Consider the following 144,179-nt stretch of genomic DNA (forward strand, 5'->3'; position numbering starts at 1 on the left):
ACAGAGAGTTCTTCATGTAACCAAAGAGGGTTCTACTTGGAGCCCAAAAAGGTTAAACCTGGAACCAAAAAGGGTTCTCCTATAGGGACAGCCAAAGAACCCTTTTAGAACCCTTTTTTTCTAAGAGTGTAGGTGCTGATTAGGATTTTGTCTGAAGTGCATTACTGTGGCTTGGAAACAACATTTCAAAAGGAGGGAAATGATTAGTAGCATAAGCTTTTGTCATCATTGTGATGTCACCAGATTGACTTGAGATGCAGTATAACTTTAGCTAGCTAGGTAAAATTGGGGGGACAGCACTGACATTTTTGCTAGCTAACATTAGCATTTCTAGCTATTTCTGAGGGACCATGTCCATGTTACATCAGCCCTGTGTTCCCTCGGCCCTGTGTTCCATCAACCTATGCTCCCTGTGCCCTATGTTCCCTGGGCCCTATGCTCCATCAACCTATGTTCCCTCAGCCCTATGTTCCCTGGGCCCTGTGTTCCCTCAGGCCTATGCTCCATCAACCTATGTTCCCACAGCCCTATGTTCCCTCAGCCCTATGTTCCCTGGGCCCTGTGTTCCCTGGGCCCTATGTTCCCTCAGCCCTATGCTCCCTGGGCCCTGTGTTCCCTGGGCCCTATGTTCCCTGGGCCCTATGTTCCCTGGGCCCTATGTTCCCTCAGCCCTATGCTCCCTGGGCCCTATGTTCCCTGGGCCCTATGCTCCATCAACCTATGTTCCCTGGGCCCTATGTTCCCTGGGCCCTGTGTTCCCTCAGCCCTATGCTCCATCAACCTATGTTCCCACAGCCCTATGTTCCCACAGCCCTATGTTCCCTCAGAAGAAGGGAGTGATTACAAATATTTGACATAGCTTATATTTTTCACAGCCTTGATGTACACATACAGTGGCTTGCGAAAGTATTCACCCCCTTGGCATTTTTTCTATTTCGTTGCCCTACAACCTGGAATTGTTTTTTTAAATGGGGGGGGTTGTATCATTTGATTTACACAACATGCCTACCACTTTGAAGATGCTAAATATTTTTTCTTGTGAAACAAACAAGAAATAACACAAAAAATCTTGGCACATCTAGCCACTGGTGCACAACTGAGCAAAAGGAGAAGTACATTAGAGTGTCTAGTTTGAGAAACAGACTAATCACAAGTCCTCAACTGGCAGCTTCATTAAATAGCACCTGCAAAACACCAGTCTCAACGTCAACAGTGAAGAGGCGACTCCAGGATGCTGGCCTTCTAGGCAGAGTTCCTCTGTCCAGTGTCTGTGTTCTTTTGCCCATCTTAATATTTGATTTTTATTGGCCAGTCTGCAATATGGATTTTTCTTTGCAACTCAACTAGTCGAAAGAAGGCCAGTTTTATTGCTTCTTTAATCAGAACAACAGTTTTCAGCTGTGCTAACATAATTGCAAAAGGGTTTTCTAATGATCAATTAGCCTTTAAATTGATAAACTTGGATTAGCTAACACAACGTGCCATTGGAACACAGGAGTGATGGTTGCCGATAATGGGTCTCTGTACGCCTATGTAGATATTCCACAACAAATCTGCCGTTTCTAGCTACAATTGTTATTTACAACATTAGTAAGGTCTACACTGTATTTCTGATCAATTTGATGTTATTTTAATGGACAAAAACTGTGCTTTTCTTTTTAAAAAACAAGGACATTTTTAAGTGACCCTAAACTTTTGAACAGTAGTGCATTTCAGTTACTTTTGAGTATTTAGTGTAATTTGTATTCTACTGCCCTTAACTACAAAAAAATGTATTTTGCAACAAGTTACACAATTTCAAAATACAAAATACTTTTCTACACCATTTTTTATAGCGACTCACACTTCTGTGGGCTCCTATCACCCCAAATGTACTGCATTTGTATCAGAAGTGTGATGGCACTATGGTGTGATAAAAATGTCTGCTAAATGACCAAAATGTTATGTGAAAATGAACACTTACAAAGCACACTGGGTATTTGGTTAAAATACAAATGATTTGGACAATAAGCATTTATGCCCATTTTGATTGAAATTGGTTTAGTGGGTACTGAGGGAACATAGGGCTGAGGGAACACAGGGCCCAGGGAACATAGGGCTGAGGGAACACAGGGCCCAGGGAACATAGGGCTGAGGGAACATAGGGCTGAGGGAACATAGGGCTGAGGGAACACAGGGCCCAGGGAACACAGGGCTGAGGGAACACAGGGCCCAGGGAACATAGGGCTGAGGAAACATAGGGCTGAGGGAACATAGGGCTGAGGGAACACAGGGCCCAGGGAACACAGGGCTGAGGGAACACAGGGCCCAGGGAACATAGGGCTGAGGAAACATAGGGCTGAGGGAACATAGGGCTGAGGGAACACAGGGCTGAGGGAACATAGGGCTGAGGGAACACAGGGCCCAGGGAACACAGGGCTGAGGGAACACAGGGCCCAGGGAACATAGGGCTGAGGAAACATAGGGCTGAGGAAACATAGGGCTGAGGGAACATAGGGCTGAGGGAACACAGGGCTGAGGGAACATAGGGCTGAGGGAACACAGGGCCCAGGGAACACAGGGCTGAGGGAACACAGGGCCCAGGGAACACAGGGCTGAGGAAACATAGGGCTGAGGGAACATAGGGCTGAGGGAACATAGGGCTGAGGGAACACAGGGCCCAGGGAACACAGGGCTGAGGGAACACAGGGTCCAGGGAACATAGGGCTGAGGAAACATAGGGCTGAGGGAACATAGGGCTGAGGGAACACAGGGCCCAGGGAACACAGGGCCCAGGGAACACAGGGCTGAGGGAACATAGGGCTGAGGAAACATAGGGCTGAGGGAACATAGGGCTGAGGGAACATAGGGCTGAGGGAACACAGGGCCCAGGGAACACAGGGCTGAGGGAACACAGGGCCCAGGTAACATAGGGCTGAGGAAACATAGGGCTGAGGGAACATAGGGCTGAGGGAACACAGGGCCCAGGGAACATAGGGCTGAGGGAACACAGGGCCCAGGGAACATAGAGCTGAGGGAACACAGGGCCCAGGGAACATAGGGCTGAGGGAACACAGGGCCCAGGGAACATAGGGCTGAGGAAACACAGGGCCCAGGGAACATAGGGCTGAGGAAACATAGGGCTGAGGGGACATAGGGCTGAGGGAACACAGGGCCCAGGGAACACAGGGCTGAGGGAACACAGGGCCCAGGGAACATAGGGCTGAGGAAACATAGGGCTGAGGGAACATAGGGCTGAGGGAACATAGGGCTGAGGGAACACAGGGCCCAGGGAACACAGGGCTGAGGGAACACAGGGCCCAGGTAACATAGGGCTGAGGAAACATAGGGCTGAGGGAACATAGGGCTGAGGGAACACAGGGCCCAGGGAACATAGGGCTGAGGGAACACAGGGCCCAGGGAACATAGGGCTGAGGGAACACAGGGCCCAGGGAACATAGGGCTGAGGAAACACAGGGCCCAGGGAACATAGGGCTGAGGGAACACAGGGCCCAGGGAACATAGGGCTGAGGGAACACAGGGCCCAGGGAACATAGGGCTGAGGAAACACAGGGCCCAGGGAACATAGGGCTGAGGGAACTTAGGGCCCAGGGAACACAGGGCTGAGGGAACATAGGGCTGAGGGAACACAGGGCCCAGGGAACACAGGGCTGAGGGAACACAGAGCCCAGGGAACACAGGGCCCAGGGAACACAGGGCCCAGGGAACACAGGGCCCAGGGAACACAGGGCCCAGGGAACATAGGGCTGAGGGAACACAGGGCCCAGGGAACATAGGGCTGAGGGAACACAGGGCCCAGGGAACATAGGGCTGAGGGAACACAGGGCCCAGGGAACATAGGGCTGAGGGAACATAGGGCCCAGGGAACATAGGGCTGAGGGAACACAGGGCCCAGGGAACATAGGGCTGAGGGAACACAGGGCCCAGGGAACATAGGGCTGAGGAAACATAGGGCCCAGGGAACATAGGGCTGAGGGAACACAGGGCCCAGGGAACATAGGGCTGAGGGAACACAGGGCCCAGGGAACACAGGGCTGAGGGAACACAGGGCCCAGGGAACATAGGGCTGAGGAAACATAGGGCTGAGGGAACATAGGGCTGAGGGAACACAGGGCTGAGGGAACATAGGGCTGAGGGAACACAGGGCCCAGGGAACACAGGGCTGAGGGAACACAGGGCCCAGGGAACATAGGGCTGAGGAAACATAGGGCTGAGGAAACATAGGGCTGAGGGAACATAGGGCTGAGGGAACACAGGGCTGAGGGAACATAGGGCTGAGGGAACACAGGGCCCAGGGAACACAGGGCTGAGGGAACACAGGGCCCAGGGAACACAGGGCTGAGGAAACATAGGGCTGAGGGAACATAGGGCTGAGGGAACATAGGGCTGAGGGAACACAGGGCCCAGGGAACACAGGGCTGAGGGAACACAGGGTCCAGGGAACATAGGGCTGAGGAAACATAGGGCTGAGGGAACATAGGGCTGAGGGAACACAGGGCCCAGGGAACACAGGGCCCAGGGAACACAGGGCTGAGGGAACATAGGGCTGAGGAAACATAGGGCTGAGGGAACATAGGGCTGAGGGAACATAGGGCTGAGGGAACACAGGGCCCAGGGAACACAGGGCTGAGGGAACACAGGGCCCAGGTAACATAGGGCTGAGGAAACATAGGGCTGAGGGAACATAGGGCTGAGGGAACACAGGGCCCAGGGAACATAGGGCTGAGGGAACACAGGGCCCAGGGAACATAGAGCTGAGGGAACACAGGGCCCAGGGAACATAGGGCTGAGGGAACACAGGGCCCAGGGAACATAGGGCTGAGGAAACACAGGGCCCAGGGAACATAGGGCTGAGGAAACATAGGGCTGAGGGGACATAGGGCTGAGGGAACACAGGGCCCAGGGAACACAGGGCTGAGGGAACACAGGGCCCAGGGAACATAGGGCTGAGGAAACATAGGGCTGAGGGAACATAGGGCTGAGGGAACATAGGGCTGAGGGAACACAGGGCCCAGGGAACACAGGGCTGAGGGAACACAGGGCCCAGGTAACATAGGGCTGAGGAAACATAGGGCTGAGGGAACATAGGGCTGAGGGAACACAGGGCCCAGGGAACATAGGGCTGAGGGAACACAGGGCCCAGGGAACATAGGGCTGAGGGAACACAGGGCCCAGGGAACATAGGGCTGAGGAAACACAGGGCCCAGGGAACATAGGGCTGAGGGAACACAGGGCCCAGGGAACATAGGGCTGAGGGAACACAGGGCCCAGGGAACATAGGGCTGAGGAAACACAGGGCCCAGGGAACATAGGGCTGAGGGAACTTAGGGCCCAGGGAACACAGGGCTGAGGGAACATAGGGCTGAGGGAACACAGGGCCCAGGGAACACAGGGCTGAGGGAACACAGAGCCCAGGGAACACAGGGCCCAGGGAACACAGGGCCCAGGGAACACAGGGCCCAGGGAACACAGGGCCCAGGGAACATAGGGCTGAGGGAACACAGGGCCCAGGGAACATAGGGCTGAGGGAACACAGGGCCCAGGGAACATAGGGCTGAGGGAACACAGGGCCCAGGGAACATAGGGCTGAGGAAACATAGGGCCCAGGGAACATAGGGCTAAGGGAACACAGGGCCCAGGGAACATAGGGCTGAGGGAACACAGGGCCCAGGGAACATAGGGCTGAGGGAACACAGGGCCCAGGGAACATAGGGCTGAGGAAACATAGGGCTGGGGGAACACAGGGCCCAGGGAACACAGGGCTGAGGGAACACAGGGCCCAGGGAACATAGGGCTGAGGGAACATAGGGCTGAGGGAACATAGGGCTGAGGAAACATAGGGCCCAGGGAACATAGGGCTGAGGGAACACAGGGCCCAGGGAACATAGGGCTGAGGGAACACAGGGCCCAGGGAACATAGGGCTGAGGGAACATAGGGCTGAGGAAACATAGGGCTGAGGAAACAGGGCTGAGGAAACATAGGGCTGAGGGAACACAGGGCAGAGGGAACATAGGGCTGAGGAAACATAGGGCTGAGGGAACACAGGGCTGAGGGAACATAGGGCTGAGGAAACATAGGGCTGAGGAAACATAGGGCTGAGGGAACAGGGCTGAGGAAACATAGGGCTGAGGGAACACAGGGCTGAGGGAACATAGGGCTGAGGGAACACAGGGCTGAGGGAACATAGGGCTGAGGGAACATAGGGCTGAGGGAACATAGGGCTGATGGAACATAGGGCTGAGGAAACATAGGGCTGAGGGAACACAGGGCCCAGGGAACATAGGGCTGAGGGAACATAGGGCTGAGGAAACATAGGGCCCAGGGAACATAGGGCTGAGGGAACACAGGGCCCAGGGAACATAGGGCTGAGGGAACACAGGGCCCAGGGAACATAGGGCTGAGGGAACATAGGGCTGAGGAAACATAGGGCTGAGGGAACAGGGCTGAGGAAACATAGGGCTGAGGAAACATAGGGCTGAGGGAACACAGGGCTGAGGGAACATAGGGCTGAGGGAACATAGGGCTGAGGAAACATAGGGCTGAGGGAACAGGGCTGAGGAAACATAGGGCTGAGGGAACACAGGGCTGAGGGAACATAGGGCTGAGGGAACACAGGGCTGAGGGAACATAGGGCTGAGGGAACATAGGGCTGAGGAAACATAGGGCTGAGGGAACACAGGGCCCAGGGAACATAGGGCTGAGGAAACATAGGGCTGAGGGAACATAGGGCTGAGGGAACATAGGGCTGAGGGAACATAGGGCTGAGGAAACATAGGGCTGAGGGAACAGGGCTGAGGAAACATAGGGCTGAGGGAACACAGGGCTGAGGGAACATAGGGCTGAGGGAACATAGGGCTGAGGAAACATAGGGCTGAGGGAACATAGGGCTGAGGGAACATAGGTTGAGGGAACAAACTTTTCTAGCTCAAGGCAACATTGCCATCTCTCTAAAGTAAACTTGACGACATCATAATGATGGCAAAGTTGTTTTCTATGAATTATTTGTATACTTTAGCAATGTCATCGTATTTCCAGGCTTCTATAGCATCATTTTCATGAAACAGTCATTAGCCCTCGTTCAGAAAGACTGACCATTAACCATCAGTCGGACATTAATATGCTGCGAGATCTAACAACGTTGGTTAGATCGGCAACAACCGAATGAGGTGCAATGAATAGTCATCCTTTAAGCAGAACCTGTGCTTTAAAATGTCAGGCATTAAGGTACGTGAAGCTGGCTAAGTCGAGTGCAGGAAAGTGTTCTGATAAAATAAAGAAATTGAGAATTCATTCAGTAAGTAGTGCCATATTGGTTTAGAAAGGCTGTCTTGCATTGTGAACATGACAGCACATATTGGGTCTAATGGGGGGGGGTGAATGAACCCACCATCTCAAAACTTGGTGGATGACGTAATAATACATGGAGATCCAGTCTTATGCTTCTGACATCACATTAAAACAACGGTCACGTTGGCATGTGGTCAACGTGTATTAATACCAGATTCAGCATTTTCATAACCTCTGGATGTGGGTTACACCCTAGTAGTACATGCCGTTTAATCACTTTTACTGTTATTGTTCACTGAAAACAAAACTAGTTGTTTCAACTAATTATTATTAAGTAACACAGCCTTTTTTTTCTGTTTACTCAACTTTTCGTGTTATCTGAACAACAACAAAAATTGTTGGCCCAAACTTAGCTCCAACTTGTGAAAACTTAGGCAAAAATTCAGTCAATTTAAATGTAAATGATTATTTGGGCATCTTAACTAAAAAAGCAACTGGTTACACACACAGTGCTTTTAACATGCAATGTTTTCAACCTACAAATTTGACACGTTGACATGATTACCTACCATGCATGTTCATTTATACAGAAATTATTCGTATAGCAGATGCTCTTATCCAGAGAAATGATGGTTAAGTGCCTTGCTTTAGGGCACATTGACAGATTTTTCAACTAGTAGGCTCGGTGATTTAAACCAGTGACCTTTCGGTTACTGGCCCAATGCCCTCAACTGCTAGGCTACCTGCCATCCCCACGTCCCCATTATTCAACATGTGCTCACCTGGGATTTGAACGCACAACCTTTTGGCTCATGGCATTCCAATCTTCCTGTGTCTGTTCTCAGTTAATCTGACTATTCTCTCATCATTGATTTGATTTACTTGTTTCATTTGATGGTTTTCTGTCTGGTTGTTTAATGTTGGTGGGGTATATTACTCTGTTTTAATGTTACTCCTTAATCCAGCGTTTCCCAAACTCGATCCTCTGGACCCCAAGGGGTGCACGTTTTGTTTTTTTCCTAACACTACACAGCTGATTCAAATGATCAAAGCTTGATGATTAGTTGATTACTTCAATCAGCTGTGTAGTGCCAGGGTGAAAGCCAAAACGTGCACCCCTTGGGGTCCCGAGGAGTGAGTTTAGGAAACCCCGACTTAATCACTATGATAAATCAAATATTTTTTCTTGAGTGTACTTTTAATAGAGCTGAGATTTACTTTGAGGTGCAAAGTGTAGCAATGCAGGTGAAATCAGTCATTGACACAGACATGGTGGCTCAGCGTGCACTAAGAGGTTGTGTCTTCAAATCACAGGTGAGGACATTTTCAATACTGCAAGGGCTCTCCAGAGGGTGGTGCGGTCTGCACAACGCATCACCGGGGGAAACTACCTGCGCTCCATGACACCTACAGCACCCGATGTCACAGGAAGGCCAACAAGATCATCAAGGACATCAACCACCGAGCCACTGCCTGTTCACACCGCTATCATCCAGAAGGCGAGGTCAGTACAGGTGCATCAAAGCTGGGACCGAGAGACTGAAAAACAGCTTCTATCTCAAGCCCATCATACTGCTAAACAGCAATCAGGAACTCAGAGAGGCTGCTGCCTACATTGAGACCCAATCCCTGGTCACTTTAATAAATGGATCACTAGTCACTTTAAACAATGCCACTTTAATAATGTTTACATATCTTACATGACTCATATCACATGTATATACTGTATTTTATACCATCTACTGCACCTTGCCTATGCCGCTCAGCCATCGCTCATCCATATACTTATATGTACATATTCTCATTCACCCCTTTAGATTTGTGTGTATTAGGTAGTTGTTGGGAATTGTTAGATTACTTGTTAGATATTACTGCACTGTTGGAACTAGAAGCACAAGCATTTCGCTACACTCGCATTAACATCTGCTAACCATGTGTATGTGACCAATTAAGTGTTATTTTATTTGATATGAATTCCTGTATATATGAACATGCAAAATGTAATCAAGTTTGTTCCCCCCCAAAAAATTGGGTTCAGGTAACACTCTGCCCGAAAAGTCTGTGGAAACTGTTATTTAATAATAACTAGTTGAAACAACTACATTGTTTTTACAGTGTTCTTAATTCAAATAAAATAAGATATCCCCAAAAAATGTGAATGTAATTTTCATTCCATTTGTATAAGTAATCCAGAGTGGTTAATGCCATGAAAAACTGGAGGGAGAGTCATAGGTAGCCTTGGTGGAATTTTCCAGAAGGGTACGTATCTGGGACAGCTTCTCTCTTGGCTCTAGGCATCACACCTGCTGTAGCAGCGGGATGGGGACGTTGGAAGATGACAAAGTAGGTGAGCGTGTCCCCTCCTTTAAGAACACCATGTCTTGTTCTCTCCTCTCCCAGTCCACACAGTAAGACACAACCGTCACAGCTGACTAAAGGCAAAATGAGCATCTTCCTCCCCTTCCCTTTTTGTTTTACATTCAGGCATTCTGAGGGATGGCTATGTGTCGTAGGTGAGTGGCAGCGAGGACTCCAGGGTAAGTCTGAAAGGTGAGTTATAGGGCGCGTTCCTCTGTCCAGGCGTTGCTGACGCCTGCCAGATCTTATAACGCCTGGATAGGTATTTTACGTATCAGCCAACCACATCATATGTTATAGTAATCTGTCAGTCGATGACACAGTCAATGACGTGGCACGCAATCATTGGTTGATACATGCAACGTCTGAGCAGTGGAACGCAACCACAGTCTCGACAAACCACCCAAGATGGCCACTGCTATAAAACTGTGGCTTCCTCCATGGCATTCACCCATCTGGATAGAGAAGAAAGTGCTGATTGTAATAACATTGTAATAACAATATGATTGTTGTGTTTATGCTGTTGTCAATGTGAGTCACACCTATGAGGTTACTGAATAAGGCCTGTAACTGGGGCCAGGAGTTCTACCTCACTAAGTAAAAGGATAAAGGCTATAACTTGGGCCCATAGTTTCTCCTGGTCAGATCATGTGGTCATAAAAGGTGCAGTGCAGAGCTCACCTCTCAGCAGTGTGGTTGTTCTCGGCCTTAAAGGTGTAGTACAGGGTCTTCTTGTGGTACAGCTCAAAGACGTTGGTTGTCTCCTCTCCACCTGGCCTGTCAGGCAGCTTCACTGTGAAGCCCAACAGAGGCAAACTCTCAGACGCCACCTTCTCCTGGAGAGCGAGAGAGAGAGAGAGAGAGCGAGAGAGAGAGAGAGAGAGAGAGAGAGAGGGGGAGAGAGAGAGAGACAGAGAGTAATACAGACAGAAAGAGACCAGCATAGTCTTCAGGGTGTAGTTTGTGGGGGTTTTGTGTAGGGGTGTAAGTAACGGCTTGCCAAATGCATGGTTCGGTACGTATTGCGGTTTTGGGGTCATGGTTTCGGTACAAAATTAAATGCCAACAGTTACTGTAGTTAATTGTTGTTTACTTAATCAAATACAAAGTGTTGTTATTCCTGATTCCATATATGATCATGAGTCATATAATGTCTGATGAGAGTACAATCAGGAACATCAACACTTTGTATTTTCTTAAATGAAAACACAAGATTACTCAACAACACACAAAAAAATAAATAATATGCATGTGAAATCAATATGTAAACATGGCTCAGACATTGTATAGGCCTATGCTATAATGTTTTCTTACAAAGAGAAAAAGATTGGCACTTGTGTGACTCTCATAAAGGGGGCGTGTCTCTAGCGCAGTAATTCTCATTTACCACTCCGGGGTAATGTGATGGGCTGTCACTGTTAAAACTTCTTCAGGATTGGTGGGTCTCCTGCAGGACGGTTGAGCTAACGTAGGCGAATGAGATTAGTATGAGGTTGTAAGTAACAAGAACATTTCCCAGGACATAGACATTTCTGATATTGGCAGAAAGCTTAAATTCTTGTTAATCTAACTGCACTGTCAAATTTACAGTAACTATTACAGTGAAATAATACCATGCTATTGTTTGAGGAGAGTGCACAGTATTGAACATGAAAAGTTATTAATACACAAATTAGGCACATTTGGGCAGTCTTGATACAACATTTTTAACAGAAATGCAATGTTTCATTGGATCAGTCTGAAACTTTGCACATACACTGCTGCCATCTAGTGGCCAAAATATAAATGTAACCTGGGCTGGAATAATACATAAAGGTCTTTCTCTTGCATTTCAAAGATGATGGTACAAAATAAAATACAAAAAAAAAGTTTTTTCTCTTAGATCTTTTACCAGATCTAATGTGTTATATTATCCTACATTCCTTTCACATTTCCACAAAATTCAAAGTGTTTCCTTTCAAATTTTACCAATAATATGCATTAGGAACAGCCTGTTAGATTTGGGTATGTCATTTAAGCGAAAATTGTAAAAAAGGGGCCGATCCTAACTTCATAAGAAGATGTTTTAATTAAGTAGCTCTCTATAGCCCTGGAGGTTCATCTATCTGTAGCAAGCGCAACACATGGTGCATTGACCAATTCACTGGCAACTTCGGCTTTAGCTTGCTTATATAGAGCGGGTACTACCTGTTTGCTGAAATTGGTGCGAGAGAGCTAATTTCGTAACGTGGCTCGAATACTTTCATGAGGCGCTGGACACTGGCGTAACGCAATTTCTCTGGACCCTACCCTTTTCCTAAAATACAAAAATTGAATGTGTCAGCTACTCACAAAGTATAGACTACCGATCGCTGTCCATGGTGCTGAAATTGCGACATGTCTATGTAGCTGCCTATCGAATCGACGATAGGCTTTCTTTTGTGCCAGGGCATATAGCCTATAGCTTTGCTTCAGCTAATGGATAAATGTTTATTGCCACATTTTCTCATGTTAAGCCTAACATTTCACGAAGATATACACGGTGTCGCAATGCTGACATTTAGACTGCTGGCTGGCGATAACAATGTCATTACTTGTTCAGTAATTTAAGTTGGAAATTCAAATAATGCAGATTGCAAAATGTATTTTTGATGCATCAGCATACTAATAATCTACCAATCGATTTAAAAAAAAATACATATACACCTGTCCTGTATAGGCTACCTAAACCTGCATGACATGAGTCCTCCTCATGCTTTCTCCCAGCTTGTGTAACATTATAGCTTCTGTCCCTCTCCTCGCCCCTACCTGGGCTCGAACCAGGGACCCTCTGCACACACTTGGGGCGGCAGGGTAGCCTAGTGGTTTGACCGTTGGACTAGCAGCCGAAAGGTTGCAAGTTCAAATCCCCGAATTGATAAGGTACAAAACTGTCGTTCTGCCCCTGAACACTGTTCCTAGGCCGTCATTGAAAATAAGAATTTGTTCTTAACGGACTTGCCTAGTTAAATAAAGGTAAAATAAAAACATCAACAACGGACACCCACGAAGCATCAATTAACCATCACGCCACAAAAGCCGCGGCCCTTTCAGAGCAAGGGGAACAACTACTTCAAGGTCTCAGAGCGAGTGACGTCACCGATTGAAACGCTATTAGCACGCACCACCACTAACTAGCTAGCCATTTCACATCGGTAACACTTGGAAAGAAAGTTGTTGTGAATAAAACCAGTCTATTAATGCCAAATAGTACAGTCAGTCCACCCTCAAAACACTAGCTTACTAGGGATTGTTTCATTATGCAGTGTATCCTATAGCTATACAGTATTTAACTGGTATTTATACACCTTTTATATAAAATACAAATAGCCTAACAATTCTCCTGAAGTATTCCTAGCTGCCTCTCTTTGTGTCTGTCTCTTTTCCTCTTTCTTTCTTGAAAAGAGAAAGTAGCTACAGTATGCTACTGCATTGCCTTGAATGTTCCTGTGCAAACCACGGTTGCAGCCCGACTATTTTCTATACTAAGTATTGACAACCCAGACAGTCTTTCCTGAGAAATTGTATATTAAATGTCCATTGTGCTGCACACAATTTAAACTATACCCTGAGATAAGGGACTGCTGATATTGCAACCACACAACTCAAACGCTGGTTCACAAGTATGAACGAAATTGTGATTTTTTTTGTTTGTGATTTTTTTTGTTTGAGCCCTCAAGAACTGTTGCCCGCTAAAGATGATCATCTGTTTGCATCTGCCTACGTATGTCCCCAGAGCTTCTATTACAGTTAATCTCTAATCTCTTTCCGTAACATGCTGAGGCCGGCAATTAAGGAGAATGAGAGGCTCAGTTAAAGTGAAGCATTATGACCAATGATAGGCGCATGGGCCCCTCAGGGGTGGGGGGCAGCCCCCGCCCCCCACCCCTCCCTTACGTCCAGTGTGCTAGTAGTGCTGAAACCCCCTATTCTCAACCAAAGAGAATGGGCGCATATCTGCGGCTAAAAACATACCTATCTCTCTTGTAATTTCTTTGGCCTGGTCAGAATCAGTTGAGAGGGGCTGCTTTAATGCAGAGTGGAGATAAAATCTTATGTTGATGGGTTTTTTGCGTTTCCGTCTGGATCCGGTGGTAGGAATTACTGGGGTGATGTCGGCATAAATGTGTCAACATCTTTCAGGTGTTGGTAGCTGCATAGGCTAATCTCGTTGAGCAGTGGCAACATCATCTCTCTGTTCATCGCTGTTGTAATTTACTGGGAGGCCAAAATGTTCCCAAACTGGAGATTTAAACGATGATGGATCCTCCTGGTTTTTTAACCCCACCACTCTCCATCGTACAGAACTAGTTCCCGGCTCCACCTCACAAAAGGATCGTTTGAAATGCGGCAATAAATATTAGAATTTTGATTACAAAGTGCGCATAGGCTCTAATTATTTTTTTCAGATCAGATTTACAGCAGTTTAGCCTAGGGTTTTATTTTTAAAATATATTGTTTTATGTATTCATTCGGGTTCACAGTGCGGACCGAACAGTTCGTTACAATTACAATTACAGTTACACCCCTAGTTTTGTGAATAGATGTACCATAGTCCCCTAGTTTTGTGAATACATGTACCATAGTCCCCTAGTTTTGTGAATATATTTACCATAGTCCCTTAGTTTTGTGAATACATGTACCATAGTCCCCTAGTTTTGTGAATACATTTACCATAGTCCCCTAGTTTTGTGAATACATGTACCATAGTCCCCTAGTTTTGTGAATACATTTACCATAGTCCCCTAGTTTTGTGAATACATGTACCATAGTCCCCTAGTTTTGTGGGCATTCAGAAACTAAGAAAGTGGAGCTATACTAGAGAAACTCAATGCTCTTTCTCCATCTGAGTTGGGTATGTGTAAGTTACAGATTTACAGGGAGAGGTGTTGTAGGGGTGAGGTGTGTGTGAGGGTTCAGGTTTAAGGGGAGCGTGTGTTCCCCCTCACCTCGCGGGCCTGGTAGGTGTAAAGCACCTTGTCTTTGAGTTGGAACCACAGCCTCTTCCAGTTCCTCTTGCTCCTCTTACTGCGCTGTAGAGTACCACTCATAGAGCCCTCCTCTGACACACTCGCCTGGAGACAACACAGGAACAGCCATTAGTTACATACATAACAGTGCACAGCGAAAAGTATACTGCCACTTACTCAGTACAAACAAGGTGCATGAATTGAAGGCAAAAATTATTGATATTTTTGCTGAATTTTCTATAATAATTTTCTACAATGATCGATTCTTACAATTATCTTATAATTCTAACATCGTAATTTGGGTCCAATAATAAAGGAGTACTTTTCAAATGGATAACAGTACAGGACTGAGTAATGTAGCTACAGCAGGATGTGGACAATTGCTTTCGCAATGTCAATGTCAACCTCAACCAATTCCCTGCTCATTTGGTAGAATAGGAGTGGTGTGTGTGTGTGTGGATACCTGGCTCAGAGATGCGGTGCCCTTGCGGTGTCTCCACAGGCTGGGAGGGTGAATGTTTTGGAAGACGGCAGAGAGTGGGCGGCTGGAGCGACGGTTAGAACGAGGACTGTCAGTACCACTCGCCCCAGACACATCTCCTCCTATGGCGGCAGAGATCACCTTAATACTGGACTCACACACATTCAATGTGCTCCAGTAGTCAAGGGGGGCATGTACAGTATAGTACAGTACAGGGCAGTACAGTATAGTACAGTGCAGTGCAGTGCAGTACAGTACGCTATAGTACAGTACAGTGCAGTGCAGTGCAGTACAGTACAGTACAATACGGTATAGTACAGTACAGTGCAGTACAGTGCAGTACAGTACAGTATAGTATAGTACAGTACAGTGCAGTGCAGTGCAGTACAGTACAGTACGGTATAGTACAGTATTGTACAGTATGGTACAGTACAGTATAGTACAATACAATATGGTATAGTACAACACATTATAGTATAGTATAGTACAGTATAGTACAGTACAATATGGTATAGTACAACACATTATAGTATAGTATAGTACAGTATAGTACAGTACAGTTTAGTACAGTACAGTTTAGTTTAGTACAATACAAAACAGTAAAAGGCAGGAGGCGTAGTGTACCTCTCTTCTTGAGCTCGCTGTAACAGTGGTCACACACTTTGGCCATGTGGTCCTTCAGGTACTTCAGAGGGTATCTGTTCCTGGAGCAGCTCCGACACACAATCTGAGTAGAGCAAGACCAAGACCAGGACACGTCAGAACACTAAACACACACATGTCAGACCATAGACTACCATACACTCCAGCCACATCATACTGCACAAAACTATGCTTCTAGGTAACATAGCCATTCCTTTAAAACATTTTCATTCCATGTGTTTGTGTGAGAGAGACTCACCCTCCCGCATGCGTGGCAGTGGTGTCTGCGCAGTGTGAGGCTGAAGTCTGAGGTGCAGTTCATACACATCATCACATGGGATACAGGCACCAGAGTAGGAGCCTTCTCCCCCAGGGACAGCCACAGACGCTCTCTGGCCTGGGAAAGAGAAAGGACAATATAGTTTCAACATGTGGCTACCACACTAGACTTCACAGTCACACTGAGGAGACAGGCTGCAATGTAGCCTACAGACACCTGCAATGCTATGTAACTTTAGAAAATGTGTGACTATTGGTTTGCTATTGTCATTGAGTGGGGAGCATAACCATGTTATTGCTAAAATTGCTAACATGACTTTTATGTAGGCACCGTCTCCCAGTCAAAGTCCTCCTCACCTCTCCAGAGCAGCTGCTGAAAGTTCCAGGTCCTCTGGCGTGGTCAGACACTGTCCGACTCAGAGTGTGGAACCAGTCCTCTCTCTCACTACAGGAGCTGCACAGGGACACACAGAGCACAGGTCATTAAGCCCTCTTACTGTACGCATTCTCATTTACCAGTAATGTCCCACTGGGCACAGACGTCAATTCAACATCTATTCATCTACGTTGATTCAACGTAATGTTACTGAAATGACGTGGAAACTTTGATTCAACCAGTGTGTGTCCAGTGGGGTGTTTGACTATGTTACTTTTAGAGGTATAAATGGCCCGGAGTGGTCTAGATACGTGGTCAGGAAAATAACACTGACACTTCTTGTAAAAGAGCATAGAAGCCTGGAACAAGAGGCATCACTATAGTTAATTCACTGTTGAGACTGTAAAATTGGTGACCACGAGAACTGTGAACCCCAATCATTATACCGACCAAGGTGTATGTATTAGTGTGACGCACCTGGCTGCCAAGGTGATGGAGATGTCTGCTCCCTCGATCCTCAGAGCGTTCTGCACATCCTCTATGATGGGTTTACTGACCTGGAACATCAATCATCAACAGCACATGACATAGACTGATGAGGAATCAGTGAGAGAGAGGACAGATAAGTTTAAAAAGGGAAGTGAGAATGAGAGGATGGTGAGAGAGAGAGAGAGAGAGAGAGAGAGAGAGAGAGAGGATGGTGAGTGGCAAAGTGAGATGTTAGGGAGGGACAAAGAATAAGTGAGAGGGAGTGAAAAAGATGGAGACAAAGTTCGAGAGATGGGGGCGAGAGGGGAAAAAATGTGAGAGAGGGGAATGAGTGATGGGGATGGGGACTCTGACCTTCATCCCAGTCAGTAGGAGGGTGTTCTTCAATCTGTATTTCCCATCCTGCTGAGGGTAGGTGTACAGCAGCACATCATTCATCTATTAACACACAAACACACTCATTATTCACTGACAAGCCTCAGAATCAAGCTTACTTTCATGTTTTATTCTCAAAGCCAATGAACAAGATAATACTGTTACAAACATTCCACTGATTCAGTGCACGGAGAAAATTAAACAATGTGAAATGCATACATGGACTTATTCTCAGTACTAAAATCCTTTTGACATTATGCCTGCATGCTAACTGACCACACGATGGCGGTCTAAACTAAGAGGAAACTATCAGTTCTTTAAGGAGGAATCGGGCTGTTTTAGTGATCATCATTTCATCAGATTTGATCACTTTCGTCAAGACGTTGACCAATGTTGGTTACTGCCTTTCAAAATGTGTTGCATTAAGGGTATATACATTTTTCCACTTGCGACTACATGTCGACTGCATGACCTTTACAACAACCATGTGATCAAAGTTCATAATCTTTCAACTGCAGTCAACTGGACATTTCTGCAGTTTCTCCTCACCAACTGCAACTTGAAGTAGGAACTGAAGCATTGTGGGACACAACCTTCTTCTGTTTTTTTGGACTCAAAAGGCACTACATGCTCATAAATGGTTGATGTCGCCACCTATCGTTGGTTATTAGCAATGCATGTTTACTGTTTTGGGTGGATGACTATTTGGAGCTTAAATACATCTTCATCCTTACAATCTATGTACATAGGCCTACATGTGATCCACATTTCTAACATAAATAAATGAAATATTAATGAGCAAGTAGCCCAGACACCAGTCGTGGGGTTAATACCAAGTGCATTAGACTGCTTGGCTTATCACTTTTCATAGTGTTTACCCAGTAATTTATGTGAACTGATGTACATGTCGTCTAATCCTTTTCATATTGTTCACCCAGTAATTTATGTGAACTGATGTACATGTAGTCTGATCAGTTTTATATTGTTTACCCAGTAATTTATGTGAACTGATGTACATGTAGTCTAATCCTTTTCATATTGTTCACCCAGTAATTTATGTGAACTGATGTACATGTAGTCTAATCAGTTTTATATTGTTTACCCAGTAATTTATGTGAACTGATGTACATGTAGTCTAATCCTTTTCATATTGTTCACCCAGTAACTTATGTGAACTGGTATATATGTATTGTGTTATATCTTTCTGTACAGTGAGTGTTTTGTCCTTCATGTGATTTAATCAAATTCTGTTATTTACATGCTTAATGACAAAAGCAACATACAGGTTGAGAATTAGGGGTAAGGGTGATACCTAGTCAGTTGTACAGCTGAATGCCTTCAACTGAAATGTGTCTTCCACATTTAACCCAACCCCTCTGAATCAGAGAGGTGCGGGGGGCTGCCTTAATCAACATCCACGTCTTCTGTGCCTGGGGAACATAGGGTTAACTGCCTTGCTCAGGGACAGAACGAAGTTTGTACATTGTCAGCTCAGGGATTCGATCCAGCAAACTTTTGGTTACAGCAGAAGTTGTCTGACTAGTTGTCTGTGCATATGTACCTCCCCCAACATTACTTGTCGACTTCCGTCTACAGTCGGCTACTTTGGGCTTACCACTCAAACGCGCCCAATGTCTCAACTCAGTCACTTGGTATAACATACTCTGGGGAGTAAGCGACCAATCACATTCACCTTAAGAAAAATGAAATCACGCCCAACAGGCCAATGGATGCCGAGCCTGCCGTCGGAAGCGCCGCCTTCCTGGCTATAATACCGGGGGCTCGCATTCATTTCCTCAATTCTTCAGCTCGCCTGGAGGAAGAATGTGTCACGCAGTTTACAAACTTTTCAAGCACACAAAGACGACATGATTTGGCTCTGACTTAGGTGTCTGTTAGTGGGGAGAGAGTACTCGTCCCTCTAGATCAGGGGTATTCAACTATTGCGAGGTCCGGAGCCTTCTGGTTTTCTGTTCTACTTGATAATGAATTGCACCCGCCTGGTGTCCCAAGTTTAAATCATTCCCTGATTAGAGAGGAACAATGGGAAAATGCAGTGGAAATGGCTTTCAGGTCCAGAGTTGAGTTTGAGAGCCCTAGATGTTGCGAGTTTTGGGTCTTGGTCTCAGTTTTTGAGTTTGCTAAAAGCGAACTACTTTCTGCTCTGCTTGTGTAGCTAATACTTCCTTGCTTGGGTAGGATGGTCAGTGGTAAGAGTAAGTTCAAAAAGGTTAACCAGCTGAGTTTGAACCTCCAACCGCGCCGGGCATGTGGTTTCACAATGAAAATGAAACATACTCACGAGTGATGTCCTGTTTGCCTGGGGTGGAAGGCTCAGAGCAGTTTGAGTGACTATTGTCTCTGGCTGGGTTCAACTTCCATTGGGGGTCAAGTTGACTTTGTGAGAAAGATTGGGCCTGCTGGCAAAGGCTCTTCTAGTGAAGCGACCTCGGGAATGGGGTTGTCTGAGGCTGTGAGAGAGCAACAGCAGTGGTCAGTGTTGATAGGGGTGTCATCCCAGCCGAGTGAGGCTCATTCCAGTTTCTCAGGCAGTGTTCAGAATCCGGATTCCGGATATACTATCCCTTGTATCTGGAGGGTTTCCAGTGTGTGAATTGAATGACATCAGTCCTGGGCAGCCTAAAGCCGCGGCTTTGGATTTGTCGGGGAGAGTGAACCATTGTTGGTTAATGCGCCTGTATTGTAGGGCGGCAGATCACCTGGGAGTCGTCTTCTCCCTCACAGTGGAGTTCCTCCAGGTTTGGCGTAAGGTATTTACCTCCTGTCCCTGCAACGGTGAAGTGTTGCTTACCCCTGTTTAAGGATTTAGCTGATGAGCTAAAGGTAACCTGGGATTCCCCTCATTCAGCCAGGCTGATGCTACCAGGTTATGGCAAGTTCTAACGTAGAAGGTATGAAGGAGGCAGGGCTTGTTTGCACACCACCGATGGATGGAAAGCTGGCGAGTTACTTAGCTCCAGAGGCCGATCAGCTGGACAAGTGTACCCGGCTGAGGGTGTGGCAGCCCGGTTGTTGAATGTGGTCACAATGATGCAGATGTATCATATCGATTTGCTGCTGCAGCTGAATAGGACTGTAGAGATGGCGAAGCCGGTTTCATTGCTTTTCGAGAAAATCCATGCTACGGTTGATTTTGTGCTGCGTCTGTCCCGCTGTACTGTCCTGGGTTTCGGGAAAAGTTACTGGTTGCGGAAGTCCCCAAACCTGGTGTGGGTTGGGTATCAGAACGGCGGTACCACAAAAGCGCATTGTTTTGTTTTTGTTTTTGTTTTAAACAAGCACCTCAAAGTTTGCAAGTTCAAAATGTTCACACTTCACCGGCTATTGCAGTCGGTGCATCCCAGTGATTGGTTCATGTCCATAGATCTGAAGGATGCATATTGTCATGTGGCTATACATCCTCCCCACAGAAAGTTTTGGAGGTTTCATTTCGAGGGTGTGGCATCTGCGTTTCTGGTCCTGCTTTTCAGGCTCTCCCTATTGCCTCACACCTTTTGTATGGTGGTGGAGGCGACTTTGGCACCGATGCGGTGCCAGGTGATCAGAGTATTGACCTTTCTGGATGATTGGCTGGTCGTAGCGGAGTCGAGGGAACCGGTGGAGCTCCACACTGCCACGCTGCTTTCTCATATTCTGGGGTTCATCGTGAGCCAAAAGAAAATGAGTTTGACTCCAGCTCAGTGCGTTCAGTTTCTGGGTCATGTTGTGGACTCGGTTCTGAATCATGCATCTGGCTCCGTCTGCCACGGTTTCAACTGGGGCACTCAGTGCCGTTTTGCTTGTGCCTGTGTTTATTGGGTCTGATGGCCCCTATGATAGCTGTGGTGCCTCTTGGACTTCTGTTGATACGTCTGTTTCAGCTCTAGGTGATTGCTACACATCTGGATGCATCGCGCCACTGCCATTGGTTGCTCAAGGTATCCTCCTCGTGCCTAAGGGCATTGACTCCTGGGACGGACCATCGACTGCTATTACAGGGAGTTCTTATAGGCCGGATAGCGTCCCGAAGGATGATCATGACAGACGCATCCTTACTGGGATGTGGAGCACCATGTGTGGTTTACTCGGGAAAGGGGTTTTGGTCAACAGCACAAAGGGCTCTGCATATCAATTGCCTAAAGCTACTGACAGGTTTGCTAGCGCTGAGGCGTGTCCTTCCGATGTTGGAGGGCCAGCATGTGTTGATAAGGTCCGGCAACAGGACAGCAGTGGCGTACATCAACCTGGCCTATTATCTGCTCGTATGGAGCAGCGCACATTTCCTCTCGGGCAGGACAAGTATCTTTCTGGATTTCTCAACGTGGGTGTGGTTCTACTTTCCAGGATGTCCTATCTCTACGGAGAGGAGACTGCACCCCTGGGTGGTTGGCCAGATACGGGGTCAGTTCGGCAGGCCCGACGTAGATCTTTACGCATCACGAGAAAATGCGCATTGTTGTCTATTCTTCTCAATGAGGGATCTGGACCCTGCTCTATGTGTTTCCTCCAGGGGACCTGATTCAGGCCACCGTGCAGAGGGTCCGTTAGGAGGGTCTGTTGTTGATTCTGGTGGCACCCCGTTGGCACAGACAACCCTGGTTCATACGTCTGTTGGGCGGGAACCAATGGAGGGTTCCGTGTCATCGGAATCTATTGTCCCAGGCACACAGGAAAGTTTGGCACCCAGGAACGCAGATATGGGATCTGTGGTTTTGGCCCCTGAAGGTTGAATTTTGATGGCTAGGGGTTTACCTTCGAACGTGAATACAACTATACAGTCGTCACGTGCACCCTCTACAAGAGGCTATACAAAACATAAGAACACCTTCTCTTTCCATAATATTGACTGACAAGGTGAATCCAGGTGAAAGCTATGATCCCTTATTGATGTCACTTATTAAATCCACTTCAATCAGTGTAGATGAAGGGGAGGAGACAGGTTAAATAAGTATTTTCAAGCCTTGAGGAGATTGAGACATGGATTGTGTATGTGTGACATCCAGAGGGTGAATGGGCGAGACCAGAAATGTAAGTGCCTCCGAATGGGGTATGGTAGTAACTGCAACATTGCTAGGTTTTTCACACTCAACAGTTTCCTGTGTGTATCAAGAATGGTCCTCCACCCAAAGGACATCCAGCCAACTTGACACAACTATGTGAAGCATTGGAGTCAACATGGGCCAGCATCCCTGTAGAATGCTTTCGACACCTTGTAGAGTCCATGCCTCGATGAATTGCGGCTGCTCTGAGGGCAAGGTGGGGTGGGGTGGGGTGGTAGGTGTCATGTAGGGATTGACGGCTCTACCCCGAGGTGTCATCCTCTGCTGTACGTTATACCTAGTTCCCTCATTCAGAGAAGTGTAGTTATATTCAGAACTGTACGTTTTTCTGATCGCATGACATGTGCCCTACTCATCATTCCACTAAGACCCTGAGCACACCATAACTCCACTTCCTTGACAAAGCGAGAGTCCTCTGTTGTAGAAAAACATTAAATGGACGATTATAGTTGTGTGTGTCATCATGAGTGGATTGACAGCCTATAGCTTCAGTGTTTATTCTTACATGTTTAAGGGACACAAGCAGTTCCTACAGCTTTTACTATAAGATTTGAAATCAAGTTTTATCCTGTTGGATAATATTTCCAAATATGATTGTGTAAATCGCCTTAAATCCCTCTAGTTTGACAACAGCGACTTATAAAACATCAAAGTTGACTAATACTGGGGTATAAATAGATGTGAATAAAGGTCATTGGTCATTCGAGGATAGGCATCATTTTTGGATTAGCTTTTCATTTTCAGATGATGTTTTGTCTTTCTTTACAGCTAGAATCCGCCGTTTAAACAATAACAAAGCCAACACCACGTCTCTGTTGTTAAAAGGTCATCGGGCCTGGGGAAATGTGCCCACTCTCAAATTCATAGACAGAGCTGTGGGTGCAAGGACTGACCATCCATGATATCAAAATGATTTGAGGATATAATGTCTGTTTACATTTACGTTGTTTACAAACATTGGAGTAAAACAAGTGTATATTTGGGGTTCTGGTGGCGTTGACAGTTGAACTAAGCTCATGAGGCATTTATATATAAGTGATATATTCTTCATGAATCAATAGGTATATAACATTAATTTATATGTCCAAAATGGATGTAGCAACTGCAGATTGACCCTTTAACTCTGTAACTATTCTTTCTATCTTTGTTTACCGCCACTGAGAGGGCTGGACATTTGAAAAAAATATCGAAATCCCCTTTTATCCTGTAATTATATGTCATAGCAAACCATTCCTTGTTTTATGCTCTTTCTCTTCTGCTCACATCCCTCTCTCTCACTCTGAGAAGGCACAGTCAGAGTGTTCTGTTGGCATGGTTACAAAGGGGACTCGCGCTGCCAGGCTGCTAAAGAATGGCCTGTCTGAAGTCGTTACTCTATTTAGAGTTATGTCTTTATAAATGACACCCTCCCTATCCTCCTCCTCCTCTCCCTCCTCCTCCTCCTCTCATACCCCAGATAGGTGACCCATACTACCCTATCATGAGTGTAGATGTAGGGTTGCTTAGGATGCGCATGTTCTTTTTTAGAAAGATGACAGTATCTAGGTGGGGGCGGTAATGAGTAATGATACAAATTTTGATTAAAACAATTTTGGTAAAACAATAGTAGGACATCCATGTGAACATCTACTGATCTACATACTAAGTATTACACATTTCTATCTTGCTCTATTTCTTAAAGACAGTTATGATTGGACGAACTAACAAAAAGAGGTTTAAATAGTTTTCTCCAGGTCTAGTGTGTGTGGCTGTATCAGCAGTGTTGAACAGTAAAACTACCAGGTTTAGTGTGTATGGCTGTATCAGCATTGTTCAAATGAACGAGTATCTGGTCTAGGGGGTATGTGTGTGTGGGTGTATGAGGAGTGTTCCTGAGGTTCCCTGTCCCCTCAGTAAAGAGCAGTTCAGGAAGCGCCCATTCAGAAACATCCTGCCAGGAAACTGCTCTCTCAATAGCAGGGTCTGGGAGGACCAGGCCATAGATATAGTGCAAACAGAACAGAACTGCTGCTTCTCCCTTTCACATTTGCATGGCAGAAGATGGTGCATAGTTGTGTAGTCATAATGACAAGTGTGATGACCATGTTAAAATTAGAGCAAATTGTGATTGACAATTCTGTTAAACCATTTTTAGCCTAAAAACCCCATTGCTTGTTCTGTCAGTTGTATATCTATAGGTTTGTGCTGGTGAGTGTCCTACCCTCCCACCAAAAGGAAGTGACATTTACCAGAAACAGGTGGCGTGGCTGTCTGAACTTCCTGCTGACCTTCATCAGAGTGCCCTCCTTCACAAACACCTGAGAACAACACACACACACACACACACACACACACACACACACACACACACACACACACACACACACACACACACACACACACACACACACACACACACACACACACACACACAGGGTCAGGCATAGGGTTACAAAATTCCTGGTCAAAGGAATCCCGGAACTCATAGAAAATAAGCAGGAAATCCAAAATCCTCCAACCAGAATTTCTGGAAAACCAGGGAATTTAATAAACATGTATTTATTTATTTTTAGAGAATTGTATAACCCTAGTTAGACAAAGTAGATTACATAGCAATTGGGGGCAGTCAGTGGGAAATATTCGGCAGTTTTAACATTGAATCAAGAAAGTTGGAGAGAGGGCGTTTAAAGAGTCCTTTAAAAGTGTGTGCCTGCTCTACTCCACCCCACCTAGACACAAAGAGAGGGCCAGGGGATTCCCAGCTGACTGGTTATATAAAGGGCGACACGGGTGGGATGGAGAGGTGGAGGGTGCCCGGAGCCCTGGGTAGAAACAATGGTGTTATCAGGCAGGACGGAGCTCACCCTGCCAGGCTGGAGCAGATCCCTCTGGCCTCGAACACTGTACTCTATGTTGACCAGACGCAACAGGTTCTCCTGAGAGAGAGGGAGAGGGGGGAGGAAGGGAGAGAGAGCTTGTATGAGAGATTATGCCAACATTCCATGTTAAACAATAACAATAACTAAAAGATAAAATGTTGTGCATCCCACAACACTGACTGTACACGCTAACACACACACAGGCAGACAGGTAGGCATATAGGCAGATAGACAGACAGACAGGCAGGTATATAGGCAGATAGACAGACAGACAGGCAGGCATATAGGCAGATAGACAGGCAGACAGGCAGGCATATAGGCAGATAGACAGACAGACAGGCAGGCATATAGGCAGATAGACAGACAGACAGGCAGGTATATAGGCAGATAGACAGGCAGACAGGCAGGCATATAGGCAGATAGACAGGCAGACAGGCAGGCATATAGGCAGATAGACAGGCAGGAATGTACGCAAGCACTCACGCACACATACTGTACACACACCATGTTGGAGGAACTGTCACAAACACTCGTCTTCGCACTTGAAACTCACCCCATGTTTCAAACTGTCATTGGCTTGATCGGCAACGTCTGATACTATCACCAGTGCGGCTGAGAGAGAGGAGAAGTAAAGGGGGTGTTAAAACAAAAATCAAAACGTACAGAGAACCAGAGAGGGACAGAGACCATTCTCATCTTTCATGACGTGTACATATTCCACCCTTTTATCGAAGAAAATGTAGCCTATTTCGGAACAAAGTAGCCATTTTCATTCGCTATAGCAATACATTAAAACGTACATTTATTTTTCAAGCTCCAACATCCCTTTTGAAAACGTTGACAAAATGCACTCATTCATTAACACAAATGTAGCCTATAGAACGGAGGTGCAGTCTGGTAAAAAAAAAACTGACAGAATCTCCAAAATAACGGAGAATCCACTGACACACAAGACTATATTTTGTAGGAGAGCTGGATGAAGACAAATTGTTCTGGCTGATACAGTGTATTATATGGAGGGGTATTTTGACAAAAAATATTTTGTATTATTATTATTATTAGGGGGGAAAAAATTGGTGGGGGGTAACTTCCTTGATTTCACAACATTTGCTTTATAAAAAAATGAGTCAGAATTTATTTTCTGCAATTCTACACATTTTGTATCGAAAAATGTGCAATTCATGTCATGCTATTCTTCATATTTTGCCATGAGGATGAGAGAACATTTTGCAGTTTCAAAGCTAATTTCCTGTTACTCTACAAATTGTTCCATGAGGCTGAGAGAACATTTTGTTTTATAGTAACTGTCCAGTGAAAATCTCACTTTTAAAAGTTCATATTCTGTTAACTCATCCAAATAATGTTGTTGACTCATCCTATACTGGTATTTGTGGCCAAAGCATAAATTGAAGAAAAAAAGAACAAAACAATCACCTCAAACTTGTATCTCGAACAGACCATTTAAAAAATGGTTGATATTTCCTCATAGAGGATGATGTCATCCTCCTGAGGAGGATGAGCTGACCAATCAGTGTTCTACTCGCATTAATATTTTTTATGACCGGTATATACCCACACCATTCTGATGTTGGGGTACGCCCACAACATTCCAACACAGAAAAGCTGCTTTTTAACATAATTAAGGAAAACTATTTCACTCATATTGTAATTAATTATCGGTCATATTTAATAGAAATCTGGAAACACTGGACACTTAATACATTTTTTGATATTTTTTACCCCTTTTTCATAATATCCCATTTGTAGTTACAGTCTAGTCCCCTCGCTGCAACTCCTGTATGGACTCTGGAGAGGTGAAGGTTGAGAGCCATGTGTCCTCCGAAACACAATCCTGCCAAGCCCCACTGCTTCTTGACACCCTGCTCGCTTAACCTGGAAGCCAGCCGCACCAATGTCTCGGACGAAACACCTGGCGACCATGTCAGCGTGCATGCGTTGCTAGAGCACGATGGGACAAGGACATCCCGGCTGTCCAAACCCTCCCCTAACCCGGACGATGCTGGGCCAATTGTGCGCCGCCTCATGGGTCTCCTGGTCGCGGACAGCAGCGACAGAGCCAGGGATCGAACCCGGTTGTCTAGTGACGCCTTAGACCGCTGCGCCACTCGGGATTTTACCCCTTTTTCTCCCCAATTTCGTGGTATCCAATTGTTGTAGTAGCTACTATCTTGTCTCATCGCTACAACTCCCGTACGGGCTTGGGAGAGACGAAGGTTGAAAGTCATGCGTCCTCCGATACACAACCCAACCAAGCCGCACTGCTTCTTAACACAGTGCGCATCCAACCCGGAAGCCAGCCGCACCAATGCGCCGGAGGAAACACCGTGCACCTGGCCACCTTGGCTAGCGCACACTGCGCCCAGCCCGCCACAGGAGTCGCTGGTGCGCGATGAGACAAGGACACCCCTACCGACCAATCCCTCCCTAACCCGGGCGACGCTAGGCCAATTGTGCGTCGCCCCACGGACCTCCCGGTCGCGGCCGGTTACGACAGAGCCTGGGCGCGAACCCAGGGACTCTGACGGCACAGCTGGCGCTGCAGTACAGCGCCCTTAACCACTGCGCCACCCGGGATTAAAGTAAAACTTTGGCCAAAAACGCGACAATAACTTTCAACTGTATAACTGATCAATGCACCATCATACCAGGTCATTTAATGTTTAAAAAAATGTATGAATAAGATACTTGACTACAGAAGTACCATTTCCTACCAATCTCTACAGCTTCTGTCCAAAAACAAATCATGTGAAATGACGTCAACACATACTGGAGGAGTTACTGGCTAGCTACAAGTGGCTAGTTTAGTTAACAAACTAGCTACGTAGTCATGGCGCGCATGACCAGAATGAGACATCGATGAACCACCAAAGGCACACCCCATTTTTGTATGAAAATTGAGAAAGAGGATAAGTTGGACCCTTTTTTGTGCCCAATGTCGACCGTTAAAGCTAATTTCCTGCAATTCGACACATTTTGTCATTGCTTATGATGTGTTCATATGCTATCTGGGGGGGGGGGGGGGGGCATATTTTTAAAGAAAGTATTGAGGGGGATGAATCGACCTGTTCTGAATATATCCTCCGTGGCAATTTCGCCTATGCGAGTACCTGTGCTTTTACAAATGCTTTGTAAAGGTGGAGAAGCATTTCTGTCCAAATACTGTGGTCTTAACATAATTGTTAACAGAACAGCCCACTCCTGTACTCCATGTTCACCCATGACTGCATGGCCACACACGCCTTCAACTCAATCATCAAGTTTGCAGACCATACAACAGTAGTTGGCCTCATTAACAACAAAGACGAGACAGCCTACAGGGGGAGGTGAGAGCCAGGGAAATAACCTCTCACCCAACGTCAACAAAACAAAGGAGCTTATCAGGGACTTCAGGAAATGGCAGGGGGAGCACCCCCCTATCCACATCTAGGGGACGGCAGTGGAGAAGGTGGAAAGCTTCAAGTTTCTCGGCGTACACATCACTGACGCACTGAAATGGTCCACTCACACAGACACTGTGGTGAAGAAGGCGCTGATTGAGTTGAAGGCGTGTGTGGCCATGCAGCAACAGCGCCTCTTCAACCTCAGGAGGCTGAAGAAATTTAGATTGGCAGCTAAAACCCTCAAACTCTTTTACAGATGCACAATTGAGAGCATTCTGTCAGGCTGTATCACCGCCTGGTACGGCAACTGCACCGCCTGCAACCGCAGGGCTCTCCAGAGGGTGGTGCGGTCTGCCTAAAGCATCACTGTGGGAAAACTACCTGCCCTCCATGACAACTATAGCACCCGATGTCACAGGAAGGCCAAAAAGATCATCAAGGACAACAACCATCTGAGCCACTGCCTGTTCACCCCGGTATCATCCATAAGGCGAGGTCAGTACAGGTGAATCAAAGCTGGGACCGAGAGACTGAAAAACAGGTTCTATCTCAAGGCCATCAGTTAAATAGCCATCACTAGTACATTAGAGGCTGCTGCCCTATATACATATACTTGAAATCACTGGCCACTTTAATAATGGAAGACTTGTCAATTTAATAATGTTTACATATTTGTCATTACAGTATATACTGTATTCTTTTCCATTCTACTGTATCTTAGTATATGCCGCTCTGGCATTGCTCATCCAAATATTTATATATTTTTACTTCCATTCCTTTACTTTAGATTTGTGTGTATTATTGTGAGAAAAAAATTCACAACATATTCGTTAGAAAATAAAAAATGTCTTGGGCCTTCTTCTGAGACACCGTAATGTAATTTGTTATTATTTCAGATGGCTGTCTATCCTGTCTTTCCGTTTATAATATAATGCTAAATTGCAGGTTTTGCAGAATATATTGTTGTAATCTGCAAAGATCTTCCCAGCGGGGTATTGGCACTCAAATCTTTCAAGTGATATTCTGATTTCGAATTTGTGATATTTTCTGGTTGGATTCATAGTCTCTCTCATGGTCTCCCCCCTTTAACTGTCCTAATTGCCCCATTTTTATAACCGCCGATGATCAAAGATTGAGTCTGTTGGAGAGGATCAGCTTGAGAATAGTGAGGTGTAGAATCACTGATCTACAAATAGTATTCCCTGCCAAATAATAGGCTTTGTGCAATTAAGATTAGGCGACACCCCCACCAAATACTCAGGTACCAGAAATTGAATGACTGATTGATTGGAGACAGTTTGAGTCAATTAAAGAGCATTTCCTAGGATGTTTTGCCTACAGCAAATCAAATGGATACCGCTGGAAATACCAGTAAAAGAAAAAAAACACACAAAAAAACTACCAAAACACCTGATATCTGTATTGTCATAAACTAATTTCAATTCAACTCAAATGTAATTTGTCACATGCAGGTGTAAACCTTCAAATGTGAAATGCTTACTTACAAGCTCTTAACAATGCAGTTCAAGCAATAGAGTTAATACAATATTTACTAAATAAACTATAGTAAAATATAAAAATCACAAGGTAACAAAATAAATGTACATAACAATAACAAGGCTTTCATAAAAACAAATTTGCAAACGGCAAACTAAATATTGTTGTGTTGTCCTTATTCCAACACTGAAATACAGACCTTGGGGTGTAATAATAAAAACTACTATATGAGATGTTATTGCACAACACTGAAAGTGTTAATTCCCTAACACTGATAAAGTGTAACAGCATCAGCACTAAGCACAGTGTTATTAAACACTTAAATGTGTGGACCTGATTTAACACTGGAGAATTTGCTGTGCACAGACACACACAGACCAGAGGGGCCAAAGATAGCACAGTAGCTACCCACTCGTGAATTACATATACAGTACACAGAGACAAGACAGCCAAAATGTCTCCCTAGTGACTTATCCACACACAAAGAAAAACATAGGGTAAAATGGCTCCCCTGTGAGTTACTCAAAATGTCAAATGAGCCCAAATAAATCCCTTATAAACACATACAAACAGAGCCGACATGGCCCTCTTGTGAATAATGCAATACAGACTAAGGAGGTATTATAAACTGGTGGTTCAAGCCCTGGATGGTGATTGGCTGACAGCCGTGGTATATCAGACCGTATACCACGGGTATGACAAAACATGTATTTTTACTGCTCTAATTACTTTTGTAACCAGTTTATAATAGCAATAAGGCACCTCAGGGTTTGTGGTTTATGGCCAATATACCACGGTGCTGTATCCATGTATTCTGCATTGCGTCATGCATAAGAACATGCCATGGTATATTGGCCATATACCACACCTCCTCGGGACCATGGCTAGTGCTTATAGCAGAGCTCCACTGTACCTTGTGTATCTTCGTATTCTTTGGAGTCTGGGGAGAGGTTGTTCAGGTAATCTGGAGGATGAGGAAAACAAACAGCAGCAATTGAGAAAAGATACATTGATGGCCATTGATTGAACCACAGTAAGATGAGACAGAATGAGATCATTTTCATCATATACAATTTTTATGTATAAATGTTTTGATATACAGTACCGGTCAAAAGTTTGGACACACCTACTCATTCAAGGGTTTTTCTTATTTTTTAAATATTTTCTTCATTGCAGAATATTAGTGAAGACATCAACACTATGAAATAACACATATGGAATCATGTAGTAACCAATAAAAGTGTTAAACTAATCAAAATACATTTTATATTTGAGATTCTTCAAAGCAGCCACCCTTTGCCTTGATGACAGCTTTGCACACTCTTGGCATTATTTTATCCAGCTTCACCTGGAATGCTTTTCCAACAATCTTGAAGGAGTTCCCACATATGCTGAGCACTTGTTGGCTGCTTTTTCTTCACTCTGCGATCCAACTCATCCCAAACTATCTCAATTGGGTTGAGGTCGGGTGATTATGAAGGCCAGGTCATCTGATGCAGTACTCCATCACTATCCTTCTTGGTCACAAAGCCTTTACACGGTCTGGAGGTGTGTTTTGGGTCATTGTCCTGTTGAAAAACAAATGATAGTCTCACTAAGCTCAAACCAGATGGGATGGCGTATCGCTGCAGAATGCTGTGGTGCCATGCTGGTTAAGTGTGCCTTGAATTCTAAATAAATCACAGACAGTGTCACCAGCAAAGTACCCCCACACCATCACACCTCCTCCACCATGCTTCACAGTGGGAGCCACACATGCAGAGATCATCCGTTAACCTACTCTGTGTCTCACAAAGACACGGCGGTTGGAACCAAAAATCTCAAATTTAGACTCATCATACCAAAGGACAGATTTTCAACAGTCTAATGTCCATTGCTCGTGTTTCTTGGCACAAGCAAGTATCTTCTTCTTATTGGTGTCCTTTAGACCATGAAGGCCTGATTCATGCAGTCTCCTCTGAACAGTTGATGTTGAGATGTGTCTGTTACTTTAACTCTGGGAAGCATTTATTTGGGCTGCAATCTGAGGTGCAGTTAACTCTAATGACCTTATCCTCTGCAGCAGAGGTAACTCTGGGTCTTCCTTTCCTTTGGCGGTCCTCCTGAGAGCCAGTTTCATCATAGCGCTTGATGGTTTTTGCGAATGCACTTGAAGAAACTTGAAAAGTTCTTGAAATTTTCCGGATTGACTGACCTGGACTGTAATTTCTCTTTGCATATTTAATCTCAATTATAACATTTACTTTTGATTTGTTTAAGACTTTTTTGGTTACTACATAATTCCATATATGTTATTTTATAGTTTTGATGTCTTCAATATTATTCTACAATGTAGAAAATAGTAAAAATAAAGAAAAACCCTGGAATGAGTAGGTGTGTCCAAACTTTTGACTGGTACAGTACATAATCAAAAATGATTCACACGCACACGCACACACTTACCATTGAGGAGCATGCAGTATTGAGCCACCCGTACGATGACCTGCAGAAGCTGGTGTTTGAGAGAGACATTGTCTCCTGCCGGACTCTGCTGCTGGGAAAAACAGACAGACATGTTACTGATAGCCTACACATAACACAAAGCTATTTCCTATATCCATATCTTTCCAAAAATTCTTCACTGTTACAGTAAGAGAAAGGTTGACCAAATGATGAGCTTTTGCACCGACAGATAAGTAGACAGACAGAGAAAATAAAAAGATAGTGAGCGGGTGGGAGGGGGATAGACCTGTGTAAATTGCACTCCACACTCTTAAAAGTAAAGGTGCCTGGAAGAACCTTTTAGGTTGCCATACCGGCGGAACCTTTCCATTTTAAAAAGGTTCCTTGTACAACCCCTCTGAAAAGAATGCTCGAGGAAACACTGTGTAAAGGTTCAAACCTTTCTGTGATGGGAGGTGTTCAATGTTGAACCTTTTTAATGTCAGAATAATAGTAGAGAGAATGATTTATTTCAGCTTTTATTTCTGTCATCACATTCCCAGTGGGTCAGGAGATAACATACACTCAATTAGTATTTGGTAGCATTGCCTTTAAATTGTTTAACTTGGGTCAAACGTTTAGGGTAGCCTTCCACAAGCTTCCGACAATATGTTGGGTGAAGTTTGGCCCATTCCTCCTGACAGAGCTGGTGTAACTGAGTCAGGTTTGTAGGCCTCCTTGCTCGCACATGCTTTTTCAGTTCTGTGCAAATGTTTTATAGGATGAGGTCAGGGCTTTGTGATGGCCACTCTAATACCTTGACTTTGTTGTCCTTAAGCCATTTTCCACAACTTTGGAAGTATGCTTGGGGTTATTGTCCATTTGGAAGGCCCATTTGTGACCAACCTTTAACTTCCTGACTGATGTCTTAAGATGTTGCTTCAACATATCCATATAATTTTCCTCCCTCATGATGCCATCTATTTTGTGAAGTGCACCAGTCCCTCCTGCAGCAAAGCACCCCCACAACATGATGCTGCCACCCCTGTGCTTCACGGTTGGGATGGTGTTCTTTGGCTTGCAAGCCTCCCCCTTTTCCTCCAAACATAACAATGGTCATTATGGCCAACAGTTCTATTTTTGTTTCATCAAACCAGAGGATATTTCTCAAAAAAGTACAATCTTTGTCCCCATGTGCAGTTGCAAACCGTAATCTGGCTTTTTTATGGCGGTTTTGGAGCAGTGGCTTCTTCCTTGCTGAGTGGCCTTTATGTTGATATAGGATTTGTTTTACTGTGGATATAGATACTTTGTACCTGTTTCCTCCAGCATCTTCACATGGTCCTTTGCTGTTGTTCTGGTATTCACCTCTAGGAGACAGAATGCGTCTCCTTGCTGAGCGGTATGACGGCTGCGTGGTCCCATGGTGTTTATACGTGCGTACTATTGCTTGTACAGATGAACGCGGTACCTTCAGGCATTTGGAAATTGCCCCAAGGATGAACCAGACTTGTGGAGGTCTACAATATTTTTTTCCTGAGGTCTTTGCTGATTTCTTTTGATTTTCCCATGATGTCAAGCAAAGAGGCACTGAGTTTGAAAGTAGGCCTTGAAATACATCCACAGGTACACCTCCAATTGACTCAAATTATGTCAATTAGCCTATAAGAAGCTTCTACAGCCATGACATCATTTTCTGGAATTTTCCAAGCTGTTTAAAGGCACAGTAAATTTAGTGTATGTAAACGTCCGACCCACTGGAATTGTGATACAGTGAATTATGAGTGAAATAATCTGTCTGTAAACAATTGTTGGAAAAATGACTTGTGTCATGCACAAAGTAGATGTCCTAACCGACTTGCCAAAACTATAGTTTGTTTACAAGAAATGTGTGGTTGAAAAATGAGTTTTAATCATTTACATTTACATTTAAGTCATTTAGCAGACGCTCTTATCCAGAGCGACTTACAAATTGGTGCTTTCACCTTATGACATCCAGTGGAACAGCCACTTTACAATAGTGCATCTAGGTCTTTTAAGGGGGGAGGGGAGAAGGATTACTTTATCCTATCCTAGGTATTCCTTAAAGAGGTGGGGTTTCAGGTGTCTCCGGAAGGTGGTGATTGACTCCGCTGTCCTGGCGTCGTGAGGGAGTTTGTTCCACCATTGGGGGGCCAGAGCAGCGAACAGTTTTGACTGGGCTGAGCGGGAACTGTACTTCCTCAGTGGTAGGGAGGCGAGCAGGCCAGAGGTGGATGAACGCAGTGCCCTTGTTTGGGTGTAGGGCCTGATCAGAGCCTGGAGGTACTGAGGTGCCGTTCCCCTCACAGCTCCGTAGGCAAGCACCATGGTCTTGTAGCGGATGCGAGCTTCAACTGGAAGCCAGTGGAGAGAGCGGAGGAGCGGGGTGACGTGAGAGAACTTGGGAAGGTTGAACACCAGACGGGCTGCGGCGTTCTGGATGAGTTGTAGGGGTTTAATGGCACAGGCAGGGAGCCCAGCCAACAGCGAGTTGCAGTAATCCAGACGGGAGATGACAAGTGCCTGGATTAGGACCTGCGCCGCTTCCTGTGTGAGGCAGGGTCGTACTCTGCGGATGTTGTAGAGCATGAACCTACAGGAACGGGCCACCGCCTTGATGTTATTTGAGAACGACAGGGTGTTGTCCAGGATCACGCCAAGGTTCTTAGCGCTCTGGGACGAGGACACAATGGAGTTGTCAACCGTGATGGCGAGATCATGGAACGGGCAGTCCTTCCCCGGGAAGAAGAGTAGCTCCGTCTTGCCGAGGTTCAGCTTGAGGTGATGATCCGTCATCCACACTGATATGTCTGCCAGACATGCAGAGATGCGATTCGCCACCTGGTCGTCAGAAGGGGAAAGGAGAAGATTAATTGTGTGTCGTCTGCATAGCAATGATAGGAGAGACCATGTGAGGTTATGACAGAGCCAAGTGACTTGGTGTATAGCGAGAATAGGAGAGGGCCTAGAACAGAGCCCTGGGGACACCAGTGGTGAGAGCACGTGGTGAGGAGACGGATTCTCGCCACGCCACCTGGTAGGAGCGACCTGTCAGGTAGGACGCAATCAAGCGTGGGCCGCGCCGGAGATGCCCAACTCGGAGAGGGTGGAGAGGAGGATCTGATGGTTCACAGTATCGAAGGCAGCCGATAGGTCTAGAAGGATGAGAGCAGAGGAGAGAGAGTTAGCTTTAGCAGTGCAGAGCGCCTCCGTGATACAGAGAAGAGCAGTCTCAGTTGAATGACTAGTCTTGAAACCTGACTGATTTGGATCAAGAAGGTCATTCTGAGAGAGATAGCGGGAGAGCTGGCCAAGGACGGCACGTTCAAGAGTTTTGGAGAGAAAAGAAAGAAGGGATACTGGTCTGTAGTTGTTGACATCGGAGGGATCGAGTGTAGGTTTTTTCAGAAGGGGTGCAACTCTCGCTCTCTTGAAGACGGGAGGGACGTAGCCAGCGGTCAGGGATGAGTTGATGAGCGAGGTGAGGTAAGGGAGAAGGTCACCGGAGATGGTCTGGAGAAGAGAGGAGGGGATAGGGTCAAGCGGGCAGGTTGTTGGGCGGCCGGCCGTCACAAGACGCGAGATGTCATCTGGAGAGAGAGGGGAGAAAGAGGTCAGAGCACAGGGTAGGGCAGTGTGAGCAGAACCAGCGGTGTCGTTTGACTTAGCAAACGAGGATCGGATGTCGTCGACCTTCTTTTCAAAATGGTTGACGAAGTCATCTGCAGAGAGGGAGGAGGGGGGGGGAGGAGGATTCAAGAGGGAGGAGAAGGTGGCAAAGAGCTTCCTAGGGTTAGAGGCAGATGCTTGGAATTTAGAGTGGTAGAAAGTGGCTTTAGCAGCAGAGACAGAGGAGGAAAATGTAGAGAGGAGGGAGTGAAAGGATGCCAGGTCCGCAGGGGAGGCGAGTTTTCCTCCATTTCCGCTCGGCTGCCCGGAGCCCTGTTCTGTGAGCTCGCAATGAGTCGTCGAGCCACGGAGCGGGAGGGGAGGACCGAGCCGGCCTGGAGGATAGGGGACATAGAGAGTCAAAGGATGCAGAAAGGGAGGAGAGGAGGGTTGAGGAGGCAGAATCAGGAGATAGGTTGGAGAAGGTTTGAGCAGAGGGAAGAGATGATAGGATGGAAGAGGAGAGAGTAGCGGGGGAGAGAGAGCGAAGGTTGGGACGGCGCGATACCATCCGAGTAGGGGCAGTGTGGGAAGTGTTGGATGAGAGCGAGAGGGAAAAGGATACAAGGTAGTGGTCGGAGACTTGGAGGGGAGTTGCAATGAGGTTAGTGGAGGAACAGCATCTAGTAAAGATGAGGTCGAGCGTATTGCCTGCCTTGTGAGTAGGGGGGAAGGTGAGAGGGTGAGGTCAAAAGAGGAGAGGAGTGGAAAGAAGGAGGCAGAGAGGAATGAGTCAAAGGTAGACGTGGGGAGGTTAAAGTCGCCCAGAACTGTGAGAGGTGAGCCGTCCTCAGGAAAGGAGCTTATCAAGGCATCAAGCTCATTGATGAACTCTCCGAGGGAACCTGGAGGGCGATAAATGATAAGGATGTTAAGCTTGAAAGGGCTGGTAACTGTGACAGCATGGAATTCAAAGGAGGCGATAGACAGATGGGTAAGGGGAGAAAGAGAGAATGACCACTTGGGAGAGATGAGGATCCCGGTGCCACCACCCCGCTGACCAGAAGCTCTCGGGTGTGCGAGAGCACGTGGGCGGACGAAGAGAGAGCAGTAGGAGTAGCGGTGTTGTCTGTGGTGATCCATGTTTCCGTCAGAGCCAAGAAGTCGAGGGACTGGAGGGAGGCATAGGCTGAGATGAACTCTGCCTTGTTGGCCGCAGATCGGCAGTTCCAGAGGCTACCGGAGACCTGGAACTCCACGTGGGTCGTGCGCGCTGGGACCACCAGATTAGGGTGGCTGCGGCCATGCGGTGTGGAGCGTTTGTATGGTCTGTGCAGAGAGGAGAGAACAGGGATAGACAGACACATAGTTGACAGGCTAGAGAAGAGGCTACGCTAATGCAGAGGAGATTGGAATGACAAGTGGACTACACGTCTCGAATGTTCAGAAAGTTAAGCTTACGTAGCAAGAATCTAATTGACTAAAATGATTAAAATGATAGAGTACTGCTGGGGTAGGCTAGCTGCGTTGTTGACACTACCCTAATCAAGTCGTACCGTTGAGTGTGAAGTTTCTACAGTGCTGCTTATCGGGAGCTAGCTGGCTAGCTAGCAGTGTAGGTTACGTTACGTTGCGTTAGGAGAACGACAATAGCTGGCTAGCTAACCTAGAAAATCGCTCTAGACTACACAATTATCTTTGAAACAAAGACGGCTATGTAGCTAGCTATGTAGCTAGCTACGATCAAACAAATGACTCCAACATAAGTGTATGTAAACTTCCAACTTCAACTGTTCGGGACCTTTAATAATATATTGTAGAGGTGGCAGCCTATCAGACGGGAGGTGTGGCAGAGTTATTTTTGGTCATTCCGGTTTATCATGTTCAGTTGGTACACTGCAAATTAAAATGTTCCTTGAATATTTATGCATTTTAAACATTCTAATATAATATTGACATTGCTGCGTACATACAGTAATAAAGTGTTAACTAATCCAACTTTGGGATTTGATTACGCTCTTTAAGAACGCATACACCTCTGATACCTTCATTGAAGATACTAGCAATAGTTCCTTGAGGAACTCTAGGGATTCCTTGATGATCTCCAGGTTTCCTCAAGTCACCACTAATTCTAAGAGTTTCAGAAGAATTACAAGTCACTTATGTGACGAGCCAGGGCCAATATCTCAACATAGTGCTGGTCAGCACTTATAGTCCCTACAGTGCCCTCCAGAAACATCCCTATACACTTGCACTTTTACACACACAAACAAGCATGTACACACACATACACACACACATCCATGATCACACTTCCCCCCACATACAGCATGGGTCACAAATCAATGCCAAAGTCCTGGCAGAGCAATATGTTGATTTGATAGGGGAGTTTTAAAGACTGACCATCTGCTAATTAGCTTTTCTCATCTTCTTCAACAGCAACTAGACAACAGCAATGCAACCAAAGATAAACACCCTACTGTACAGTAACATAGACCATATCAGCTCTCTCTCTCTCTCTCTCTCTGTCTCTCTCTCTCTGTCTCTCTGTATGCTGGGAGTTTTGGAGTTTGAGTGTTTGGTGTGGAGGGCTCTGTCCTAACTATCTTTCTTGATTCTGTCCTTGGTCTTTTCTTTCAATTGTATTTTCTATAGTGGAGGGCTAATGCAGGATTTGTTTTAGCGGTATCCAGTCTTTTTCAAAGTTAGGGTGGACGAGGACAGAGTTAGTTTCCTGAGGTTTGAAAGGTGTGGTGTGCGCGATGGCTTCTCACCCGGGCGTGTCGATACGGCATGGATTCAGGTGTGTTCCTGAGAATGGAGTTAAAGTGCAGGAGGTTCTGCTTGCAGTTGGTGAACAGGTAGGAGCTGATTTTATACATTCCGCTTCTAGAATGAACAAAGCTGTGGTTGTGTTCATGAAAAGAGCACATTTGGTTGGTAAACTAATTACTAGTGGAATATTTGTAAGGGGTGTGTTGGTGCCAATTTGACCTCTTTCTACACCTTCGACAAGGGTGGTAGTTGCAAATTTGCCTCAGTTTATTAAGGATGATCAAATCAGGAAAGAGCTGAGTCATTTTAGTAAGTTTGCTAGCGGTTTTCGTGTACTGTCGGAAGGTTTTCAGGCAGATGCCGTTAAGCACATGGTTTCGTTTAGTGAGGCAAGTGTTTATGTTTCTGAATAACAATGAGCAACAGCTAAATGTGCATTTTAAAGTGAGGCATGGGGTGTGGCTCTACGCAGGGTTTGCCAGCACAGATAGTCTACGGTGTTTTGAGTGTGGGTATTTGGGGCATAAGAGCTTTGCGTGCCCACATAAAGGCCATAGAAAAGGTGAGGGCACAAGCGCCAGTGGGGGAAATCGAGGTCAACGTGCAGGGGGCAATGAGATGCGGACAGCAGAGGCTGGGCCTAGTCATGCCAGGGATGGTGGTGTAGATTAAGCTGGGCCTAGTCAGGCTAGAGATGGTGGGGTAGCTGAGGCTGGGTCTAGCCATGCTATGGATGGTGGTGTAGATGAGGCTGGGTCTAGTCATGCTATGGATAGTGGTGTAGTGGAGGCTGGGTCTAGTCATGCTATGGATGGTGGTGTAGATGAGGATGGGTCTAGTCATGCTATGGAGGGTTGTGTAGATGAGGCTGGGTCTAGTCAGGTTATGCTAGTGGATGAGGAGAGTATAGTGGGGAAGTGTAAGAGACTAGGGGGGAGGGGGAGGGTGTCAAGCGGAAAAGGAAAAAGGAAGTGGTCTAAGGAACCATGGAACCTTGGGGGGGAGGCCCTGACCAGAGAAGAAGGGCAGGTGGTCAGGATGGGAGATGGAGATGAGGAGGAAAGTGAGTCTGAGGAAGAGGATGATGAGGAGTTATTTTTTTCAGACTCCTCTTCAATGGGTCCGGAGCTGACAACCAGTCAAGCAGAAGGGTCAAAGTTCACATTGAAGGAACTGACAAGGTTCCTGAATGAGACTAAGGGGAAAAAAGTTAATATTGAGGCTTTTTTTCGGATCCGAGAAAGTTTGTAAGATCAGCACAACATGCTATGAAGAATGAGGGGCATGGTGTCCTCTCACCCAGGAAACGGTTTAGGTTGAGGAAGTGGGTCACAACAGTGCGTATAGTTCTACCTTCAGACACTGTTTAGATGTATAGTTTCTTTCTGGCACGGGGGCTTTTTGAGCTTTGCTATTGGTCTCTTTCTTTGCTGGCTTTTCTCCCACTTATTATGGAGACTCTTCGGGTAGGCTCGCTTAATATAAATGGCGCCAGAGATGCGGGAAAGAGGAGTGTGTTGGGTATATATTTAAAACAAAAATAAGTACAGGTTGTTTCTGCAGGAGACGCATGTGTTGAATAAAGTCAATTAGGGGCTCTGGTGGAAAGGGGCAAGTGTGTTGAGCCATGGGACAAGTTTTAGTGCAGGTGTGGCAGTCCTTTTTGTACCGTGTCTGTCTGTAAAAATTTGCTCCTCAAAGGTGGTGTGTAGGCTGCTTGTTGAAAAAGCAGAAATTAACAACATGGGTTTTGTCTTTATAAATGTGTATGAGCCTAACACAGGGAGAGAGAGGGGGGTTCTATTTGAGTGTCTTAGACAGGAACTCTCACAGTTAGCACCTGAGGAGACGCTGGTGGTCGGCGGGGACTGGAACTGTACAATGGATTTTTACAAAAGACAGAAATGGGGAAGAGCCTCATTCAGTGTCAGTGGGGGTGTTAACTTCTTATTGCTGCAGGGGCAGTATGGAGTATCTTGGATGAAAGGTGCCCAGAGGTGCCCAGAGTCAACGGCCTGCTCCTCAGTCTCAGTTGCTAATATATGCATAGTATTATTAGTATTGGATAGAACGCACTGTGAAGTTTCTAAAACTGTATAACAGAACTCATATGGCAGGCAAAAACCTGAGAAGAAATCCAAACAGGAAGTGGAAAATCTGAGGTTGGTCGATTTTCAACCCAGCCCCTATTGAATACACAGTGGGATATGGATAAAGTTGCACTTTCTAGGGCTTCCACTAGATGTCAACCGTCTTTAGAAACTTGAATGAGGCTTCTACTGTGTTGTGGAGCCGGATGGGAGCTCTTTGAGAGCCTGGTCCTGGTCATACGCATTTCACATGATAGCGACCTGCGTAGGAATTCTCCGGTTGGAACTTCATTGAAGATTTATGATAACAACACCCTAAAGATTGATTATATACTTAGTTTGACAAGTGTCTTCAACCTGTAATATAACTTTTTGAAGTTTTCGTCCGATGTTAAGATGGACCTGCACGAGCGTTTGGATTTGTGTACTAAATGCGCTAACAAAAGTAGCTACTTGGACATAAATAATGGACATTATCGAACAAATCAAGCATTTATTGTGGAACTAGGATTCCTGGGAGTGCATTCTGATGAAGATCGTCAAAGGTAAGGGAACATTTATAATGTGATTTCTGATTTCTGTTGACTCCAACATGGCGGATAATTTTATTTATTTTCTGAGCGCCATCTCAGATTAATGCATGGTATGGTTTTTCCGTAAAGTTTTTAAAAAATCTGACACAGCGGTTGCATTAAGAAGAGGTATATCTATATTTCCATGTCTAACAATTGTATTTATCGACATTTATAATGAGTATTTCTGTAAAATGATGTGGCTCTCTGCAATATCACCGGATGTGTTTGGAACTAGTGAACGTAACGCGCCAATGTACACTGAGATTTTTTTTATATAAATATGAACTTTATCAAACAAAACATACATGTATTGTGTAACATGAAGTCCTATGAGTGTCATCTGATGAATATCATCAAAGGTTAGTGATTCATTTTATCTCTATTTGTGCTTTTTGTGACTCCTCTCTTTGGCTGGAAAAATGGCTGAATTTTTCTGTGAGTTGGTGGTGACCTAACATAATCGTTTGTGGTGCTTTTGCTGTAAAGCCTATTTGAAATCGGATACTGGTGGGATTAACAACAAGATTACCTTTAAAACGGTATAAGATAAATGTATGTTTGAGGAATTTTAATGATGAGATTTCTGTTGTTTTGAATTTGGCGCCCTGGCGCATCAAAACTGGCTGTCATATCATCCCGTTATTGGGATTGCAGCCCTAAGAATTAAGGGACATCATGAATCAGTTTGACCTAGTAGATATTTGGAGAACTAAACATCCCAACACAAGACAGTATACATGGGTGAAGGGTTTTGGGGCTAGGGTGAGTGCAGCCCGACATGATCGGTTTTACATGTCCAGGAATCGGAGCAATAGGCTGTTGGGCGCTACCATTCTCCCGGTGGGGTTTTTGGATCACCACATAACCATGGCTCGGCTGTCTATTTCACCAGGGCCCCGGGAGGCATCCTATTGGAAGTTTAATGTAAAGCTCTTACAAGATGCCACTTTTTGCTCAGGTTCCCAGACCTTTTGGGAAAGGTGGGGGCAGCGAACAGAGTATGATGAGTATCTTAGTCAATGGTGGGATGTGGGGAATGTCCAAATTCAGCTTTTCTGTCAACAGTATACGTCTCTCTCATCCTCAGAGGCTAGGAGAGTATTGGGGGAACTAGAGTGTTGTATAAATGAGATGGAGGTAGAGATGGTGGGGCAAGGCAATGTAGGCCTCCAGGCTAATTTAGCTGAATTACGTAGGGACCTGGGCAGTTCTTTCCAGGTTAAAGCAAAGGGAGCACTTGTAAGAGCCAGGTTCACCATGCTCAAGGAGATGGATGCTCCCAGCTCCTTCTTCTTTGGTTTGAAAAGACAGAGCGGTGAAGCCAAGGGTATGCATTGTCTACGGCTGTCTGATGGGCAGGTGACCTCTGTGGTGAGGGAGATGCGGGAGCGGACTGTGGAGTTTTATACTGAGTTGTATAGGGCAGAAATGTGTGATCCTATGTGTGCTCAGGTCTTGTTCGCAGGACTCCCTAAGCTCTCTCTGGCACAGAGGGATGAAATGGACATTCCTCTGTTGTCCCATGAACTGGCAGAGGCCTTAACCCAGATGTCGTGCACCGGGGGTCGATGGACTCCCAGTGGAGTTTTATAAAAAATTCTGCGGAATAATTGGATAGGACTTCTTTTGTGTGTTGCATGGATCCGTCGGGGTAGGAGAGTTGCCGATGAGCTGCCGTTGGGCGGCTCTGACTCTCCTGCCCAAAAAAGGGGACTTGTGTGAACTTAAGAACTGGAGGCCTGTGGCATTACTCTGTGCAGACTGCAAGATATTTGCTAAGGTCCTCTCTAACAGACTGAAGTCCCACCTGGACTCAATAGTACATAAGGACCAAACATCAAGGGTTGGACCGGCAGCTGTTCCTCATGAGGCTGAGTACAGCAGGTCTCTCAGATTTTCACTCTGCAGTGCTGAGGGCCTGGCAGCTGCTAAGGCCCACATGAGAAAGGGGTGTGGAGCCTGGGCTGTGGGTGTGGGAGGAGCCTATCTTCCACAACCCAGCCATCCCTTTGAGATCGGTTCAGTCTGCCACCCTGCAGAGGCAAATGATGGCAGCAAGTTTACAAAGGCTGGGTGACCTGCGACTGCTGGGAGAGGAGCGGTGGAAAACCCCGGAAGTCCTGGCACAACAAACAGGAATAATGTCTCTTAGGCTGGAGGAGGAGGTCCAGGAGGCACTGTCTGAGCCGGTAAGTGGGGTGTTTGAGTGGCTAAAGGGGGATTGCCACCAATGTTTCCGTAACGCCACTGCAGGTGACGGCAGAGACTGGAGACTGGCAAGGGGGTCTGGAGGACTTGTTAGATTTTAACACTCCAAGCCTGGGGGAGTTTTAAGGGGTGGAAGGTAGAGCCCTCTACAACCTCTGTGTCAAGGTAAGAAAGAAAAGCACATTTTTTGTCCATTAAAATAACATCACATTTATCAGAAATACAGCGTAGACATTGTTAGTGTTGTAAATGACTATTGTTGCTGGAAATGGCTGATTTTTAATGGAATATCTACATAGGCGTACAGAGGCCCATTATCAGCAACCATCACTCCTGTGTTCCAATGGCACGTTGTGTTAGCTAATCCAAGTTTATCATTTTAAAAGGCTAATTGATCATTAGAAAACCCTTTTGCAATTATGTTAGCCATATCTCAGACTAGCCAATAAAAAGAAAGATTAAGATGGGCAAAAGAACACAGACACTGGACAGAGGAACTCTGCCTAGAAGGCCAGCATCCCGGAGTCGCCTCTTCACTGGTGACGTTGAGACTGTGTGTTTTGCGGGTACTATTTAATGAAGCTGCCAGTTGAGGACTTGTGAGGCGTCTGTTTCTCAAACTAGACACTAATATACTTGTCCTTTTGCTCAGTTGTGCACCGGGCCTCCCAGTCCTCTTTCTATTCTGGTTAGGGCCAGTTTGTAATGTTCTGTGAAGGGAGTAGTACACAGCGTTGTACGGGATCTTCAGTTTATGGGCAATTTCTCGCATGGAATAGCCTTCATTTCTCAGAACAAGAATAGACTGACGAGTTTCAGTAGAAAGTCCTTTGTTTTTGGCCATTTTGAGCCTGTAATCGAACCCACAAATGCTAATGCTCCAGATACTCAACTAGTCTAAAGAAGGCCAGTTTTATTGCTTCTTTAATCAGATCAACAGTTTTCAGCTGTGCTAACATAATTGCAAAAGGGTTTTCTAATGATCAATTAGCCTTTTAAAATGATAAACTTGGATTAGTTAACACAACGTGCCATTGGAACACAGGAGTGATGGTTGCTGATAATGGGCCTCTGTACGCCTATGTAGATATTCCAACAAAAATCCGTCGTTTCCAGCAACAATAGTCATTTACAACATTAACCATGTCTACACTGTATTTCTGATCAATTTGATGTTATTTTAATGGCCGAAAAATGTGCTTTTCTTTCAAAAACAAGGACATTTCTAAGTGACCCCAAACTTTTGAATGGTAGTGTATATTGTATGCTCAACAAATTAGGAAATTATATTATTTTATGATTTTAACACAATTGCTCAGAGAAAGAGATATGTTTAACAAGTAATACTTTTTTTTCTCAAAAATGAATGGTAAATAATGTATTGTGTCATTTTGGAGTCACCTTTATTGTAAATATAAATAAAAACACTTCTACATTAATGTGGATGCTACCATGGTTACGGATAATCCTGGTTGAATTGTGAATAATGATGAGTGAGAAAGTTACAGAGGGTCAAAACATGCGACCCTTCCTTGTTATTGGTGATGTTGAGAGGTTAGCATGTCTTGGGGGTATGATCTTGAGTTTCAATTATTTCTTTTATACAGTAATTATTGCTAATCTTTATCAAGGGTGTCAATCATTTCAAACCCCACTGTACATACAGCCAGACTTGGAGAAACACACTCTTGTCATCTATTATCTTATTCAACACAATCTATCTGCTATAAACAGTTTTGACTTGACTTTGACATCTGACCTCATATTGGCGGACGATTGCTGAGAAGGCGGGCGAGGTCCGGCAGCTTTTGTCCAGCAGGCTCATGCTGCGGTCGTAGTGACCGATGTAAGTCGTAAAGACCACAAACTCGGACTTCCTGGATAGGATGACATCCGCAATCCTCTGGCTCTCCTCCCTGAAGGAAGAGAAAGAATGGGATGAAGACAAAAAACAGGGAGTGAAATGATGGAGTGCACACTAGAAACTGGGCTCAGTATGCAGCAGACACATTACTAAATTGTTAATAAATTGTTAACCAAATAGTTACCTGGACTATCTGCATTGACCCTCGTTGCCATAACTCTTTTGACTCATCACATATGCTGCTGCTACTGTTTATCATCTATCCTGTTGCCTAGTCACTTTACCCCTACCTACATGTACAGTTTACATATCTACCTCAATTACCTTGTACCCACGCAAATCGACTCTGTACTGGTATCCTGTGTATATAGCCAAGTTATCGTTACTTATTGTGTATTTATTCCTTGTGCTAATATTTTTCTATATTTTTGTCTCTGCATTGTTGCGAAGGCCCATAAGTAAGCATTTCACTGTTAGTTTCGCATGTGACATACAAAATTTGATTTGTCAGCCCTTGAGTTGTGTATATGTCAGCTGAGGCTCCTCTAGTGGAGGTGGACTAAAGTAGCCAGCATACTACTTTAATAAATATAACACTAGTCACTTTAATAATGTCACTTTAATAATATTTACATATCTTACATTACTCATTTCATATACAGTGGGCTCCAAAATTACCGATACCCCTGACTGGCAATGCACAAACAATACTTAAAGATATATATATATACATAATTATAGAGATAAACTCAAAATACCAACATGTGAGAAATGCTGTACTTTATTAATGTTTCAATGAAACCAACCAAAATCATACAATTATTTAATACAAAATAAATTGAACCAAAATCAAGGTTTCATAATTATTGGCACTCCTCATTTAGTACTGAGTGCAACCATCTGTGTGGATCTTGATGTATGTTTCGGGTCATTGTCTTGTTGGAAAGTCCACCTACGGCCAAGTCCCAGCCTTCTGGCAGAGGCAACCAGATTGTCAGCCAAAATTGCCTGATACTTGGTGGAATTCATTATGCCATCAATCTTAACCAGTGCCCCTGGACCTCTGCAATTAAAACAGCCCCAAAACATCACTGACCACCCTCCATATTTCACCGTGGGTATGAGGTGCCTTTCCTTGTATGCATCTCAGTTTCGACACCAAACATGCCGATGCTGTATCTGACCAAAACTTTAAATTTTGGTCTCATCTGACCAGAACACCTACTTCCAGTCATATTTTAAATTACGTTTGGCAAACTCCAAGCACTTGCGTCTGTGTCTTGTGATCAGAAAGGGCTTTCTTCTGGCAACCCTTCCAAAGAGCCTGTGGTTGTGGAGGTGGCATCTGATTGTGCTTTTTGAAACCTGGTGACCCCAAGACGCCACCAAGGCCTGCAATTCTTTCAAAGTGATTCTTGGGGATTTTGTTGCTTCTCTCACCATCCTCCTCCCTATCCTGGGGGGCAAAATGCATTTGCGTCCTCTCCTCTACCCATGAGGTTTTCAACTGTTCCATATCTTTTGCATTTTTTATATTTGCCCTGACAGTGCTCTGTGGTATATTCAATCGGTTGTGGATCTTCTTGTAGCCATTACCAGATTTATGAAGGTCTACGACCATCTGTCTCTTTTGAAATGCCAGTTCTTTTGTTTTCTTCATGGTGTTGGATGACAGTGGGATATTGCGTGTGTGTTACATCATTTTTATACCCTAGTGAAACAGCAAGTGATGTAATTGCTCAATATAGTTCCTTAAGACTTAGATAAACTTAAATAAGTGGAATTTAATTTGTAGTTTAATTTTTGTATATGTTATTTCCAATCATCTTTAAGTGTGCCATTAATTGTGAAACCTTGATTTGGAGGAAATTGATTTTTAATTAAATCAATAAATTATTTTGGTTGATTCCATTGAAACATTAATAAAGTATCGTATTTCTCACATGTTGGTATTTTGAGTTTATCTCTATAATTATATTGTTTATATTTGTTTAACTTCTTTGGGGTAGGGGGCAGTATTGGGTAGCTTGGATGAAAAACGTGCCCAAATTAAGCTTCCTGCTACTCAGCCGTAAAGTTAGAATATGCATATAATTAGTATATTCGGATAGGAAACACTCTGAAGTTTCTAAAACTGTTTGAATGATGTCTGTGAGTATAACATAACTCATATGGCAGGAAAAACCTGAGAAAAAATCCAACCCGGAAGTGGGAAATCTGAGGTTTGTAGTTTTTGAACTCAGCCCCTATTGAAGAGACCGTGGGATATTAGTTATGTTTCACTTCCCAAGGCTTCCACTAGATGTCAACAGTATTTAGAAACCGTTTTGAGGATTCTACTATAAAGGAAGGCGTTGAGTGAGTGGTCTGGCAGAGTGCCACAGCCACGGTCTGGCGCGCTCACGTGAAAGGTAGCTACGTTCCACTTCATTTGTACAGACAAAGGAATTGTCCGGTTGAAGCATTAATTAAGTTTTATGTTAAAAACATCCTAAAGATTGATTCCATACTTAGTTTGGCATGTTTCTACGGGCTGTAACGGAACATTTTGAACTTTTCGTCCGACGTTCGGCGCGACCTGAACGCGCTTTTGGATTTGTTTACCAAATACCCTAACAAAAGAAGCTATTTGGACATAACTGATGGACATTATCGAACAAATCAAACATTTATGGTGGAACTGGGATTCCTGGGAGTGCATTCTGATGAAGATCATCAAAGGTAAGTGAATATTTAAAATGCTATTTCTGAGTAATGTTGACTACCCAATATGGCGGGTATCTTTTTGGCTGCTTTGTTGTCTAAAGGCTGTACTCAGATTATTGCATGGTTTGCTTTCTCCGTAAAGTTAAAAATAAATCTGACACAGCGGTTGCTTCTTCGAGATAGGGGGCGCTCTTTTAATTTTTGGATAAAAAACGTTCCCATTTTAAACAAGATATTTTGTCACGAAAAGATGCTCGACTATGCATGTAATTGACAGCTTTGGAAAGAAAAATCTCTGACGTTTCCAAAACTGCAAAGATATTATCTGTGAGTGCCCCAGAACTAATGCTACAGGCGAAACCAAGATGAAATTTCATACAGGAAATGGTCCAGATTTTGAATGCCCTGTGTTCCAATGTCTCCTTATATGGCTGTGAATGCGCCAGGAATGAGCGTGCACTTTCTGTCGTTTCTCCAAGGTGTCTGCAGCATTGTGACGTATTTGTAGGCATATCATTGGAAGGTTGACCATAAGAGACTACATTTACCAGGTGTCCGCCCGGTGTCCTCCGTCGAAATTATTGCGTAATCTCCAGGTCCATGCGCGTTCCATTTTCTTCAGAGGAGAAAGTCAACTGCCACGAATGATTTATCATCGATAGATATGTGAAAAACACCTTGAGGATTGATTCTAAACAACGTTTGCCATGTTTCTGTCGATATTATGGAGTTAATTTGGAAAAAAGTTTGCGTTGTAATGACTTAATTTTCGGGGGTTTTCTTACCCAAACGTGATGAACAAAACGGAGCGATTTGTCCTACACAAATAATCTTTTTGGAAAAACTGAACATTTGTTATCTAACTGAGTCTCCTCATTGAAAACATCTGAAGTTCTTCAAAGGTAAATGATTTTATTTGAATGCTTTTTGTGAAAATGTTGCATGCTGAATGCTAGGCTAAATGCTATGCTAGGCTATCAATACTCTTACACAAATGCTTGTTTAGCTATGGTTCAAAGCATATTTTGAACATCTGAGATGACAGTGTTGTTAACAAAAGGCTAAGCTTGAGAGCTAATATATTTATTTCATTTCATTTGCGATTTTCATGAATAGTTAACGTTGCGTTATGCTAATGAGCTTGCGGAGATAATTACACTCCTGGATACAGGTTTTTTTCGTAGCCAAACGTGATGAACAAAACGGAGCGATTTGTCCTACACAAATAATATTTTTGGAAAAACTGAACATTTGCTATCTAACTGAGAGTCTCCTCATTGAAAACATCTGAAGTTCTTCAAAGGTAAATTATTTTATTTGAATGCTTTTCTTGTTTTTGTGAAAATGTTGCATGCTGAATGCTAGGCTTAATGCTATGCTAGCTATCAATACTCTTACACAAATGCTTGTTTAGCTATGGTTCAAAAGCATATTTTGAACATCTGAGATGACAGTGTTGTTAAGGAGAAATGTATCTAAAGTTCCATGTATAATAGTCGTATCTTGTTATCGTATCAATGTTTATTATGAGTTTTTCTGTAATTTGATGGGGCTCTAAGTGTCATGTTCTGACCTTAGTTCCTTTTTATGTCTTTGTGTTAGGTTGGTCAGGGCGTGAGTTGGGGTGAGTAGCCTATGTTTTTTTTCTAGGTTGTTATATTTCTATGTGATTGGCCTAGTATGGTTCTCAATCAGAGGCAGGTGTCGTTCGTTGTCTCTGATTGAGAATCATACTTAGGTAGCCTGTTTTCCCAAATTTTGGTTGTGGGTGTTTAATTTCTGTTTAGTGTCTGTTCACCTGGCAGAACTGTTTCGTTTTCTCTTCGTTATTATTTTGTGTAGTGTTCAGTTTGTTCAATTAAAACATGACGAACACTTACCACGCTGCATTTTGGTCCTCCTCTCCTTCCACCAATGAGAAGCGTTACACTAAGCTAAATCACCGCATGTTTTAGAACTACTGAAACTATTTATGAGATTTTTTTTGTTTTGAATTTGGCGCCCTGCACTTTCACTGGCCCCATTCCTAGACAGGTTATTTGTGCATTGCCAGTCAGGGGTGCCAGTAATTTTGTAGCCCACTGTATATATATATATATATATATATATATATATATATATATATATATATATATATACTGTATTCTATACTATCTACTGTATCTTAGTCTATGCCACTCTGACATTGCTCTTCCATATATGTATATGCTCTTAATTCCATTACTTTACTTAGATTTGTGTGTATTAGGTATTTGTTGCAAAATTGTTAGATATTACTTGTAAGATATGGCTGCACTGTTGGAACTAAAAGCCAAAGCATTTTTCTACATCCGCAATAACATCTGCTGAACACATGTATGTGAGCAATACAATTTGATTTGATTTGTGTGTATGGTGTGCAGTCAATGTCTCACCACTGTCGCATGCGATTCTCTAACTCGGTGAGGATTCTACGGTGCAGAGTGTAAACATCGGGCAGCTCATTGAGGATCTCTCTCAGCCGCTCCTCCTCCAGCACAGGATCCCCCTCATCCCCTACTGCAGCCCCCACCGCCTCTCTGAAGTCCTGACAGAGACAAAGATGATTTCATCATATGGGTTATTAATAAACTGTACATGATACACACACAACGTATGAATTCGACAAGTGCTTCCAGTCCTACGGCTGGACGACTCCTCCATTCACATAACTAAAATGATAACTTCCAATTCAGTGAGCATTCTGTCTGTCTGTGTTATGATGTCTATTTTTAGACTGACTATAAATGACTGCATGAAGTAGCCAGTTAGCATATAATGTACAGAGCACAGAACATTAGATTATCTCCATACGCCATGAGAAGTAAGTAGGATTTCTACGGCATGTTTACCAGCTTCCCTATGTACAGTATAGTACAGCACCCTGTCAATGACTGGGAGAGGGGCATTACCACATTCTGTGATGGAATTTTCATTACATCTTACAATTACGTCTCATTGATCACAACAATTGTTCTCAACCAGTATTTTAGAAATAATACAGTGTAAAATTGCTGTGTCATTCCATTAACCACGTTGGAATGTTGAATCAGTCCCAAGGCAAGAGCTGACCCACTTTTTAAAGTGCCATACCAATCCAAGCCTGGTTTCTCAGGAAAGAGGTGACAGACAAGGCCTTGTGATGTAATGCAGCGAGAAGTGAACCGAGATGAACTTTGACCACAGAAGGGTTGCCTTCCCTTGCCTTCTCTCTGAAATGTGTAATGAACCACTTACTCCCCCCCAACATAGGGCTTCTCTGCTGCTGAAAACCCTTCTACACAGCTAATGCAGACAGTGCTGTTCTCCAGTCTGTAGGTACCCCTCCATTACATAATTCAAAGCCATCCCAATGAGTCTATCTTGTCTGAGTGATTCACACGATTTGACGGGTGGGTCTAATTCTATCATTGAAGAACCAGATAAAACATTTTAGCAGACATGTCATATGAGGGTGGTGGACATCTCATGGATATGGGAGAGTCATAGTATGAATACATAGTTATTGTATACATTACATATATAGAATGTGTGAACATGTAGGCTGAGAAAACATTTAATAGATGAACACACATAAAGCAAGTAGTTTGTACTTTGAGGTGTTATGCCTTTTTAGGGCTTTTAGGCCCCAACTCCTCTCCTAATGTATCAACAGTCTGTGGGTTATGTCATTGTAAATACATTGGAGAAAGACTGCCACTTAAACACTGTGTTCAGTGTCATGACTGTCCTGTGAGGATTCAAATGGGTCAGATCAGCTTGGCAATGGATGACAGTAACCAGTCCTTCTCTCACCCACAAAAGAGGGGGGGAGGGAACTGGGCCAGTTTGACAGCTCACACTCTGTCATAAATTAAAGGAGAGGAGATCCAGAGAGATCTCCCTCCAAAATACACCAAGGAATGTGCTTTGTTAACAGACTTTTTCCCACTAAACAATATTTCTAACAAAAGAACGTGTGGAATGGTCAGAGATGATCTATAGAAAACTAATGTCAAATTGTTATGTATTTTGTCATGTTATTCAAAAGGTTATAAAGGAAATACTGTAACTTAAATTATATACACTACATGTATGAAGTCTCCATACTTAACGTTGTATAGGAAATATGAAAAATTATGAAAATACTTCTGTTAAGATAGGAATGTGATTTTAGAAGCCATAAGATAATTTGTCTCCTAAATCTTTGAATAGCATGTAGCCACACCCTGAGTGAGGTCAGAGAGCGTGTCAGTCAGACGGAGCCGTCCCCTTCAGCCAGAGTGCATAAAAGGATTGGTGGACAAATTAACAGTAGACCAGGAAATGTGAAGTGGTAGTTAAACTTTTGAAATGGTTGGAACTTTGAACCTCAACACGAGGTGAAGAAAATAAACCACCTCCCAGACCAGAAAGGTGTGTATAGAGCTGCAGCTCACGTCCAGAGTGGTTTGAACTTTGAATATCAACACCCGGAAGCGGAGAGAAGCTCACCTTCCAGACAATCACTGGTACGGCTGTTTAGCCATCCTACCATCCTACTACTCTTGTCAAATCATTGTATCCTACTACTCTCATCACCAATGGGAACTGTCGACACAGCTGGCTACCCTATCTTCCATGGAGCATCTTCCAGAGTGAACAACAGTAGGGGAGACCACTTTCGGACAATCAGAGCTATACAAGCGTGCCGTTGAAAGGCCAACAACCTTGCTGAGGAGGGCTGGTTGTGACAGTGATAAACGTTGAGCGAAGGCATACACACATAAATAAGTTAATGATTTCTAATTCTAAAGAGGTGGCGGTTCTTGTGCAAAGTACATGATTACTGTGAGAATAGTTTCTAAAATGTATAAATGATGTGTCTCACTTTCTTTTTCTCTCTCTCTCCCTCTCCATGTCGTTTTGTAAAAAGCCACCATATTATGTCAGTCCACTAGGGACCTTTTTCTCATGTATTGAGTGTGTAAGTTTATTGTGTTATTATTTAGCTAGCTATAAAATAAATAATTAAACCAATTTGTGTAGTATTGAATTCATAAGTAAGGCTGAGGTTTTTGCAGATCCAAGAAGGTTATGACTGATAAGAGGTTATCATTAATAAGTTGACTGCTTTATGGATGTGATAGGTAAAGACCTTTAGAGTTTAAATCAGGAGATGGTAACTCTTTAAACAACTTCTCTCATGGTGCCCCAAATTCCTAATGAGTTAATTGTTACATTATTAATTTAATCGGGTAACAATTAAACATAGTTGATTCGATAAATAAAAGTAATCAGATTAATGAAAGTAAAGTCACATTAGTTTGTAATACCTTCACAATTGAATTAAAGTACAGTGGTTGGTGGGGCTCTACTTGGGGAAAGTGGTTCACAGAGAGACAAAAGTGAGATGAGTGGAGGCACCACACATACTTCAGGGAAGTGTCTGATGCCCTCCCAGCCACCTTGGCCCTCAGATAGAGCCCCATCTCCACTCTCACCAATGACCACCATTGGCTATAATGACTCGACACCCTCTCCTAATTTGTCCAGAACTCTTATTCATTTTACAGCAGGTTTGCAAGTCACAAAAATAAATACAATTACATTATATTATAGATACATCCTTCCTTCCCTCTCTCCCAAGCCAAGTTTCCAACTGTTATCTATACACAACAACCCACGTCTATGACGGTGAAATGCCTGTTTACTGTTCTATCTGAGAAATCACTGCACGTCCACCTTCCCATCAGCCCAGTCAGGCAATTCATAAACTTGATCTCCACTGTAAAAAGCATCTAGACATTATTTCCCCTTGGTTCTAGCCTAGAATTGGGATTGCAACAGAGGAGATTTGTATAAACCTTGTTGTCTGCCTCTCTGATCCATCTCCTGTATCTTTTTCCTACCAACTCATAGGGGCACCAAACGCCCAATGACAGAGAGCTTTCCTGGAGCAGAGTTTGCTACATGAAGGTGAGAGGAAATCTAATCCATCTAGAAATACATGTCTGGTTCAGAGACGTCTTCATACCTACCTCCTGGAGAAGCTTGAGGGCTTTCACATGTCTGCAGAGAGAGAATTGAGGCACTGTCAGGTTTACATGTGCAGATGAATGTAAAAATGCGTTCATTTACAGGTTATTAAGGTGAAACAACAAGGTGAAAAGGACACAACAATGTTACAGAGTAAAAGAGTTACAATGATGCTGATTAGTAGTGTTATATGTGATACTCAGGTCACTCACAATCTCTCAGTGTCCACCAGCTCTTTGGCAATGTAGAAGGCTCTGGATCGACCGTCGGTCTGTATAGAACAACATTATCAGAAACAAATCTCTATGGAATAGCAAACATAATACAATAACAATATCTTGGTTTTGAAAACGTACCCGTCTGTCATATGTGTTATCTGCTCCTCCCTCCTCCTCCTCAGAGGTTTGTTCTTGGTCCTCCTCCTCCACTGTCCCGCCCCCAGCCTCAACCTCTGACCCGCCAGGTGAACCAACAGCTATGGCGCACACGGTGTAGGCTTCTGTATAGGCACTGAGAGGACAGGACCAGATAAGAGCATCCGTATAGAGATGTAGGATCTTAATTTGATCACCCTGTTGCAGGTGAACTTTCCTATATGTAAAACATGGCGTGTATTTGAGGTTAAAAAAAAGGCTTCTGAAGTTTGTAATTTCCACTCTAAATTTCAGACTTGATTTTCTCTTACGAAAAATGTATTGTCAGTTATAATCCACATAATAATCCACATTTCCCGTTGCTGCAGGATTATTTTCCTGCTGTAGCAATCTGGGTCAAATTAAGATCCTACTGTAGTGTAGTTCACACACACATGTCAACAAATACACATTCAAACATTCAAATATGTATGTTAACAAACACACACACCATACAGTGACAGTTTTATCAGTGCAGTTTTCTGAAATCTGGCAAATGATGAGGGTGAGCCAGTGAAGGAAGGAAGGAGAGGAGAGAGAGGAGAGACAATAAACCCATCAAATATATTACTAAACCAAAGGACATTTACAGAGAGGCATTATGAAGCTGTAACTCATCTGATGGGCAGTGGATCGAATTCATAAAATCCCAAACTCTGATCATTAGCAAGAAAAAAAAGAAAAAAACAACATTAAAAACATCCTGAGATGAATATGAAGGTGGGAGACAGAGTGAGACAGCTTGTCTTCAGCTAGGATCCATTTTCAAACCAACACAGAGAGGGCTGGTAAAGCTTCTTTATAGGAAATGAAGAGGAACATGTCTGATCAATGGAAAGGAGGATTAATCAACCCCAGAGTGATCTCTCATAGGTCACGGTGTCAGGCCTTCTGCCATGATGAATGGCTAATACAACTCAAAGTTTCTCAGGGAAACAAATTAAAAACCATTTGTTCAGGAAGAGAACAATGACATTGTTAGAGACATTTTTCAAGATTCTATCTGCCCATTCCAATGTACAGTATGAGTATGGCATTTCTATCAGGAATGTCTTTATCTACAGACCACAACATGAAGTATTATCTTTATACAGCATTGACAGTACATTTACACTGAGTGTACAAAACATAAGGACTCCCTGATATTTCCATTACATAGACTGACCAGTTGAATCCAGGTGAAAGCTATGATCCCTTATTGATGTCACTTGTTAAATCCACTTCAATCAGTGTAGATGAAGGGATCAGACAGGTTAAATAAGGATTTTGAAGCCTTGAGACAATTGAGACACTGATTGTGTATATGTGCCATTCAGAGGGTGAATGGGCAAGACTGCTGTACTAATAGCAGGTTATATGGAGGAACATCAGACATATGGAGAGCGACAACGTGATATTATGAGAAGAGATGAGAGGTCTTTTTAGTGTGGGGAAAGACCACCAATAAACCCAGAGTGCCTCCAGCGACACAGCCATACCCAGGCCATGGACCAGCATCAATGGGATGGGATGCAGTTAATAGTGGTGTCCTCGACTAAATCGGAACAAAGGAACCGATTGAGTCAGTTCCCAGTTTTCAGCTTCCAAATCATTTCCAACCAAAACCACATCTTAATCTCTGCATGTTACAACTTTGTCCCTTAACCATGGCAATAGCATCCGGTCTCTGCAGCCTCTGTGCTATAATGTTTTATTACAGCCAAAGAACAAATCTACAGTGGCGAATTACAAAAGGGGATAACAAATTATACTTCCCCGCTTCCCCAGGCTCTTTGTGAGCTTATTTGTTTGTCCTGCTGATACTGGAAGGGTGAGTATCCACTGGTCAGTGACCTCAAATATACTGAAGGACTTGGTTTCTCAGATAGTAATTATTCTAGTGGCGAAATTAGTAAAGATACCTGTAAAGAAGGCTGGAGTAACAAATAATTGTGCATCAGTATGTTAAGTGATGTGCTACTAATGCTATCACAAGAGGTGTACCCGGCGCTTGACTGTTTCTGCGTTCAACACCACAAACAAGTCAAGACCTGTATGTACTGTAAAGCCCTTTAAAGTCCTCCACCCCTTCTCCGGCATTTCCCGTAAACAGAGAAATGGACGCTCAAAGGCAGGACACTTCCTCCCCAGGGATGACCTGACAATGACCTCACAGGCCCCACACCCAGGCCTTCCTGTAGCCAACACCTAGCCTATGGGCAGGGCTCCTGACCACTGCTGACCAACCTCTAGCCAACACCTACAGGCAGAGCCCCTGACCACTGTTGACCAACCTCAAGTTTCAAATTCAAGTTTTATTAGTGGTATGTACGGGATACACATGGTTTACACCATCCAAAGAAATGCTTACTTGCTGGTTCCTTCTCGATAAATGCAACAACAATAAGAAATAATAAGAGATAAGAATACGAACATACAGTAAACTGCTCAGTAGAATATAATAAACATTTTAGCATACGTACAATATAGGAACATTTACACATGTTTTGGGGAAGGAGAAATTGGGGGGGGGCAAGTGTTTCAATTGTGCAGTATTTAGCAACCATAATAATATTCTGGTAGCAGCAGTTGTGATGTGTATGTAGCATGAATGTGTGTGTGTGAGTGAGTGAGTGAGTGAGTGAGTGAGTGAGTGAGTGAGTGAGTGGTGAGTGAGTGAGTACATGTGTGGTCAGCCCAGTTCAAGTGTTCAGCAGTCTGATGGCTTGTAGATATAAACGTTCTCTGAGCCTGTTGGTATCAGACCTCTTGCTCTGATATCATCAGCCCGATGGTAAGGGAGTGAACAGCTCGTGGCTGGGGTGTGTGGTGTACTTGACGATGCTGCAGGCACCGTTTGGAGTAGATGTCCTGGATGGATGGGAGCACGGTCCATGTACTGGGCTGTCTTCACCACCCGCTAGAGGCCCTTGCTGTCGTGGACGGAGCAATTCCTGTACCAGGCCGTGATGCAACTGGTCAGGAGGACGCTCTCAATGGTGCAGCAGTAGTATTTGGAGAGGAATTATTCAGCCACCTTAGGAAGTAGAGATGCTGTTGCACCCTCTTGACAAGTGTGGTGGTGTTGTTGGTCCATGTCAAGTCCTCGGGGAACAGAACAGAAAACTGTAAAATAACAAATTATTTGAGGAACAGAACCCGAACCAAAAATGTAAATATTATGTTCTGTTTGAACTGATTTTTTTTTTAAAGCATGGGAACCGATTATTAACGTACTTTCACGTTTTTTTATAGTCCCAAAAAATTTGCTTTTTTTTTATTCAAACCTGTGTAGAACATTATTTTGCTGGTCGGAACAGTGGAATGCAACGAAAAAATGTTATGGTTCTGTTCAGAATGAAACGATAGGGCTGGACGCCGAGAAACTCAAAACTGCTCTACTGCAGTCCTGTTGATGTGGATTGGGGCATGTTCCCTCCTCTGCTTTCTGAAATCAACCATCAACTCCTTTGTTTTGCTGACGTTGAGGGAGAGATTGTTGTCCTGGCACCACAATGCCAGTTCACTTACCTCCTCCCTACAAGCGGACTCATTGTTGTTGATTATCAGGCCTACAACCATGGTGTCATCAGCACACTTGATGACGGAGTTGGTGTCGTGCAAAGTCACACAATCGTGGGTGAACATGGAGTACAGCAGAGGGCTGAGGACACATCCCTGGGTGCCCCTGTGTTAAGAATCAGTGTGAAGGAGAAGTTGATGCCAATCTTCACTGCCTGTGGACTGCCCGTCAAGAAGTCCGGGATCCAGTTGTAGAGGGTGGTGCCCAGACCCAGGGTGTTGTCCAGATAGTCTGTAGTCCTTGCCAAATGCGTCACGAGTCTGAGTTGTCGAACATCAATTCAAGTTTGAGTCTGTATTGTCTTTAGCCAACACCTACAGGCAGATCCCCTGACCACTGCTCACCAACCTTCAGCTACAACATACAGTGTAATTCTCATGACCATGACAAACTGATTAATAGCCAAAAGCCTGCTATGGAAAGTAAAGACAGTCAATGTGTGCAGTCTAAAGCCATATCAGTTCAAATGAGAGAGTAGAAAACAGTAAGACCCTATGTGTTTGGTACAGGCAGTGGATCTCTGACCCTTTATTTGCAAACAATTTCATTAGAAATTCCTTAAAAGCACACAACAAATGTGTAGGTATTAAAATCTCTGTGTTGAGGTAACAAGTGTTGTGAGTGTTATATCTGAGTGTTGATTCTAGTGGGGTTAACACCAGTGGGATTGAAATTGACGCCACCTGCGGTGAATAAATGAAGTGTTAACCAGGTGCTACTCGACTACATCGCTAGCTCTCTCAGAGTGAAAAAAGACATGGGAAGGGGCCATAGTATCATATTTCCCAGTATGATTTATTGCAGGTTGCTTTTTAGAAATAGCTTGTTTTAATATCTATGTTTCTGCATGCACATTGATTGAGTAATTGATCTTATACTACACAAAGATAAATAACATTTTCCCATTATTGAGATGGCTGTACCATTTTAGACGGTTTAAGTAGTCTCATTTATCATTCTTCCCTACCTTGGCAGTCATTCTAACTGCAGTAATTAAAAGTTTCAATTGTTGGATATTCTAATACTGGCTGGATTCCAATAGGAATTATACAATTTGCAAGCCATCATAATATGGCTTGCAAACCAGGAGTTTCAGACCACTGTGTTAAGGTAAAATAAGGCTGTCAAAGTATTTTAACAATCATGTCTCTGTCACTAGCAAACACAGTCATGGGTGGTACTGTTACTTCTAAAATTCACTCAAAAGGCACCCTTGGAAATAGATATGAAAATAATGCTTTAATCCGCAGGATTCCCCAACTGGAGCCTTATTCTAAAATGTATGTTTTTTTCCCTCATCAATCTTCACCCAATATCCCATTATGACAAAGCAAAAACAGGATTTTATAAATTATACATTTTATAGAAATGTATTACAAATAAAAAATGGAAATATCACATGTACATAATTTAAACATTTATGTATTGACACCCTTTACTCAGTACTTGGTTGAAGCACATTTGGCAGCGATTACTGCATCGAGTCTTCTTGGGTATGACGCTACAAGCTTGGCACACCCGTATTTGGGGAGTTTCTCCCATTCTTCTCTGCAGATCCTCTCAAGCTCTGTCAGGTTGGATGGGGAGCATTGCTGCACAGCTATTTTCAGGTTTCTCCAGAGCTGTTTGATTGGGTTCAAGTCCGGGCTCTTGCTGGGCCACTCAAGGACATTCAGAGACTTGCCCCAAAGCCACTCCTGCATTGTCTTCGCTGTGTGCTTAGGATCGCTCTCTTGTTGGAAGGTGAACCTTCGCCCCGGTCTGAGGTCCTGAGCGCAATGGAGCAGGATTTCATCAAGGATCTCTCTCTACTTTGCTCTGTTCTTCTTTGCCTCGATCCTGACTAGTCTACCAGTCCCTGCCGCTGAAAAAGATCCCCCACAGCATGATGCTGCCACCACCATGCTTCACCGTAGGGATTGTGCCAGGTTTCCTCCAGACGTGATGCTTGGCATTCAGGCCAAAGAGTTCAATCTTGGTTTTATCAGACCAGAGAATATTGTTTTTCATGGTCTGAGAGTCTTAAGGTGCCTTTTGGCAAACTCCAAGCTGGCTGTCATGAGCCTTTTACTGAGGAGTGGCTTCCGTCTGGCCAGTCTACCATAAAGAACTGATTGGTGGAGTCCTTCAGAGATGGTTGTCCTTCTGGAAGTTTCTCCCATCTCCACAAAGGAGCTCTGTCAGAGTGACCATCGGGTTCTTGGTCACCTCCCTGACCAAGGTCCTTCTCCCCCGATTGCTCAGTTTGGCTGGGCGACCAGCTGTAGGAAGAGTCTTGGTGGTTCCAAACTTCTTCAATTTAAGAATGATGGAGGCCACTGTGTTGTTGGGGACCTTCAATGCTGCATAAATGTTTTGGTGCCCTTCCACAGATCTGTGCCTCGACACAATCCTCTCTTGAGTTCTACGGAAAATTCCTTCAACCTCATGGCTTTGTTTTTGCTCTGACATGACCTGTCAACTGTGGGACCTTATATAGACAGGTGTGTGCCTTTCCAAATCATGTCCAATCAATTGAATTTATCACAGGTGGACTCCAATCAAGTTGTAGAAACATCTCAATGATGATCAATGGAAACAGGATGCACCTGAGCTCAATTTTGAGTCTCATAGGAAAGGGTCTGAATACTTATGTAAATAAGGTCTTTTTGTTTTTTATATTTAATACATTTGCTAAAATAAAAAAGTTACTGTTTTCGCTTGGTTATTATGGGGAATTGTGTGTAGATTGCTGAAGGGAAAAAAAACAACTTAATCCATTTTAAAATTAGGCTGTAATGTAACAAACTGTGGAAAATGTCAAGGGGCCTGAATACTTTCTGAAGGACATAAAAAAACTTTTTTTTAAAACCAGGAAATCAGCTCCAAGTGATTTTAATATAAGAAATCTGTTCCAAAGTATTCCCACGCATAATAAAGGGATAAGAGGTGACCGTATACAAATGTAAGCAAGGTTTGAAATGATTATGTTTTAGTCAAAACATTATATTCGGCTTCTTGCGGTCAATTTGCAGTCTACAAATGATTTGTCATTATGGTCCGGCCCCTCGACCATCCACTCAAGAAAGAATCGGCCTGTGGCTGAATCTAGTCGATGATCCCTGTCCTACAGTGTTAAAACAACACCCCAAAACGAGTTAAGACCACAGGTGTTAATTCCCTAACACTATGAACAGCATCAGCTCTAAGAAAGTGTTCATTTAAGTCTGAATTTGCAACACACTTGACTCAACACTCTTGGGGTGTTAGTTTATCAACACTGAAAGTGTTAGTTTAACACTATTTCGGTGGGTCATATTATACACACTAAGGAAGTGTTCAATTGAACAATGTGGGTATTAAAATTGTAATCAAAAATTTGCAGTGCACCAATATGTCACCTTAATGCTGGGGTGTCAAACAAATTTTGCACTAGGGAGCGCATCCGGTCTTCAACGAGGTCCAGAGGGCTGCACCGATTTTTGGACACTGTCAAGAAACTGTATGACAGCTGGACACTGTCAAGAAACTGTATGAATATAGGTCCATTATAATTTCTACACAGTTTCCATTTGGTTTTAGTCATTTTTAAGTATATTGTTTTTTTTACTCAAACCACCTGCAGGCCGGACTGGACCCCCTTGACCAGATCGTATGTTTGACACCCCTGCGTTAATGTGAACTGAACATCTTTTGGATGCTTGTGATGCAACAACATGCAACAGCATCACTAATTCAGAGGATTCCCAGAGACCTGTGTATCAAAACACCCTTGTGTTTAACTCCCATACACCTCCAGAATAGTAAACATGGCTACTATACTGCATTGCTGAGGGCAACACATCATAGAGCTAACGGAATACTGAGATTGCATCTCCCAATCTTCTTTCTGATTACCTGCCTGGAAGGAAGAGTGATGAGTCCAAAATGTTCTGAGAATTAATCATCCGGCGAGGTCTGTATAACACCTTAGGTAGCCATCCAAAGCAAACTATGACCTGCCAAAATGAATTGATATATGCATTCCTCAATGATGAACTAATTCCTACTGTATGTGACTGAACATGTAAGCACAACTTCCAAGCAGTCTCCACCAGTCCTGCAGCCCCACGGTCTCCTTTATGTCATGTGCAATATGATGACTATAATGCTTAATGATGATTATAGGGATAGGGTTGTGTGTGTGTGTGTGTGTGTGTGTGTGTGTGTGTGTGACTGACCACTGTGTGGTCAAGGCAGCAAGGCACCCTCCCGTTGGGAACGGTTCTAAATCCCTTATCCCTAGGGAGTAGTACACACGCAACGGGGACACAGTAATCAAAAAGACTAGTGCTCTGTATAAGAAGTGGCAGGGATCACTAATATTACAACCGGGAGCATCTATCTACTTCAGTGGTTCACTCTCATACAGTACACACATAACCCATCACACATAAAAAAAAAAATGAATGTTACAAGTGTGTTACCAGTGCAAACTATACACCTTGAGATCTAAGGCAGATGTAAAAGTTAACTCAAATTTACCCATACCTTTCAGGCTCTTGCTCAGGCGACTGAGATTTTCTCTCAAACCCAGGGAAGCTACTCATATCCACGTAACCATCAGTGTCATTGGCAGAGGACAGCACCCGACTCGTGTGGTCAAAGAACTCTGCAAAGGTCCCAGGTCGTACAGGCTTCCGGGAAGGGATCTGGATGTTCTCATAGTCGGAGCTGAGGGTCTGGGCAGGGATATTCTCGTAGTCTGACATGTCAGTGTTGGGAAAGGAGATGGAGCGGGGCTTGGTCAGAGGGAGGGGGGTGTAGGGGGCGCGGGAGCGGTCCTCAAAGGACTCCACCCGTGCCACACTGCGGTTGAGGAAGGCCACGGAACCCCCTTTTCTCTTCCCATCCTTATAGAACAGGAAGGTGGAGGGGGTGTCCGGAGACCGCTGGGGCTTACTGACCATCCGGGACTTGAGTTGCGGGGAGCTGCCTGTGCTGCGCCTCTCTAAATCAAGGACCCTGGCAGGGCCGTGGTGGCTGGACTCAGGGGAGGACCTGGAGGAGGACACATTGACGTCCACCAGCAGCTTGCTCTCTGTCTTCCTCCTGAACTTCAGCATCAGGAAGCGCTTGAAGGAGGACTTCTTCTTTTTCTGCCTGTCTGGGGAGTCCCCCTCGATGAACAGGGATGGAGAGCTCTTGGTGATGGGCTTCTTGGTGATGTATGCTAGCTCAAAGGGAGGAGGGATGTCCACCATTGAAGTAGGGGTGGACAGGCCGCTGGAGGGCAGGGGACTTTGCTGGGTGAAGCTTCCAGAAGAGCCCATAACACAGGGCAGGGAGACGCTGTCCTCCCTCCTCTCCCCTGGGGAACCCTGGCCCTCCCTGTACACACACAGGGGCAGTCCCCGTCCCTCCATGGAGAAGGAGCGGGGGTACAGGAGAAAGCGATGTTGTTTGGATGAGCTCTTGGCCCAGGTTGAGTTTAACATGGGACTGCTGCTCAGCGCGGTTCCGCTCCGGTCCAAATCTACCTCGCAGTAGTTCTGAAGGTGGAACTCGGAGCCCGCCTCCTCAGGAACCGTATCAGGCACGTAACCAGGCACTTTCCCTGACAATGACCGGGACCTGGTCACAATGGATTTTCTGTCAAAAGGCAGGAAATTCTCCCCCTCTGAGTCCAGGCCTGCCTCTTCGTAGACATGCTCATCACTAAGGTTACCTTCTATGTCGGTTGTCTCATCCAGGTAGGGAATGATGTGGCCCTCAAGGTCCTCCTCATCCCTGAACACATCAGAGTCATCTGGGGAGCGCAGCTGGCTGTCAGAGAACGATGAGGCCTGGGAGGTGTCTGTGTCCGCTGGCACAGAGATGGACACCAGCCTGAAACGAGGCTGGTGGTTACTCTGGTTCAAGAAAGCCTCCACCCTCTGGACTACAGGCATCCTTCTCTGACATGAACCTGTCATGTTCTCCCTGTCGTCATCATCGTCATCATCGTCATCTCCAATCTCGACGTAGTCCTCAGAAGAGACACACTCAATATGACCCATGTCCTCACACAGGGAGTCATCGTCACCTATGGCTGCGTACTCACTGGGCTCCGTGGTCTCTGTTGTGACCAGTGAAGATTCTTCCGGTGTGCTCTCACTCTCTGCTGATCCGTCACCTTTGCCCTCTGCAGGGCTCTGCTCTGGATCCACAATGTCCTCAGTTGAGATGTAGTAGGGTTCCAGACTAGGGTCAACTGCTTCCTCCTCTGTGTTGAAAAGTTGTTTTGCTTTATGTTTGCCGTGTTGGCGCTCACCTTCTTCCATACTGTACTGAACAGTCATGGGCTCTTCATCAATTATGGAATATGGTTGATACCTTTGTGCTCTCTCCTCTGAGGGACCAATGACATCATATCCAAAGTCCTCCTGTAGGACATTGGTAGGACTACCAGGGTAAGGTGAGGATTCCTCTACTTCCCCTTCATCCTCCTCCTTGAAGGATGAAGGCTCTTGGGTAACAAGGTCCTCCTCTACGTTGTCTTTGACGAGGAGATCTATGTGTTCCTCAGAGAGAGATTCTGTTTCTGTATCTGCTGTGGTATCAGCTGCTTCTTCTTCTGCTTCTTCTTCCTCTATTTGGTGCTCTTCCTCCACATTCTCTTTTTTTTCTTTCCCAGGCCAAGTTTCACAGAAGTAGCATGCTGCCTCCTCCTCCTCAATGCTGGTGATAGAGAAGCCATCTGTGTCGGCCAGCGCCTCGCCAGCGTAGCAGCCCTCTGTGTCAATCTCATCAGTGATGTCTGTGTCGATTACCTCCACCGAGTCCACTGAATAAATTGTGAATCCAGCATCACTGACCCCCAGTGTGTCCAGAGAATCCACCTCCTCTGCCTGACCATTGTCAGTTAACCTCCAGTCCTCCTCTTTCTCCTGCATCATCTCCTCCTCCTCCTCCGGTTCCATCTGCTCTTCATAACCATTCTCAGGATCGTTGACCCCTGAACTGAGAGAGTATGAGTCATACTGAGGTTCCACTGGCTCCTCCTCCTCTAGCCCCTTCCCTCCACTCAGACAGTCCTCTGGCTCGTTCTCCTGGTCCAGGTCCTCATCTGAGGACAGCAGGTCCCCGTTGGTGCACCCCTCCTGGGCGTTGTTGCAGAGTAGGGAGGAGTCGCGCTCCTCAGGGTCATGTCGTACTGTGGGTTTGGGGGCGATGGGAGGTTTGGGGCCCCTGGCTAAGGAGCAGGGCCGGGACATGAGGGGGGAAGGAAGCTTGAAGGTAAGGTGACTCACAAGTTTTGGTTTAGGAGCAAGAGGAGGCTTCTTAAAATCTGAAAAGAAAACAAAAGACATCATCATGAGCTACTACTAGATATATCCAAACAAGATAATGGATTATTCCAAATTTACAGAGGGGGAAAATTGGGAGGTTAGCGGTCTGCACAAAAAAACAAATGTTATGGTTAAACTCAAATATATTGATTCATAAAAAAAACATTCTTTATGGATTTTGTTTTTTAAATGGTATTATATGTATTAATGATATTATGAATATAAATGGAGGAGTTATGTCACATATGCAGTTAGTAAAAATATATGTGAATATCTCCTCAATCTAAATTTACAACCAATTGATTGCAGCACTACCACAAAAAATGGAGGAGGCAAGTGGATAAGGAAGAAGGTAAGGAACTTATCTGCCTGCCATATATTACAGATACAAATTGGCTGAAAGGAACTGGCATAAATAGAAAAATATACCAGTTTCATCTGAGGACAACAATGTTGACAGCTGCGCCATACAGGTTGCAAAGTAAATGGGAGATGTTTGATGTACCAATTCCATGGCACATGGTTTTGAACCGGTACAAAAAAATACCCTTGACTCAACAATTACAGTTTGTCAATTTAAATTATTTATATAATTTTTTTGCCACCAACAGAATGCTATATACAGTTGAAGTTGGAAGTTTACATACACCTTAGCCAAATACATTTAAACTCAGTTTTTCACAATTCCTGACATTTAATCCTAGTAAACATTCCCTGTCTTAGGTCAGTTAGGATCACCACTTAATTTTAAGAATGTGAAATGTCAGAATAATAGTAGAGAGAATTATTTATTTCAGTTTTGATTTCTTTCATCACATTCCCAGTGGGTCAGAAGTTTACATACACTCAATTAGTATTTGGTAGCATTGCCTTTAATTGTTTAACTTGGGTCAAATGTTTCAGGTAGCCTTCCACAAGCTTCCCACAATAAGTTGGGTGAATTTTGGCACATTCCTCCTGACAGAGCTGGTGTACCTGAGTCAGGTTTGTAGGCCTCCTTGCTCGCACACGCTATTTCAGTTCTGCCCACACATTTTCTGAAGGTTTGATGTCAGGGCTTTGTGATGGCCACTCCAATACCTTGACTTTGTTGTCCTTAAGCCATTTTGGACTTTGGACGTATGCTTGGGGTCATTGTCCATTTGGAAGACCCATTTGCGACCAAGCATTAACTTCCTGACTGATGTCTTGAGATGTTGCTTCAATATATCCACATAATTACACTTCCTCATGACGCCATCTATTTTGTGAAGTGCACCAGTCCCTCCTGTAGCATTGCACCCCCACAACATGATGCTGCCACCGCCCTGATTCACGGTTGGGATGATGTCCATTGGCTTGCAAGCATACCCAAACATAACGTTCCTCCAAACATAACGATGGTCATTATGGCCAAACAGTTCTATTTTTGTTTCATCAGACCAGAGAACATTTCTCCAAAGTACGATCTTTGTCCCCATGTGCAGTTGCAAACTGTAATCTGGCTTTTTATTGCGGTTTTGGAGCAGTGACTTCTTCCTTGCTGAGCGGCCTTTCAGGTTATGTCGATATAGGACTATATAGATACTAGATAGATACTTTTGTACCTGTTTCCTCCAGCATCTTCACAAGGTCCTTTGCTGTTATTCTGGGATTGATTTGCACTTTTCCACCAAAGTACGTTCATCTCTAGGAGACAGAACACATCTCCTTCCTGAGCGGTATGACTGCTGCGTGTTCCCACTGTGTTTATACTTGCGTACTATTGTTTGTACAGATGAACATGGTACCTTCAGGCGTTTGGAAATTGCTCCCAAGGATGAACCAGACTTGTGAAGGTCAACCATTTTGTATCTGAGGTCTTGGCTGATTTCTTTTGATTTTCCCATGATTTCAAGCAAAGAGACACTAAGTTTGAAGGTAGGCCTTGAAATACATCCACAGGTACACCTCCAATTGACTCAAATTATGTCAATTAGCCTATCAGAAGCTTCTAAAGCCATGACATCATTTTCTGGAATTGTCCAAGCTGTTTAAAGGCACAGTCGACTTAGTGTATGTAAACTTCTAACCCACTGGATCTGTGATACAGTGAATTATAAGTGAAATAATCTGTCTGTAAACAATTGTTGGAAAAATGACTTGTGTCATGTACAAAGTAGATGTCCCAACCGACTTGCCAAAACTATAGTTTGTTAACAAGAAATTTGTGGTGTGGTTGAAAAATGAGTTTTAATGACTCCAACCTAAGTGTATGTAAACTTCCAACTTTAACTTTATATTTCAAAGCGCACAATACACACAATGCCCCATAAAGATAAACTGTACGTATAAAAGTTTGTGCATAAAATAACATATGCGCAGAACATAATCCGGATCCGTAATTTGAGAAAGAAGTTTCCAGAGGGGCTTCAAATGGGGGGTTCCCTAATGTCTACTGATTACAATGATAAATAATATGACATTCTGTATTTTGTCCATTTCAACATTTACATTACATTTACATTACATTTAAGTCATTTAGCAGACGCTCTTATCCAGAGCGACTTACAAATTGGTGCATTCACCTTATGACATCCAGTGGAGCAGCCACTTTACAATAGTGCATCTAAATCTTTTAAGGGGGGGGGGGGGTGAGAAGGATTACTTTATCCTATCCTAGGTATTCCTATTTCAAGCAATGGGACAAGAAACCTTACTTAATTCCATGTACTTAGAATGTTGAAAATTGAACCATGGACATGAAACCATTCCAATAGAACTCTACCATTTTGAATAGGATGTATAGTACGTAATACTAGGCTACGATTACTTATTATGCAAGCACTGTTCTAGTACGTGCTATCATTCTAATCCACAGATATCATACAATATTTTGAAATCATTATGAGCATGCTGAAATGTTATCATCTCAATGGAGGGATCAAAATATCAACAACAATCTGTGATTTAGACAGCATTTTTAAACATTAAAAAAAATACATGATCCATTTGATTGTGTTTTCCACACTACCTGGAACATTTTAAGCCATCATTCAGCTTAATATATAATTTACTAATGAAGTTATGGCCAATTCAAATGACAGAACAGTAATTTGAGGGCAATTTTTTTGCAAAAAGTTTAAGGACAGATATACAGTATATGGCATAGTTGGGTTATTTTATTGTGCTCTCCTCACCACTTAAAACATTTAAAGATATCATTGGGTTGTATGTACCAGTTATTTATGGCAATATGGCAATGTGAATCCTGTCCAATTAGAACCAATGCAGCTGGTTGGTGGTCATTTTGGAAAATTGGTCCAGTATAATAGGTTAAATCTGCATTGGCACAGAAGGCTGCTGAGGGGAGGATGGCTGTCAAGTTCTGACCTTTATTTCCTTTGTTTTGTATTTATTTAGTATGGTCAGGGCGTGAGTTGGGTGGGCAGTCTATGTTTGTTTTTCTATGTTTTGGGGTATTTCTATGTTTCGGCCTAGTATGGTTCTCAATCAGAGGCAGGTGTCATTAGTTGTCTCTGATTGAGAATCATACTTAGGTAGCTTGGGTTTCACTATGTGTTTGTGGGTGATTGTTCCTGTCTTTGTGTTTGCACCAGATGGGACTGTTTTAGGTTTTTTCACATTTGTTGTTTTTGTTAGTTATCTCATGTGTAGTTTCTTTATAAATTAAAGAACATGAATAACCACCATGCTGCATTTTGGTCCGCTTCTCCTTCACCACAGGAAAACCCTTACAGAATCACCCACCACAACAGGACCAAGCGGCGTGGTAACGAGCAGCAGCAGGAGAAGCAACAGAGGCAGCAGCAGCAGCAGCAGCAGTGGGAGAGGCTGCACTATTTGGAGGAATGGACATGGGAGGAAGAATTGGAAGGTAAAGGACCCTGGGCACAGCCTGGAGAATATCGCCGTCCCAAAGAAGAGCTGGAGGCGGAGAAGGCGGAGAGGCGCTGGTATGAGGAGGCAGCACGGCGGCGTGGATGGAAGCCCGAGAGTCAGCCCCAAAAATGTCTTGGGGGGGTGGCACACAGGAAGTGTGGTGAAGCCAGGTAGGAGACCTGCGCCAACTTCCTGTGCTTACCGGGGGGCTGGAGAGACCGGGCAGGCACCGTGTTATGCTGTGAAGCGCACGGTGTCCCCAGTGCGGGTGCATAGCCCGGTGCGGTACATTCCAGCTCCGCGTAGCGGCCGGGCTAGAGTGGGCATCGAGCCAAGTGCCATGAAGCCGGCTCTACGCATCTGGTCTCCAGTGCATCTCCTTGGGCCGGCTTACATGGCACCAGCCTTGCGCACGGTGTCCCCGGTTCGCCTGCATAGCCCAGTGCGGGCTATTCCACCTCGCCGTACTGGCAGGGCGACCGGGACCATTCAACCGGGTAAGGTTGGGCAGGCTCGGTGCTCAAGAGCTCCAGTGCGCCTGCACGGTCCGGTCTATCCGTCACCACCTCCACGCACCAGCCCTCCAGTGGCAGCCCCCCGCACCAGGCTGTCTCTCCGGCTCATCCTTACAGAGGCTCCCGCCTCTCCAGCGCTGCCGGAGCCTTCCTCCTCTCCAGCGCAGCCGGAGTCTCCCGCCTGTTCGGCGCTACCAGAGCTCCCGCCCCTCAGTCCAGAGGCGCCAGAGCTACTCAGTCCAGCGCTGTCAGAGCCTTCCTCTCCAGCGTTGCCGGAGCTTCCCGTCTGCCCAGCGCCGCCAGTGCCGCCAGTCTGCCCAGCGCCGCCTGTGCCGCCAGTCTGCCAGGGGCCGCCTGTGCCGCCAGTCTGCCAGGGGCCGCCTGTGCCGCCAGTCAGCCAGGGGCCGCCAGTGCCGCCAGTCAGCCAGGGGCCGCCAGTGCCGCTCAGCCCAGAGCCCCTCAGCCCAGAGCCCCTGCCCCTCAGCCAAGAGCCCCTGCCCCTCAGCCAAGAGCCCCTGCCCCTCAGCCAAGAGCTTCCGCCCCTCTGTCCAGAGCTTCCGCCCCTCTGTCCAGAGCTTCCGCCCCTCTGTCCCGAGTTGCCCCTCAGTCCAGTGGGGTCATTTAGAGGGGTCGCCGCGGTTAGGAGGCCACGGAAGCAGACAATAAGGCGGACTAAGACAATGGTGAAGTGGGGTCCGTGTCCCGCGCCAGAGCCGCCACCGCGGACAGACGCCCACCCAGACCCTCCCCTATAGGTTAAGGTTTTGCGGCCGGAGTCCGCACCTTTGAGGGTGGGTACTGTCAAGTTCTGACCTTTATTTCCTTTGTTTTGTATTTATTTAGTATGGTCAGGGCGTGAGTTGGGTGGGCAGTCTATGTTTGTTTTTCTATGTTTTGGGGTATTTTTATGTTTCGGCCTAGTCTGGTTCTCAATCAGAGGCAGGTGTCATTAGTTGTCTCTGATTGAGAATCATACTTAGGTAGCTTGGGTTTCACTGTGTGTTTGTGGGTGATTGTTCCTGTCTTTGTGTTTGCACCAGATGGGACTGTTTTAGGTTTTCTCACGTTTGTTGTTTTTGTTAGTTATCTCATGTGTAGTTTCTTTATAAATTAAAGAACATGAATAACCACCACGCTGCATTTTGGTCCGCTTCTCCTTCACCACAGGAAAACCCTTACAATGGCTCATATAAATGTCTGGAACGGAGCAAATAGAATTGCATCAAACACATGGAAACTGTTGGATACATGTAGCCGCGGAACTAAATATCCCTATCCTTTGCATGGTAACATTAATTTGCACCAAATATTTAGTGCCAATGAAATAATGACCCAACACATGTTTTTAATTTAAAATATCAAACCTTTATTGAATTGTTGCATTTTTTATTTACTGTTTGCGTATATAATTTTTATTTGAAATTTTACCCCTTTTTCCCAAATTCGTGGTATCCAATTATTGTAGTAGCTACTATCTTGTCTCATCGCTACAACTCCCGTACGGGCTCGGGAGAGACGAAGGTTGAAAGTCATGTGTCCTCCGATACACAACCCAACCAAGCCGCACTGCTTCTTAACACAGTGCGCATCCAACCCGGAAGCCAGCCGCACCAATGCGCCGGAGGAAACACCGTGCACCTGGCCACCTTGGCTAGCGCACACTGCGCCCAGCCCGCCACAGGAGTCGCTGGTGCGCGATGAGACAAGGACACCCCTACCGACCAAGCCCTCCCTAACCCGGGCGACGTTAGGCCAATTGTGCGTCGCCCCACGGACCTCCCGGTCGCGACTTAGCCTGGGCGCGAACCCAGGGACTCTGATGGCACAGCTGGCGCTGCAGTACAGCGCCCTTAACCACTGCGCGACCCGGGAGGCCCCTGCGTATATTAATTCTAAGTTGAGTGCATGCTCGTTGATTTATATTTGCAACTTTATTAATAATCTGTTTTCAAATTTTTTTAACCATTTCAGCTCTTTTCTGGTGCCTTGTCTACAGCTTGGTGGCCAGGTGTGCTTGTTAGAGGGCGTGCTGCTAATTGGCACATTCTATTATCCTGACATGGAAGGGTGCGTCGGGGAGATTCCCCCTACATCCAGCATAGAGAAAACGGATTTCCCCAGTTTAAAATATGCTAGAATTTTCTATTTAAAATTGATATACTGTATGTTTAACTAATCATGTTAATGCTTAAAATCATGTTAATGCTAAAAATGTAAGGAATAGATCCTTAATCATTTACGTGTATCTTTGTAGCCTACCTGCCTGAGACATTTGGAACTGGCCATTCACTTTATATTCTATGTGCTAACCTTACAGCTTCAGTTAACCCTGAGAGTTGCGCCTGTTCAGCGATGTAGACCGCAGTTATACATTTAGAACAGTTTTTCGTTGATATTTTACATACCCTAAAGTACTCTTTATATGCACTATGGTTTTTGAATTCTCTTACTTTGTAAACAACTTAAAGTTTGGGAAAATAAAACCCCTAATATTTTCACCCCTACCTAGTTGGCTTTCGTTGCCTCCTTGTTCATCCCCTTCATATGGCGGCAGCGGTGGGATGGCCAGTAGAGGGCACTAGAGGTTAAAGGACTTTTTTTCTCTTAACCAAAAACCAAGATGACCAACAAAGGACAAGCCAGGGTGAGGACCACTGAATATCCAGAAGAAGACTGTTGCAGGACCGTTAGCCATGGTATATTGGCCATATACCACACATCTGGCCTTATTGCTTAATTGTACAACAGCTGATGAAACTAACACTGTGAAAGTGTGAAAAAATGTGATCAGTGGTATTTCCTGATAGTTGCTGGTTGAAAATACAATCTAGTATTAGAATGTACCAGAGACTACCAAAATAGAGCATGTTCGACAAAACAAAAATCTTAACGACCCCACACTGGCTTCCCAGACGCAAATATACTTTTGTAGGATAGCCAGAGGCAAAGTCATTATCTGCCAGGTGATTGGCTGAGCCTTCTTGGGTGTGTGACATCACTCCGAGCCCTTACCAAAACACAAAAGACATTGCAGACATTTTATCTCGCCTCGAATCTAAAACCAGTAGTAACCAACAACTTTAAGGACAGTTATCTTAAAATGAAAATACATATCTAATATTCCCGCATGCCAATAACATTGTCGCAAAGGAGGGCTTGCTAGCTAGCTACAAGGTTTGAGTTACCTCAGCCGTTTTCTTATGAAACAGTGCAGCTAGTGACACTGGCTAGCTAACCTTAGCTAGATTGCGTCTAGACTTGGGAGCTCATGGTCAAGTCTAGATGGGATGCAGCTTTTGTCAAATTGACGTAAAAGGATGTTGCTTATTTGCTAACCCTAACCATTTTCCTAAACTAATTATCCTACTATCTTAATTATCCTAACCTGCTACGTAAGTTCTCCTAAACCTGCTACGAAAAGTCAATTTTGACAAAAGCTGTATCCCTTATAGACCATACCGTCGCTCATGGACACATCATAGGCTTCAGGAGCCAGCTGCAGATGTGATTCCACCATGGGCAACAATAACTGGCTACTAGTTTGTTTTCAGACAAATATATTCAACTCATATCTAGTTTATCCAGTGACCACTGCATTTAGAAGGATAGCTACTGACTGAAATGTAGCTAGCTAGCATACTGGCTCACACTGGCCATGCAGTAGCCAACTAGCTAGCTAATAGTTAGCTTAACGTGGACACCAAACGACAACGCTAGCTAGACTTGGGAGCTCATGGGCACACGGGCTACAATAGTAAACTAGTTAAAGATGATAACACCATGGGAAACAATAATTGGCTAGTTTGTTTTCAGACAAATATGTTCAAGTCATAGTTAGTTTATCTACTGACCACCACATTTAGGATACCTAAATGACTTAAATATAGCTAGCTAGCTCACTGGCCAGGCAGTAGCCATTACTATTCAATAAATTGTGGATTTCGTATTCTTTGATACATTTGGGATAACATCAAGCAACAGACAGTTTGTGTAAATGTAAAAATAAGGATTAGTGGACTCCTCTTATGAATGATCGAACAGTGAAACTTAAATAGATTGGTGAGGCTTTCATTTATTTCCCAATGAATTAAGCTGAAGGTAGGTTTCTCAAGTCATTCGGTTCTTACTGTCTCAACCAATCACCCAAAATAACTTATGAATATTAATTACTTTGCCTCCGGCTATCCTACGAATGTAAATGTTGCTTCCCAGACTGCTTCCAATCATTAAAATGTTCCTTACTTAAAGGGGCAATCTGCAGTTGCTACATCCATTTTTGGTTTTCTAAATTAATTAATAAATGCCTCATAAGCTAAGTTCAACAGTCGTACCCCATCAGAACCCAAAATATATGCTTGTTTTACTCCAAATGTTTGTAAACAAAGTAAATATAAACAAACACTGTATAGGCTCAAACATAGTTAAAACTATCATTTTCATCGCATGGATTTGGCCTTCATCCATAGCTCAGTCTATGAATTTGAGAGTGGTTACATTTTTCCAGCCCCATCCCTCAGCTTTTAACCCGAAACAGGGGCATAGAGGACCCTGCGTTATCATTTCAACTGTGGATTGTCCCCTTAAGGTATCTAGAATTAGTGTACCAAGTTTGATCATTTTATCACAAAATGCATGATTATTTCCCCTATCCGCTGGACTAGGGCACCTGGGAAGCGTATTGGCAGTGAACACTTTGCTCAGAGGGACACAAGTTAACACTAAAGGATTTACTAAAGGATTTACTAAAGGATTTACTAAAGGATTTCCCCAAGTCACTTTCTGCAATTCACTGGAAAGAAGCCCCTCTCGTAGACTGTTTTTGCTCCTTTGAAGTTGTGAGTTTCAAGGGACAAAAAAACTGAAGACAAAATAAAACATATGGTCATATGATATATATATGATATATACAATATATATATATGGTCAAACAGGACACAGAAGGACATTACATAAGGACATTACATTACATTTATATGATCCAGTGGAGGCAGCTGAGGGAAGGACGGCTCATAATGGCTGGAACGAAGTAAATGGAATGGCATCATGGAGACACATGGAAACCATGTGTTTGATGTATTTGAAACCATTCCACCAACTCCGCACCAGCCATTACCATGAGCCCGTCCTCCCCAATTCAGGTGCCACCAGCCTCCTGTGATAAGATCTCCTCAACATAACCTGAGGAAAACAGCACCCCTGGCTGTACCTTGAAGAACCAATCAGATTCTCAACAAAGCAGCAATGTGACAAGCATCATACAGGCTTACTTAGTCCTTGTAAACTGTCCCCATAATTACAACAGAACAATGCCATTGACAAACTTGTCAAAAATCTATAATGCGCATTATCAAAAGAATATCTGGTGTCTATAAATTCATAATCACCCATGTGTTTCGATATTAGATCAATCGATTATCCTATATATTAGATATATTTTTAGACCACCAACAGTCATTTCCCTTAACACTACAGCATAGAAAGCCTAACTACTGCACTGTAGTTGTTCACAGTTTCAGATATAGACTAAAGACCTAGTGACTCTTTTCACACTTGGGATTTCAATGATTGAAATAATACGATTGGAATTGCATTACCAGTTCTATATCTAAACAACAATTTGACCTCTATTAGGCTAGCCAACCACGCCTATAGGCTATCCCAGTCTGTGGCATTATGATCCCAGGTCTTGTCAACTTCCACAAATTGTAGGCAGCACAAGTCTGTCTCCCTCCCTTCACACAGAGTCCCGTTCCCGTTTTGTTATGGGTAGGACACATTCTTACAGTCATTTTTTTATCGGGATAAAACAACTCAGACAATGCAGCGTTTTATTATGAAATGAATAAATGTTGTCAAGACCTAGGGCCTATTTGATTTGACATTTGTTCAAATCGAAGTGCTCTCATACCTGTATCCATTTTCAGGAACCATCCGCGCGAGCATCCGAACCATTTATCGTTCATTAATCCTTGTGAGAAAGCAACATCCCGTAGGCTATATTCCAGACCACACGTATTCCGAGAAACAGAAAGGAAAGCTATTCAAAGACCAGAAAGGTAAAACAATAACCTCAGTTTTATGTCATTTTTATTGTGTCAAGTTACTTTCCAGCTGTAGCGGTCCTCGACTGGTGGCGCGTGCATATGTGGTGAGAGTCGCGACTGAAGATATGCTGGAGACTGGGAACTGAGCGCAGGAGGAGTTCCCTGGCGTTTCCTGAGGAGGAACCCACTGGTCACAAACTGGTTGAATCAACGTTGTTTCAACGTAATTTGTCAACGTATTGTGACATGGAATCTACGTGGAAAATGCATTGGATTTTAATGGCAACTGTTGTTTTGAGGGTGAAATTTCATCATGGTAACCTAATTTTAACATAGACAAACCTTGTATAAATTGTTGAATTTGTACCTTTAAAACAACATCAAATCTTTAACATTATATCCACACTCATAAAAATAAACAATAAATTGGACAGCACCTCCGACTGGAGAATTTATCTATGTGCAGCTCCACTTTGGTCTCCCATCCAGGGTTTTAACCAATCTCTGTTTAGCTATGATATTACCAATGTGATATCATAAAAATGATTGTTGAGAGTTCTCCACCAGTCTTGGGGAGATAGTCAGCAGGTAGCTGACTAGTGGTGTATTCAGCAGCCTGATGGTCTGGGAGTAGAATCTAATCTAATCTATAATCTATTGGTCAGATTTACATTTTTTTTCCCTATACTGCCTGCATCTGATTGATGCAAACAAGGAAAACAGGCCATGGCTTGGATGGCTCATCCCTACTACGGGGTCCCTGATGATCTTCTTGGCCTTCCTGCAACACCTGGTATTGTATTTGTCCTGGAGGGCAGGCAGTGTGCATCCAATGGTGCATTTGGCTGAGTGTACCACCCTCTGTAGTGCCTTGCGGTCTGCAGCAGTGGAGTTGCTGTACCAGGTTGTGATGCAGCCCGACATTATGCTCTCGATGGTGCTCCTGTAGAAAACTGTGAGGGCCCTCGGTGACAGGCTGAATTTCTTCAGCATCCTGATGGTGAATAGTTGCTGTCGTGCCTTCTTCACCACACTGTCTGTGTGTGAATGTGCTGAGCTTTGATTGGTTCTCTCAAACATTTTCTGGTTTCCTGGGAGGTTAAGGCCTCACATTATTTGGATTTTGAAATGCAACAGTTGTATTGGAAGTGGTTAGCAATCGAGGGCTGTGTGTGGTTATCTATGTGGGTGATTGAGTGAGAAAGACACAGAGCCGAACCAATCAGTAAAAAAGCACATCCCTTCATTATCGACTCATCATGCAGACAACGTATAAATATTATTTCCAGACTCTGAAGTCAGGAGGACTTTGAGTTATGTGTTAGCCAGACTAGTGTGACTGTAAGCTAACTTACAATTATAAAGTATTTATTGAATCCTGGCAGCTCAGAGACATCCAGCTAAAAACAGAATGTGTGGGATCCCAGAGACTGCTGCTATTTGGACATGATTTCCTGCCCATACATCTGAAGTCTGATTGGAGGACAGAAGTCCCTTAAAACGTTTCTGCATAACAGGAAATTGCACTCCCTGTTTCCTGCACAACGAGGCTCCACTTCCTTAGCAACTGATGGACAAAACTGGCACATTTTAACCCATTGGAGAGTTGAAACTTAAAAACATGAGGTAACATATTTCATCTCCTAAAGTAGTCACCTGATGATAGGATGCACCAAAAATGGTTTATTTTCCATTACAACAATGAAATAATGTGTTTTCCTATTGTGGTACAAGCTGATATACATTACCTATTAACCACAATCAGCATTATCATAATTATACCATCTCTTTTAACTGGAGCTATTTCGATCCATGTGTACTGAACTGACTTTACCTCACTCTGTATCTCTCAGAGGTAAAGAGTGTGACACATGGACTTGCAAGCGTGTGAGCGCATACACACACGCACACACACACACACACACACGCACACACGTTCTGCTGTAGAGGTAATCCCACTCTCTACTCACTGTTACTTGCGGTTCAGAGAGAGGCTAAGCCTGCACAGAAGGCATTGCTGGGTTCTGCCCAGGGCCACCAAAGGGAAATGCCAGGATTACAGCATTCCCAACAACCATTCCCCCCTGCTGTGACATTGCACATGACTGGATATTGGATAAACTGCCTTTGCCTGAGAAAGGGCCATGGTGCGCCATCTTTCCTCTCTCTCTCTCTCTCGCTCTCTCTCTCTCTCTGGTTCATTTGGTTCATTTTCTTTCCCTAATGTGTTAAACTGTGAAATACCGCAGGGCAACTGCCTTGGGCCACTTCTTTACGTAATATATACCAACGATCTTCCCTATGCCTTGGTTGAAACTCAAGCTACTATATTTGCAGATGATACTACAATTTATGCAGCAAGACAATCAGTTCAACAGGTACAGCAGGCTTTACAAGGAGATTTGGAGAATATCAGGAAGTGGGTTTGCCGAAAACAAACTTGTTTTAAACACCAAGTTCAACTCGGAAAAGGCCAAAACAGCATGGGATACAATTAAGTATGGGAGGAGTACAAATTGAAGAAGTGGCAGAAACCAAACTATTGGGAGTGCAGCTAGACAACTGCTTATCATGGTCGTCTCAAATAACTAATCTATGTAAAAAAAAATGTATATATATTAAAACAGCATGTATAATCAGAAGGATAGCTAAATATTTACCAGGAAAAATTATTCAGAAAATAACACAGGCATTAATTGAGAGTCAGGTGAACTGCTGTTCGGTGGTCTGGGGAAATGCATCATCTAGTGAAGTTAGGAGGCTGCAGAATGCACAGAACAAAGCAGCAAGGATTGTTTTAAGGTGGAGATATGGTTCTTCTGTTGCAGTCATGCGCAGCGTTCTTGGTTGGTCATCAATCGACAAGATAATTGAAAAAAACATTTATTTTCTAATATTCATCATTTAAAATGGCCAAGTTCTATTCACAACGTTATTCAGTTGGTAAGAGACAGACATTATGTAAATACTAGGAATAGATTGTCCACCATCTATGCGTTATCCAGACAGAAAAGAGAAATAGGCAAAAGAACATTTCGATTTAGAGCAATAAAGAAATGTAATAAATTAACTGAGCAAACTAGAAACCTTTCAATATATAAATTTAAACATTATTTTAAAACAATTTAAATATAGTATATAGAAATGTTGTGGGACTATAGTAGATGAAGAATCAATATTCTTTAGATTGAGTATTTATTGGGTCATTATGCTAGTATATTATGTATGTTTGTAATAGTGTGTTATATGTGAAAGTGTGTTTGTATTATAAATTGTATTTTAATGTTTAAGGACTCTTGGAAGATTAGTCCAGATGGGGATCTCTCTCTCTGTGGCTACATCACAGCCAGCCTGGGGACTTCTGCAGATATAATTCAACATGCAAAATACATAAATAAGTCCCATCGCTGGCAGCATTACAAGACGAGAAACATCAGGGCACAGCAGAAAAAATACATTAGACCTGACTGGTAAAGAAGATCTCAAGCCCAGTCGAGTGCTCCCAGGCTCAAACTAGAGGAGGCACCACTCCTGGGTTCCACTAAGTTAGACCTGGCCAAAATATGTCACCCACACTGATCCTCTAACACATTAACTAAAACATCCTTGAGTGCCCAATGACCAAAACTTCCCAACTGTATATCTGCAGAATTCTCCTGTTTGTACTTTTGAATCAGGAGTATCGTGCATGCACAGACCACCAGTCCACATAATATGAAGCGAATCTGGGCATGACACCTCTGTTTTCAACAGTCCCCCAACCGAGGCTAAGCATAGTGTTACTAGCAGCACAGATTGTTCTGCTCATTTAAAAACATTACATGTTGTTACCTTTGACCCCTTTTGTTGGTCCAATAAGTATGTTTTTATATTGACTCAATGAAGGGCAGGGAGGTGGGCTCAGAGAGCAAACCTGCTCTGTGGCGTGAGAGAATAATGACGGATCTCCTGATAAACAAGGGGCTGCAGATGTGGAGCATGAAAACATGTTTTGGGCTCATACAAAAACACACACAGACAGACAGACACACACACACAGCCATCCCTGCCTCCCGAAGGGAAACGGATCTGAAAGAGGGAAAACAGGCCACTAAGTCCAATGCTGCTGATCTCAGGGCTGGAGAACAACCCTCTCACAGGGACGGATGTGAAGTGTTCTGGTCAACAAACTAGTCTGAGGCCAGTGTTGTGGAACACCTCTGCTGTTACAGAGCAGGTTGTTGGTGGTGTTCTGTGTGCAGCCAGCTGTGGTGTTACAGAGCAGGTTGTTGGTGTGTTCTGTGTGCAGTCAGCTGTGGTGTTACAGAGCAGGTTGTTGGGGTGTTCTGTGTGCAGCCAGCTGTGGTGTTACAGAGCAGGTTGTTGGGGTGTCCTGTGTGCAGCCAGCTGTGGTGTTACAGAGCAGGTTGTTGGGGTGTTCTGTGTGCAGCCAGCTGTGGTGTTACAGAGCAGGTTGTTGGTGTGTTCTGTGTGCAGCCAGCTGTGGTGTTACAGAGCAGGTTGTTGGTGTGTTCTGTGTGCAGCCAGCTGTGGTGTTACAGAGCAGGTTGTTGGGGTGTTCTGTGTGCAGCCAGCTGTGTTGTTACAGAGCAGGTTGTTGGTGTGTTCTGTGTACAGCCAGCTGTGGTGTTACAGAGCAGGTTGTTGGTGTGTTCTGTGTGCATGTGTGTTCCGTGTGCAGCCAGCTGTGTTGTTACAGAGCAGGTTGTTGGGGTGTTCTGTGTGCAGCCAGCTGTGGTGTTACAGAGCAGGTTGTTGGTGTGTTCTGTGTGCAGCCAGCTGTGGTGTTACAGAGCAGGTTGTTGGGGTGTTCTGTTAGTGTGTTCTGTGTGCAGCCAGCTGTGGTTGTTACAGAGCAGGTTGTTGGGGTGTTCTGTGTGCAGCCAGCTGTGTTGTTACAGAGCAGGTTGTTGGGGTGTTCTGTGTGCAGCCAGCTGTGGTGTTACAGAGCAGGTTGTTGGTGTGTTCTGTGTGCAGCCAGCTGTGTTGTTACAGAGCAGGTTGTTGGGTGTTCTGTGTGCAGCCAGCTGTGGTGTTACAGAGCAGGTTGTTGGTGTGTTCTGTGTGCAGCCAGCTGTGGTGTTACAGAGCAGGTTGTTGGTGTGTTCTGTGTGCAGCCAGCTGTGTTGTTACAGAGCAGGTTGTTGGGGTGTTCTGTGTGCAGCCAGCTGTGTTGTTACAGAGCAGGTTGTTGGGGTGTTCTGTGTGCAGCCAGCTGTGGTGTTACAGAGCAGGTTGTTGGGGTGTTCTGTGTGCAGCCAGCTGTGCTGTTACAGAGCCGGTTGTTGAGGTGGGAGGAGCAGAGTGATTAATGGACAGACCTATTCAATCTGGCTGCTACACCACATACAGTGATTAGGTACACCTGCAAATCAGCATCTAGAATCAGGGAGTAAGGAAAAGACTGTGTGAGAGAGAGAGAGAGAGAGGGGAGGGGGGATAGAGTGGAGGACAGCTCTTGAACCCCATCAATAAAACTGCCCTTTATTACAAAGCCTTGTTCTCCTGGTAATAATGGAAGGGACCTACTTACCCCACCAAATGGCATTTATTTGTCCACAATATGTTGCCAGGGGATTTTAACATTACATTGATGGTTTTGAGTTGTTCTCTTTCAGAGCAGGAAATACTTACAATGAACCAGCCTTATAGAACAATCACGTGGGATGATTTTACAATAATCACCCTCTTGTAGGAACAGGTGTTATTTAGAGCCACTGAAAAACAATGAGAGCACAGTCCAACCAAGAGCCAGCAAAATCACTCCTTCACAGTTGGATTTCAGGCCATGCATCGAAGAGGCATATGAGCACGATGCTTGGTGTTCTGGCTTAGCTTAATCATACTATGCACAATGGTCTGATGCTGAAGTATTTCAGAGCTAACATATATGATAAAGTGGGGGAATCCCTCCACTGTTTGTGTGTGTGTGTCTCTCTCAGCACTACACTCCATTGGATGTATGTCTCCTGTCTGCATCACGCCATATTTTGTATTATTATTATTTATTTATTTTACCTTTATTTAACTAGGCAAGTCAGTTATTTTCAATGACGGCCTAGGAACAGTGGGTTAACTGCCTGTTCAGGGGCAGAACGACAGATTTGTACCTTGTCAGCTCAGGGATTTGAACTTGCAACCTTTCAGTTACTTGGCCAGTGCTCTAACCACTAGGCTAGAAGAGGGAGAGGGTGCATAGCTCTTCTTTCTCCTGCTCTGAGAGAAAACAATAACAATGTTTCTTAAAAAAAGAACTCCCTCTTGATATACTCTTTCCTGTGACTCTTTTCACATCTATCAGAAAAAAATGGCCAAGGATTGAGAGAGGGTACTGATTCCAAACCTGTAAACATATTTTCTTTATCTCTTCTTTCTCTTTTCATCTGAAACAATAGCTTTTGTACGTGTGATAGTTCTGGCCAGAGCAGTAATGTATTGGGTCCCTCAGTCTATGATATTACATATTCATTTCTAAATATTTGAAGTGTCACAAAGAAGTACTAGTTATAAAAGAAAGATAACATCATGTACAGTGCTAACAACAAACTGCTCCTGTTAAAAACCCTCTGACAAGTAGTTGATGTGGATTACACCAGCCGTGATTCAACAGTAACTGTTTTGCAGGTGGGGACAAAAGTGTGTCAAGGGGTTGAAGTGTGTTCCTGTAAATACGCTTTTATCTGTCATCATATCTATTGTGTGAGCCTGGGAGTCTATTCAAATATTTTCCCACTGGGCCACGCTAACCATAAAATACAGTCACACTTTCGCAGCATTGAAAATGACAGAAAATATTTATGTAACAATGTAAGCAAACACTCATGCTCACACATAAATACAGACACCCACACAAACTGAATGAAAACATGTTTGTTCTACTTGAACTGTGCTCTTGGCTGGCACAGCTATGCTGAGTGTAGCATGGATGCGTGTCCTGTCAGCTTTACAGTGGGAATAGCAATGGTAGCATGGATGCGTGTCCTGTCAGCTTTACAGTGGGAATAGCAATGGTAGGTCCTGTCAGCTTTAGCAATGGTAGCATGGATGCGTGTCCTGTCAGCTTTACAGTGGGAATAGCAATGGTAGCATGGATGCGTGTCCTGTCAGCTTTACAGTGGGAATAGCAATGGTAGCATGGATATCTGTCCTGTCAGCTTTACAGTGGGAATAGCAATGGTAGCGTGGATATCTGTCCTGTCAGCTTTACAGTGGGAATAGAAATGGTAGCATGGATGTCTGTCCTGTCAGGTTTACAGTGGGAATAGAAATGGTAGCATGGATGTCTGTCCTGTCAGGTTTACAGTGGGAATAGAAATGGTAGCATGGATGTCTGTCCTGTCAGGTTTACAGTGGGAATAGCAATGGTAGCATGGATATCTGTCCTGTCAGGTTTACAGTGGGAATAGAAATGGTAGCATGGATGTCTGTCCTGTCAGGTTTACAGTGGGAATAGCAATGGTAGCATGGATATCTGTCCTGTCAGGTTTACAGTGGGAATAGAAATGGTAGCATGGATGTCTGTCCTGTCAGGTTTACAGTGGGAATAGAAATGGTAGCATGGATGTCTGTCCTGTCAGCTTTACAGTGGGAATAGCAATGGTAGCATGGATGTCTGTCCTGTCAGGTTTACAGTGGGAATAGCAATGGTAGCATGGATGTCTGTCCTGTCAGGTTTACAGTGGGAATAGCAATGGTAGCATGGATGTCTGTCCTGTCAGGTTTACAGTGGGAATAGAAATGGTAGCATGGATGTCTGTCCTGTCAGCTTTACAGTGGGAATAGAAATGGTAGCATGGATATCTGTCCTGTCAGCTTTACAGTGGGAATAGCAATGGTAGCATGGGATGTCTGTCCTGTCAGCTTTACAGTGGGAATAGAAATGGTAGCATGGATGTCTGTCCTGTCAGGTTTACAGTGGGAATAGAAATGGTAGCATGGATGTCTGTCCTGTCAGGTTTACAGTGGGAATAGAAATGGTAGCATGGATGTCTGTCCTGTCAGGTTTACAGTGGGAATAGAAATGGTAGCATTGATGTCTGTCCTGTCAGGTTTACAGTGGGAATAGAAATGGTAGCATGGATGTCTGTCCTGTCAGCTTTGCAGTGGGAATAAAAATGGTAGCATGGATGTCTGTCCTGTCAGGTTTACAGTGGGAATAGAAATGGTAGCATGGATGTCTGTCCTGTCAGCTGTGGGGAGAGTAAAGGGGTGCTGACTGAACTTCTAGTTGTGTCATGGTGGGCTAAATATAATTTCACATCACGGGAAAATAAGGAAGAAAACACAGCTGGGTTGTTGTTGTTGTACTTCTGTAATACCTTCCTGACCTTCGTACAATGACCATGGGACATTCCCTTGCTCCCTTTCCTCTCTTTCTCTCTGGATTTTTCAGCAAATATGTTTTTTTTTTAAATGTTCTGATTAAGCTACTGGTGAGAAAAACAGCTGCCTCAGAATAGTTTTTGATAAATATAACTTTATTGAATTCCAGTGGACCCACTGACACATGGGAAAAAGGTATCAGGATGAGGTATCTTATCACAGATAAGAATGACACTTGATTTGAAGGGGCTTTGTTAAAGAAACAAGAAACCTTACAGAGACAAGTTCTTGACCTATTAACATTGCTTACCCTCATAAAAGACGATTATGGTGAAAACATACACATATGTCTGTCAGGCGCATTCTTCGAATTGCAAATTAATGTTATTTTTAAAGCTGTTTTAAAACATTCCTGCACTAAATCATGGAAGGCAAACAAAATAGCATCAGGACAAGTAAAGTACTAAAATAGCAACCACAAAACAGCATGGTGTGCATGCAATTTCAACCCCTGAACAATAAACAATGGACTAAGAAAGGTCAAACTGTCTCTGTGTGTGTGTGGGGACACACACACACACCCTAGTTACGGTTGTAGCTGCTTGTCCTTGGAATAGTTTCGGTACTGGACCTGTCCTCTCATAAGTGTTGTACTGGACCTGTCCTCTCATAAGTGTTGTACTGGACCTGTCCTCTCATATCATAAGTGTTGTACAGGACCTGTCCTCTCATAAGTGTTGTACAGGACCTGTCCTCTCATAAATGTTGTACTGAACCTGTCCTCTCATAAGTGTTGTACTGGACCTGTCCTCTCATATCATAAGTGTTGTACAGGACCTGTCCTCTCATAAGTGTTGTACTGGACCTGTACTCTCATAAGTGTTGTACAGGACCTGTCCTCTCATAAGTGTTGTACTGGACCTGTCCTCTCATATCATAAGTGTTGTACTGGACCTGTCCTCTCATAAGTTTTGTACTGGACCTGTCCTCTCACAAGTGTTGTACTGGACCTGTCCTCTCATAAGTGTTGTACTGGACCTGTCCTCTCATAAGTGTTGTACAGGACCTGTCCTCTCATAAATGTTGTACAGGACCTGTCCTCTCATAAGTGTTGTACTGGACCTTTCCTCTCATAAGTGTTGTACAGGACCTGTCCTCTCATAAGTGTTGTACTGGACCTGTCTTCTCATAAGTGTTGTACTGGACCTGTTCTCTCATAAGTGTTGTACTGGACCTGTCCTCTCACAAGTGTTGTACTGGACCTGTCCTCTCATAACTGTTGTACAGGACCTGTCCTCTCATAAGTGTTGTACTGGACCTGTCCTCTCATAAGTGTTGTACTGGACCTGTCCTCTCATAAGTGTTGTACTGGACCTGTCCTCTCATAAATGTTGTACTGGACCTGTCCTCTCATATCATATGTGTTGTACTGGACCTGTCCTCTCATAAATGTTGTACTGGACCTGTCCTCTCATATCATATGTGTTGTACTGGACCTGTCCTCTCATAAGTGTTGTACTGGACCTGTCCTCTCATAAGTGTTGTACTGGACCTGTCCTCTCATAAGTGTTGTACTGGACCTGTGGTGCTTGGCTGAGTGATGAGCCTTCACCGGCACCATCAACTCTCAACACACACAACAATTATCCCTGGTTAAAATACTAATTGCATTTGCAGGTGAGACTATGGTAAAGGTTCTGCTTTAGAACACGAGGCCCTGGATCTTGTGACTAGGGTCATATCCTGGCCTTGAGTATGATCTTCACAAGGGACATCACTTTTCAGTAATTCATCACAATTGATTTTAAGTGACAACTCTTCATTTACACAATATGGCCTCTGACTTGAGCATGCTGTTGTGAGCAGCGGCCAATAAAACTGCAGTGGATTAACCTGAGCTAACCTTTCAACCTTTGTATGAGTGTGTGCACGTGCATCTGAGTGTGTGTGCGTGTGTGTTTGGGATGCAGAGAGGTGGAAAAGTGCACCAGACAGTTATCACGCTGAAGTAATGGATGTCCAATCCAGGCGATAATCAGAATCCCAGCAGCTCCATAAGGACTATAGAGCCCAGCCTTTAAGTACAGCAGAGCGGCCAAAAGCAGTGGACAGGTGGGATTGATCCTGGCATATTCATGAAGTGAGTTCTACAAATTCTTTATCTCCAACGGAGGACACCATGGGGTTAGTTCAACCGGTAGCCTATAGACCTACTGTTTTCCCATAGAGACCACAGAGACAAGATAACCAAACTGACTTTTAAATGCATTCATAGGCTTCCCTCACTGGCTTTATCACTGGAGGAGATAACCCCGTTGCCATGCTCGCCAGAGTCGTAGAATGCCATGACAGTGGGCTACGTTGGTAAGCCTAGAGAAATTGAGATCAATTGTGGTATGGGTCAGCTAGTGTGCTTCCTGGGTTAATTGAATCAGAGATGCCCTATGTGCCAAGCGGAGGAGAACTCAGTACATTGGCAGATGATCTGCTGTTTCCAACCATTTACTCATTAGTTATCAACTTCACTTCACCATGAATGGCACCCAACCCAGTATAAGGAAAGTACTATTTCCATTTAAACTTCCTGCCATCAAATGCTTAAACTGTTTTCGATTGGTTCTGTCAGTGACATTCAGGTTGTTTTGACAATGAAAGGGAGATAGAGAGATAAGAGCAGCAGGGAGTCCCAGTCAGTCTTGGTGCAACTGTTCATTATCATTATATTTGGTTGTTTGTTTCATAGAGGCACCATTAATCTCCCCCTGAAAGACACATTGAGACGCAAACCACAGTAAAACTGCTTTCGGACTTCACAATCAATATTGGTTTTGGGCCTGTAGGAGCAACATCATCACTGCCATGGGGTGTTAGTCACGGATCCTCCTTATCTGCACCTCATTTGGGATTCTCCCTGGGAAAACCGTGTTGGAATGCCTTAATAAAGCCATGCAGGCTGGGAATAAAGAGCAGATCGATGTCTGGGCTCCCATCCATCTGCCTGAGAGGGGAGCAACATGAGAGAGTGCCACTGTCTGGCATCTACATTGAGTATACCAAACATTAGGAGCACCTTCCAAATATTGAGTTGCTTAAAAATCTTTCTTTAGCCTGTCTCCTCCCCTTCATCTACATGTCTCCTCCCCTTCATCTACATGTCTCCTCCCCTTCATCTACACTGATTGAAGTGAATTTAACAAGTGACATCAATAAGGGATCATAGCTTCACCTGGATTCACCTGGTCAGTCTGTCATTAAGAAGTACTCAGTGTATGTCACCATTAGACTAAACTCTGCTTTTATTTGTAGCACTAAATCTACATTAAACACAAACGCAGTCATTTGAGTCATGTCATTGGTGCAATTGAACATTCATCTATCAGTATTTGTCTTAAGTGCTTTTCACAGTACTGAGCCAAACCAAGCTGGCCTGGTTACACATCCACCATATCTGCTGGAACTGTGCCCAAAAAGACAATTGTTTAAAAAGAAAATATCCAAGCCAGCACAGTTTGGTTTGGGTCGGCCCTGTAGTGTAAAAAGGATAATAGACCCTCCAGAATAGCCTAGCTGTTCAGGGTGCCATAAACATTCTAAGGTATCAGCAAGCCCAAAACAGTATACTAAAACTTTCTTTAATCACATGTTGTTGCAACATCAAATCCCTCATGTCATCTCAACACAGCTCATGTCTCCTCAACCAAGGTCTTAGCCTCTCCAGAAACACCAGCTGGCAGAGAGAGAGATCGCGCACTGATGCTTTTCTTCTTCTTCCCTCAACCCCTCCTCCTCTCTTTCTCTTTTCCTTTTTTCTTTTACGTCAGCAGAATTTACGAGTCCATTACGAGCGTGCGTGCTGTGCCCACAGCGCTCAGCACTCTGCTAATCTCTTTATCTGCCAGCGTGAGGAACAGGCTGCGAAGGACGACAGATACACCACCTGGAAGACAAACGGCCTGTCGACTTCCCATTTCAGCTGAACACAGAAGTATACAAACGCTCTTTCTGCAATTTGTTACATCTCAGTTTAAACACCTTAACTGCTCTCTTTTGGATCGATTTCCAGGTACTTAGGGGATCAATTGAAAACAGTTTTATTCTTGGAATCGTCCTTACCGTATCATCCACGAGGGCAGGGTCTCATTTGTGGCAACAACAGTTTTAAAGGGCTAAATTACTCACTTTTCCTTGCAAAGCCACAGTATAGGAACTGAAGGTCCTAGGCTAGTGCCTTGGTTGGGGAAGCCTGCTCCTCCTCACCACACAGAGGGAACAACAGAACCAGTGAGGAGAAATAAAACACTAGGAAATGTTTATCAAACTGTGAAGGAATTATTTACTACATGAATCCAGCAGTCTCACACTGTGAGTTGTATCATAGCCAAATGGATTCATCACATTATCCACAGGGCCTCTTTTCTCTTTGCTCTCTGTCTCGCTCTGATCCATCTGCTACTGGGATGTACTGGGGAGACACCGCTGCAGATCTGCCATCAGCCCTACTGGTGCCAGCCTGCATTACATATGCTGATTTTAGGCTGCTTTACACAGCCAGGTCACCCATGGTACAAGTCATTATTCAACGTCCATTCATGTCTGAGGACGTTGGCAGATGAAACTGTCCACTAGGGGCAATAGTGAGCGATGTTACCTTCAGGTAGGTTTCAATTTAGCTAGGGTGTTGTGGACGGGATGGCGGATGGGCGTAAGCATCTGTCTCTGGTGCCAAAGGCTGCATCTCTGAATCCATCTGCCTCTGGTGCCAAAGGCTGCATCTCTGAATCCATCTGCCTCTGTGGCCAAAGGTTGCATCTCTGAATGCATCTGCCTCTGGTGCCAAAGGTTGCATCTCTGAATCCATCTGCCTCTGGTGCCAAAGGTTGCATGTTCAAATCTAGCAATAGAAAGTTGTTTTTGAGATTTTTACCTTAATCATTTGGAGTTAATACCTAACCTAACGATTTTGGAGTTAATGGCTAACCTAAAGATTTTGGAGTTAATGGCAAAACTTAACCCTAACCTTAAAACGTTTGGAGTTAATGCCTAAACTTAACCTTAAACACTTAGAAATTTGACATTTGAGAAACATGGATGAATGTCTAATTCTGATGTGAGACTGTGAGAGCTAGTTGGCTTTACACAACACAGCAGGAGAGTCTTTTTACGGTGAGCCTCCATACTGGCTGGAGAGTCACAGCGGTTGTGGGAGAATTAGCATGTGTTGCGCTTTCTAACTCATTATGACTCTCTGTGCGGTGATGGAGGGACAGATCCTTAAGGTCTGGACCGCCTGCTGAACCAGTTATTAGAGGCCATGCAGTATGTACTGGGCACACCACGCCATTTCAACGCGGATAATGGTGAAATATTAAGTTGAGACGTTGATCAATGACATTTCAACCTATACTCACGCACACAGCCAAAAGGTAGTTGAATTTCCAATGTGCCATCATTATGCTTTAAACCATCTATAGGCACAACCATATTCCAATGGGAATAAAATGTCTGATTTTTGGTTTAGTTGTCACCCAAATGTCTATCACTGGGCTTTCAAAATATTTAAAAGCACAGCAAAGTTCAAATGAGAATACAATGTCAGATATTTTGTTTATTTATACAACGGATTGTTTTATCACTGTGCTTCATCTAATAGCAGAACCAAATGGCCTGGATTGCAGTTTAGATTACATGGTGCTAGTGATCAATGCCGTTCGAGATTCTTCGCAGGTTATTACATCAATTGTGAAAATGTCCACAGACCTGCGACGACCTATGCATGCTATCTTGGACATGCACGCGTTATATGATTACATAAGAGAATATGTTAATCTTCTGGGTCGTTCCACCTCAAAAAGCACAAGAAAGTGGTTTTCGACACCCACCATCTCAGATGATTCTGAAAATGTTTCTGTAATTAGTAACAGATACGATTAGCGTTCCTGAAACATTATTTTGTTGATATTACATTTGATATATAATTGGAAATTAAGCTAATTAATTGCACCCAAATTGGCCATTTTAATTTATAGAATTCAGATGATATTCAATAAATAAAGTACTCAACATCCAATTTGGACCAAACTTCTTCGACTACCAATGAGTAAAAATAATTGTCAAATTTGTAAGTCGCTCTGGATAAGAGCGTCTGCTAAATGACTTAAATGTAAAATGTAAATGTAAAAGCCAACCACGGACCCCCCCACAGCCCATGCCAATCAAACCCTAACAACCAGTATACAGTATTAATTCTCTATGTTTGACAAGTAGCATGAAGCTGTGACTTGGTGTATTGCATCTTCTCCATACGATGTCATGTATTCCCTATGAATCTGGTGATGTTTTTTCCCCGGTTAGAGAAATCACTCATTGAAGTCACTTGCATTATTTAAAATAATATGGCCAATTTGCACAATTTGCTTAATTTCTCAGAGATCAAATAAAACGTAAACAAAATAATGTTTCAGGAATGCAAATCATATCTATTTCTAACTACAAAAAAACGATTTCCAAACCATCTGAGATGATGGGTGTCATGGCTTACTGAATATATATATATTTATTTTTTACAAAACCAAATATCAACATGTCAAGGAGATGTATCTTTTGCTTGCATAGTTCCATCTGTACCACTGACTTAGTCTATCACTAAATATCATTACATTTGAAATCAACTAGTGCTTGAAGCCCTAGGCCTATTGTATTGTCTATTTCTTGTTGAATTCTGGGTTGAACTGAAACAATAGCTGTCGATGACTTGCAAATGCTATATAGGCCTAAATGCCATCAAATCAATTCAAATGTTATTTGTCACATGCACCGAATACAACAGGTATGGCTACCCGAAACGTTTGACCCAAGTTAAACAATTTAAAGGCAATGCTACCAAATACTAATTGAGTGTATGTAAACTTCTGACCCACTGGGAATGTGATTAAATAAATAAAAGTTGCAATAAATTATTCTCTCTACTATTATTCTGACATTTCATATTCTTAAAATAAAGTGGTGATCCTAACTGACCTAATACAGGGCATTTTTACTAGGATTAAATGTCAGGAATTGTGAAAAACTGAATTTAAATGTATTTGGCTAAGGTGTATGTAAACTTCTGACTTCAACTGTACATGCAGGTAGGGTTGTTAAAGTGGCAATGCATAGATAATAAAAGATAGTAGTAGCAGCGTGGGGGGGTAGCCATTTGATTAGCTGATCAGGAGTCTTATGGCTTGGGGGTAGAAGCTGTTTAGAAGCCTCTTGGACCTAGACTTGGTGCTCCGGAACCGCTTGCCGTGCAGTAACAGAGAGAGCAGTCTATGACTAGGATGGATGGAGTCTTTCTCTGACACCGTCTGGTATAGAGGTCCTGGATCGCAGGGGGCTTGGCCCCGGTGATGTTCTGGGCCGTACGCACTACCCTCTGTGGTGCCTTGTGGTCGGAGGCTGAGCAGTTGCCATACCAGGCAGTGATGAAACCTGTCAGGATGCTCTCGATGATGCAGCTGTAAAAATCATTTGAGGATCTGAGGACCCATGCCAAATTCTTTCAGTCTCCCGAGGGGGGAATAGGTTTTGTCGTGCCCTCTTCATGACTGTCTTGGTGTGCTTGGACCATGTTAGTTTGTTGTTGATGTGGAGGCCAAGGAACTTGAAGCTCCCAACCTGCTCCACTACAGCCCCAGCGAGTAGAATGGGGGTGTGCACAGTCCTCTTTTTCCTGTAGTCCACAATCATCTCCTTTGTCTTGATCACGTTAAGGGAGAGGTTGTTGTCCTTGCACCACATGGTCAAGTTTCTGACTTCCTTCCTATAGGATGTCTCATCCTTGTCGGTGATCAGGCCTACCATTGTTGTGTCATCAGCAAACTTAATGATGGTGTTGGAGTTGTGCCTGGTCGTGCAGTCATGAGTGAACAGGAGTACAGGAGGGGACTGAGCACGCACTCCTGAGGGGCCCCCGTGTTGAGGATCAGTGTGGCGGATGTGTTGTTACCTACCCTTACCTACCCTTACCACCTGGGAGTGGCCCGTCAGGAAGTCTAGGATCCAGTTGCAGAGGGAGCTATTTAGTCCCAGGGTCCTTAGCTTAGTGATGAGTTTTGAGGGCACTATGATGTTGAGCTGAGCTCTAGTCAATGAATAGCATTCTCACATAGGTGTTCCTTTTGTCCAGGTGGGAAAGGGCAGTGTGGAGTGCAATATAGATTTGTGGATCTGTTGGTGTGGTATGAAAATTGGAGTGGGTCTAGGGTTTCTGGGATAATGGTGTTGATATGAGCCATGACTAGCCTTTGAAAGCATTTCATGGCTACATACATGAGTGCTACAGGTCTGTAGTCATTTAGGCAGGTTACCTTAGTGTTCTTGGGCACAGGGACTATGGTGGTCTGCTTGAAACATGTTGGTATTACAGACTCAGACAATGAGAGGTGGAAAATGTCAGTGAAGACACTTGCCAGTTGGTCAGCGCATGTTTGGAGTACACGTCCTGGTAATCTGTCTGGCCCTGCGGACTTCTGAATGTTGACCTGTTTAAAGGTCTTACTCACATCGGCTGCGGAGAGCGTGATCACACGGTAATCCGGAACAGTTGATGCTCTCATGCATGTTTCAGTGTTACTTGCCTCGAAGCGAGCATAGAAGTTATTTAGCTCGTCTGGTAGGCTCGTGTCACTGGGCAGCTCTCGGCTGTGCTTGCCTTTGTAGTCTGTAATAGTTTGCAAGCCCTGCCACATCCAACGAGCGTCGGAGCCAGTGTAGTACAATTCGATCTTAGTCCTGTATTGATGCTTTGCCTTTTTGATGGTTCGTTGCAGGGCATAGCGGGATTTCTTGTAAGCTTCCGGGTTAGAGTCCCGCTCCTTGAAAGCGGCAGCGCTACCCTTTAGCTCAGTGCGAGTGTTGCCTGTAATCCATGGCTTCTGGTTGGGGTATGTACGCACAGTCACTGTGGGGACGACGTCCTCAATGCACTTATTGATAAAGCCAGTGACTGATGTGGTATACTCCTCAATTCCATCGGAAGAATCCCAGAACATATTCCAGTCTGTGCTAGCAAAACAGTCCTGTAGTTTAGCATCTGCTTCTTCTGACCACTTTTTGTATAGACCGAGTCACTGGTGCTTCCTGCTTCAATGTTTGCTTGTAAGCAGGAATCAGGAGGATATAGTTATGGTCAGATTTAACAAATGGAGGACGAGCTTATCTGCAGCTTATTATAAGATACTCCACCTCATGCGAAGCAAAATGTTGAGACTTCCTTAGATATCGTGCACCAACTGTTGTTTACATAAATGCATAGGCCCCCGCCCCGTGTCTTGCCAGACGCTGCCGTAATTGCAAACAAAGGTTTCTGTACCAAATATGAAGTTCTGCTTTTCTGATGTATCAAATACCATACATGTCATACAATAAAATGCAAATTAATGACTTAAAAATCATTTTGTTTTAGATTCCGTCTCTCACAGTTGAAGTGTACCTATGATAAAAATTACAGACCTCTACATGCTTTGTAAGTAGGAAAACCTGCAAAATCAGCAGTGTATCAAATACTTGTTCTCCCCACTGTACGTGCCTTCGGTTTATCTGAAAACGTGGCACTAGATGATAACACTCTGAAATCCTCCCCTATGCCCTATAGTCTCCTCTAAGACACGGTAGATTTCAAATGGGTGTGACCCCAACCAGATGTGTGGATATTGGCATTGCCTGTCCACCTCATGACTTACTTGACTTAAGCTCTTGGCTTCTATGGAACATAGGACATTGACAAATGTCCTCCATCACACTCAGTTTGGGACAGGTTTTTCCAGGTCACACTAATTGAGGCCTCTCTTTAATTTCTGCCTGGACGTCTCTCCTCCAAGTGTTTCTGGGTCACCCTCCTCGTGAGATAGGCTTATATGAGACAGGGAGCTAGGTTAGCTCCAAAGCTGTTGTAGCATTTAGCTTACAGTTCCCATTAAGGATTCAACTAGAGGTAACCACTGTTTCTGGCATGGAGATAATGACTGAAGAGTTACTATGCAGGAGTAGATCATTGAAGTTAAAACACAAACTAACCAGCCAACTTTCAAAGGCATGCAAATATAATGGGAAATCTCACTAACACCATGTCCAGTGTTATGTCTCTGAGACTTTGACAGGATCCCATTCCATCCCTAGAAACCTAAAATTGGTTAGACACAGGGGTCTCTCTTTATGACCCATGTCCTTTGACCCACCCATGGCCCTCTATCAAAACATTGCAACATCAACCCGCAGTAGCATGTGGGAATTCCATCCTTGACATCAATTAAGTCAATCAAGGAAGTGATCCCTGTTGTGATAACATGGCCGACGGTGTGACTCTACTGACCTATGATGCGTTAGACACAAGGTCACACTGAAGACACACACCGCCACTAACCCAGAGTGCCCATGCTCCACTCGCCTTATCAATGCTAACCCTGGTTGGGGACTTATAAATGGTGTTGGAAAACCCATGGGCAAAACAAGGAAACGCTTAAGTCAGGTGGATCAATGCTGACATAATCCATCAGACATGTCTCCAGGCTCTTTCATAGAACCTGCATTGCAGTAGAAGTCATCCCTCTATCTCTCTCTACCTCCAGCGGTCGCTGAGTGCATCAGGATCCCTCTGGTCTTATCTGGGTGCTTGGACACTTCAGTGAATACAACCTTGTGTGGTGTTATGACATTACCTGCCAAATGTTCTTATGAATCTGTAGTATTGATAGTACCTGAGATGTGCCACAATATGAGGGGAGCGTCGGGGGCACCGTCGGGAGCATTATTTCAATAACAAGAGTAGGCAGTTGTATGCAATGGTGACATCATGCATCATTTTAGTGTGTATTTAATGTTTAATATGCACGTTATAGATGACCTATAGTTTGGGCTATTCCCCCTTTCTTAAGAGCTGTGGAGACACTCCTTCAGGAGAAACACAATATGTCACGATCAGCCATTTTAGCTTTCACAGCATTTATTACGACTACCACCTCAGCCATTTTGGCTCCATGTACTTTCATATTGCTAGTTTTATTGCGTCTCATGCCTGTGAAATGGCATTCACGAGGAGCAGCCATACCGGAAACATGTTCCATCTGCCCCCATCTTCCCTGCACCGCAATAAAGAGGCCATTGATCGTGGTCCCTGCTCAATGCTAGAGGACATAAGACAGGGGGATTACCAGGGTAGATGTGTCAGATACTGGCTGCCCTCCATCCCATCTCCATATATCCCCCACTCATAAAGGCTCCATTAGCTCCTGTTGTGGTCCGGATGGGACAGACGTTAAAACAGACCAACTGTGACGAGTGTCTTCAATAAAGAGCCGCAAACCAACACCACTGTGCTCTTTGTGTGTGTGTGTGTGTGTGTGTGTGTGTGTGTGTGTGTGTGTGTGTGTGTGTGTGTGTGTGTGTGTGTGTGTGTGTGTGTGTGTGTGTGTGTGTGTGTGTGTGTGTGTGTGTGTGTGTGTGTGTGTGTGTGTGTGTGTGTGTGTGTGTGTGTGTGTGTTTGGTTTTACTATTGGATAGTAAAACAAGGAAAATTCTGACAAGTGTGGACATTTCGCCGGTCCCCAAAAAGAAAAAGGTTATTTTAGGCGGCTTAGGGGTTAGGGTTTCGGGTTAAGTTTAGGGGTTAGGGTTAGGGAAAATAGGATTTTGAATCGGAATCAATTGTTTGGTCCCCACAAGGATAGTAAAACAAACAAGTGTGTGTGTGTGTGTGTGTGTGTGTGTGTGTGTGTGTGTGTGTGTTTCTTTACAGCAGATCAGGGAATGTTTTTTCTTGTAGTTGGAGCAGGAGGGTCCATCCCGATCTGATTCTGAGCAGGATACTTGGCTTCCCAGCCCCTGCATCACTCAAGCAGAGCTCAGTGACAAACTAAAACTACAGTCCACTTGAAGTCATTGGTCACAGGTCTGCTGGCTTTACAGGCCAATGGGAGGCTCTCGCGTACTGTTTTTCATTTCATCCATCACAGCATTAATCTCAAACAGCCCAATCCTTATAAACACTCAAACAAGCACACTGATACATCCATACTCAAACATATACACACTCTTTCTGATGCCAATACACGCTATCCTTTACGCTCCTGTTAATGCCTTTACTTTAAGAGCTGGAGAGTGTTATTGAGTTAACACGTGTCCATTAGCCTGTGTGAATGTATTGATTTTATCGCAAAACATGTTAAATGAACAGACTGACTGAGCCAAAAAATGTGAATCAAGTGTCATGTTAACCCACATGCAGAATCTGGGACAGCCCTTGGCTGTTTGACCAGTCAATGAGCAAGGTGATGGGGTCCTATGTGGTTCTATGCCAGACACCCCAGTTTGTAGTCATGGGGCAGGAAGTTGTCCTTGGCATGGTCACTCTGTGTTTTGGCAATCTCCTTCAGGATGTTGGTCTTCCTGAAGCTGTAGCTAATCAGAGCACCCACATTACTATAGAATACTACAGTACTAACTATAGAATTATCTAGTATACTGTAGAATACTATACTACACACTTTAGCATCTCTCTATCATGTGTAGTACATACTATATAATGTTGTAATATACTGTAGAATACTAGAGTAAATACTACAGTATCATACCCACAAAAAAGATTGCAGTAAATACTACAGTAATGTCCGCAAAAACACTACAGTACGCAAAAACACTACACTTTTTTAACTATACGAAATACTGTAATAATTCATTTGCACATACCCTTCCCATTCCCCTCCCCATATCCCAATCTGTGCCACCCGTAAGTGACAAACCTACATGCCAAGTATAGACCATATTCTGTTCCATGCAGATTATAGACAAGATCTGAAGTGCTAAACTAGCTGTCCTACCTACCTATCGACCTAGCTACAGGTTATGGAAAATGTACTCTTTATACATTTGTCAAACATAATAAAACAAAACACTATAGTAAATACTACAGTATACTACAGTCTGTAAAAGCACTACAGTAAATCCTACAGTATACCACAGTAAAGTCTGCAAAAACAGAATACTATAGTATTTTTTTCATGTGGGCACTGTCTCACCGAAAATCTACTTTCCCGCTGTGTACAATTGTGGACACATGACCCATTGCACACATAGGGAGAGAAGACAGTAAAGTGTGTTAGTTTGGGAAAGATAAATAAAAATAGAGGAAAATTAAACATTTGAATATGGTTTTGGTTATTAACCACAACTTTAAGGCAAAATACTGAAAGTCTTATTACGTGGCCATCTAGTACATAATAGTACAGAGAAAGTCATTTCACTGTATATTTATCTATCTGCACAATAACATAGAAACACACCTTATTAACATGTCAAAAAATATATATGGCTTGTTGTTTTTCATCTGAGCCCAGTGCGGTCATTGTGTGTGTCACTCTCTGCTCTTATTAGGTTGAATTATTCAGTCATAACCTTCATTAAGTGGCCTTTTCTTTATTGTTGTGTGCATTCTGCCCTGCACTGCATTATATTTTCATGAATGTGCATATTAAATTTCCCTGCATCACTCTGTGGGGTCCGGTCACTGCATCCCCCCCTCCCTCCCTCCGCTCTTTCTGAAATGTGCCCTGGCAGCAACCCATAAATCCATCTTCATAAATGGGAGTGCAGACAAACACACACAGACAGTCACAGTCCCACACACACACACACACACACACAAACATTTGAAATTTGAGCCATTTAGCAGACTTACAGTTAGTTCATTAATCTTAAGATAGTTAGGTGGGATCAAGGCCACATTTCCTCAATAAAGTAGTTATCAACAAAGGCAGAGCTAGAAAGTGGAGGGGGGGGGGGGGTCAAGTGCAAGTGTTGTTTGCTGCAAACACACAAACAGTAACAAACATTACAAACACACACACACAGATGGTGACAGAGCTTTCACTGTCTAAGTGAGTGTTTCCCAGTCTGTTGGGCCGGTCTCACCAGAGGAAAAGGGAAAAAGAAGTGGGAAAACACATGGTCATGGTCACATGGGAGTCGGCCCTCAACCAGACCAGGAAGAGCCCCATACAGACGATACACAAAACACTCACAGAATGTGTCTCAATACTATAACACAGACTCATGTTCCTTGTCTCCTTTCCTTCATGAGAGAACTGGATAGGTTTTCACCATATTGCCTCCACCTTTCAAGTGTTGCCAGGTCAGTGATCATGGAGGACAGGACACAAGGAGAGAAAGTCCAAATTGTTAAGAGACAACTATAGCACCCTAGCCATCAGTAGGACAGTGATGTCATACACTGTCCCAACCATTATCAACTCCTTCCAAACCCCCTGTTCCCCCTTGTGCCCCCACCCCTGTCGTATACCAGAAGTGTTCCGGGTACCACGTCGTGCCTCTGGACCAGAACAAGAAGTGGTGTCTATGTCGTATTTCACCTGCCTGAACAGGTACTGAGAACTCTGTCACAAACATAATGAAGTGATAATGCCAGAGAAGCCGATGTCTGGAGGATGTGTTGGCACGGGTGTTGTTAAAAACCTTGATTTAACTAGACACATTTTTTAAACCTTTATTTAACTAGGCAAGTCAGTTAAAAACAAATTGTTATTTAGAATGACGGCCTACCCAGGCTAAAACCTAACCCAGACAGCGCTGGGCCAATTGTGCGCTGCCCTATGGGACTCCCAATCACGACCGGTTGTGATACAGCCCAGGATCGAACCAGGGTCTGTAGTGACGCCTCTAGCACTGAGATGCAGTGCCTTAGACCACTGCACCACTCAGGAGCCCTAATGATGTCCAATCAATTGAATTTACCACAGGTGGACTCCAATCAAGTTGTAGAAACATCTCAAGGAAAATCAATGGGAACAGGATGCACCTGAGCTCAATTTCGAGTCTCCTAGCAAAAGGTCTGAATACTTATGTAAATAAGGTATTCTGTTTTCGCTTTGTCATTACGGGGCATTGTGTGTAGATTGCTGAGGATTTGTATTTATTTAATCCATTTTAGAATAAGGCTGTAACGTAACAAAATGTGGAAAAGTCAAGGGGTTTGAATATTTTCCGAAGGCACTGTACATTCAGAGTCACATTCCTGTAAAGCTTAGAGCGGATCTCATGTTAAATGAGACCATTCTCATTTAACCATTCGACACCATTCTGTATACTTCTGGCCCTTCTTTGGACACTGTGTTAACTAAGCTCCAGATGAGCTTCAATGCCATTCAACTCTCCTTCCGTTGCCTCCAACTGCTCTTAAATGCTAGTCAAACTAAATGCATGCTATTCAACCGAACGCTGCCCGCACCTGCCTGCCTGTCCAGCATCACTACTCTGGACGGTTCTGACATAGAATATGTGGACAACTACAAATACCTAGGTGTCTGGTTAGACTGTAAACTCTCCTTCCAGACTTGCATTAAGCATCTCCAATCCAAAATCAAATCTAGAATCGTCTTCCTATTTCGCAACAAAGCATCCTTCACTCATGCTGCCTAACATACCCTCGTAGAGCTGACTATCCTACCGATCCTCAACTTGTCATTATTTAACCAGGTAGGCCGGTTGAGAACAAGTTCTCAGTTAAAACTGCGACCTGGCCAAGATAAAGAAAAGCAGTGCGACACAAACAACAACACAGAGTTACACATGGAATAAACAAACATACAGTCAATAACACAATAGAAAAAATCGATATACAGTGTGTGCAAATGAGGTAAGATTAGGGATGTAAGGCAATAAATAGGCCATAGTGGAGAAGTAATTACAATTTAGCAATTAAACACTGGAATGATAGATGTGCAGAAGATGAATGTGCAAGTAGAGATACTGGGGTGTAAAAGAGCAAAAAACTAAAATAACAATATGGGGATGAGGTAGTTGGATGGGTTATTTACAGATGGCTATGTACAGGTGCAATGATCTGTGAGCTGCTCTGATGGTCGGTGATCTGTTTGTTAACTTGGCTTCTGAAGACCTTAGAAAGGCAGGGTAAGATAGATATACAGTGGGGCAAAAAAGTATTTAGTCAGCCACCAATTGTGCAAGTTCTCCCACTTAAAAAAGATGAGAGAGGCCTGTAATTTTCAGCATAGGTACACTTCAACTATGACAGACAAAATGAGAAAAAAATCCAGAAAATCACATTGTAGGATTTTTAATGAATTTAATTGCAAATTATGGTGGAAAATAAGTATTGGTCTTTATTTATTTTTCCTTCCTTGGTCTTTGGGCTTTTCTGGGCTCTATGGCGCCATGTTGCTCCCTCGTTTGTTGAAACAACACTGAGCACAATATTAAGACAAAATACATTTATTTGCAGTGGTGTAAAGTATTTAAGTAAAAAATAGTTTAATGTACTACTTAAGTAGTGTTTTGGGGTATCTGTACGTTACTAATAATATTTTTGACAAATTTTGTGATGTTGGGTGCGTTCTTAAATTCACTCTGGAGTGCCAGAACGCGCACTGTGTCGTTGTAGCGCTTCGCTTTGGGTGCGTTCAGAACGCACACTGGGCTGACGGAGGAGTAGGGTTGATCCGAGCGATCTGACCTCACAACGGCGGTCAAGGCACCCAAGCTAACTGGCTAACGTTGCCTAGCTTGCTAGCTACTTCCAGACACAATTTACAGAACACATCACTCTGACCATTTTACTCGCCCTGGCAGAGCTGGTTAGGCTGTTATCCAGAGCGTTGGTGACTGTACCTGTGCTGCTGGGAACAATTGAATTACACTTTTTCGTTGACGCTTACTGACAACGGGTGTTGAGCGTTCGTCAATTCATCACTTACGTCTACGATCTGGCACTCAGACAAGAGTGCTCTGAAATCGGAGTACACAGGCAGAGCGAATTTACGAATGCACCCATCATTGAAGAAAAGTCCTGTCTCTTGATGATGTCATTAGTGGCCTACCTGCTACTGCAATATGATTATTTTATTGTAACAACATAATTTCAATGAATTCTGAAATGATATGGAACCATTTGCATCGATAACATTAAATTACTGATTGAAATGTAAAATATATTTTTAGGGTATTAAAATAATTGTCCTCAATTCATATTGGCAAACTTAAATTAAAGGAAGTATGTGTAAGCAGTAAGCACATATTCCACTGCCTTTTAGTGGTAAGATATATAAACATATAAAAAGTTGGAGGGGGAAAAAAAGAAAAAACAGTGGTGATTTTACCTGATCTACAGTACTTCAGAGGTGCATTCAAAACGGTTTAAACATGGAATAAGTGATACACAATTGAGAGCCTTGATGGTAAAGTTTATATGATTGTGATTATCTGTGTGTGTGTATATATATATATATATATATAAGTATTAACTCACATGGCATAAATAACTCTAATACAATCTAATAATCAGAAATATTAAACTTCCCTTTCATTCTCTGTTTGAAGAAGCTAAATATCTTCCACGTCAGTGTCATTTTCCTGATCTGTCTTCCTGATGGGACAAACACACCTGCCTCCTTGTCAAGCGCATGAAATGGACCAGAGGAGGTCATGCCAGGCCAGCGAGTACTCCGTTGGATTGAAAAACGTTTAAAACACTCAACATTACACATTGTGAACACACCTACAGTCTGGTGGCTCATAAAACAATGGTAAAGGGGCACAGCGCCATCTAGAGCATGTCAGTCAAACCTTCCTCACCTAAAGCTATATCCCAACACTGAATATACACTGCTCAAAAAAATAAAGGGAACACGGAAATAACACATCCTAGATCTGAATGAATGAAATATTCTTATTAAATACTTTTTTTCTTTACCTAGTTGAATGTGCTGACAACAAAATCACACACAAATTATCAATGGAAATCAAATGTATCAACCCATGGAGGTCTGGATTTGGAGTCACACTCAAAATTAAAGTGGAAAACCACGGGCGGGCCACCCTCATGGAGTCGGTTTCCGACCGTTTGAGCAGACACAGGCACATTTGTGGCCTGCTGGAGGTCATTTTGCAGGGCTCTGGCAGTGCTCCTCCTGCTCCTCCTTGCACAAAGGCGGAGGTAGCGGTCCTGCTGCTGGGTTGTTGCCCTCCTCCACGTCTCCTGATGTACTGGCCTGTCTCCTGGTAGCGCCTCCATGCTCTGGACACTACGCTGACAAACACAGCAAACCTTCTTGCCACAGCTCGCATTGATGTGCCATCCTGGATGAGCTGCACTACCTGAGCCACTTGTGTGGGTTGTAGACGCCGTCTCATGCTACCACTAGAGTGAAAGCACCACCAGCATTCAAAAGTGACCAAAACATCAGCCAGGAAGCATAGGAACTGAGAAGTGGTCTGTGGTCACCACCTGCAGAACCACTCCTTTATTGGGGGTGTCTTGCTAATTGCCTATAATTTCCACCTGTTGTCTATTCCATTTGCACAACAGCATGTGAAATTTATTGTCAATCAGTGTTGCTTCCTAAGTGGACAGTTTGATTTCACAGAAGTGTGATTGACTTGGCGTTACATTGTGTTAAGTGTTCCCTTTATTTTTTTGAGCAGTGTATATTCCATAGATCCATTTAAATGATCACAGGTAATTGCATATGTTTGAATTTAATGACAAGCATCCAGAGACGTCTCAATGCCTGTACTTACCCAGAAAACAGCTATTACATCGTGGCTGATCCTCTGTATTGTCCTGTCACTCAAAACACACAATCACCACACATGTACAAGATCAGCAGTCTAAATCCAAGATCAGATTACGAAAATGGGTCCATCTCTTTGGTGCCCTCTGAGGGGTTTAAAGATCATGGTAACGTCACTATAGTCTAACACCCATCGACGTTGTTTATGTGTTTGGGTTAGTTTAATACAGGTGTGTCTGTGAGTATCAAGCAGAGTTCTTGCTGAAGGACAGCATGTTATCCAGGCTCTGGGAAGGGAGCTGGGTCTGAGGCTGAGGGGGGCACTGGGGATGAGTTTGGGGCTGCATACTGAAGTTGAGGAAGATACTGAAGGTGAAAGGGTGGAGGTACAAATCGGGACTGAAATGGGGAAGCAAACTGAGGGTATGTTGGTGGGGTTGGGGCTGTTGGGAGGGTACTAAGGTGGGGGCTTGAGGGGAGCACTGAGGGGCTGGAGGTGCATTTTGGGGTTGGACAGTGTTTTGGTGCTAACCAGGGGATCAAATCAAAGTTTATTTGTCACGTGCGCCGAATACAACATACTTACAGGCTCGAACCAATAGTGCAAAAAAGGTGTTGGGTACACAACAGGTAAGTAAAGAAATAAAACAACAGTAAAAAAAACAGGCTGTATACAGTAGCGAGGTTACATACAGACACCAGTTAGTCAGGCTGATTGAGGTACCATGTACATGTAGATATGGTTAAAGTGACTATGCATATATGAACAGAGAGTAGCAGTAGCGTAAAAGAGGGGTTGGCAGGTGGCGGGACACAATGCAGATAGCATGGTTAGCCAATGTGTGGGAGCACTGGTTGGTCGGCCCAATTGAGGTAGTATGTACATTAACTATACATTCAAGTGACTATGCATATATGATAAACAGAGTAGCAGCAGTGTAAAAAGAGGGTTGGGGGGGGGCACACAATGCAAATAGTCAGGGTAGCCATTTGATTACATGTTCAGGAGTCTTATGGCTTGGGGGAAAAAAACTGTCGAGAAGCCTTTTTGTCCGAGACTTGGCACTCCGGTACCGCTTGCCATGAGGTAGTAGAGAGAACAGTCTATGACTGGGGTGGCTGGGGTCTTTGACAATTTTTAGAGCCTTCCTCTGACACTGCCTGGTGTAGAGGTCCTGGATGGCAGGGAGCTTAGCCCCAGTGATGTATTGGGCCATTCGCACTACCCTCTGTAGTTCCTTTGTGGCCAGAGGCCGAGCAATTGCCGTACTGATGCCTGGTACGGCAATTGCTCTTGATGTTGCAGCTGTAGAACCTTTTGAGGATCTCAGGACCCGTGCCAAATCTTTTTAGTTTCCTGAGGGGGAATAGGCTTTGTCGTGCCCTCTTCACGACTGTCTTAGTATGTTTGGACCATTCTAGTTTGTTGTTGATGTGGACACCAAGGAACTTGAAGCTCTCAACCTGCTCCACTACAGCCCCGTAGATGAGAATGGGGGCGTGCTCGGTCCTCCTTTTCCTGTAGTCCACAATCATCTCCTTAGTCTTGGCTACGTTGAGGGATAGGTTGTTATTCTGGCACCACACGGCCAGGTCTCTGACCTCCTCCCTATAGGCTGTCTCGTCGTTGTCTTTGATCAGGCCTACCACTGATGTGTCGTCTGCAAACTTAATGATGGTGTTTGAGTCGTGCCTGGCCATGCAGTCGTGGGTGAACAGGGAGTACAGGAGGGGACTGAGCACGCACCCCTGTGGAGCTAGTGTTGAGGATCAGCGTGGCAGATGTGTTGCTACCTACACTCGTCAGGAAGTCCAGGATCCAGTTACAGAGGTAGGTATTTAGTCTCAGGATCCTTAGCTTAGTGATGAGTTTTGAGGGTACTATGGTGTTGAACGCTGAGCTGTAGTCAATGAATAGCATTGTGGGTTGAGAGGGTATAGGGGTACTTGACTGGGGCTGGGGTAACGAACTACTTTTGGGCTTGGCCTGGGGTGGGTATGCCCTCCACCATGCCCCTCTGACCACATGAAGGCCATTTTGGGTTTGTCCTGCTCCCGTTTGGCCCATTTCCCGTAGCCCTGTCTCTTATCGTCGCTGAAGTACACAGAGGGAGGAGTGAACTCTGACTCCCTATCATCCTGCCGCCGACTCGTCCACTTGCCAAAAAAGTACACTAGGAAAGGAGTGTTGTCAAATTGAAAAAAAGAGAAGACAGTTAGTTAATGATCTAACACTCCAGGCAGCATACAACTCTTTGGTGTCTCACTGGAGGAAATTACCAGAGATGATCTGACAGGCGTTGACTACAGCAAGCAGTCCTTGGTTACACCTGGAACTTTCCTGCTCTACTTTGCCATGTTATACATGTTATGCCAGTGTGGTGGCAGTGATTCATCAATGATCACCATTCATTCTAAAAAAAGATCCATGCCAATCGTGTCAACCAGAAACAAGGAGTAGTGTTTACCTTTGCCCCTGTCCCACTCCCTGACGTGGGGTACTCCTGACTTGGTGTCTCTTCTCTCTTGGATCTCTACCTCCAACTTCTTCACTGCACGGGGCCTCCTCATGGGCTTCATCCTCTTCTGAAGGAAGTAATATAAGAGACAACACTTACAACAGTATTCACTACAGTCAAAAGTATATACATAGAGCAGTATACAGTCATAGCCATACAATCTAGCCTGATCAGGTATCATTGTCTCCAATGTTGTATAATTGTGGGAGGTTCCTCTAACCTTGTTTGGGTCCAGCTCCCTGGTCGTCCTGTGTTCCGTCCAGCTTAGTCTTCATCTTCCTTTGCCTCACCTTGGCCAACTGAGCGTTCAGCAGAGCCTTCCTGTTCTCCTTCAACTGCTCCCACTTACTGCGCTGGTCTCTCGTCTGAGAGAAAGAGAGGGAGAGAAAAGGAGAGAGATAATTCATCTTAAAAATGTTTTGAATTAATGTCAACAATATGCTTCAAACTCAGTCATTTAAATGAACTGATAAGTGATATAAGAATGTCTAATATCAGGGGTTGCGGAGGCTGAGAGTAACTCACCTGGTGTCTGAGCATGTCCAGAGTATCTGCTTCCTGCGCTGCTCCTGGTCCTGAGAAAATGTAAAGTAGCCCACACCCAGCTCATGGGCCTCTGACATGGACAGACAGTAAAATAAGAGGGAGGAAAAATAGCAGTGTGAGAGATGGAGGAAGAGGCAAGAGATCAGAGAAGAGACAAGTCAATCCACAGAGAACACACCTCTCAGGGTTTGGTTAAAAAAGTAGAGTAAATACAGTTTGATTACTGTATCTATGAAACCAGTGCCATGTCAACGTTGCTCCCTGATGTCCTCTTAGTGGATTCGTCCCACAGGACTGTTCATGGCCTCCTCCCTCTCCCAGACTTGCCTCTGCAGCTCTCTACGCATGTCCTCTGATAGTCGGTCCTTTTCAGCCGGGTCACGTTTGTGTACAAACATTAAAAAAATAAGCTCAGAACAGTATTGTCACTAACATCTTCTTCTATGAACAAACTTACATTCACCTCCATGTTTGATCAGAGTAAAATATACCCTTTTCCCTGAAAGTCTTGGTCCGCATGATTCTCTCTTCTTGTCAATAATCTTCTGGGTGAAATCCACCAGGAAAAGTACCTCTGTCTCCTCATCTGACACAATGGAAAAGAGGACTAATTCCAATGCGAGAAATACAAATTGCATATGCAGGGCCTTCACATGTCAACCTTACATACAGAATATGACAGCATTTAAAGACCAGTGTAACGAATTACAAAACTATACCAGGACCAGTCGAGTTCAGCTTTGAGATCAACCAGCTGTAGAAAAATGAGTATAGTACAGTATCCTAGCTTGCTATGTGTTAGCGTGCAGGCTAGATAAGTTACCGGCGTTATCTAATGAGCTAGCTATGGTTCACACACTGGTGACAGAAAATGTGACAATATTAATTATTGTAAACAAGTCAACGATGAAGCAGTCACTGCATATTGCTTATTCTTTTTATCCATGGTTGCTAGATTTCGATATCAGCTCAAAGCCAGCTAGCTAGTGGAAGGCAAGATTGGTTGCCTTCCACTAGCTAGCTGGCTTTGAGCTGATATATCGAAATCTAACAACCATGGATAAAAATAATAAGCAATATGCAGTGACTGCTTCATCGATGACTTGTTTACAATAATTAATATTGTTAATCATTCATATTTGGGTCACGTGATAATTTAAGGGTCGCTAGCTAAGTAGATTCAGGACTGCCACCTAGCGGTGTGGAGTAAGCAACTGGCAGTCAAAAAAAGATTGATGCTTTCAATGTTGGCATAATTCGTTTCTGGTTATAATGGATGTAGGTTCTTGAACATGCAGTTATGTAATATATGTATATGTATATCAGACCAAGTATAGACAGAGATTGTTCTTTTACTATGTCTCATGTATCAAATCAAATTGTATTTGTCACATGCTTCGTAAACAACAGGCATAGACTAACAGTGAAATGCTTAACGTTACTCACTGATTATTTTCCAACAATGCAGAGTTAAAGATAAATAAAATATATATATATATATCGTATAACCAGAAATATACCATTTCGATGCTTATAATGATGCACAACATTCTGCCCATTACAGCTGACAAAGAACGGAAAAACTGAAAGTTGAGATAATGTGTTCTTGGCATATTTCAGTACATAGGGCAGTGAATATGTATTTTGTAGACTCAGGAAATGCAGAATGTTTCTGTTGATGGACCAGCAAACAGTTGCTCAGGTATGAGTACACATTCTAAAAGGGTCTAAAGCCCACATGACAGTGTGGTGTCATCATAATAGTATGATTAAAGGTGATAATCAGCAAGAACATTTCTGTTATCAGGTTGCAACTGTGCTATTCTTGTTCTTTTATCTATTCAAACACTTGAACAATCCATCTATTCCCAGTTCCATCAACCATGACTGTATTTGCTCTAATGTGCAAACATAGAAGCAAATATGTGTTTGGATTCCAAATGTCTCAGAGGTAAACATAAGAATAGGTATATAAGGTGAAAAGAGACCCTAGTCCAACCATATCAATGTCCAAGGTATATCTGGTGAGTATAACAATTCGTTTTCAATAAATAAGATATCAGAGGAAATTATATATAGGTTTGGTATCTCGATTAATTTATACACAAGTTAAATGTATGTCACATTGTGCCATAGGAATGCTTTGGGTAAAAGCATCACAATATACAGTGCTTTAAAATGTTGTTCATTTGTATTTGGTGAGTTCTCTCTATAAAGCGCAAACAGCCATCCATCATGCCACTGAAGAGAAACACAGGTCTCATGATACTGATGCTGTGTACTCTGGCTCTGTGGGCCAAGTCAGTCAGTGCTGGCTCCAGCTTCCTCAGCCCCTCCCAGAAACCACAGGTAAGACAGGTAAGGTGTAGAACACGTGTGTGTTTGTGAGTAAGGTTTACGAATTGTGTGTAAAATGTGTGTGAGTAATGTTATACTAAATGTGTGAAGAAGGTAGTGTGTGACTCACTGTCACGGCCCTGCAGGGTAAAGGGAAGCCCCCTCGAGTTGGTCGGCGAGACATTGAGAGCTTTGCTGAGCTGTTTGAGGGTCCCCTTCACCAGGAAGACAAACACAATACGGTAAGTGACACATGCACATGGATTTACCTCTTGAAAATAGCTCTACAAATCCACTGCTGCTGAACCCAAATCAACCCAATGCACCTACCATCCACCCAGCCTAAGTCTCTCACTGTTGCTGCCTGTTATAGACCCCCCCTCAGCTCCCAGCTGTGCCCTGGACACCATATGTGAATTGATTGCCCCTCATCTATCTTCAGAGTTCGTTCTGTTCGGTGACCTAAACTGGGATATGCTTAACACCCCGGCAGACCTACAATCTAAGCTAGACACCCTCAATCTTGATTCCAGGTACAACCCAAAATCTGTAAACATGGGCACCCTCATAGATATTATCCTGACCAAATTGCCCTCCAAATACACCTATGCTGTTTTTAATCAGGATCTCAGCGATCACTGCCTCATTGTCTGGATCCACTATGTTTTTATTTACTTTTCTGCTCTTTTGCACACCAGTATTTCTACTTGCACATCATCATCCTCACATCTATCACTCCAGTGTTAATTAGCTGAATTGTAATTACTTGCTACTATGGCCTATTTATTGCCTTACCTCCTCACGCCATTTGCACACACTGTATATTGTGTTATTGACTGTAAGTTTGTTTATTCCATGTATAACTCTGTGTTGTTGTTCGTGTCACACTGCTTTGCTTTATCTTGGCCAGGTCGCAGTTGTAAATGAGAACTTGTTCTCAACCGGCCTACCTGGTTAAATAAAGGTGAAATAAAAATAAAAAAGGGTCTAAAATGGCTTTATTAACATGTTGCTTTCAAAACCACATAAAATGGCTTTATTAACATGTTGCTTTCAAAACCACATAACATGGCTTTATTAACATGTTGCTTTCAAAACCACATAAAATGGCTTTATTAACATGTTGCTTTCAAAACCACATAACATGGCTAGGTTTAATTTGGATACTGATCAGCTCTGCCTGTTCTCAGATCAAGGCTCCTTTTGAGATGGGCATCACCATGAGTGAGGAGGAGTTCCAGGAGTATGGTGCCGTGCTGCAGAAGATCCTGCAGGACGTCCTGGGAGACACTGCAGGTGCCCTGCGATGACATTTGATCTTACATACAGCACTACTGCTCTAGTTGGATAGAGACCGTGGCGATGACATTTGATCTTACATACAGCACTACTGCTCTAGTTGGATAGAGACTGTGGCGATGACATTTGATCTTACATACAGCACTACTGCTCTAGTTGGATAGAGACCGTGGCGATGACATTTGATCTTACATACAGCACTACTGCTCTAGTTGGATAGAGACCGTGGCGATGACATTTGATCTTACATACAGCACTACTGCTCTAGTTGGATAGAGACCGTGGCGATGACATTTGATCTTACATACAGCACTACTGCTCTAGTTGGATAGAGACCGTGGCGATGACATTTGATCTTACATACAGCACTACTGCTCTAGTTGGATAGAGACCGTGGCGATGACATTTGATCTTACATACAGCACTACTGCTCTAGTTGGTTAGAGACCGTGGCGATGACATTTGATCTTACATACAGCACTACTGCTCTAGTTGGATAGAGACCGTGGCGATGACATTTGATCTTACATACAGCACTACTGCTCTAGTTGGATAGAGACCGTGGCGATGACATTTGATCTTACATACAGCACTACTGCTCTAGTTGGATAGAGACCGTGGCATTGACATTTGATCTTACATACAGCACTACTGCTCTAGTTGGATAGAGACCGTGGCGATGACATTTGATCTTACATACAGCACTACTGCTCTAGTTGGATAGAGACCGTGGCGATGACATTTGATCTTACATACAGCACTACTGCTCTAGTTGGATAGAGACCGTGGCGATGACATTTGATCTTACATACAGCACTACTGCTCTAGTTGGATAGAGACCGTGGCGATGACATTTGATCTTACATACAGCACTACTGCTCTAGTTGGATAGAGACCGTGGCGATGACATTTGATCTTACATACAGCACTACTGCTCTAGTTGGATAGAGACCGTGGCGATGACATTTGATCTTACATACAGCACTACTGCTCTAGTTGGATAGAGACCGTGGCGATGACATTTGATCTTACATACAGCACTACTGCTCTAGTTGGATAGAGACCGTGGCGATGACATTTGATCTTACATACAGCACTACTGCTCTAGTTGGATAGAGACCGTGGCGATGACATTTGATCTTACATACAGCACTACTGCTCTAGTTGGATAGAGACCGTGGCGATGACATTTGATCTTACATACAGCACTACTGCTCTAGTTGGATAGAGACCGTGGCGATTTTAGCATGTAAATCTTGGTGGGGCAAACTCAACTTTTATTTAATGCATAGCAGCAAAGCCACAACACTAAACAAGACATTAATTGCACTATAACACAACAGAACACTAAACAAGACATTAATTGCACTATAACGGTGACAAATGGTGCCCACAAACTGTTAGGGCCTACATAAAGCTGTCCCAATAGCAGAGTCCCAACAGCAGTCCCAACACCTTACCACTGCTACACCTGGTTATCAGCTGAGCCTTGTCGGTCAGCGAAACAGTTAATTCAGCCTCATTTGCTACATTTAAAAAACAATTTAAACAGCTGATATGGTTGACTTGTTTATACAAATGTGGTTTCTACTGACAATTGAGATGTACATACTATTATACAAGGGAACGGATAAGAGGTCATCCGTAATTTCGATTAAGACATTAATGAGCAAGCTAAGACAGATGTAGTCAATATAACTATCTGTTCAGTATTTTCTAAATGTACAGCAACCGAATTCAGAACAATTGTCCAGTGTCTGTGTTCTTTTGATCATCTTAATATTTTATTGGCCAGTCTGAGATATGGCTTTTTCGTTGCAACTCTGCCTAGAAGACCAGCATCCCAGAGTTGCCTCTTCACTGTTGATGTTGAGACTGGTGTTTTGCGGGTACTATTTAATGAAGCTGCCAGTTGAGGACTTGTGAGGCATCGGTTTCTCAAACTAGACACTGTAATGTACTTGTCCTCTTGCTCAGTTGTGCACCGGGGCCTCCCACTCCTCTTTCTATTCTGGTTAAAGTCAGTTTGCGCTGTTCTGTGAAGGGAGTAGTATACAGCATTGACCGAGATCTTCAGTTTCTTGGAAATTTCTCAAATGGAATAGCCTTCATTTCTCAGAAAAAGAATAGAGATTTTGAGCCTGTAATCGAACCCACAAATGCTGATGCTCCAGATACTCCACTAGTCTAAAGGCCAGTTTTATTGCTTTTTTAATCAGAACAGTTTTCAGCTGTGCTAACATAATTGCAAAAGTGTTTTCTAATGATCAATTGGCCTTTTAAAATTATGAACTTGGATTAGCTAATGCAACGTGCCATTAGAACACAGATGGTTGCTGATAATGTACGCCTATGTAGTTATCCATTTTTTTTAAATCAGCCATTTCCAGCTAATAATTTAAGTAAGTAATTTACACATTTAACTGCCTACACTGTATTGTCTGTCAAAAAAAATTGCTTGAACGGTGGTGTATATTCATTTTTTTGCTAAGCTGGTGGGGCTCAGAGCCCCACCTGCCCTGAATGACAGGTTGCCACTGGATAGCGATACACTGCCTGTTCATGATGGTAGCTATAACAACTCATTAGCACATATTTGGAGTTAACCATATTTGGAGCCAAAGAACAGTCCTCTGTCAAATCTAAACCATCAGACAGACAGCAGAGTGCATTAAATGTTCCAGAGCAGCATTGTTTAAAATCATGTTTTTGTGTTTCAGAATGATCACAACTTGGCATAGACACGGAATACAAAGAACCTCCATTTCCTGTTCTCCAACTTTCCTTTCTCAACTTGTCTTATACCCGATTTACTGTGTGAACATCGTTTGAATTGTAAAAGATGAATAAAATAACACTGCTTCCTTACTCCCTGGGTCATTTTGGGTCTTTGAACAGATCTGTCATCCTTATCTTCAAAGTGTTCTCTAGTAAAAAATACTTTAAGTAGCGGCTCATAATGGCAAAACATCTGAATTTGAGCACCAGGAGAATATGAAACAGCCCATCGATCTCACTAAATCTGCCAGAAATTATTATTCTTATAAAATCCCTCAGCTGTTTCCTGCAAGTATAACTCATTTGTTCTGGTCAGATTACAGTCAGTGCAGTGAATAGGACGCTTGACATAATCCTGTGAAACATGCTAAATTATGACCATGTATTCATTGAAGGAAAGAACCCTCTCTTTGTGTCTTGTTTAATATCGGTTTCAGGTCAGCTGAAGAGGCTGCTACTCAGACCTGGGGAACTAGGGCACCTCTGGCAGTGCGCCACGTGTTTTATTAGGTTGTATTAGAAGGCCTCGTCTCTAACTCCAGGCTGCCCTTCCAACAAGAGTGTACTTGCATATCCGGACCTATATACAACAGGCTCAAGTAGAACACAAAACAGTTACATGGGAGACGTGTGCCCTTGAATAACTCAAAATCATGAGTTTCTCTCGGTTCAGTAGAGGCACTTAGGTACCATTCACACATTGAACCCATTGTCCTAGCAGCTTTTCCACTTTGATCTGGTGTGATGGTAGTGTCTCTCTGGATGTGTCACTGGGTGCTCCTGTCAATCATTCTCAAATGGAAGTGCTGAAGCTAAACTCTCTTTCTTAACCCATCTCTGACTGCTCACAGGAGTGGCTAATGGACAGGCCACTCAGCCACTTCATGTCTCTATTAAATCTGGAAATAAAATCAACCTTATTTCTCCCTAATGGCAGAGATGTTCAGCCTGGTTCCCCCCATACAAAACACTACAGAATTCTGTATAAGACAAGGCCCTATATGGACATTCTACTCAGTTGCCCTCTAGTCTATACAAACCCCTGCAACCCCTTTACACGCGAAACATCTTTCCTTCGTGTACCAGACTTGAAGCATACACAATTCCTTACCATCAAACTACACATAAGGACTGAATTTACACCAGTGGAACTAAGGTATAACTTCAAGAGTAAAGTATTAACCTTTAAAAAAATTGCCTTTGCACATAACAGGCTTGTTCTACCATTACCAACCACTGAGTACACCAGCACCCTCAGAGGTATTTACCTGTTGAGAGTAAATTGACCTAATGCAGCCTCCATGTTCTTGATAGGAGGAGTTTAATGAGGGGTGCTGGAGAGAAAGAGCTGTATTCAAAGGACCAAAGTGCTCATGTATCAATTCACACAAATCAGGAGAAAGTAAAAATAAGCTTTTAATTGAGTACATAACAGCCTTTGCTAGTGAGGAAGGAACCAGGAAGGGAAGGAAGGCTTCTACATTGACTAAATCAAAACCAAACCATTTCACAAGTCAGCAAAGTAGAGTAAAATGATTACAAACACCAAAATTAAACAAATTAAAGCTTCCGTCAAATCGAATAAAAAAATAAAGGTAAAAATAAAATAAGATTTGGATTCCAGAGTGAGATCAGAGTTGCTGAAACCATTGGGATCTTTTAGAACAGAGTGAAGCTCAAACTGAGCATTTCATGCTCCTAATGCCTGCTAGCCTCAGACTTAACTCCTAAAACTATGCAAGGGCTTGGGGCCAGCTAAAACAAAGCTTGACAACTACATCCTTTTTTCTCTTATCTTATATACATTTTTCTGCAATCTGTTAACTACCAAAAATATATTTTCAGACGTTAAATGCCACAGGCTGCAAACAAAACCAGTTTGGAAAACATAGTTGATTTATTCTATATGTAGTTTAACGATTATTCTTTAATGTGAACCTTCGATAACACAATTCTCTCCATGAGGCTGCCTAAGTTTGAGGAGAGCAAGTGTGTGTCAGGTCACTACGACAGCTACACCTTGTACTTTCCATGCCTACTACAAGGGTGGTAGTCATGGCCTCCGTGGTGACCTTCCCTGTCGTCGTGGTCATATGCCGTAGAGCTGGGTGGTGTTGCGTCGGATCGTGGTGAGCACCGTGGTGATGCTTTCTCCCTTCAGAAGGCTGATCTCACGCAGGGTGTGTATACCCATGCCTGGGTGGGCAAACCTACAGACATCTTTACTAACCTACCGGTACACAGAGAACAAAAACGATTTACATACATGCACTGTCAACCTTAAACATTCACCTGTATACGCCTAGCTTGTGAATCGGTGCCCGTCGAACCACCCTCCCAAATGTGTGTTGTGGTGTGGTGTTTGTGTGTACCTGTCGGGGCAGGAAATAGGGTGCGTCTGTCTCCAGGAGGATGCGGTCGAGGGGGATCTTGCGGATGGCGTCACGGGCCTCGTATGCCGTAGGGTAGGTGATGAGAGCAGTGAAGCCCACACACAGGTTGGGAAACTCCTTCAGGAAGGGCTCGATCACCGGGTAACTGTTGGTGAAACAGTGTCTGTGGAAAAGGAAAATGTAAGTCCAAGTTTAAGAAACATTGCCTTGTAATTCTGTTACCAAAAACAAATGTTTTAAGACATGCTCCAAATCAAATCAAATGTATTTATATAGCCCTTCGTACATCAGCTGATATCTCAAAGTGCTGTACAAAAACCAAGCCTAAAACCCCAAACAGCAAGCAATGCAGGTGTTAAAGCACGTTGGCTAGGAAAAACTCCCTAGAAAGGCCAAAACCTAGGAAGAAACCTAGAGAGGAACCAGGCTATGTGGGGTGGCCAGTCCTCTTCTGGCTGTGCCGGGTGGAGATTATAACAGAACATGGCCAAGATGTTCAAATGTTCATAAATGACCAGCATGGTCAAATAATAATAAGGCAGAACAGTTGAAACTGGAGCAGCAGCACGGCCAGGTGGACTGGGGACAGCAAGGAGTCATCATGTCAGGTAGTCCTGGGGCATGGTCCTAGGGCTCAGGTTCTCCGAGAGAGAGAAAGAAAGAGAGAATTAGAGAGAGCATATGTGGGGTGGCCAGTCCTCTTCTGGCTGTGCCGGGTACTTTGGCGACTAGTAAGTATATATTTTTTTTTACCTCCCGCTTTAGGCTGGATGTTACAATGTGTAGTTCATACATGCATAATCTATGAGCAGAATTACTGACTTACCTCTATTAGCCACAAAATCCTTAGTTTGAAAGTGACTGTTTTCTGGAAGCTGTGTTGCACCACTTCCCCTACATTTCCCCCCAGGTGGACCAGCCCCTAGCAATTTGAGTTCCAGCCAATGAGATTCAGCCCCTCACCATTTGAGTGACAGCTAGCAAGAATCACACACAGTAGAGCGAGAAAGAGAGCAATGACATGTTGCACATCAGATTTTTTTTCAGGGACCACTTTTGGCTCGTGGGTGCTACTTTCAGAACTACTGGCTAAAAAGAACACAAAAGTACTGGAGAATCCCTTTAAGATATTTTCTTATTTCTCTCCCTCATGAGGGAAGATAATGAAAGTTCACAGACTTATAACAAGTCATGGTAGACCTACCAACTAGATTTACTGATATCAAATTCTCTTGTGAATTATTACGTGATTAAAACTCGTCATTCTGTTAGTAACAGAATTACCAAAACAGTAATGGAAATACAGAACTGAATTGGCTACAATGGGAAATCATAGCAGCCACAAACAACAAGTTGTGTCACCTGCTACTGTTTTCCCTTCCACTGGCATACTGTTATATTCAGCTCAAAACTGTTTGGTTTATGGCTGCTTTGTGTTAAACCAAGTGTTAAAACAGTCCGTCTCGACAACCACTCCCTCTCCAGTTAATGTCACCTCCCCCAGCTCCTACCAACACTGACACGAGCCCCCTCTTTTTCCATTTACTGTTACCAGCGTCTGTTACCAGCACTGACCGACACCAGTCGTCCATTGACGTTGAAAAGTAGTTGAAATTTGGTCAGTCCACCCTGACGTTAATGTTAACGTCCACAAATGGACCGGACCAAATCTGAACCGATCATAGATATGTTTCACAAGTTTGAACAGCATAGTACAGTAGAGTACAATCCAATACATTAGTACAATACAGTAAAGAAAAGTGAGGTACAGTATATTGTAATGTACTAAATTATACTGTAATCCATTCTACTGTACTATATTGTACTGCACTCTTACTCTACTGCAATATCTAAACTTGTGAAACATGGAGCATGAAATTCATATGCATTTCTGTGTAGTACAGATCAGGGACCTATGATGTAAATCCATTTCACTTACTGTAGTTAAAAAACAAAGCAGATATTTAAGTTTTTGGAAAAGGTGGTCGCATAAAACACTGAAGGACATTTTACCATAATTCTGTTAGCAAAGATATCATCTGCACAGTTCTTCCACTAAATTTGTTTTTGTAAATGTTTCTGTGGAGGTTGTCCATATACAAGGACTACTTTGAACGTGTTGGTTGTTTAGCAACAAAACCGACGTGTGCGCGACTATGGGGCAAAACAGACGAGGTTGGCTTAGACTGTTGACAACATGTAAACTATAGTTAGTCTCCAATGTTTATTGAAAACATACATTTGCGGAATGAGCACTTCTCAAATACATTGCTAGTTGTTGCTCATCTAGCTAGAAAATAGTTTTTCCATATTAGCGTAGACGTGACATCAGTCAAAACAAGACATGGTATCAAGAACAAGAAATCTACAATTCCCCACATGGCAGCTGCTTGTCATTGTTGATAGCCATCTGGCCATCCAGAATCACTACACAGGCTTCTGCCCCATTGAAGCGTGCACATTGTTTTCCTGATGCTAACCCGTCTATAGAGTTGTATGGATTGTTAAACTTTGAAATCAATGGTTTTTGTTCGGCACACATTTTAAAAGTGAAACAAAAAACAGTCAAATTGTAATTCGGTTACTTCGAATTCCCCCATGAACAGTATCAGTCACACACACATGCAGACACTGACCTGTGGATTTTGTAGTCCTGGGGCACACACTTCTTCATGATGAGCAGCAGGTCATCGTCGGCGTCCCTGCAGTGGATCACCAGAGGCTTGTTCATAGCCACAGCCAGTTTCAGCTGACGTTCAAACACCTATAGGGGGCGCCAAACACACAACACCATCACTACCTCAACCAAGCAGCAGGTTATTAACTACTTCAAATGAGTCAGTTGAATGAGAGGGAGAAAATTCAGTTCTGACCATACCTCTTTCTGCCTGGATGTGTTGGTGGAGTTCTTGTGGGAGTAGTCCAGGCCAATCTCGCCAAAGGCTATAGCTTTAGGGTGTCGCATGGCCATTAGAATGCTACGCTCGTGGACCTCAGAGTACTCCTTGGCGAAGTGGGGGTGGCACCCGAACGCCCCCCAGACCAGCTCCTCCGCCAGCAGGCCCTCCCACAGCGCTTCCCGCACCATGATCCGAGGGTTGCAGAAGTCGGCAATGCAGCCATGAAAATCAGTCGGGAAGCTGCTCTGGTGCAGGCTGCGGAAGCGGGCAAAGGTGCCCCGGAAGCCCAGCTTGCCCCACAGCATGTCCAGGTGGCAGTGGGTGTCCACGAAGCCATGTTGGCTCACCCTCCGCTGGGAGGGGTCGCATGCCCAGATAGGCTCCACCCCCACTGACATTCTCCTGGTGTTGGTGCTGTTGTCATAGCACCTGGAGGGGGAGGAAGAGGGAAAGGAGTGGCCTCCGTCAGAGTACCTTCGGAAGGTCTGTTCACAGGGGCGGTAGGGGCTGGAGAACAGGGGGTGGATTTTGTGTGTAGCAGGCGAAGTGTTGCTGGAGCAAATAGCAGGCTCCCACAGAGCAAAGGGGTCCGGGGAGGAGGAGACACTGCTGGGGGAGCACGGGACACCGATGCCCCCCGTGCCAGTCCTGGGTGTCCCGGGGGCAGGCGGCTGTGCACTGTTTGGCTTCTCTTGGGGGATTTGCTTGGAGGAAATGAACACCGTCCTCCATGACTGAGGGAAGGGCTGAGCTGGGCTCTCACTGGGTGGCTGAACAACACCATTCAGTCTGTTTGTAGAGGGGGAGGTGAGAGAGGGCGCTGTAATGCTACCACTCTGAGCATTCACAGCTGGAAAGTTTAGTTTCCAGGTGTCTGGGTGGTATGTTTGAGGCTTCGTGAAGTAAAGTAGAGAGTTAGGAATGTAGTCCAGAGCAGGTAAGGACAAGTCACTGCTGTTGACCTCTCTCCTGGGCTCCACCTTGGCAGTGGAATGCGATGGAGACTCCTCCTGGGAGAAGGTCTCCACCACCACAGGGTCCTCAACATCTGACCAATCAGGGGAGTTATCCCTTTTCAGCACCACACTCTGAAGTGGAAAAGGAGAAAATAGGGTGATATCTCTATTGAATAATAATATAGGTTCAGGAACAAAATATTTATTTTAATTGAACCCCCCCCCAACCAATTATCCATACTAAACATGTAAATTCCTGCTAACCAACCTTCGGAACCTTTTTCCCCTGTGACTCACCCGTGTGTCTTTTTTGAGACCAGTGTTCTCATCCTGTGTCCCTGTTTCCTCAAACACCATTGGGTGGAAATAGTAGTCTCCGCCCTCGAGGGGAGCCATGTCCTCTGACTCGCTCTCTGACTGGGCTGAGCAGCAGTCCAAGTCAAGAGCCGCGCAGTCGTCTGGTTCCAAACTGGGCATGTTGTCATTGGCTGTGTCCAAAGACTGGTTCTTTTTTGTGGACTTCTTCTTCGCGAAAGAAGGGCTTTTCTCGGCAGTCGCTTTGGCCGGGGACTGCTTCTCTCCTCTTCCCCTGATAGCGGCGGTCAAAGCCTTCAGGTAAATGGCCTTCGACCCCTCCTGTGGGGTCCGGTCTTTCCTCTTCAGACCACAGGCTGAAGGTGTAGGTGAGGAGACACGGCTTTCTGACTGGGATGTTGTGTCCTTGAGTACCGCCTAAGGAAAAAACAAAATTGACAAAGATATATCCAATGGAAGCAACACCAGTAAATGACATGTAACACTGGCCATCTGAGTTCATGTAGGAGAAGAGGCAAAGAAAGATGACATTTGGGAGAACAGAGCAATGGTCCGTGCATTGAATTGCTTAGCAGAGTCCACAGTCATGATTTACCTTGGACTCAGAGGGAGTGAGATCTTTCAGACATTTCCTGGAGAGATTCCTGAGCCCCTTGATTTTCCCTGTGAAGGGGTTGCTCCCGCTGGGGTCGTCTGACGAGGTGACCTCCTTTCTCTTGGGTGTGTCTAGACAGATGCCCTCCAGCTCTCCCAGGCCAGCCGACACGTTCAGATCAGGGACAGTTAAAACCTCACTGGGCGACACACTCCAGCGGATGGGCTTGGGTGTGCCACCATTGCTCTTGCGGAACTTTGTAGGTGAGCAGAGTGTTGTCTGTAGCCAGTCAAACTTCACCTTCCCTCTGTTGTTGCTGTCCATCTCAGACACCCTAGTCAAAAATACAAGCAAAATAGATGTCTGCATTATTAGTCACTAAGGTCAAACAATACCTTCAAATTGTCTTCAGAACAAGCACGAGGTTCAGTGGTTTGTATCTTCCCAATGTATCAGACACATCACAATTTGAAAAACACCAATGGACAACAATTTGTTAAAGTTCAGTTTTACCCTGCAGAGCTGTTTCTTCCAAACGAATTATGTTATTTTCTGTAGAAACAGACCTGAAACTTTGTTCTCCATTTGTATTTCCAAGAGGGTGAGCACAGAGGCATCATTTCTCCCTAATGAAATCACAGAAGGAAAAAAAAATGGATAACAAAGTTTCCGTTGTTTTCGACTACAGACAGGCTTGTTAGCTAGCTAGCTAACTAACGTTAACCTTCACAAATCAACATGGGTTTCTTTCTCACATGTCAAAGCCACATCTCTGGTCTGGATACTGTGGCTACTAAAACTCGGTCTGACATGTAAATTGCAGGGTTCTACTACCACGCGTTAACTCAGTTGCTACCTAACCTAGCTAGCTAATGTTACCTACCTAGATACCTAGCTTAATATGTTAGCTCGGATCACATCACTTTGATATCGTCAAAATGGGTACATTACCTAATATAACATCTGATATAAGACTGGTCAAATATTAAAACATTTATTCGAAGTGCAATTCAATCGGAGACTGTATAGCTCGCTAGTTTAACAACTTCTATTAGAATTCTGATGACAGAAAGTAGCTAACCGTAAAACAGCCACGTGCGCACTGATGAGCAAATCCACGTGACTGATTTGACGTCAAAGTGACATTTGTGATTGATTCATTGGTTGGGGTCTTTGCTGATGAGAAAAAATGTATGTCAAGCAAATATTCTTCAAGGCTCCCCAAAATCAAGGGCACATTTTGGGGGAGGATGACTGACCCTACAAACTGATCTAAGGTCAGATCTTGCGTCGTTTCCTGGTTGTTTCTGGAAAGATAAACTGATTCTAGATCTGTCAATTTGCGAGTTCATATGAAATCTTTCAATCCCTGCTATTTTGCAAGACTCCCACTTGACAGTGTTGTTACTACTCGGATGAATGAATAAATGCATGAATATTCTTTGCACAGATTTAATTAGTAGTGGTTGTAACAGTCTAGTGTAGGTCGTAGGAGTCAATACATGATCATATCTTAGCCCACTATGTTGTCAGTCTGGTTGGTACCATGTATAACAATTATTAAAGATATAGCTATGTATGCCATCCATCTAATTCTCAAGGTTAATTGGACAGATCTAGAGACCACACCCACCATACAGCTGAAACATTACATTTTAGTTTCATATGACTGAATTCTAGTAAAACAATTGAACTGAACTGATTTGAACAAAGAACTGATTCAGTTCTGAGAGGTTAAGAGGGTCAACATAGATAAGCCTGTTTGTACTACTGTCCCCCAATCCTCTCTCCTTTGACTTTGTATCAGTCATCGGTAGTGGTGTACTACAATGTAATTACAAGAGACCCAATACAAATAAGCCAATATTTGGGTCAGATAAGGCAAGCTTAAGATGTCCACATGCTCTTGATGGAAGAAACATATCAGATTGTTCATAGGTGAGATACTTAGCTATTGCCAAGATTTTATGATTGACAAGATAAGTTGGTTACAATTAGTGTGTATAATTCAACTCTCTCCTAACGGTTGATAAATGGGAATAAAACCTGAAAAAATGGTACTTGGAAGTTTACAATCTTGGCAATGTCATGTATAGTGATTGACAGCTTCAGAATATGATTTCTGGGGAAACTTAATAAACCTCTCAATAACAGAATCTACCTTTGAAGTCCTTTAATATTATTAATCATTTCTCATTTACAAACACTGTTTCATTCAACCACCAGAGTGCATAATTCATACTTGGTCAGTAATAGTATTTAAAATTACTGACAGAAAAAATAAAATGTATGAGCACAGCAGTGGTGTAACGTACTTAATTAAAAATACTTTAAAGTTCTACTTAAGAAGTTTTTGGGGGTATCTGTCCTTTACTATTTATATTTTTGACGACTTTTACTTCACCATAAATTTTCCCTGACACCCAAAAGTACTCGTTACATTTTGAATGCTTAGAAGGACAGGAAACTGGTCCAATTCACACACATATCAAAAGAACATCCCTGGTCATCCGTACTGCCGCTGATTTGGCGGACTCACAAACACAACTGCTTCGTTCGTTAATGATGTCCGAGTGCCTCTGGTGATCCATAAATTTAAAAAACAAGAAAATGGTGCAGGAAGTGATAATGCCGCTGGAGGGGATGGCTGCCTTTTACGAGCTCCTAACCAAATGTGCTATTTTGTGTGTTTTTTTGCACTGTTCTTAACTTAGATTGTACATAATGTTGCTGCTACCGTCTCTTATGACTGAAAAGAGCTTCTGGATATCAGAACAGCGATTATTCACCTCGAACTGGACAAAGATGTTTTTCTTCAATGAAGAAAAGACGGAAATATATGGGATGGAGGTTGGGGTGCATTGTGAGAATTTGTCGGCGAGGGGTTAACCCGCCTCTACCATCCATTCTATTGGCCAACGTGCAATCTCTGGAGAATCAACTGGATGTTGATCTCCATTCAAGACTATCCTACCAACGGGATATTAAAAACTGTAACATCATATGTTTCACCGAGTCGTGGCTGAACGACGAATCAGATAATATACAACTGGCTGGATTTCAGTGCATCGGCAGGACAGAACAGCTCCGTCTGGTAAAACAAGGGGTGGGGGTGTGTGTCTATTTATCAATAACAGCTAGTGAATGATGTCTAATATTAAGGAAGTCTCGAGGTATTGCTCGCCTAAGGAAGAGTACCTCATGATAAGCTGTAGACCACACAATCTATCAAGAGAGTTTTCATCTATATTTTTTTGAGACGTCTATTTATCACTACAAACCGATGCTGGTACTAGGACCGCATTCAACAAGCTGTATAAGGCCATAAGCAAACAAGAAAATACTCATTCAGAAGCGGCGCTCCTAGTGGCCGGGGACTTTAATGCAGGCAAACTTAATTCCGTTTCACCTCATTTCTACCAGCATGTCACGTGCAACCAGAGGGGGGAAAATCTAGACCACCTTTACTCCACACACATAGACTCTCCCTCCCCCTAGAACTGCAACTTTCAAGGAGCGGAACACTAATCCTGACGCTTATAAGAAATCCCACTATGCCCTCAAACGAACCATCAAACAGGCAAAGTGTCAATACAGGAATAAGATAGCACCCACATCAGGCTGGTCATGGCTCACCATCATCCCGGAAACTCTAGACCCACTCCAATTCGCATACCGCCCCAACAGATCCACAGATGAAGCAATCTCAATCGTAATCCACACTGCCCTTTCCTACCTGGACAAAAGGAACACCTATGTGAGAATGCTGTCCATTGACTACAGCTCAGTGTTCAACACCATAGTGCCCACAAAGCTCATCACTATGCTAAGGACCCTGGGACTAAACACCTCCCTCTGCAACTGGATCCTGGGCTTCCTGATGGGCCGCCCCCAGGTGGTAAGGGTAGGCAACAACACATCTGCCATGCTGATCCTCACCACGGGGGCCCCTCAGGGGTGCATGCTTAGTCCCCTCCTGTACTCCCTGCTCACCAATTACTGCGTGTCCAAGCACGACTCCAACACCATCATTAAGTTTGCTGACGACACAACAGTGGTAGGAATGATAATCGACAACAATGAGACAGCCTATAGGGAGGTGGTCAGAGACCTGGCAGTGTGGTGCCAGGTCAACAACCTCTCCCTCAACGTGAGCAAGACAAAGAAGCTGATCGTGGACTACAGGAAAAGGAGGGCCGAACATGCCCTCATTCACATCGACGGGGCTGTATCGGACCGTTAAATTCCTTGGTGTCCACATCACCAACAAACTATCATGGTCCAAACACACCAAGACAATCGTGAAGAGGGCACGACAACACATTTCCCCCCCTGGGAGACTGAAAAGATCTGACATGGGTACCTAGATCCTCAAAAAGTTAGACAGCTGCACCATCGACAGCATCCTGACAGGTTGCATCACCGCCTGGTGTGGCAACTGCTCGGCATCCGACCGTAAGGCGCTACAGAGGGTAGTGCGTACGGCCCAGTACATCACTGGGGCCAAGCTTCCTGCCATCCAGGACCTACAGTTGAAGTAGGAAGTTTACATACACTTAGGTTGGAGTCATTAAAACTCCTTTTCAACCACTCCACAAATTTCTTGTTAACAATGTATAGTTTTGGTAAGTCGGTTAGGACATCTACTTTGTGCATGACACTAGTCATTTTCCCAACAATTGTTTACAGATTCACACCCTGTATCACAATTCCAGTGGGTCAGAAATGTACATACACTAAGTTGACTGTGCCTTTAAAGAAATTTGGAAAATTTCAGAAAATTATGTCATAGCTTTAGAAGCTTCTGATAGGCTAATTGATATAATTTTAGTCAATTGGTGGTGTACCTGTGGATGGATTTTAAGGCCTACCTTCAAACTCAGTGCCTCTTTGCTTGACATCATGGGAAAATCAAAAGAAATCAGCCAAGACCTCAGAAAAAAAATTGTAGACCTCCACAATTCTGGTTCATCCTTGGGAGCAATTTCCAAACTCCTGAAGGTACCACGTTCATCTGTACAAACAATAGTACGCAAGTATAAACACCATGGGACCGCGCAGCCGTCATACCGCTCAGGAAGGAGATGTGTTCTGTCTCCTAGAGATGAACGTACTTTGGTGTAAAAAGTGCAAAACAATTCCAGAGCAACAGCAAAGGACCTTGAGAAGATGCTGGAGGAAACAGGTACAAAAGTATCTATATCCACAGTAAAACAAGTCCTATATCGACATTACCTGAAAGGCTAATCAGCAAGGAAGAAGCCACTGCTTTAAAACCACACATAAAAAGCCAGACTACGGTTCGCAACTGCACATGGGGACAAAGATCGTACTCTTTGGAGAAATGTCCTCTGGTCTGATGAAGCAAAAATAGAGCTGTTTGGCCACAATGACCATCGTTATGTTTGGAGGAAAAAGGGGGAGGCTTGCAAGCCGAAGAACACCATCTCAACCGTGAAGCACGGGGAGGGGGGCAGCATCATGTTGTGGGGGTGATTTGCTGCAGGAGGGACTGGTGCACTTCACAAAATAGATGGCATCATGAGGGAGGAAAATGATGTGGATATATTGAAGCAACATCTCAAGACATCAGTCAGGAAGTTAACGCTTGGTCACAAATGTGTCTTCCAAATTGACAATGACCCCAAGCATACTTCCAAAGTTGTGGCAAAATGGCTTAAATTAAGGACAACAAAGTCAAGGTATTGGAGTGGCAATCACAAAGCCTTGAACTTAAGCCCATAGAAAATTTGTAGAACTGAAAAAACGTGTGTGAGCAAGGAGGCCCACAATCCTGACTCAGTTACACCAGCTCTGACAGGAGGAATGGGCCAAAATTCACCCACCTTATTGTGGGAATGTTTACTAGGATTAAATGTCAGGAATTGTGAAAAACGGAGTTTAAATGATTTTGATTAAGGTGTATGTTAACCTCCGACTTCAACTGTGTGGAGCAGAGGGAAAGGATGTGTCTCAACTCTGTGGAGCAGAGGGAAAGGATGTGTCTCAACTCTGTGGAGCAGAGGGAAAGGATGTGTCTCAACTCTGTGGAGCAGAGGGAAAGGGTGGGTCTCAACTCTATGGAGCAGAGGGAAAGGATGGGTCTCAACTCTGTGGAGCAGAGGGAAAGGACGTGTCTCAACTCTGTGGAGCAGAGGGAAAGGATGTGTCTCAACTCTGTGGAGCAGAGGGAAAGGATGTGTCTCAACTCTATGGAGCAGAGGGAAAGGACGGGTCTCAACACTGTGGAGCAGAGGGAAAGGATGGGTCTCAACACTGTGGAGCAGAGGGAAAGGATGTGTCTCAACACTGTGGAGCAGAGGGAAAGGATGGGTCTCAACACTGTGGAGCAGAGGGAAAGGATGTGTCTCAACTCTGTGGAGCAGAGGGAAAGGATGTGTCTCAACTCTATGGAGCAGAGGGAAAGGATGGGTCTCAACTCTGTGGAGCAGAGGGAAAGGATGTGTCTCAACTCTGTGGAGCAGAGGGAAAGGATGGGTCTCAACTCTGTGGAGCAGAGGGAAAGGACGGGTCTCAACACTGTGGAGCAGAGGGAAAGGATGGGTCTCAACTCTGTGGAGCAGACAGAGGGATGGGTCTCAACACTGTGGAGCAGACAGAGGGATGGGTCTCAACACTGTGGAGCAGAGGGAAAGGATGTGTCTCAACTCTGTGGAGCAGAGGGAAAGGATGTGTCTCAACTCTGTGGAGCAGAGGGAAAGGATGGGTCTCAACTCTATGGAGCAGAGGGAAAGGATGGGTATCAACTCTGTGGAGCAGAGGGAAAGGATGTGTCTCAACTCTATGGAGCAGAGGGAAAGGAAAGGACAGAGGGACGGGTCTCAACACTGTGGAGCAGAGGGAAAGGATGGGTCTCAACACTGTGGAGCAGACAGAGGGATGGGTCTCAACTCTGTGGAGCAGAGGGAAAGGATGTGTCTCAACTCTGTGGAGCAGAGGGAAAGGATGTGTCTCAACTCTGTGGAGCAGAGGGAAAGGATGTGTCTCAACTCTGTGGAGCAGAGGGAAAGGATGTGTCTCAACTCTATGGAGCAGAGGGAAAGGACGGGTCTCAACACTGTGGAGCAGAGGGAAAGGACGGGTCTCAACACTGTGGAGCAGACAGAGGGATGGGTCTCAACTCTGTGGAGCAGAGGGAAAGGATGTGTCTCAACTCTGTGGAGCAGAGGGAAAGGACGGGTCTCAACTCTGTGGAGCAGAGGGAAAGGATGGGTCTCAACACTGTGGAGCAGAGGGAAAGGACGGGTCTCAACACTGTGGAGCAGACAGAGGGATGGGTCTCAACTCTGTGGAGCAGAGGGAAAGGATGTGTCTCAACTCTGTGGAGCAGAGGGAAAGGATGTGTCTCAACTCTATGGAGCAGAGGGAAAGGACGGGTCTCAACACTGTGGAGCAGAGGGAAAGGATGGGTCTCAACTCTGTGGAGCAGAGGGAAAGGATGGGTCTCAACTCTGTGGAGCAGACAGAGGGATGGGTCTCAACACTGTGGAGCAGACAGAGGGATGGGTCTCAACACTGTGGAGCAGACAGAGGGATGGGTCTCAACACTGTGGAGCAGACAGAGGGATGGGTCTCAACACTGTGGAGCAGAGGGAAAGGATGTGTCTCAACTCTGTGGAGCAGAGGGAAAGGATGTGTCTCAACTCTGTGGAGCAGAGGGAAAGGATGGGTCTCAACTCTGTGGAGCAGAGGGAAAGGATGTGTCTCAACTCTGTGGAGCAGAGGGAAAGGATGTGTCTCAACTCTGTGGAGCAGAGGGAAAGGATGGGTCTCAACACTGTGGAGCAGACAGAGGGATGGGTCTCAACACTGTAGAGCAGACAGAGGGATGGGTCTCAACACTGTGGAGCAGAGGGAAAGGATGGGTCTCAACTCTATGGAGCAGAGGGAAAGGATGGGTCTCAACACTGTGGAGCAGACAGAGGGATGGGTCTCAACACTGTGGAGCAGACGGAGGGATGGGTCTCAACACTGTGGAGCAGAGGGAAAGGATGGGTCTCAACACTGTGGAGCAGAGGGAAAGGATGGGTCTCAACTCTGTGGAGCAGAGGGAAAGGATGTGTCTCAACTCTGTGGAGCAGAGGGAAAGGACGGGTCTCAACTCTGTGGAGCAGAGGGAAAGGATGTGTCTCAACTCTGTGGAGCAGAGGGAAAGGATGTGTCTCAACTCTGTGGAGCAGAGGGAAAGGACGTGTCTCAACTCTGTGGAGCAGAGGGAAAGGATGTGTCTCAACTCTGTGGAGCAGAGGGAAAGGATGTGTCTCAACTCTATGGAGCAGAGGGAAAGGACGGGTCTCAACACTGTGGAGCAGAGGGAAAGGATGGGTCTCAACACTGTGGAGCAGAGGGAAAGGATGGGTCTCAACACTGTGGAGCAGAGGGAAAGGATGGGTCTCAACACTGTGGAGCAGAGGGAAAGGATGTGTCTCAACTCTGTGGAGCAGAGGGAAAGGATGTGTCTCAACTCTGTGGAGCAGAGGGAAAGGATGGGTCTCAACAACTGTCTCAACTCTGTGGAGCAGAGGGAAAGGATGTGTCTCAACTCTGTGGAGCAGAGGGAAAGGATGGGTCTCAACACTGTGGAGCAGACAGAAGGATGGGTCTCAACACTCTGGAGCAGAGGGAAGGGGTCTCAACACTGTGGAGCAGAGGAAAGGATGGGTCTCAACTCTGTGGAGCAGAGGGAAAGGATGTGTCTCAACTCTGTGGAGCAGAGGGAAAGGATGGGTCTCAACACTGTGGAGCAGAGGGAAAGGATGGGTCTCAACTCTGTGGAGCAGAGGGAAAGGATGGGTCTCAACACTGTGGAGCAGAAGGGAAAGGATGGGTCTCAACACTGTGGAGCAGAGGGAAAGGATGTGTCTCAACTCTGTGGAGCAGAGGGAAAGGATGGGTCTCAACACTGTGGAGCAGACAGAGGGATGGGTCTCAACTCTGTGGAGCAGAGGGAAAGGATGTGTCTCAACTCTGTGGAGCAGAGGGAAAGGATGTGTCTCAACTCTATGGAGCAGAGGGAAAGGACGGGTCTCAACACTGTGGAGCAGAGGGAAAGGATGGGTCTCAACTCTGTGGAGCAGAGGGAAAGGATGGGTCTCAACACTGTGGAGAGCAGTCTCAACACTGTGGGACAGAGGATGGGTCTCAACACTGTGGAGCAGACAGAGGGATGGGTCTCAACACTGTGGAGCAGAGGGAAAGGATGGGTCTCAACTCTGTGGAGCAGAGGGAAAGGATGGGTCTCAACACTGTGGAGCAGAGGGAAAGGATGTGTCTCAACTCTGTGGAGCAGAGGGAAAGGATGTGTCTCAACTCTGTGGAGCAGAGGGAAAGGAGGATGGGTCTCAACACTGTGGAGCAGACAGAGGGATGGGTGGAGCAGACAGAGGGATGGGTCTCAACACTGTGGAGCAGAGGGAAAGGATGGGTCTCAATGGAGCAGAGGGAAAGGATGGGTCTCAACACTGTGGAGCAGACAGAGGGTCTCAACACTGTGGAGCAGAGGGAGGATGGGTCTCAACACTGTGGAGCAGAGGGAAAGGATGGGTCTCAACACTGTGGAGCAGAGGGAGGGGTCTCAACACTGTGGAGCAGAAGGATGGGTCTCAACACTGTGGAGCAGAGGGAAAGGATGGGTCTCAACACTGTGGAGCAGAGACAGGATGGGTCTCAACACTGTGGAGCAGACAGAGGGATGGGTCTCAACACTGTGGAGCAGACAGAGGGATGGGTCTCAACACTGTGGAGCAGACAGAGGGATGGGTCTCAACACTGTGGAGCAGAGGGAAAGGATGGGACTGTGGAGCAGCAGGGAAAGGGTCTCAACACTGTGGAGCAGAGGGAAAGGATGGGTCTCAACACTGTGGAGCAGACAGAGGGATGGGTCTCAACACTGTGGAGCAGACAGAGGGATGGGATGGAGCAGACAGAGGGATGGGTCTCAACACTGTGGAGCAGAGGGAAAGGATGGGTCTCAACTCTGTGGAGCAGAGGGAAAGGATGTGTCTCAACACTGTGGAGCAGCAGAGGGAGTCTCAACTCTGTGGAGCAGAGGAAAGGATGTCTCAACTCTGTGGAGCAGAGGAAAGGATGGGTCTCAACACTGTGGAGCAGACAGAGGGATGGGTCTCAACACTGTGGAGCAGAGGGAGGGATGGGTCTCAACACTGTGGAGCAGAGGGAAAGGATGGGTCTCAACACTGTGGAGCAGAGGGAAAGGATGTGTCTCAACTCTGTGGAGCAGAGGGAAAGGATGTGTCTCAACTCTGTGGAGCAGAGGGAAAGGATGGGTCTCAACACTGTGGAGCAGAGGGAAAGGATGGGTCTCAACACTGTGGAGCAGAGGGAAAGGGGTCTCAACTCTGTGGAGCAGAGGAATGGGTCTCAACTCTGTGGCAGCAGAGGGGTCTCAAACTGTGGAGGACAGAAAGGATGGGTCTCAACACTGTGGAGCAGACAGAGGGATGGGTCTCAACACTGTGGAGCAGAAGAGGATGGGTCTCAACACTGTGGAGCAGAGGGAAAGGATGGGTCTCAACTCTGTGGAGCAGAGGGAAAGGATGGGTCTCAACACTGTGGAGCAGACAGAGGGATGGGTCTCAACACTGTCAGAGGGATGGGTCTCAACACTGTGGAGCAGAGGGAAAGGATGGGTCTCAACACTGTGGAGCAGACAGAGGGATGGGTCTCAACACTGTGGAGCAGAGGGAAAGGATGGGTCTCAACTCTGTGGAGCAGCAGAGGGAAAGGATGGGTCTCAACACTGTGGGCAGCAGACTGTGGAGCAGAGGGAGGGATGGGTCTCAACACTGTGGAGCAGGGAAGGGATGGGTCTCAACACTGTGGAGCAGAGGGAGGGATGGGTCTCAACACTGTGGAGCAGATGGAGGGATGGGGCTCAACACTGTGGAGCAGAGGGAAAGGATGTGTCTCAACTCTGTGGAGCAGAGGGAAAGGATGTGTCTCAACTCTGTGGAGCAGAGGGAAAGGATGGGTCTCAACACTGTGGAGCAGAGGGAAAGGATGTGTCTCAACTCTATGGAGCAGAGGGAAAGGACGGGTCTCAACACTGTGGAGCAGAGGGAAAGGATGGGTCTCAACTCTGTGGAGCAGAGGGAAAGGATGGGTCTCAACTCTGTGGAGCAGAGGGAAAGGATGTGTCTCAACTCTGTGGAGCAGAGGGAAAGGATGGGTCTCAACTCTGTGGAGCAGAGGGAAAGGATGGGTCTCAACACTGTGGAGCAGACAGAGGGATGGGTCTCAACACTGTGGAGTAGACAAAGGGATGGGTCTCAACACTGTGGAGCAGAGGGAAAGGATGTGTCTCAACTCTGTGGAGCAGAGGGAAAGGATGTGTCTCAACTCTGTGGATTAGAGGGAAAGGATGGGTCTCAACTCTATGGAGCAGAGGGAAAGGACGGGTCTCAACACTGTGGAGCAGAGGGAAAGGATGTGTCTCAACTCTATGGAGCAGAGGGAAAGGACGGGTCTCAACACTGTGGAGCAGAGGGAAAGGATGGGTCTCAACTCTGTGGAGCAGCAGAGGATGGGTCTCAACACTGTGGAGCAGAAGAGGGATGGGTCTCAACACTGTGGAGCAGACAGAGGGATGGGTCTCAACACTGTGGAGCAGAGTGGAAAGGATGGGTCTCAACACTGTGGAGCAGAGGGAAAGGATGTGTCTCAACTCTGTGGAGCAGAGGGAAAGGATGGGTCTCAACACTGTGGAGCAGAGGGAAAGGATGGGTCTCAACTCTGTGGAGCAGAGGGAAAGGATGGGTCTCAACACTGTGGAGCAGACAGAGGGATGGGTCTCAACTCTGTGGAGCAGAGGGAAAGGATGTGTCTCAACTCTGTGGAGCAGAGGGAAAGGATGTGTCTCAACTCTATGGAGCAGAGGGAAAGGACGGGTCTCAACACTGTGGAGCAGAGGGAAAGGATGGGTCTCAACTCTGTGGAGCAGAGGGAAAGGATGGGTCTCAACTCTGTGGAGCAGACAGAGGGATGGGTCTCAACACTGTGGAGCAGACAGAGGGATGGGTCTCAACACTGTGGAGCAGACAGAGGGATGGGTCTCAACACTGTGGAGCAGAGGGAAAGGATGGGTCTCAACACTGTGGAGCAGAGGGAAAGGATGTGTCTCAACTCTGTGGAGCAGAGGGAAAGGATGTGTCTCAACTCTGTGGAGCAGAGGGAAAGGATGGTCTCAGAGCAGAGGGAAAGGATGGGTCTCAACACTGTGGAGCAGAGGGAAAGGAGTCTCAACTCTGTGGAGCAGAGGGAAGGATGGGTCTCAACACTGTGGAGCAGAGAAAGGATGGGTCTCAACACTGTGGAGCAGAGGGAAAGGATGGGTCTCAACTCTGTGGAGCAGAGGGAAAGGATGGGTCTCAACACTGTGGAGCAGACAGAGGATGGGTCTCAACACTGTGGAGCAGAGGGAGGGATGGGTCTCAACACTGTGGAGCAGAGGGAAAGGAGGTCTCAACACTGTGGAGCAGACAGAGGATGGGTCTCAACACTGTGGAGCAGAGGGGAGGGATGGGTCTCAACACTGTGGAGCAGAGGGAAAGGATGGGTCTCAACACTGTGGAGCAGACAGAGGGATGGGTCTCAACACTGTGGAGCAGAGGGAGGGATGGGTCTCAACACTGTGGAGCAGAGAGGGATGGGTCTCAACACTGTGGAGCAGAGGGGAGGATGGGTCTCAACACTGTGGAGCAGAGGGAAAGGATGGGTCTCAACACTGTGGAGCAGAGGGAAAGGATGGGTCTCAACTCTGTGGAGCAGAGGGAAAGGATGTGTCTCAACTCTGTGGAGCAGAGGGAAAGGATGTGTCTCAACTCTGTGGAGCAGAGGGAAAGGATGGGTCTCAACACTGTGGAGCAGACAGAGGGATGGGTCTCAACACTGTGGAGCAGACAGAGGGATGGGTCTCAACACTGTGGAGCAGAGGGAAAGGATGGGTCTCAACTCTGTGGAGCAGAGGGAAAGGATGGGTCTCAACACTGTGGAGCAGAGGGAAAGGATGGGTCTCAACTCTGTGGAGCAGAGGGAAAGGACGGGTCTCAACACTGTGGAGCAGAGGGAAAGGATGGGTCTCAACACTGTGGAGCAGAGGGAAGGGATGGGTCTCAACACTGTGGAGCAGAGGGAAAGGAGTCTCAACTCTGTGGAGCAGAGGGAAAGGATGGGTCTCAACACTGTGGAGCAGAGGGAAAGGATGGGTCTCAACACTGTGGATGGGCAGACAGAGGGAAAGGATGGGTCTCAACACTGTGGAGCAGACAGAGGGATGGGTCTCAACACTGTGGAGCAGACGGAGGGATGGGTCTCAACACTGTGGAGCAGAGGGAAAGGATGGGTCTCAACACTGTGGAGCAGACAGAGGGATGGGTCTCAACACTGTGGAGCAGACAGAGGGATGGGTCTCAACACTGAAAGGATGGGTCTCAACACTGTGGAGCAGACAGAGGGATGGGTCTCAACACTGTGGAGCAGAGGGAAAGGATGGGTCTCAACACTGTGGAGCAGAGGGAGGGATGGGTCTCAACACTGTGGAGCAGACGGAGGGATGGGTCTCAACACTGTGGAGCAGACAGAGGGATGGGTCTCAACACTGTGGAGCAGAGGGAGGGATGGGTCTCTGTGGAGCAGACAGAGGATGGGTCTCAACACTGTGGAGCAGACAGAGGGATGGGAAGAGGATGGGTCTCAACACTGTGGAGCAGAGGGAAAGGATGGGTCTCAACACTGAGGGAAAGGGTCTCAACAGCAGAGGGAAAGGATGGGTCTCAACACTGTGGAGCAGAGGGAAAGGATGGGTCTCAACACTGTGGAGCAGAGGGAAAGGATGGGTCTCAACACTGTGGAGCAGAGGGAAAGGATGGGTCTCAACACTGTGGAGCAGAGGGAAAGGATGGGTCTCAACACTGTGGAGCAGAGGGAAGGATGGGTCTCAACACTGTGGAGCAGAGGGAAAGGATGGGTCTCAACACTGTGGAGCAGACTCTGTGGGAGAGGAAAGGTGTCTCAACACTGTGGAGCAGAGGGAAAGGATGGGTCTCAACACTGTGGAGCAGAGGGAAAGGATGGGTCTCAACACTGTGGAGCAGAGGGAAAGGATGGGTCTCAACACTGTGGATGGGTCTCAACACAGCAGACAGAGGGATGGGTCTCAACACTGTGGAGCAGGATGGGAACTCTGTGGAGCAGAGGGAAAGGATGTGTCTCAACTCTGTGGAGCAGAGGGAAAGGATGTGTCTCAACTCTGTGGAGCAGAGGGAAAGGATGTGTCTCAACTCTGTGGAGCAGAGGGAAAGGATGGGTCTCAACACTGTGGAGCAGACAGAGGGATGGGTCTCAACACTGTGGAGCAGAGGGAAAGGATGGGTCTCAACACTGTGGAGCAGAGGGAAAGGATGGGTCTCAACTCTATGGAGCAGAGGGAAAGGATGGGTCTCAACACTGTGGAGCAGACAGAGGGATGGGTCTCAACACTGTGGAGCAGACGGAGGGATGGGTCTCAACACAGTGGAGCAGAGGGAAAGGATGGGTCTCAACACTGTGGAGCAGACAGAGGGATGGGTCTCAACACTGTGGAGCAGACAGAGGGATGGGTCTCAACACTGTGGAGCAGACGGAGGGATGGGTCTCAACACTGTGGAGCAGACAGAGGGATGGGTCTCAACACTGTGGAGCAGACAGAGGGATGGGTCTCAACACTGTGGAGCAGATGGAGGGATGGGGCTCAACACTGTGGAGCAGAGGGAAAGGATGTGTCTCAACTCTGTGGAGCAGAGGGAAAGGATGTGTCTCAACTCTGTGGAGCAGAGGGAAAGGATGGGTCTCAACTCTGTGGAGCAGAGGGAAAGGATGGGTCTCAACACTGTGGAGCAGAGGGAGAGGATGGGTCTCAACACTGTGGAGCAGACAGGGAGGGATGGGTCTCAACACTGTGGAGCAGAGGGAAAGGATGGGTCTCAACACTGTGGAGCAGAGGGAGGGATGGGTCTCAACACTGTGGCAGCAGACTGTGGGAGAAGGATGGGTCTCAACACTGTGGAGCAGAGGGAAAGGATGTGTCTCAACTCTGTGGAGCAGAGGGAAAGGATGTGTCTCTGTGGAGCAGAGGGAAAGGATGTGTCTCAACTCTGTGGGCAGCAGGATGGGGAAGAGGATGGGTCTCAACACTGTGGAGCAGAAAGGATGGGTCTCAACACTGTGGAGCAGAGGGAAAGGATGGGTCTCAACACTGTGGAGCAGAGGGAAAGGATGGGTCTCAACACTGTGGAGCAGAGGGAGAGGGATGGGTCTCAACACTGTGGAGCAGAGGGAGGGATGGGTCTCAACACTGTGGAGCAGAGGGAAAGGATGGGTCTCAACACTGTGGAGCAGAGGGAAGAGGGATGGGTCTCAACACTGTGGAGCAGAGGGAAAGGATGGGTCTCAACACTGTGGAGCAGAGGGAAAGGATGGGTCTCAACACTGTGGAGCAGAGGGAGGGATGGGTCTCAACACTGTGGAGCAGAGGGAGGGATGGGTCTCAACACTGTGGAGCAGACAGAGGGATGGGTCTCAACACTGTGGAGCAGAGGGAAAGGATGATGTCTCAACTCTGTGGAGCAGAGGGAAAGGATGGTCTCAACTCTGTGGAGCAGAGGGAAAGGATGGGTCTCAACACTGTGGAGCAGAGGGAAAGGATGGGTCTCAACACTGTGGAGCAGACAGAGGATGGGTCTCAACACTGTAGAGCAGACAGAGGATGGGTCTCAACACTGTGGAGCAGAGGGAAAGGATGGGTCTCAACACTGTGGAGCAGAGGGAAAGGATGGGTCTCAACACTGTGGAGCAGACAGAGGATGGGTCTCAACACTGTGGAGCAGACGGAGGGATGGGTCTCAACACTGTGGAGCAGAGGGAAAGGATGGGTCTCAACACTGTGGAGCAGACAGAGGGATGGGTCTCAACACTGTGGAGCAGAGGGAAGGGATGGGTCTCAACACTGTGGAGCAGAGGGAAAGGATGGGTCTCAACACTGTGGAGCAGACGGAGGGATGGGTCTCAACACTGTGGAGCAGAAGAGGGATGGGTCTCAACACTGTGGAGCAGATGGAGGGATGGGTCTCAACACTGTGGAGCAGAGGGGGATGGGTCTCAACACTGTGGAGCAGAGGGAAAGGATGTGTCTCAACTCTGTGGAGCAGAGGGAAAGGATGTGTCTCAACTCTGTGGAGCAGAGGGAAAGGATGGGTCTCAACACTGTGGAGCAGAGAGAGCAGACAGAGGATGGGTCTCAACACTGTGGAGCAGAGGGAAAGGATGGGTCTCAACACTGTGGAGCAGAGGGAAAGGATGGGTCTCAACACTGTGGAGCAGACAGAGGATGGGTCTCAACACTGTGGAGCAGACGGAGGGATGGGTCTCAACACTGTGGAGCAGAGGGAAAGGATGGGTCTCAACACTGTGGAGTCTCAGACAGAGGGATGGGTCTCAACACTGTGGAGCAGACAGAGGGATGGGTCTCAACACTGTGGAGCAGACGGAGGGATGGGTCTCAACACTGTGGAGCAGAGGGAAAGGATGGGTCTCAACACTGTGGAGCAGAGGGAGAGGATGTCTCAACACTGGTCTCAACTCTGTGGAGCAGAGGGAAAGGATGTGTCTCAACTCTGTGGAGCAGAGGGAAAGGATGTGTCTCAACTCTATGGAGCAGAGGGAAAGGACGGGTCTCAACACTGTGGAGCAGAGGGAGGATGGGTCTCAACACTGTGGAGCAGAGGGATGGGTCTCAACTCTGTGGAGCAGAGGGAAAGGTGTCTCAACTCTGTGGAGCAGAGGGAAAGGATGTGTCTCAACTCTGTGGAGCAGAGGGAAAGGATGGGTCTCAACACTGTGGAGCAGACAGAGGCAGAGCAGACAGAGGGATGGGTCTCAACACTGTGGAGCAGAGGGAAAGGATGGGTCTCAACACTGTGGAGCAGAGGGAAAGGATGGGTCTCAACACTGTGGAGCAGAGGGAAAGGATGGGTCTCAACTCTCAACACTATGGAGCAGAGGGAAAGGATGGGTCTCAACACTGTGGAGCAGAGCAGAGGGAAGGATGGGTCTCAACACTGTGGAGCAGACAGAGGGATGGGTCTCAACACTGTGGAGCAGACAGAGGATGGGTCTCAACACTGTGGAGCAGAGGGAAAGGATGGGTCTCAACACTGTGGAGCAGAGGGAGGATGGGAAAGGACAGAGGGATGGGTCTCAACACTGTGGAGCAGAGGGAAGGATGGGTCTCAACACTGTGGAGCAGAGGGAAAGGATGGGTCTCAACACTGTGGAGCAGAGGGAAAGGATGGGTCTCAACACTGTGGAGCAGACAGAGGGATGGGTCTCAACACTGTGGAGCAGACAGAGGATGGGTCTCAACACTGTGGAGCAGACAGAGAGGGATGGGTCTCAACACTGTGGAGCAGAGGAGGGATGGGTCTCAACACTGTGGAGCAGACGGAGGGATGGGTCTCAACACTGTGGAGCAGACGGAGGGATGGGTCTCAACACTGTGGAGCAGAGGGAAAGGATGGGTCTCAACACTGTGGAGCAGACAGAGGGATGGGTCTCAACACTGTGGAGCAGACAGAGGGATGGGTCTCAACACTGTGGAGCAGACGGAGGGATGGGTCTCAACACTGTGGAGCAGAGGGAAAGGATGGGTCTCAACACTGTGGAGCAGACAGAGGGATGGGTCTCAACACTGTGGAGCAGAGGGAGGGATGGGTCTCAACACTGTGGAGCAGACGGAGGGATGGGTCTCAACACTGTGGAGCAGACGGAGGGATGGGTCTCAACACTGTGGAGCAGATGGAGGGATGGGGCTCAACACTGTGGAGCAGAGGGAAAGGATGGGTCTCAACACTGTGGAGCAGACAGAGGGATGGGTCTCAACACTGTGGAGCAGACGGAGGGATGGGTCTCAACACTGTGGAGCAGACGGAGGGATGGGTCTCAACACTGTGGAGCAGACGGAGGGATGGGTCTCAACACTGTGGAGCAGAGGGAAAGGATGGGTCTCAACACTGTGGAGCAGAGGGAAAGGATGTGTCTCAACTCTGTGGAGCAGAGGGAAAGGATGTGTCTCAACTCTGTGGAGCAGAGGGAAAGGATGTGTCTCAACTCTGTGGAGCAGAGGGAAAGGATGGGTCTCAACACTGTGGAGCAGACAGAGGGATGGGTCTCAACACTGTAGAGCAGACAGAGGGATGGGTCTCAACACTGTGGAGCAGAGGGAAAGGATGTGTCTCAACTCTCTGGAGCAGAGGGAAAGGACGGGTCTCAACACTGTGGAGCAGAGGGAAAGGATGGGTCTCAACTCTGTGGAGCAGAGGGAAAGGATGGGTCTCAACACTGTGGAGCAGACAGAAGGATGGGTCTCAACACTGTGGAGCAGACAAAGGGATGGGTCTCAACACTGTGGAGCAGACAGAGGGATGGGTCTCAACACTGTGGAGCAGAGGGAAAGGATGGGTCTCAACTCTATGGAGCAGAGGGAAAGGATGGGTCTCAACACTGTGGAGCAGACAGAGGGATGGGTCTCAACACTGTGGAGAGCAGAGGGAGGATGGGTCTCAACACTGTGGAGCAGAGGGAAAGGATGGGTCTCAACACTGTGGAGCAGAGGGAAAGGATGGGTCTCAACACTGTGGAGCAGACAGAGGATGGGTCTCAACACTGTGGAGCAGAGGGAGGGATGGGTCTCAACACTGTGGAGCAGAGGGAAAGGATGGGTCTCAACACTGTGGAGCAGACAGAGGGATGGGACTGTGGAGCAGACAGAGGGATGGGTCTCAACACTGTGGAGCAGAGGGAGGGATGGGTCTCAACACTGTGGAGCAGACGGAAGGATGGGTCTGGAGCAGATGGAGGGATGGGGCTCAACACTGTGGAGCAGAGGGAAAGGATGGGTCTCAACACTGTGGAGCAGACAGAGGATGGGTCTCAACACTGTGGAGCAGACGGAGGATGGGTCTCAACACTGTGGAGCAGACGGAGGGATGGGTCTCAACACTGTGGAGCAGACGGAGGGATGGGTCTCAACACTGTGGAGCAGATGGAGGGATGGGGCTCAACACTGTGGAGCAGAGGGAAAGGATGTGTCTCAACTCTGTGGAGCAGAGGGAAAGGATGTGTCTCAACTCTGTGGAGCAGAGGGAAAGGATGTGTCTCAACTCTGTGGAGCAGAGGGAAAGGATGGGTCTCAACACTGTGGAGCAGACAGAGGGATGGGTCTCAACACTGTGGAGCAGAGGGAAAGGATGGGTCTCAACTCTATGGAGCAGAGGGAAAGGATGGGTCTCAACACTGTGGAGCAGACAGAGGGATGGGTCTCAACACTGTGGAGCAGACGGAGGGATGGGTCTCAACACTGTGGAGCAGAGGGAAAGGATGGGTCTCAACACTGTGGAGCAGACAGAGGGATGGGTCTCAACACTGTGGAGCAGACGGAGGGATGGGTCTCAACACTGTGGAGCAGAGGGAAAGGATGGGTCTCAACACTGTGGAGCAGGTCTCAACAGAGACAGATGGGAAAGGATGGGTCTCAACTCACTGTGGAGCAGAGGGAAAGGATGGGTCTCAACACTGTGGAGCAGACAAAGGATGGGTCTCAACACTGTGGAGCAGACAGAGGGATGGGTCTCAACTCTGTGGAGCAGAGGAAAGGATGTGTCTCAAGGAGCAGAGGGAAAGGATGTGTCTCAACTCTATGGAGCAGAGGAAAGGATGGGTCTCAACACTGTGGAGCAGAGGGAAAGGATGGGTCTCAACTCTGTGGAGCAGAGGGAAAGGATGGGTCTCAACACTGTGGAGCAGACAGAGGGATGGGTCTCAACACTGTGGAGCAGACAGAGGGATGGGTCTCAACACTGTGGAGCAGACAGAGGGATGGGTCTCAACACTGTGGAGCAGAGGGAAAGGATGGGTCTCAACTCTGTGGAGCAGAGGGAAAGGATGGGTCTCAACACTGTGGAGCAGACAGAGGGATGGGTCTCAACACTGTGGAGCAGACGGAGGGATGGGTCTCAACACAGTGGAGCAGAGGGAAAGGATGGGTCTCAACACTGTGGAGCAGACAGAGGGATGGGTCTCAACACTGTGGAGCAGAGGGAAGGGATGGGTCTCAACACTGTGGAGCAGAGGGAAAGGATGGGTCTCAACACTGTGGAGCAGAGGGAAAGGGATGGGTCTCAACACTGTGGAGCAGAGGGAAGGGATGGGTCTCAACACTGTGGGCAGCAGGGATGGGTCTCAACACTGTGGAGCAGAAGGGATGGGTCTCAACACTGTGGAGCAGATGGAGGGATGGGTCTCAACACTGTAGAGCAGAGGGAAAGGATGTGTCTCAACTCTGTGGAGCAGAGGGAAAGGATGTGTCTCAACTCTGTGGAGCAGAGGGAAAGGATGTGTCTCAACTCTGTGGAGCAGAGGGAAAGGATGGGTCTCAACACTGTGGAGCAGACAGAGGGATGGGTCTCAACACTGTGGAGCAGACAGAGGGATGGGTCTCAACACTGTGGAGCAGAGGGAAAGGATGTGTCTCAACACTGTGGAGCAGAGGAAAGGATGGGTCTCAACACTGTGGAGCAGACAGAGGGGGATGGGTCTCAACACTGTCAGACGGAGGGATGGGTCTGTGGAGCAGACAGAGGGAGACTGTGGAGTAGAAAGGGATGTGTCTCAACTCTGTGGAGCAGAGGGAAAGGATGTGTCTCAACTCTGTGGGAAAGAGGGAAAGGGGTCTCAACTCTGTGGAGCAGAGGGAAAGGATGGTCTCAACTCTGTGGAGCAGAGGGAAAGGATGGTCTCAACACTGTGGAGCAGAGGGAAAGGATGGGTCTCAACACTGTGGAGCAGAGGGAAAGGATGGGTCTCAACACTGTGGAGAGCAGGATGGGAAAGGAGGATGGGTCTCAACACTGTGGAGCAGACGGAGGGATGGGTCTCAACACTGTGGAGCAGAGGGAAAGGACGGGTCTCAACACTGTGGAGCAGAGGGAAAGGATGGGTCTCAACTCTGTGGAGCAGAGGGAAAGGATGGGTCTCAACTCTGTGGAGCAGAGGGAAAGGATGGGTCTCAACACTGTGGAGCAGAGGGAAAGGATGTGTCTCAACACTGTGGAGCAGAGGGAAAGGATGGGTCTCAACACTGTGGAGCAGAGGGAAAGGATGGGTCTCAACACTGTGGAGCAGAGGGAAAGGATGGGTCTCAACACTGTGGAGCAGAGGGAAAGGATGGGTCTCAACACTGTGGAGCAGAGGGAAAGGATGGGTCTCAACACTGTGGAGCAGACAAAGGACGGGTCTCAACACTGTGGAGCAGACACTGTGGAGAGGGATGGGTCTCAACTCTGTGGAGCAGAGGGAAAGGATGTGTCTCAACACTGTCTCAACTCTATGGAGCAGAGGGAAAGGATGTGTCTCAACTCTGTGGAGCAGAGGGAAAGGATGTGTCTCAACTCTGTGGAGCAGAGGGAAAGGATGGGTCTCAACACTGTGGAGCAGACAGAGGGATGGGTCTCAACACTGTGGAGCAGAGGGAAAGGATGTGTCTCAACTCTGTGGAGCAGAGGGAAAGGATGTGTCTCAACTCTATGGAGCAGAGGGAAAGGACGGGTCTCAACACTGTGGAGCAGAGGGAAAGGATGGGTCTCAACTCTGTGGAGCAGAGGGAAAGGATGGGTCTCAACTCTGTGGAGCAGACAGAGGATGGGTCTCAACACTGTGGAGCAGACTGTGGAGCAGACAGAGGATGGGTGGAGCAGACAAAGGGATGGGTCTCAACACTGTGGAGCAGACAGAAGGGATGGGTCTCAACACTGTGGAGCAGACAAAGGGATGGGTCTCAACACTGTGGAGCAGACGGAGGGAAAGGGGTCTCAACACTGTGGAGCAGCAGACGGAGGGATGGGTCTCAACACTGTGGAGCAGACGGAGGGATGGGTCTCAACACTGTGGAGCAGATGGAAGGATGGGTCTCAACACTGGGATGGGTCTCAACACTGTGGAGCAGAGGGAGGGATGGGATGGAGCAGACGGAGGGATGGGTCTCAACACTGTGGAGCAGACGGAGGGATGGGTCTCAACACTGTGGAGCAGACGGAGGGATGGGTCTCAACAGAGCAGATGGAGGGATGGGTCTCAACACTGTGGAGCAGAGGGAAAGGATGTGTCTCAACTCTGTGGAGCAGAGGGAAAGGATGTGTCTCAACTCTGTGGAGCAGAGGGAAAGGATGGGTCTCAACTCTGTGGAGCAGAGGGAAAGGATGGGTCTCAACACTGTGGAGCAGACAGAGGGATGGGTCTCAACACTGTGGAGCAGACAGAGGGATGGGTCTCAACACTGTGGAGCAGAGGGAAAGGATGTGTCTCAACTCTATGGAGCAGAGGGAAAGGACGGGTCTCAACACTGTGGAGCAGACAGAGGGATGGGTCTCAACTCTGTGGAGCAGACGGAAAGGATGGGTCTCAACACTGTGGAGCAGAGGGAAAGGATGGGTCTCAACACTGTGGAGCAGACAGAGGATGGGTCTCAACACTGTGGAGCAGACGGAGGGATGGGATGGAGGGTCTCAACACTGTGGAGCAGACAGAGGATGGGTCTCAACACTGTGGAGCAGAGGGAAAGGATGTGTCTCAACTCTGTGGAGCAGAGGGAAAGGATGGTCTCAAACTGTGGATGGGTCTCAACACTGTGGAGCAGAGGGAAAGGACAGAGGATGGGAGCAGACAGAGGGATGGGTCTCAACTCTGTGGAGCAGAGGGAAAGGATGTGTCTCAACTCTGTGGAGCAGAGGGAAAGGATGTGTCTCAACTCTATGGAGCAGAGGGAAAGGACGGGTCTCAACACTGTGGAGCAGAGGGAAAGGATGGGTCTCAACTCTGTGGAGCAGAGGGAAAGGATGGGTCTCAACACTGTGGAGCAGACAGAGGGATGGGTCTCAACACTGTGGAGCAGACAAAGGGATGGGTCTCAACACTGTAGAGCAGACAGAGGGATGGGTCTCAACACTGTGGAGCAGAGGGAAAGGATGGGTCTCAACTCTGTGGAGCAGAGGGAAAGGATGGGTCTCAACACTGTGGGCAGCAGAGGGAGACTGTGGAGCAGACGGAGGGATGGGTCTCAACACTGTGGAGCAGAGGGAAAGGATGGGTCTCAACACTGTGGAGCAGACAGAGGGATGGGTCTCAACACTGTGGAGCAGACAGAGGGATGGGTCTCAACACTGTGGAGCAGAGGGAAAGGATGGGTCTCAACACTGTGGAGCAGACAGAGGGATGGGTCTCAACACTGTGGAGCAGACGGAGGGATGGGTCTCAACACTGTGGAGCAGACGGAGGGATGGGTCTCAACACTGTGGAGCAGACGGAGGGATGGGTCTCAACACTGTGGAGCAGATGGAGGGATGGGGCTCAACACTGTGGAGCAGAGGGAAAGGATGTGTCTCAACTCTGTGGAGCAGAGGGAAAGGATGTGTCTCAACTCTGTGGAGCAGAGGGAAAGGATGTGTCTCAACTCTGTGGAGCAGAGGGAAAGGATGGGTCTCAACACTGTGGAGCAGACAGAGGGATGGGTCTCAACACTGTAGAGCAGACAGAGGGATGGGTCTCAACACTGTGGAGCAGAGGGAAAGGATGGGTCTCAACTCTATGGAGCAGAGGGAAAGGATGGGTCTCAACACTGTGGAGCAGACAGAGGGATGGGTCTCAACACTGTGGAGCAGACGGAGGGATGGGTCTCAACACAGTGGAGCAGACAGAGGGATGGGTCTCAACACTGTGGAGTAGACAAAGGGATGTGTCTCAACTCTGTGGAGCAGAGGGAAAGGATGTGTCTCAACTCTGTGGAGCAGAGGGAAAGGACGGGTCTCAACTCTGTGGAGCAGAGGGAAAGGATGTGTCTCAACTCTGTGGAGCAGAGGGAAAGGATGTGTCTCAACACTGTGGAGCAGAGGGAAAGGATGGGTCTCAACACTGTGGAGCAGAGGGAAAGGATGTGTCTCAACTCTGTGGAGCAGAGGGAAAGGATGTGTCTCAACACTGTGGAGCAGACGGAGGGATGGGTCTCAACACTGTGGAGCAGAGGGAAAGGATGGGTCTCAACACTGTGGAGCAGAGGGAAAGGATGGGTCTCAACTCTGTGGAGCAGAGGGAAAGGATGGGTCTCAACTCTGTGGAGCAGAGGGAAAGGATGGGTCTCAACTCTGTGGAGCAGAGGGAAAGGATGTGTCTCAACACTGTGGAGCAGAGGAAAGGATGGGTCTCAACACTGTGGAGCAGAGGGAAAGGATGGGTCTCAACACTGTGGAGCAGAGGGAAAGGATGTGTCTCAACTCTGTGGAGCAGAGGGAAAGGATGTGTCTCAACTCTATGGAGCAGAGGGAAAGGACGGGTCTCAACACTGTGGAGCAGAGGGAAAGGATGGGTCTCAACACTGTGGAGCAGACAGAGGGATGGGTCTCAACTCTGTGGAGCAGAGGGAAAGGATGTGTCTCAACTCTGTGGAGCAGAGGGAAAGGATG

The 144,179-nt window shown here is 45.4% G+C and overlaps 4 protein-coding genes across 9 annotated transcripts; 1 reads left to right on the forward strand and 3 right to left on the reverse strand.

Annotated features, from left to right (window-relative positions):
- Positions 1 to 8,945: 8,945 nt before the first annotated feature.
- LOC115143159 (FYVE, RhoGEF and PH domain-containing protein 5-like) lies at positions 8,946 to 76,301 on the reverse strand. Of its 3 annotated transcripts, none has more exons than XM_029683283.2 (21): positions 75,925 to 76,301; positions 62,861 to 65,639; positions 54,733 to 54,886; positions 54,589 to 54,647; positions 54,379 to 54,409; positions 50,776 to 50,927; positions 45,551 to 45,707; positions 32,535 to 32,622; positions 31,006 to 31,056; positions 25,748 to 25,806; positions 25,180 to 25,251; positions 24,565 to 24,633; positions 17,256 to 17,339; positions 16,890 to 16,969; positions 16,394 to 16,490; positions 16,017 to 16,154; positions 15,740 to 15,842; positions 15,098 to 15,237; positions 14,614 to 14,739; positions 10,328 to 10,482; positions 8,946 to 10,101 (listed from the first exon to the last, which is right to left on the reverse strand). In XM_029683283.2, the coding sequence occupies exons 1-21, from the start codon at positions 75,977 to 75,979 to the stop codon at positions 10,065 to 10,067; spliced, it is 4,686 nt and encodes a 1,561-aa protein (XP_029539143.2). In that variant the 5' UTR covers positions 75,980 to 76,301; the 3' UTR covers positions 8,946 to 10,064. The 3 variants fall into 3 exon arrangements, with proteins under 3 accessions (XP_029539143.2, XP_029539144.2, XP_029539141.2); XM_029683284.2 differs by having other exon boundaries at positions 14,641 to 14,739; positions 32,535 to 32,625; XM_029683281.2 differs by having other exon boundaries at positions 32,535 to 32,625.
- Positions 76,302 to 102,837: 26,536 nt separating this feature from the next.
- On the reverse strand, positions 102,838 to 106,295 carry ccdc174 (coiled-coil domain containing 174). The gene is given in 7 exon segments (XM_065001817.1): positions 102,838 to 104,955; positions 104,958 to 105,134; positions 105,429 to 105,516; positions 105,518 to 105,546; positions 105,700 to 105,844; positions 106,005 to 106,030; positions 106,033 to 106,295. Coding segments are annotated over 7 exon segments (861 nt in total). The 5' UTR covers positions 106,103 to 106,295; the 3' UTR covers positions 102,838 to 104,629.
- A 1,736-nt stretch (positions 106,296 to 108,031) lies between these two features.
- ghrl (ghrelin/obestatin prepropeptide) lies at positions 108,032 to 112,529 on the forward strand. 2 transcript variants are annotated; one of them, XM_029684179.1, is made up of 5 exons: positions 108,032 to 108,049; positions 108,229 to 108,383; positions 108,509 to 108,604; positions 109,553 to 109,658; positions 112,382 to 112,529. In XM_029684179.1, the coding sequence occupies exons 2-5, from the start codon at positions 108,261 to 108,263 to the stop codon at positions 112,384 to 112,386; spliced, it is 330 nt and encodes a 109-aa protein (XP_029540039.1). In that variant the 5' UTR covers positions 108,032 to 108,049; positions 108,229 to 108,260; the 3' UTR covers positions 112,387 to 112,529. The 2 variants fall into 2 exon arrangements, with proteins under 2 accessions (XP_029540039.1, XP_029540040.1); XM_029684180.1 differs by having other exon boundaries at positions 108,229 to 108,374.
- Positions 112,530 to 113,837: 1,308 nt separating this feature from the next.
- Positions 113,838 to 120,768, reverse strand: tatdn2 (TatD DNase domain containing 2). Of its 3 annotated transcripts, none has more exons than XM_029684182.2 (7): positions 120,680 to 120,768; positions 119,599 to 119,932; positions 118,986 to 119,420; positions 117,711 to 118,820; positions 117,469 to 117,596; positions 114,812 to 114,995; positions 113,838 to 114,669 (listed from the first exon to the last, which is right to left on the reverse strand). In XM_029684182.2, exons 2-7 carry the CDS (start codon positions 119,920 to 119,922, stop codon positions 114,529 to 114,531), a joined length of 2,322 nt encoding a protein of 773 aa, XP_029540042.2. In that variant the 5' UTR covers positions 119,923 to 119,932; positions 120,680 to 120,768; the 3' UTR covers positions 113,838 to 114,528. The 3 variants fall into 3 exon arrangements, with proteins under 3 accessions (XP_029540042.2, XP_029540041.2, XP_029540044.2); XM_029684181.2 differs by lacking the exon at positions 120,680 to 120,768 and adding an exon at positions 120,550 to 120,670; XM_029684184.2 differs by lacking the exon at positions 120,680 to 120,768 and adding an exon at positions 120,112 to 120,211.
- Between the last annotated feature and the right edge of the window lie 23,411 nt (positions 120,769 to 144,179).

Source organism: Oncorhynchus nerka, linkage group LG15 (genome assembly GCF_034236695.1).
Source record: "Oncorhynchus nerka isolate Pitt River linkage group LG15, Oner_Uvic_2.0, whole genome shotgun sequence".
Classification (NCBI taxonomy): Eukaryota; Metazoa; Chordata; class Actinopteri; order Salmoniformes; family Salmonidae; genus Oncorhynchus; species Oncorhynchus nerka.

Bases quoted from the DNA above. Each gene is read 5' to 3' on its own strand.
- LOC115143159 (XM_029683281.2), bottom strand. From the start codon at position 75,979: ATGAACGATAAATGGTTCGGATGCTCGCGCGGATGGTTCCTGAAAATG. The intron at 15,843-16,016 runs GTGAGTCTCTCT...TGCTCTACTCAG, and splicing joins ACTGCCACGCATGCGGGAGG to ATTGTGTGTCGGAGCTGCTC. The intron at 10,102-10,327 runs GTGAGCTCTGCA...TTCTCTATCCAG, and splicing joins AACAACCACACTGCTGAGAG to ATGGGTGAATGCCATGGAGG.
- ghrl (XM_029684179.1), top strand. From the start codon at position 108,261: ATGCCACTGAAGAGAAACACAGGTCTCATGATACTGATGCTGTGTACT. The intron at 108,384-108,508 runs GTAAGGTGTAGA...ACGGCCCTGCAG, and splicing joins AGAAACCACAGGTAAGACAG to GGTAAAGGGAAGCCCCCTCG. The intron at 108,605-109,552 runs GTAAGTGACACA...GCCTGTTCTCAG, and splicing joins AGGAAGACAAACACAATACG to ATCAAGGCTCCTTTTGAGAT.
- tatdn2 (XM_029684182.2), bottom strand. From the start codon at position 119,922: ATGGACAGCAACAACAGAGGGAAGGTGAAGTTTGACTGGCTACAGACA. The intron at 119,421-119,598 runs GTAAATCATGAC...TTTTTTCCTTAG, and splicing joins TCACTCCCTCTGAGTCCAAG to GCGGTACTCAAGGACACAAC. The intron at 117,597-117,710 runs GTATGGTCAGAA...CGCCCCCTATAG, and splicing joins ACACATCCAGGCAGAAAGAG to GTGTTTGAACGTCAGCTGAA.